General features: G+C 39.1%; 2 protein-coding genes across 2 annotated transcripts; both read left to right on the top strand.

The window, feature by feature from the left end:
- The first annotated feature begins 37,366 nt into the window (after positions 1 to 37,366).
- oprl1 (opiate receptor-like 1) lies at positions 37,367 to 115,074 on the top strand. Its single transcript, XM_034131939.1, has 6 exons — positions 37,367 to 37,634; positions 43,565 to 43,790; positions 87,142 to 87,229; positions 89,916 to 90,098; positions 91,740 to 91,830; positions 109,392 to 115,074. The coding sequence occupies exons 2-6, from the start codon at positions 43,591 to 43,593 to the stop codon at positions 109,934 to 109,936; spliced, it is 1,107 nt and encodes a 368-aa protein (XP_033987830.1). The 5' UTR covers positions 37,367 to 37,634; positions 43,565 to 43,590; the 3' UTR covers positions 109,937 to 115,074.
- A 16,659-nt stretch (positions 115,075 to 131,733) lies between these two features.
- Positions 131,734 to 135,447, top strand: LOC117483382 (Ig-like V-type domain-containing protein FAM187A). The gene is made up of 5 exons (XM_034131704.1): positions 131,734 to 131,931; positions 132,852 to 133,129; positions 133,574 to 133,939; positions 134,498 to 134,736; positions 135,221 to 135,447. The coding sequence occupies exons 1-5, from the start codon at positions 131,734 to 131,736 to the stop codon at positions 135,445 to 135,447; spliced, it is 1,308 nt and encodes a 435-aa protein (XP_033987595.1).
- The last annotated feature ends 8,732 nt before the right edge of the window (positions 135,448 to 144,179 follow it).

Below are 144,179 nucleotides of genomic sequence, written 5' to 3'. Positions count from 1 at the left end.
CAGAATACCTTGACTACCAATCTTGCCTCTTGGCATTAAAGCATTTACCTGACTTAAACTAACCATACTGAAGGTCTGTACTTAAAGGCCCCACACGCAGACTGTCCTCCTAAACAGGTCTTTTCCCTTATTCTGCTTAATTAAACCTTGTTTAACGACTGCAAGAGAGAAGTAAACTGTGCCTAAATTGGATCTGCCTGCCAGATGGGCCTTGATAGCATTTTTTTCTAATTCAAATCCAGAAACCTTTCCACACAATTTACTACTTTTGTTAATCCTCATTTCAGTAGTAAATAAATACATTTAATTTTCACAACGCAGTACAAAAAGGACTTTTGTTATGTAAAATGTCTTTCTGTGGCCTGAAATGACAAAAACGTTATGACAGACGAAGCGAAGTTAATCACTTAAAAATAGCTGTTTTATTATATAAGTGGGACCAAGCGGGACTATGTCTAACATGGAGAAATCAGAGCTACCCTTTTGTAGGAATGATTAAGAAAATTGGCATTGAACTTTCACCAAGAGTAACTCAATGGTTACTGTAACTTGAAAAGGTAACAAATGCATCCTGTTTGTGGAGCGAATGTGCCATGGGATGTTTAGTTTTACATGCTACACCTGGTTAACTAAGTGTTCATTTTGTAAATTAAAATTGGAAAGAAATACAATTACATTTTAGTTGTATGGACAATCATTTTATGTATGCGTTTTTCTGATTCCTGGTAGCCTTTTAAACTGAATTTATTATGATCATCTTGCAGACGTCTAATTATATCAAGAGAATTCAAGAAATTGGTTATTAGACACATTCCCCCCAAAATATAAGAAAAGAAAATGCCTGCCTTCTACATTTACGGTATGATTGCTGTCAATAGGTGTCAACCAAACACACGATCAAGTGTACGCCTGTGCGTCAGTTGAGGCTTGTTTGACGTCCTTCTTGCATTTGTCTCATGATGCTTTGATCCTTGGCTTTGTGACAGCAAATCCTTTTTAAATCTTCACAATAACAAGAAGCCACTCTTCCAAATGTCAAGTGTCAGAGCTTTAGTGCTATGATCATTTTCCTGTCACCTCAGAAAACTGGCTTGATAGAGATAGCTTAAAAATTGTCAATTGAAAAGGTTGAGATGTAAAAGTTAGATTAGTTACTCTTCTTATTGGTCCTTGACTGCAAAGAGCACATCTCTTTTTTAGTCATGAATCCTGAGTTTGCACCTGAGCACACTGAAAGGAGAAAACGTAACCCGTCTTCACACAGATACAGAGTTATTTTGGTGGGCTTTCCAGATGTTTAAAAAATATATTTTTATCGTATTTTACATGATCATATGATGTCTATTTGTTGCCAATTGGAACCATATTTAGCATGGTAACCGCAATCCAAGGCCTCCTAACTGTGGGTAAGTGTTTTATCTTAAAGGTCACCTATTATGCAAATTCCTCTTTTTCATGTCTTTTATACATAAACATGTACAATCTGCATTAAGAGATTCTGAAAGTTTCAGGAAAAAAGATTCTCTCACTTTTTGTCCTGATCCATTTATATAAAAACCTGTCTGAAAATGAGCTGATCAGATTTTGGCCACTTGATGATGTCAAAACGATTTGTTGGCTTGTGTAACCATTAGCCAATCACCAACCAAGGTAACCCCCCCCCCCACTTATCACCTGAATCTCCTCCTAGAGCACCATTGTGTTCTTTTTAACCAAATATCTCTCAGAGGGGCGTGGGGAGGGGCTCCTTATTTTCATCTAAAGTAACAGACAGAGAATCAGCACTTTTGAAACAGGGCTGAAACAGAGGGGATTATGGGATGCTGCAATGATCTGTTTGGTGTTTGGAGCCAAACACTTCAGAAACATGTTTTGTATATATCTGAAACCTATAATATATTGATAAAAAAACAGTATAATAGGGGACCTTTAAGTCGTATTAACATATGTTTCCTTTATGAACATGTAACAACATTGAGTGAGTGAGGGAAATGTAGTTCTGGATAGTGCTTTCTTCTCTTTCTCTGGACCATTCTTGTTTCTTCTTTCTTTGTGTTCAAGTACCAGTGTCTGTCCACGTTAATCACACTGACGTCATGCAGGCACTTAAGTATGATTCACTCGTTATATATCTCTCCTTCTTCTCTTGTGTTGTAGGGATTAGACAGAAGTGGAGGAGGTTACGTACATGTGGGTCCAGGAACGTGTGATTTTAATTACATGTCACTTTGGTGTGTATGCGCACTCATACATGTGTGGGTTGTTCAAGTCGTGATGTATGCGGTAGTTTGAAATAAACTTTTCTGACTGTTCTTCACAGCTGTTGTTCATGTTTTAAAGTGTTTATTAGGGGGTGTTACGTTCTCCAAAACAACAATTTGATTTGACTATTGATTTGAGGTTCATGATTCGATTTGATTTGTTATTTCCATTTTTCTTTCCAACTTTGCCACTGTCTGGACTTCATCTTTAAGAAGAAAGGCTTTTTTTGGGAATGTACCACACGAATGCCATATTGTCAAATTTGAATGATTTTTAAAAAGTTATTACAAACACCTCAATTTTGTCATTGTGTTGCTTTTAGTGTTGTTTTCTTTCCTTTGGACACATGCAAGTTGCTGTGTTAGGAGGGAAATAAAACACTTGGAGAATCACTGCTTATGATTTAAATGGTAGGTAGGAATCAGTTTGTCAATTAGGGTGCCCACAGGTACTATACTTCAGAAATATATACTTGCTCTTTCGGTTTCATGTCTCTCTCACCGTGTGTGTGTGTGTGTGTGTGTGTGTGTGTGTGTGTGTGTGTGTGTGTGTGTGTGTGTGTGTGTGTGTGTGTGTGTGTGTGTGTGTGTGTGTGTGTGTGTGTGTGTGTGTGTGTGTGTGTGTGTGTGTGTGTGTGTGTGTGTGGGTGTGTGTGTGTGTGTGTGTGTGGGTGTGTGTGTGTGTGTGTGTGTGTGTGTGTGTGTGGATATAAACAGAAGTGGTATTTCACATTAAATCCACATTTTGTTATTGTGTTTGTTGTGTGGCAAAGCAAATCATCATGGGATGAGTTTGTGTGCAATGGTAATTTATGTCATGAGAGACAGGTGGTAGCTCACAACGTGTCAAAAATGGAAAGGGTCAATCATCTGGGGAGTATTCATATGATGATTGAAATACAGTATACAGAGGTCGACCCATTATTTTCCAAGCATTTACATAAAACAGGCAATGGAACCTAAAACTGAAGGTCAAACAATGACCAATCTGGTGTACATTTGAAGCCATTAGTTAGATGGCTTATTGTAAAGCTTACTTTAATTTCAGTTTGTATATTGTTTGTTTTAAAGTAACTCTATAACAATAAACATAACAGGGTAAACTGTAAGAATGTCACTAAAACTATCAACATAGTTTACACCCAAACATCCTGATTTAACCTTGAACATTAGAAGATGAATAAAACCAATTCAAAATCTGAATTGAACATATTTATTATGGTATATCTGTGAATCCTGGAGCTAAATGTTGAAGTGCACTCACCCTTAAAAAAACAACAAAACAGAGGATGATGGAGGGGTCTAGGGCATTCAGTGTCGAATCCTCTGGAGAATTGAGAAGAATCACGTGTCTTACGGTTGAGTAATGGTGCTGTTGCTCTTCAAAGTTGCTTGGAAACTATTCAACCCCCCTTCTGTCCTTCAGCCTATTTTGGAAATCTCTCAGTCAACATGTGGAACCAAAGTGTGTTTACTCTTATTAATGGAAGAGAGGGACGGAGAGAGCAGGGATGTGTACGACCTTGAGCTGTCAAGGCTGGACTCACACACACACACACACACACACACACACACACACACACACACACACACACACACACACACACACACACACACACACACACACACACACACACACACACACACACACACACACACACACACACACACACACACACACACACACACACACACACACACACACAGCCCACCATGTCAAAAAGGTGTGACGGATCAAACTTGCTGTTTTTCTTCTCTTTCTCCCCCCCTTTTCCTTTCCTCCCTCTCTCTTACACCAGTGCTTTGACCCTCCTCTCCTTGTACTGCCTACCCATCTCTTCTATACATTTGTCCTTTCCCCCCTTCCTCCTTATCAGCTTACATGCACAGAATGTAAAAATGCATTTAAAGTGCCAATCTTGTTCTACTCAAGGTTGTCAGATTGGATTTAGTTTCTGTTTGATTTGTACCTGACACATTTTTCTCCTTCCTCATTCCCTCTTTCTGTTTCTCTGTCCATCTGTCTACCTATTTTCTTACCCCCATCCTTGTATATCTTACCTAACACTAACTGTGACAAGAATATGCAAGTCTAATCCAGCACTTCGCATACTTAATACATAATCTACTAGATTTGCGTACAGTGTATATATAGAGTTAAAATATGGTCCTAGTATATTTAATTGTCTATTCTTAGATGTTGGGTGTCTACTCACCAGATCATGTATTCAGTTGTATATGTGTGTGAGTTTGTGTGAGCATGGGTGTTTATTCCTCTATCTGTGGCTCATCAGCCTGATATATTTTGTTCTCATTTGTTACTGTAAACTCAACGACATTTCACCGAAGAATGTACCATTGCACCAACAGCCGATTGGTCTGATGCGTTTGTCTTATTGTTGATTAGACCCACCAATTTGGGCACTTCTACCATCTTTGACATTCATATATATATGATACATGACCAACATTTTCTAAAAGCTTTTTATTAAAATGGGAAAATATGGACAGTGTTTTTCTTCCCAATGATAAGATTGTTGTTGGAGAAAAATATGGAGAGACACCATGCCGCACTCGTCCTGATTCCCCCCCATTTCTATCCTCTATCTTATCTCTCCCACCCTGATCTTTGTCACCAGTTGTTGCCATAGTGACACACGAATCCCACGAGACACACGAGACACACACACACACACACACACACACACACACACACACACACACTGTTTCACACACAGACACTTCAGAGCCTCCACGCAGTGAAGCACCAGCTTACTCATATGACCACAAAAACACATCTGTTGCAGGATTGGATCCCAGAAAGTCAAACATTTGTTCTAGAAATATTTGTTTCCGTCTTGGATACAGAGTGCTTGTTTAGCAGTACTTTTGCAGTGCACCACAACTGTCTTCTTCAGAGTATCTTTGGTGAGACTGTTGTCTTGTTTTTTTAGGCAGCCTGCAAGAACCTTAACCCTAACCCTAACCCTTGGACAACGTGATAAATTACATTTGAAGAGAGCTATGAGAAAATCAATACCAATCTCATATATGTCCATTTAATATGAAATGTAGTTTCAGCACTCAGTAAGCTTACTGTGGCTTAGCATTGAGACTGGAAGCAGGGGAAACAGCTTGCTTAGTTCTGTTCAAGGGAAAACAAATAATACAAAAATTAATCCAACATTAAACAAAGTGATAGCAACCTTATTGGTGAGCTTTGGAAGTGCTTATAGGCTGCTTTTACTAAACTAAGCTAATCCAGCACACTTCTTCATATTTACTTAGCGGATATCAAAGTGGTGTTGATCTTACAATTTAATTTTTGGACAAAAAGCCTTTGAGCATATCCAAATGGGTAAGCCATTATCTAAACTATTATCTAAACTAAACTAATCTGTGGCGTCTTGTGGAACAAAAGCTATGTACTGTATATACTCAAATGTATATTTCTCTAGACCTAGAAATAATTCCTCTGTATCCGCTTCCACATGAATCAGATGTAAATGTACAATTTCCTAACCTAGCAAGAACTGATCTGGCAAAATGTACACAAAGTTGTGCATATTTCTACAAATGTTTACTGTCAACCAATACACAGCTTAGTTGAAAACGTTATTCTGATGGGTCAATTTGGACATTTCAGAGGTTGTTTATTCTCACCAAGCCACCGCTGCTAAGGAGAACAGACCATTCCTAAGGAGGATTAAGGGACTATGCGGTGCAATCATATAATTTCATCCAGAAAACAACCTCCATCTCAACATCAGCAAAACAAAGGAGCTGATTGTGGACTACAGGAAGCAGCAGGGAGAGGGACACGCCCCCATCGCCATCAATGGGACTACGGTGGAGAGAGTCAAAAGCTTCAGGTTCCTTGGGGTCCACATCACTGAGGACCTGACATGGTCTCTTCACACCACCACCATCACCAAGAAAGCTCGACAGTGGCTCTTCTTCCTCCGCAGGCTGAGGAGGTTCAAAATGGATTCCAGGATACTCTGCAACTTCTACAGGTGCACGATAGAGAGTATCCTCACTGGCAGCATGACGGCCTGGTACGGCAGCTGCACCGACCTCGATCGTAAGGCTTTACAGAGGGTGGTGAAAACTGCACAGCACATCACCAGGACGGAGCTGCCATCCATGGAGGACCTTTACTCCCAGCGGCTCAGGAAGAAATCACTACGGATTATCAAAGACCCCCATCACCCCAGCCACAAACTGTTCTTTCTGTTGCCGTCTGGCAGACGTTACCGCAGCATCCTGGCAAGGACAAGAAGATTCGGAGACAGTTTCTTCCCGCGGGCAGTGAGACTGTTAAAAAATTGAACTGTTGAAACAACTTCAAACATTCAACTGCTACTCAGTAGTATGTATCTAATACCTAATATATATATATCATTCCAATAACTTGTATATAGACTCATACTGCACTATTCCACATCATAACTTTATTTCATTTTTATAACTATTATTTCATTTCATTTTTATAACTATTATTATTTTTGTATTGCTCTTGCTCTTATTGTTATTATGTTATGTTATTATGTTGCATTGTTGGAGAAGCCTGTGACATAAGATTTTCAACTGCATAATTACTCTGTAGCTATGTCAGATTGACAATAAAGAACCTTGAACCTTGAACCTTGAACCTTGAAGTGGAATACTTTCTGAATATTCACTTTACATTTTTGTGGAGAGCATGAAACGTTGGATCCATGGTGGCTAAACTGTCTCTAGTAAAGAAAAAGAACGAGTGCAAGAGATGGAAAGAGGTTAAAAGACAGAGCACTGGACGTCAGAGAAATCAACAGAAGAAGACAGACAGGAAGAAAAGGAACACGGTATGGGTTTAGGCATTGTTTAAAGACCGGTCAGAGACCAGCAATCTTACATGTGCATTTAGAAGACTCTCATACAGGTAGATATATTGCATGGATTTATTTGTTTGCAAGTTCTACATCTCCAACATGCACATAGGCGATCATATCCGATTTGGGGTCCTAATCCAGGTATTAATCTGCTATGCACAACAATCACACAAGAACGGAGTATTCCCTTTTGTGAGGGGTCTAATGGTAACTGGACAGGTCTTCTCCTCTGTCCCCTGTTTCCTGGCAACACACTATTCCTGAGTGAGTGTGTGTCTTCAGACAAACTGACCTGCTTTGAGACTGAAACATATGTTATGTCACGGTTCTTGGGTACGTGTTTTTAAGTCACAGCTACAAGGAGTAAAGACTTTTGGTGTTTTAATGTACATCTACGATAGCAACTAAGCTCTAAAATCGCAACAATAGCAATCCCTTTTGATTATTTGTTTATTACTTTTACTTGATAAGGTAGCATTGCTGTCTGACCATGAATCATTGTTCGCTCGTAGAAGAAGAAGAAGAAGAAGATGGACCTTTATTAATCCCCCGAGGGGGAAATTCAGTTTCCACTCTGTCGTACACACACATGCAATTTGATACAGGTAATACAGTACACACTTTTTTTTAAAGGTATTGTATCTTTACAGTGTATCTATATAGGAAGGTGTGAGAATAGAGGATATGAATGTGTGTGTGTGTGTGTGTGTGTGTGTGTGTGTGTGTGTGTGTGTGTGTGTGTGTGTGTGTGTGTGTGTGTGTGTGTGTGTGTGTGTGTGTGTGTGTGTGTGTGTGTGTGTGTGTTTGTGTGTGTGTGTGTGTGTGTGTTTGTGTGTGTGTGTGTGTGTGTGTGTTTGTGTGTGTGTGTGTGTGTGTGTGTTTGTGTGTGTGTGTGTGTGTGTGTGTGTGTGTGTGTTATACACAGTTGCAGTGATCAGGGAATCATCTTCTTCTCTGTGATATGTAGGTGTGGGCTGAGACGACAGTGTGTGGCTGCCTGTGGTGAGCAGGAACTCATTTCAGTTTAATGAGATCCGTGATGTGAAATGAGCTGAGAAATCTGATTTAGAAGCATAGGATGTGTTTATGTACGTTATTAAATTGTGTGTGTGTGTGTGTGTGTGTGTGTGTTTACTCTGCATTCTTGAATCTTCCCCTCCCCCGGATCTTTAAAATAACTTCCGACCCACCTAATATCACTGTTTTGTTATCTATCTATCTGTGTTTCTGTGTCAATGCGAGCCTCCCACCCATTGTTCCTTGTTGTCCTCTTCAATGAAAGTGATTTGACTAGCCTGAGTTCCTTAAATGTCAGCTGTATTCTGAAATGTAAGAACCCCTGCTGCTACTCGTCTTGACTGACATTTATTGTACAAAGAGTGTTTTGGTTTGTTTTGATTCTGAACATTTCCTGCTGGGGATGCAATTTAAGGAGTTGTAATGTGATTTCAGATCAAAGCATCATGTTACAGTTTGTGACAAATGCAGATGTCCCAAATCTAGAGCTGCCTCTGGGCGATGTTGATGACTGGAATCGAAGGAATGATTTCAAACATCATTTTGAGCATCAATCATATTCTTTATAGTTGGGTCATTGCACACACAGTAACGCAAAATAACAGCAAGGTAGGCTCACTAACTTTCCAATAGAGATGTTCCTTCCTTTGACTTGGAAACAGTGCATACATTATCTTAAACCACATGCTGTGTTTTCTTAGTTCATATAGAAAAAGGTAATTAACACTTGTTTTACATTGATCTCAGATGGTTAGATGATGCACTTCTAATTTCTCTGAATTTGGCCTTGCTCTGTCTGTATACTTTAATGTGATGGCATTTGACTCAGGCTTGAGTGGTGTTGTAAATATAACCAGGTCTACAGATTTCTTCTGCAACTTTAATGGATATTAACACTTGGGACTTATTCAAACATGAAACCAACATGTAAAAATATGTCACATTTATGTAAGTCTGCGTCTGAATTTTCAACACAGCGTTAACGCTTGCAGGGCTAAAAATAAAATATGAAGGATTTCATCCATAACTGATACTGAAGTAGTTTATTATTCTAACATTGTGGTGTGTGTTCATGCACGGAGCCACTGGACATTCTGAACATGGAACATACTGTACTCGTAACATACATTAGGGATAAGGATTAAATGTTAATGCTTCTGGCCATAGTGTAAGTTATTCAATACATCGAGGTGGTGGAAATCTATAGTGTACTCATTCAGAGAGAGAGAGAGGCTGTTGGAAAGATTTAATTGCATGATGAAAATAAATAATCTAGAAGCAAATTTAAAGTTAGCTATTTATCAAGATTTTAACAAAGTAATAATGCTGCAGGGCTGTTGCCATCATGTATTGTATTTGTATTTTATAAAATATTGAAAGCCATAATTATACCATCAAATATTTAATGGCATTTATCACACTTCAAAGACAATCCATCCACAGAGCTTGTCAGGCTCAATACGGTTGATGAAGCTTTGTTCAGTTATTATAAATAGTGTATTCAAGGGGTAAGAGGACAGGGTATGAATATAAACCTCACAATACGTGTAATTTAGTTCATATGCAAGAGTGCGGATGCAGGTCTCATTATCATAGTCAATGTGACCAGCAGGCCTGTGACACACTGACTATTATAGTAATCATGTTCTATTATCTTGCTGAAGCACTGAATTCATCATTATACTATATATAGAGACTGCTTTGGATATTGTTACTATGCAAGGACAAGTACTCCAAGTGGTTACCTGTTATAAATACCTTGGTATCTGGCTTGATGATTGTCTTACTTTTAAACTTCAGGTCACTAATCTGCTTAAAAAGCTGAGGGTTAGACTAGGTTTCTTTTTCAGAAACAAGTCCTGTTTCTCTTTTGAAGCCAGAAAAAGGCTAGTCATGTGACCTTTTTACCTGTGCTAGACTATGGTGATTTGATCTATATGAATGCACCTGCCCATTGCCTGGAAAGGTTAGATGCCACCTATCACAGTGCTCTGAGATTTGTTACTAACTGTAAAGTACTTACTCATCACTGTACCCTGTATGCCAAGGCAGGTCTGCCTTCACTTACTGTTCGGAGGCTCAGTCATTGGTACATATTCATATATAAAGCCATGCTGGGTAAACTACCGACTTATATATGCTCTTTGATCTCACGGAGAGTGGCAAGTAGCTATTGCCTGAGATCCCAGGATGTGTTTTTATTACATGTGCCAAGTGCTAGGACTGTTTTAGGTACTAAAGCTTTTATGTGCGCTGCTCCTCTAGCTTGGAACACTATGCAAAAATCATTGAAACTGAGCATTTTGATTCCCTTGCATCATTTTAAAGCACGGCTGGATGAAATGTTATTGGATACCTGTCACTGTAAATAGGTTGCTAAAGTATACCCCTGTAATTATGTTGTGATGTCCTTTTGTTTTCTGTTGTTTTTATGTGTAACTAATGTACCGCAGGTCTCCCTTGAAAAAGAGATCGTTGATCTCAATGGGATTTTTTATCCTGGTTAAATAAAGGCTACAAACAAACAAACAATACTTTTAATAGTTATACAGCATTAAATTAATCTATGTATGGAACAGTACAGCTTTTTCAGCAGCAGCTTGAACATGAGTCAGTGTAACAAGCTTCCTTACTTACCAATATTACAGCAAATCCATAAAAAGATGTAAGGCCATGCATTAAAATGCCTTGCTATGACCAATATAGCCAAGGAATGTATTCACATTATAACCTTGATATTCCACTGAAATATCCAATCCCCAAAAATGTCCTAGTGCTTTCTGGATTGTGATTGTCTGATTGGATTAAGATCCAAAAAGAGATGTAGTTCTACCTAGAGCTAATGTAAGGCCAAAAGTCACGTTTGTAATTCTTAATGAAATTATTTGAATCCAAAAAATTATCTTTTCCAAAACCCAACCAAGATATTTTGCAACCTTACCAATACAGTAGTAAAGCATGTAACATACAAGTGTGTAACATACTATTGACCTTTTCTATCAGACAACCCTGCCTGTTGAAAAATGAAGCTAAAGTGGTACCAATAGATTGAATTAAAAAGCTTCGGGATGTGACCATTTGGGAATGAGAAAGTGTTGTCCAAGCAGACTAAAAGATGAGATGATGTTTGATTTTGAACACATGGATAGCCTGTCACAATCTGCAAAGCCTTTTGTTGGATATTGACTGGCATTTTTATGGTATGTGGTTTAATAAATGGAACCTTTGCCTCCAGGCGGACTCTTCCACTTTGTCTTTCATTTGTTTTAATATAACCCATTATTGTTCATCATATTTCAATTATGGTCTCAAAAGGGCCTATACTAGAATAACAGCAGATCATGTTGACTGGACCCTTAATTGAATCTATCTGAGCTGTAATAGTGGACTGAATCTGATTAAGCTAATACGTTCGGTTTTCAAATAAAAAAGCCTCAGAGTTAATTCGAGAGACTCACTCCAGATCAGTTTTCTCTAAAACGGTTTTGTTTGTTTTCTTATAATCATATTTTTTGCCCATTCACTCCTAGCTGTTTCATCACTTATATTTAGAAGCAATCAATATACAGTAGCTTATTTTGTGTCGTCATTGAATCAAGATGCAAGTTGTAGCCTTTTCTCAGAGCTTTACAATGTTTTGGAGCAGCGCGCCAAGCCTATTTAGTTGACATTGTCAGAGTTTTAAGAAAGTTGCTTTGATGAGGCGCCCCCTGGGGTCTTTTCTCTCAGATAACAACTCTATGTGTGGACACCTGCCTCCTCGAATTGTAACCTCTATGTTGCTTGGGCCATGACGGCAACATTTCCGCAATCCATCAAAACATTGCTTTGAAGGGACAACCTGTTCCTGGTGTGAATATAAGAAGCATAAACAGATGGTGTTATGCTTTGTTTAATCCCTTGGTTTATTCAATCTTTTATTTATGCTACCATAAACAATCTAAAGACCTTTACAACGTCTTTCAGTCAAACACCGCACAGGTCATGCCTAAACATAACTGTTCATTTGGCGCTTGGTTGCAGTTCAAGTTTCTGCTTTTTTTTGGTGGTTATTGTTTTAACACGAATTCCACCAGCCTGGCTGTGTGGTCATTAAATATTCTAATCTAATCTAAAAGCAGATTTTTATATATCCAAATAAAGAAGAGGTTTTATTGAGACAACAATGTGACCCTAAATATAGCCAGGCTCCTGCAGTAAATTAATTTCCTGTCATCAGTTCTCACCTTAGAGCAACATCAGCCAACTTTGTGACCAAGTGCTGTGAAGTTGAATAAACACCAGAACCATCCACTTCCAGAAACATCCACAAGCTCTGTCATGTGCTGCCAAAGCTCAGATACACATGCACTTAGTGACTTACACAATAAATAAATCACTCCACTGAGAAGTTAGCAATGCCTAAAATGCTGCATATCTGTATTACAATGAGCTTATTTCCCCATATAGTTTATCATGCAAATGTTTCATAAGGAAATGATCAAGCAGTATTGTTTGTATCCCAATGTAAGATTCTATAAGTGTGTGTGCGTACTCAGCAAGCTACGATGATGAACATCATATAGTTTACCTTTGTGCAAACCTGACATTTTGACCTTAGGGTAGGGGAACAATTGTCCACATTTAAAAAGTTTCCTGGTCAGACACTACGATATGTAATGTAGTTTATCATCTTTTTATCTTGGGTAAAGGGACGTGTTATCTGATTGAGACTCTGCTTCAGTCTCTTCTCTAGTATTCCCTTATCTTGTGATGACTTTTCTAACCCTGCACTAATCATTTATAGTTTTGTCTATCCTATTTAGTGGCAGAGTAAATACAGTCCAGTGGCTCGTCTTTATATATGTAGTTGTCAAGGTGTTGACCTGTTAGCCTTCCTCGTTAACAAGGAGGAGTGGATACTGTCTTTGTTTACATAGCAAAGCTGCCGCACTTGGCTAGCTTGTTAGCTACGCTGAGAGAGTTTCCTGTGTCAGGTTGGCCCGGGAAACCTCAGGAGTCTGACTCTGGAGGAAGGAAATACAATATTTAACAACACAATGCACACATGTATTCGATAGTTAGGTCTGTATGACCAATAAAGGCGTCCTTAGGGTTTACTTTTACCACAAATAGTTTGACATACAATACACCTAGGCATTACTTTCACTACATGACTCCGGCACTTATAGTTGGACTGGCCATTTGGAGCAAGTTTTCCCTATGGGCTGCTTGACTAATGGGGCAATTGCATTTCAAGATATACCTTTTTTTAAATATGCATAGCCTCTAGCTTGGATTAAGATTAAAATGTCATAAAATAATAATTTAGTGCCATATTCCTAAGGCAACAAACATGTTATCATGTTAATGATGCATGTTTTAAATACCTTTAATACTCATGCCTATTTCTTGACAAATTTCAATTTTTTATATTTTATACATTTTTGTAGGGCGTCTAATGATTACCCGTGGGATTGTAAATGTTGACTAATTTCCTTCAACAAGTACTTTCCATTTCACTTTGCTGTGTTAGTGCTTACTTTATGAGAAATTATGGCCAGCTGAACATTATCAATTTAGTCACGTACATAATGTATTAACACATCATACGGTATAATACAACCTTTCATCCATACTACCATAATAAAAGATGTTACAGGCATGTGATGATCTGACCAGAGTTGGTTGTAACGCGTGTAACGCGTTACAAAGTAACGCGTTACTGTAATAATATTACTTTTGTCGGTAACGGAGTAGTGTAACGCGTTACTTTTATAATTCAGTAATCACACTACAGTTACTAACATTGCCCCGACACGCGTTACTTCGTTACTTTTATAAAATCAGTCATAATCACACTGACAGACAAGAGGGGTTTCCGCCGCAGGTTTATATGTATGTAATCTGCGCGACTTGCGCGTCCACATCTCCACGTGCAGTGCTGCATAAACATGGCAGAGTCAGCGATAACTTTCGAGGGGTGGAGGTATGCCCATTATTTTGAGTTCGTCCAAAGAATAGACAGGAATGTGACGGTGAGGTGCAAACTGTGTCCAGGCCAGAAGCTGTTATCCACTGCTGCAAACACCACGTCAAACCTCAACAAACACCTGCAAAGAACACATGCTAAGGTGAAGCTAATAGCTAAGGACCCCCGAACCCAGAGTGAGGATGTTGTGCGCCGCCGCCGACCCCTGAAGCGGCACAAATTAGAATTTGGAGGACCGGTAACCAAAGCAGAGATGGACAGGCTTGTAGCATCCTTCACAGTAGAGGTAATGTTGCCCATTTGCACAGTGGAATCACCATCGCATCGTTCAGAGATATACTGCGCAAAATACAGATAGCAGGAGACAGAGGACAGCCATGGTCAGAGCTATCTGGATCAGTCTTATGCGACAATGGAAACTGAACTAAAGAGAACATTTGAAACTTTAGCAGTCTGCGTGATCTGCCTGTAGGGAGGGGCGGGCCGGCCCTGAGAGTAAAGTAACGAGTAAAGTAACGAGTAAAGTAACGAGTAAAGTAACGAGTTACTTTATGTAGAGAGTAACGAAGTAGTGTAATATATTACTTTTTTTTAAAGTAATATGTAATATGTAATATATTACTTTTTTTTAGTAACGACCCCATCTCTGGATATGACAAACACAATAGGAAAAAATATGACTTGGTACACAATAACAAAAGGAACACCATATAAGAGTACAAGGACACGGTACATAAAGAAACACGATAGTATACACAACATGCAATGGCATGCCATTTGCGTGCCGCCTCTGATTGAGTTGCCTCCAGTGTCTGCACCATCATTTACACCAAATATTCAATATATGTTAAGATGCTCAAATAAATGAAGTTACTTTTAAGACCTTATTTGTTTAATTTCATATTTTTAGGTTGGTTGAAAATGTGTAATAATGGAAAAATATCAGTGTGTGCTGTGTAAATGGGATTTTGCAGATGAAGCAGAAGCAGATTACGTAGTAATAATAATGCAGTCTTGACTGAAATCACATTGTTTGCTTATTAGTTTTATTATGTGATTGTTGGTTAAAGACAATCATCCTTACTGAGAAGAGACATACAGTATAGACACAATGTAACAAATTGGGACTGTGTGTGTACTTTGTCAAACCGGTTCAATTTACTTCCTTTTCACCACGCAGGAACAAAGCTGATTGCCAAAGTGTTAAAAAAACAGGAAACAGAGCACTCCACAAATCAATATGTAGAGATGCTCCTTAAAATCCAAGGGGTCTGTCTGGATAGAACTTCAATTATTGGAGCAGCAGCAAGTGTGTAGTTCACACGATGAATGAAATCACATTACCTCCCTGATGGGGGGGAAAGAGATTGCTTCAGTCAAATCTTCTTTGGAACGGTGCTATGGTGATCACTGTAGGTCATTCATTTAACTAATGTGTTCACATCAATATTTATTGAATTATGAATGGAAACATTTTGGTTTTTAATCATTGTTAGACATAAATTAAATCAAAGCTTTCAGTTTCTATTGTTGCTTGGAGGTAAGCAATGGCTGTTATCCTTATTCACCCTTTCCTAATTCATCTTGCTTTTCTCTCCCTTCATTAATTCTGTATCTGCATCATTATCTCTTTCAATTTCACTTTACTGGCTCACTATGAAACCAGATCAACCTTTGAGGGCTCAGGAGAGCTCAGTGATCTTATCATGTGACTGCTATGTGAGTTTGGCACAGTAGTGTGTCTCCTGCAGCGACGTGCAGTCAGTGGAGGCAGGGGAGGCAGAGCCTCACCTGTCATACTCCAATGTAACGGAAAAACAATTAAAGAAAAACTAAATAATAATAATAATAAAATGTCTCCACTGATCTTGTGTAAATGTGATTTCTGTATCGCATTTTATAGTCAAAATCAGCAAATTTGCCGAGCTCCGCTACGGGAGCGATGAGAAGTGAGGCAGGCACGAGCACTGCCTCACGTAAGCCCACAGTAACTTGCTGGAGCGCGGGCACTAATTTAGCGCGGCCACTTATTTTGTGAGCGCGCTTAAGCCATTTACTGTGGGGTGAGGTGAGGCACAGATGAGATCTGTCTCACTTCAGAATGCGTCACCCCACAGAAACTGGCAGGAAAGCGGGCCCTAAGCGCATGCCTGTTACCATCTCACTGTAGGTCACCAATGTAATGTTTGTAGATCCGTTTATTACATTTATCCTCGCCATCCATAGTCTCTAAATAACTTATTTCACGTATATATGATATTTAGGCTCGCTGGTCTCATCGTACAACGGCAATGAAAAAAGCACCAAGAGAGGCAGCCATAACCTCTGCCGCACTGATTCACAGGTTCTTGTTGCTACTGTTATTCTACCGCAAACAACAAACTAGACTTTTGAAACTACAGGAAGATAAGGAGGACTTTTACAAAACAGTAATAGAGATTGTTGTCCAGAAGGATAGCATGGACTTATATTCATCTTCAAGTCAAGGTAAGACCACAACTGTAATGAAAATGGGATCTTACTTAGAAAGAACAATCCAATATTTAGATTTTGGGTATCCTTTTGTTGATCGGTCTGTTTAAAATGAATCATAGCATCAGACTAAAAAAGCTTTTGAAAATAACAGAATATTTCGATTAAGGTCAAAATAGGCTATAATATTTGTAAATCTGACTCTGAAAGAGTCAGTGCCTCACCAGCCATGAACCTCACCGCACGTCACTGGTCTCCTGTCACAGTGACGAGGAATGTAAGAGCACAGTTTCCTGGAAACAAAGCAGGCCTGAAATGTTCTCTGCGATGTTCGAATGTTTTTTATTTCAAAGGCATTTGAAATAGATAGACAGAACATTGAAGGAGCTTAAAGAGGCCCAGCTATGCTTTTGTGGGTTTTTCTTTTCCTGCAGTGTGTTCTATAGGTTATTGTGCACGTAAATGGTCTGCAAAGGCAAAAATCCTTGTGTTCCCTCCAGAGGGATCAGTAGATCCCCAAGAAGTGGATCTGTAAATGGAGAATTGCAAAGTAAATCCAAATGTGCATCAAGTTTTTCTTTGGTGACCATTTGCAAACCTCGACATAGCTGACCTTTAAATAAATGATGAGCTGAGGATTCAAAAACACACACACATCACACAAGCTTTGTCAGACCATCCTGTGTTATATAACCCAATGACAGAAAACTTGTTTTGAATTGTTGATGAATTGTGGTGTCTCCAAGGATATAGGAACCAAGTTCATGTGACGTTCTAAGCATTAGAAATATTAAAACATATGTTCACATTTGGTGTATTGGAAGCTTTGAGATATGTTATTCCTATTGGGCGAATGAAACATGTTACACATATTTTGTCCAAATCACAAATTCAGTGGCAGGTGATTCTCTCTGCAATATGCTGTATTTCCCCCCTTCAAGGTCTCATTTGTCACGGCCTGGCTATCTTTCATTAAAAAAATGATCTTGTATCTTGTCTGGTCTTACTTCCTGTGTTTGCGCTCCTGTGTCTGATTGTCTCATTGTGTTCACCTGTTGTGTTTCTGCCTCCCCTCCCCAGCTGTGTCTTGTCCTGTGATTATCCTGCTGTATATTTAATCTGTCTTCCCTTTAGCTCCATGTTCGGTCGTCGTCTTTCTCGTCCATGTTACCTGCCTGTTCCTGTCTTTAAGTTTGTTCCTGTTTCTCGTGCTCCCCGGTTTGCTGATGTTAAGTTGTTTTTTCTTTGTCATCAGCTTTTTTTTATTAAAGCTTGCTTTTTGTTACTAGACCTTTTGTCTGTTTTACTGCATTTGGGTCCTATTTTCCCCAATCCTGACATAATTTTATGGCAATCGCAGAATTCTCCAACTTAAAAACACAGGATTTAATTATTTAATAAAATGTTACGAGTAGTCAGTTTTAATAATTTATTGTTACAACCGTAGTAAATCATATTTCGGTTCGTTTTCTATGATGGAGGGCTATTTAACATTGTGACATCACCAATGGTACCATGGCAACAACACCAGAGTACTCTTAGAAGGATTTAATGTTCACCTACGTGCCTATAGATCTTTTAAAATAGCATAATGCAGCTAATTGATGTTTCTAAATATAGTTATCACCATTTCATCAGCGCAAAGCACATTTTCCTATTATCTACACACCTGGATCTCAGGGTCAAAGCAGCCCCCGGAGATTTCACAAAATACACAAACCAGGAGTGTTTTGTTATTGGAGTCACATACAGTATGTATAGTAAAGGTAACATAAGTGAAAGCTTTCTGGTATTAATCCAAGCCAATGAGGTAAAAGCTTGTTTCCCTCTGGTGGGATACAAAGCCAAGCAGTCTGTTAGCATAGTCTTAATACCTCAGGAACCACCGCCACCTTTGATAATCACCGTAAAACACAGAGCTAATTAAAATGCAAACACACCCACACAAAATATAATGAAACTGCACAAAGGGTCACATTTAATTAAGGTTCACATGTACAGGAAAGCCAACACACACACACACACACACACACACACACACACACACACACACACACACACACACACACACACACACACACACACACACACACACACTCTCTCAGTTAAATTACTTCCTGCAGGAAATCAGCCTGAATGACCACCACATATTAAACATTCATGAAAAGCCACTGCATTTGTGTGTGTCTCCTCTATGCTTCAAAACCTTCACATACTTTTGTTATACAAATTGTGTCATCTGTTCTGCTTTCATATATTCTTAAATTGATCTTATTTTCCTTCTTCTCATCTTACCTCTCATCTCTCTTCTTGTAATCCTCAACTCATTTCAAAATGTCTTCCTTTGTTCTCCTCTCTTCCTCTTTCATCCTCCAATTTTCTCTCCATCTCCTCATTTGGAAAAGCTCTGACCGTATAGACAAATGAGTGTTTGTGTGTTTACATCTCCCCCACCATACATTATGTGTGTGTGGCTGTCGGTATGCAAATGAAAAGGGTGTACATGTGTGTGTGTGTGTGTGTGTGTGTGTCTGAGCAGGGGCTTTCTTGCGTTGGCAGGTCTGCGTATTTAATTGCAGCGTGTTTTGGTCTCAAGGGATTCATGCTGCTTCCGCTGGCATCCATCAATACAATAACAACAACAAGGGCTCCTTGAGCTTTAGCATAATTTTCTCACGCCAGCCAGCTTTCTAATAAGCTATCTGTGTGTATGTCAACTCAGAAATCCCACATTGTCAACAGTGACCTGGCAGTTAGTCAATCTAACTGCCAAAAGACTAACACTCATATTAGATGATGTATTTAGGTGCTGCTGCAGCCCTGTAGCATGCCGTTGCGTACTGTAGGTTGTGAGTCCCATTTGGTGTATTGGAAGCTTTGAGATATGTTATTCCTATTGGGCGAATGAAACAAGTTACACATATTTTGTCCAAATCACAAATTCAGTGGCAGGTGCTTCTCTCTGCAATATGCTGTATTTCCCCCCATGCAAATTCCATTTTCAAGGTCTCAGTTGTGACAGATTGCTCATGTGCTTTCGAGAAAATACCTTAGAGCCTTTACACCCTCTTAGCACATTTAAAAAATGCGGCAGAGAAGAGTACATCAACAACTGTAGGAGGTGGCGCCTCTTTGCTTCTGAGTAAGTGCCACCGCTCTGCTGGTAGTCAGAGCTAACCGACCATGAGGAGTTACTGTGGGAGACAGGGAGTCTCCTGGAGGGTTGACAGTCCCCAGAAGCACATGTTTGGTCCCTTTCAGGACATCAATGTGTGTGTACCTATGTTGCAGTGGAGGAAGGCTCTAAGTGTGTGTGTTGGGTGCATAGCCATGCCATTTATCCTGGATAATTTGACCGTCAGTGCTAAACACCTTGTTACATTATACAGCATATCTGCGGTCCCTTGTGTTGCAATTACCGTGACTGAAGAGGAATGAATGTCGTATGCATGTACATTAACTCGTTGCCATTGTTAAGACAAACTAGTTAGCAGAAAAGGCAGCTTTTTAAACACAGCTACAAAACCAAACATAATTGTACTCTTTGATTTACAAAAGAAACTTGAAGAAACAGTTGTTTTTATTACAGGCAGTTCTCCTGAATCTGAAATGTTTCTCGATGCTCAGAGCTTTGTAGTTTGATGGATGGCACCATGCAGTGAGCATACTCACATGGTAGCCTTGTGTGATAGCAATTTTCATTATCACAGTTTTGGAACTTGTTTCAAATAATATCTGATGCCTATTGAAGATGATTGATGTTATTTCATCGTTAATTTCTGCTCTTTATTTGGTCTTTAATCTAGTTTTCGAAACATCAACATGTTTGCTCTGTAAAGTTGCACTTATATCATCAGACCAGAACAAAATAAATGACATGCCATGCTCTGACACATTTGTTTTTGCAAAAAGTTCAACATCTTTTTTTATTAGGGCCCCAGCATTATGTATGCATTTTTTTATCCTCAGTGCATCACCATCCTTTTGGACAACTCAATTCCATGTTTTAGGTTAGAGATGGTTCAAACTAAAGTGCATTAAATGGTTGGCCCACACATCATAGGGAGGCGTATGGCGCAGTGGGTTAGTGCATTGGTGTTCGGATCAGGGGGTCACAGGTTCAAACCCCACTGCAGTCAGCATGTCGTTGTGTCCCTGGGCAAGACACTTCACCCCAAATTTCTCCTGTGGGGATTTCCCACAGTATCGAGTATGTAAGTCGCTTTGGATAAAAGTGTCTAACAAGTGACATGTAATGGTGTAATAATCATAATGATGCCTGCTGAACACATGTATACTGAGACCTCGCTGACAGTATAACACAATTGCCAGAGTGAAAATTAGATAAAAGAGAACTCACAGAGTAATCAGATGAAAAAACACTTCTGTTTTAAAAAGTAACATGTAATTAAAGACCTTGCTCTTGCCTTTTGAATGCATTTTGTTGAGGTGGCTTACAGTGTGTGGGGTTGACTCTTCGTGAAGCAGTTGAGAGTGCTTACAATGCTGGAAATGATAGATGAGTGCTTCACACAACTAAATTACCCGCCGTTTCATCATTTTTTAATTGAAAAACAATTGTGTGTAAATGTGAAGCACATTTCACAGAGCTTTAAAGTGACAGTAACATGTCACACAGTCATTTACTTTAGGTCTGATATAGTGAAAAGAACATTTAGTACACCACTATCTGAAAACGCTGTCTCATGGAAAGCTGTTTCTGGGCCGATGTTATACTGCAGCTTTAATCAAATGTTCAAACATATCATGGTTATCATTTTGATATAATGTAGCAGGAAACGCTGTATGTCTGTTAAATATTACATTTAGATGACCCACAAAAAGGCCTTTTTACTTTCACATATAAACAGTTTTCCCTCTTTCTTCATATTTCTACAAAGACAACTAAAACACGGATGTGTGTGGTGATCTGTGAACCTGTATCTGTATGGATGCCATACTGTAGAACTCTTTCAGTTTTCATTCCGTGAAAGTCGCTTTTCATTTATTGTTGAGTGCTTTTGTGTGTGTTCTTCATGTCTGCTCTCTTATCCTCAACACAATTGGAATCAGTTTCTTTGGAGGTAAAACTTTGACATTGACAACATTGAGATTGCATTCGAGAACGCCATTTTCTTTCACACTAAATTCTCTTTGTATCATCATATTGTCGTTGTGCCTCCTCATCTTCATTGCCTCACTTCTCCTGTCATAAATGCCTTAATCCTGATAATTCAACAGTCACATCTGCTATTAACCCCAGACCCTAACCCCAACCCTAATTATAACCCTAACCCTAACCCAGGGAAAACAGAAAAGAAAATAATTTTAAAGGATTCTTTCTTTGTCTTGTCCTCACTTGACTCTTTTCTTTAGTATCATCTGCAACGTAACCCCGCCCACAACACAAACAGCCGTTGGTGTTTATTGTCAGGAGTGTTATGGACAATCGGGAAACGTTCGGGTTGGTTTTAATAACCCTGCTTGTCATCATCAATCCAAATCTCATCAGACCGAATGAAAAGTGACGGGGAGACATGAAGAGCCAGGAGATTGTTTACAGCTGTCTGAGAGCTGTCCAATTGTCCCGGGTCAGCTTTCACCTCAACACGTCTCCTTCTCTCTTGATGTCTCATACTGCTCATTGTCATATATACCAATTTGGTTGTGGCCCTTTTTTCCCCTTTTCTTCCCAGATCTGCTGGAGGCAACAGAAAATTGAGCAGGTGAGAATGTTTTGGTTATTTTGCTTAAAGAAATGGTCTGGGCGTCTTACATCGCGAACAGTATTTACATCCTGTGTAGTAAAGGAGTTCACTTTTGGGTATAGTTAGCCAACAATTATCTATAAACACATTTTATTTATGTATTAATGTATTATGTATCTTGGGTTGGGATAGCCTACCAATCCAACAAAGACTCAAGTGCTGTGAATATACGAAGGGTAAAAGAGTAAATGTCATGTCTGAGTAATCTGAAACGCCCCAAAAACAACATCTCGAGCAATCTTTTTGATATCAAAGTCAAAAAAGTCAAAGTCAACTTTATTGTTTTATTGTAACTTTATCTTATATCAAGTTATGGACATATCACGCAGAAACATGGCAAACGTTGATGGCTCTTAAATAAAGCACATCTTTGTAGCGGATAATCACTCAAAGCTCATGCACATCAAAGTCTGAGGAACAACTTTCCGAATGCACCATTACCCTTGCTGGAGGTCTGTTCTTCTCTAGTGCTATTCTAGATTATATTGTAATAACAGCTGCCAGTAACAACACCAACGTTTTGTCCCTTTACGATTTTGTTCCCTCTGCAACACAATCCTATCAGAGTCTAGCAGTATGAAACCATTTTCAATATTTCTACTCGCTGTTCTATACGTTCCATTTAATGTTTTCAAAGCTTTTACTCTAGGGAGAAAAAATACACTCAAGCCACCATGCCTTTCCTTTCAAAATCATCCTACTTGAGTTGCAATACAAATAAAATGCTCTCGTACTGTCCCTCCTCTTTCATGCTGTCCAAGCTCCTGCTCTCCAATTCCTTCTTCATCATCCACCCTGCTTGAATTCTATCAGCAATAAGACAGGCTCTTAGTTTTTGTTCTCCCTTTGTCTCTTACAAATATACTCTTGACTATTTTTCACTTCAGAAGCAGCAACCTTTTGCACTATGTACATCATCTCTTTTATATATATATCCTGTTGCTATGGAAAATGTTTGCACTCCCATTTGCACTATGTACATCATCTTTTTTTATCATGATATAATGTTCATAATATATATCCTGCTTACTTAAAGTGGACCTATCATGCTATATTTGAATAATATAGTGTAGGACCATACCTATATAAGGCATATTTATACTTTTTTTTTTTCAAAATACCAAACAGATCATGCATTTTAGCCATGCCTCATTTTGCTCAATTTGACATTTTTTAGCTCTGTTTTTGCAAGGGTTGATTCTGTGAGAACAGCACCATCTACAGGCCTGGCATATGTACTACAGCGTCTCCAGCGCTTTGGAACGGCAATGGCCGTGGCTGTCTCCTCCTGATTGGTGGAGTTGGCCCAATAGCCGTAGCGCCACCGTCCTGACGTCAGGACAGTGTTCAAATCTGGATCAGTTTTTATCAGATCCGTTGCAGCCCCTTTTTTAGAGATTTGGGTATGGAGGAAAATAGAGAGGGTTGTGTTTTCTGACACTTGGTGAGTTCCCTGGAACACCGGGGACACATATTCATGTATAAAAGACGTACAAAAGTGCATTTTGCATGGTCCCCTTTAAACGGTTATTTTGTGTTTTTTTTTGTGTAAATTATTGAGTGTTGTTGCACTTTAATGTGTGAGTTTTTGTATACCTCGGGACTGTGGGAAACAGTATTTCGATCTTTCTGTGAGTACAAACATATTTTGAGATTGACAATAAAGTTGACTTTGACTTGACTGATAATTTATCCTTATTCCTTTCCCCTTAATCTCTTTTGCTGTCAACAACACTTCTGCGGTTCAATTCAAAAACCCACCAGAGTTTAACTTCATATTTAAGAATTCAAAACGTTACCTATAAAAGGAACAATTGTATATTTCCAAAATTCTAAATGACCAATATTTGGAGTACGACCGTAGACGACAGTGATACTGCTCTGTGGCAAACAGTAAACAACTGTAAGCTGTTATATTCTTGTTTCACTGTTTTACATATACTACCCAGCTATGGAAAGCACTAAGGGTCAAACTTAAAACGCAAATAGATCAAGGTATATTGAAGGCCATGCATGGGCAGCACAAGAATCCCTGGTTGATGAAGGCGCTGGTGAACAATGGATAACAAGATGGGTTCAAATATAGGGAAATTAGGCTATGTTTCGACAATCTTTAGAAATGGTACAGTCCTTTTTTTCAGTCGGTCTGGTTTGCTTTGATTCCTCCAGGCCTGTCCACAGTGCATTTCAGCCACAACATATCCTAATTAGAGAGAAAGTGTGAAACATAGCAAATCTTTGAAGTTGAATCACTCTACCAAGGTATCCACACAGGCTCCCTAGGCCAATTTGCCAAATATATGTGTGTGCCTTTACTGTATATGCTAATCAGTTTGGATTTTGAGGCATCCCAGACAAATTTAGTACCAACGCAGAAGTAACAAGCTGCGCCTCCAAGCTTTAGGCCTTCTGACAATTACTGTGTCTTCTCTCCACCCTGCTCTCTTCTTTCTCTCTTCTTGTCTCCACCAGCCTCATCTTTTGCTCCTATTTCATCTATTTCAGTTATTTTTCCTGGAGGCGTGTTTACAACCAGCAGACATTATAATCTTTATTCTCTTTCTCTTTTTGTCTGTCTTAATGCCTGGTTTCATGACAGTCACCACAATCAAAGCAAACACAATCATTATTCAAAACGAGCAGCATTTCACAATATGACCTGCCAGTTGGATTTGTTTATGGTCTATATGAGTAAATAGAAGTGCAATTAACTCAAATACATATTGTTATGTGATGTGATGGGATCTTCACATCATATACTGTCACTCAAGGAATAAATGCCTTTTAAATGTATAACAGGCTGATGTTTTTGCCATTTGGCTCAGTAGTAGTCATCATGGACATGGTTTTAAAGGTCCCATGTCATGGCCATTTCTACTGATCATATTTCCATTGTTGAGGTCTACTAGAATATATATAAATTCTGCAATTTTCCAAAATCACATTGGTTTCTCATACAGCATCTCTGTATACTAGTATGTGTATTGACCAGGTATTCACTCTCTGTCCTAAACGGCTTGTTGGAGCTCCTGCCCCCCCCTCCCTGTGAGCCCAGTGTGCTCTGATAGGTCGGGACGTTGCGAGGCTCGTTGCGAGGCTCGTTGCGAGGCTCGTTGCTCCTCGCCGCTGCTGCGAGCTGCTGCGAGCTTCTGTGTTAGAGTTTTACTCGCTACAGGGTGTACTTTGAGGGTTTTTGACTCTGCAGACCATTTACATGCATAAAAACCTTCATAACACACAAGGGGACGGTTAATAACCGGAAAAGCATGACATGGGCCCTTTAAGAATTTCATTTTACTTTGCTTCTTTCCATTTATTAAAGGGGACCTATCATGCAAAATGCACTTTTGTACGTCTTTTATACATGAATATGTGTCCCCGGTGTTCCAGGGACTCACCAAGTGTCAGAAAACACAAGCCTCTCTCTTTTCCTCCATACCCAAAGCTATAAAAACGGGGCTGCAACGGATCTGATACAGACTGATCCAGATTTGAACATTTCTCTGACGTCAGGACGGCGGAGCTGACCTATCAGGGGAATGAGAGGTTGCCGTGGCATGGTAACAGCATGGTAACACGATGCTCGTAACTCGGCCCCCTCCTTTGCAGGGGGGCGTGGTCAGCTGCAGCGCATGCAAAGACAGGGTGGAGGAAAGCAAAATAGAGCGAAATGAGGCATGGCTAAAATGCATGATCTGTTTGGTATTTTGAAAAAGAAAACGTATAAATATACCTTATATAGGTATGGTCCTACAATATATTATTCAAATATAGCATGATAGGTCAACTTTAACTAAACTTTTTCCAGAGTTCAGTGTCAGCTATATTGTATGCCATTATTTGATTGTTAATTATCTCCCAGTGCTTGTATACCTGCCCTTAATTTCACCCTTTAGTAATACAGACTGCATGAAGAAATACATATAAACGTTTGTGTAATACAAAGCTGTTGATAGCCTTGGTGGGCAATGTGTATCTTATGACTAATTGAAGATTTAACCTATAACTCTGAAGAGGTAGGCGGAGGTCTACAGACAGGGTCGATTATGTAAGAAAATGCAAGGCTAGTTGATTCAGGTCGCACCTTTCATCTACAAGGTATTCAAATTGGATAACATATCATGAAAAGCTATAGATGACAATGACTATCAGATAGCCATTCAGGTAAAGTTTCTGAGACTAGTGACACTAGTAACACAGTTAAGCTCATTGTTTTCCTCTGCATTAGATGAAAGTGTAAGAAAGCAGGTTTAAAACCAGCATTATATTTCTTTACTGACTGGTTATCCATTCACCCACACATCTCTCAACCTCTTGCTCCTTGGTTTGTGTTCTACTTTTTTTTCTCTGTCCATCATAAATAATTTGCACATCGAAGCAAACATAGGTCACTGCGGTACAATACATTACAAATGAAGTCTTGACTACAGTGCTTAGTGCTTAGTGTACTGGAAGCTTAAGGGCTAATACATTGTTACCTTTGCTATCGAGGTCGATTGATATTAATCTGATCAGTAATTGCCAGTAAAATCAATCCATGCCTCACACTGCCCGCAGCTTACATTGTTTTGATTTTTTACGTGTACCCTTGTTTTGTAAATGTGCTGCCAATTTAAGCTTTACCATTTTGCCGGGGTAACAATAATTCATGAAACCCACTCCTGGTGTAATGCTTATGAAATGCAGGATTGGTGAAGTACATCATCTTCACAATGTGCCTCTTGTCAACCTGTGGCAGAACATGTTTTCTCTTCTGCTTTTGTCCCCTCGGTCCAGTTTCATTCCCAACACTTGTCACTCATGTTGATGAGCTGTCAGCCAGTCTAGCGCTGAGGTAAACTCCATCTTAAAAGCCTCTACAGACGTTAAGGGAGCAGCCGATCTGTGGGATATGTGGAATTCTGAATCAAAACAGCATTAATATGGCATGGGGGCTGTGTTGTTGGGAGCTCTTACAGTAGGTATATTGTACGAGCAAGATGTGAAAAATTATCCAGCAAATGTTATCTTTCAGAACCATGATCGTGATGTTAAGAGTAGAACTACACCCAAGTTACAATGCGATTGACTTTGGCAGATCACGTCACATTGCGCCAAAGGACTGACTTCAAATCAATGTGAAGGCTGCCATTTTCCCAAAGGGCTCAAGTCCGTTGGAGTGTGACCTCTGAGTATCAATAACTAGATCAGTTTTTCTTCAGGTTAGCATGAAATTGCTAGTTGAATTTCATTGCACTCTTCCCATTATACATATGTATTGTGTACAATTGGATACTTTTGCCTGATGGTGTAAGAGAAAAGTTCAACACATCTATCAGAGATTATAATCCAAAAATCATACATGTCAGCGACAAGTCTGAAGTACAGAAAATATTTTTTAGCTACATGATCGAAAGCGTTGGAAGATCTTTCCTTACAAGAAAGGCCAGTCGGAAAGCTACATAATCCTCTGGGTATCATGGTACCCTCATGGTAACTCATGGTATCCTCTGGGTACCAGTAGTTTGGTCTATATCCGACATCTGGATGTTATGGTGCCACAGCTACAAATGATTAAAATATGTTCCAACACTTATAAATAATAAAGACCTTGACACGAGTAACATTTAATTCAATTGTCCAGATATTTTCACGCAGTAGTCCTCTTTAGCAATGTCAGAATCAGAATACCTTTATTAGTCCCACGGAGGGGACATTTACATTGTTACAGCAGAAAAGAGCCAAAGACAGCTTAATTTAAAGCATGCATACAAAAAATATATTAAAGATTAAAAAAAATATTATAATAAAGAAAGTAACACCATTTACAAAATACACATCCTGTAACAGTTCTGAGGATTTAGCAGGTATATATTGCACATATTAACTGCATGTATATATATATATATATATTGCACATATTGCACATAGTTGGTTGGTATTTAACAACAAGGGGTGTTATAGTCCAGACCAGAAGCAGTCAGAAAAAGCCTTTCCTTGGTCTTGTTGGGTGTCACTACAGCGTGTTGAATCCAGAGACTGACAGACTGACTGATGAAGTCCCTCTCCTCTGAATGGCCCTGTGGCGGACGCTGCCAAACACTTACTGAGGCAAGGTAATGGAGTGAAAACAGATCAGACAGGCTGTGTTGTTCTGCCAACCATGATCCATTTAACACACAACATTCAGCCTTAGGACGATTTCCTTCTTAATAGGTCCTCTTAGTGGTTGAAACAATCCCTGTTCAATGAATGTATCGTTATTTTTGGATAAACTGGAATGCAATAAAAAGGCCTGTACATCTGCATTAGTCTATAATTCTCATTCTCTTAGTTTGCATCTCGGCAGTCTTCTTATATTTTACCCTTGTAATTTTATTTCAATTATTTCTCCTTGCACTGTGGGACTGCAATTAGGCTCTCTGCGTAGTGTTTTTTTTTTTTTAACCTTTTACAATTTAAGTATTTACAATCACTTTTCAAACCATTTCATTTTACCCAAAATACATTTTTGTCAATATTTATAATAACAAACAACGTACAAGTTCCTTGGTGTGAATTCTAAAACCGTTAACACACTTATGACACATACACTATAACAAATGTATTTTATTTTTTTACTTTTATAGTGAGAAGTCAGAGTTGCAACTAATTTCGTTTTTACCAGGTCAAACCCTGGCGTTAACATCGTTTTTGCCCTTTTTGTTCCAGTTGCAGATCAGGTTTTGTTGTATTAAGTTTGTTTTCTGGTGTTTAAAAAAATGGAAAGCACCTTCCTAATCATCAGTAGATCATTTGTTTATACATAACTTAGAATCAGTAATATTTTTGTATATCAATTTGACACTGATTAATTTTGTATTAATGTGTAAAAAATGTGTATTATTGTTTTACACATTCGAAACATGGAAACGTGTTTAACTATGAACAGGCTGCACTGATCAAACACTCATCTCCTGGTGAGAGCGGAAAACTAATGAACGGAAGGATGCTTAAAACAAATAGAAATATCTATTAATTGTTCATGTATGCTGAAGGAAGGGCTGTTTACACAGCTACAGCTGGATTATAAATGGTTTCTATGGCAACCACCATCATAAAGTGTGGGTTTAGTGTCTGGTTGTTAAACTTTGGGAAAATGTCAAGACAATTATGGGTAATTTCTTTGTTTACCAGTTGTTGTTTAAATAAGGAGCAAGAAGATAATGAAGCTTTTACATTTACCAAATCTCTGCTCCTCTCTTTCCTCAACAAGCAAAGCATGAACTCTTTACTGCAGCTAAAGGTGTGCCTGAATACTGACAAGAAAAAGAGATAATATGTCCTTGTCTTTTTAGACGTTTGCTTGTAAGGTATTCAAGATGTGCATTGACTTGTAGATAAAGGAAAACATGCTTTGCACAAATAGTTTTTATATAGTAAATGGTTATGTTATTATAATATTATAATTAGATAAATTATGCCAAATATAGTTGTAATATTGTTTAACAGAGACTGATACTTTATTTATTTATTCGTTTATTTGGCAGGGACATTGCACATTAATGAACACTTAAAACATGAAATATGCCAAGTGTAAATATGCCGGATTTAGCTTTGAGCTACTTTCAATGCGCAGTCCCACACGTGAAGAAAATGAAAATTACAAACATAGCAGTACAAATATATAAAATGCAAGAAAAGTGCAAGAGTAAGAGGAGAATACCCAAGTAGTTAGGACAAATCTTAATAAGTTGCCTTCAGCATTTAACTGAGTTAATTTGCATTACGACCGATACTCTCTTGATTTCCAGACACAGTTTAAGAAGTATTTGGATTTAAATTGTCATGTATCTCAAGGGCACATACTGTAGGAGAAGGCGCTCTCTGTTAAAATCCATGAGGAAGAGCGGAGAGATATTTGAAGACATGATAAATCAATTCAGCCTGCAATTGTACCAAAGTAATAGAGTTTAAAATGATTTAAACATGTACATTACCATTTGGTTATTACAGTACATTAACATGAAAGCAGAAGCTCAATGCTGTGTATTTTATTTGCGTTACCTTGTGCTGGGTATTTTATTTATCAGTTGTTTTTTTTGTTAAATCTGCGACGTACATGTTAACCGTGAACATATGATCCAGTAGAGACAAAGTACATAAACATTGCACTTAAATACATTTCAGTCAGGACCATTTCCGTCAAATAGACTTTATTTCCTTTTTTCAATAGGTTGTATTTGGTGGTATTGGTCCATTATGGGAGTTCTCGCCATTCAACATGCTCACTTGAGATCCTGTCACCTTTCCATGTACCCACCTGGAAAAGCTTAAGCAAGAGACCCTCATACTGTATGCTACAGAACAGATCAGGCGTCACTGACATCGAAAGCGACATTGATTGCAGATGAGGATAAGTATAGTATGAAGGCTAAAGCAGCCCTTTATGAAATGTACCATAATGCATGGAGGGAATCAGCTTTTCTATCGGCTGATGGAGCTGACCTTGACTCCTTGACCTACCTGAACTCATGCCCTGCTCAATTCCTGAGTTTGGTTACTACAGCTTTTCAGAGAAGTAAGCACCTTTCTTATCAAGGTTAAAAACCTTTCTTTTGAATGCAGCCTATCCTGAGATCCTTTAACCGTGCCTTATCATTGAACTTTTAGTTGCAGCCAGTATTTTATCGCTTTTATGAATTTTTTTTTTTTTGTGTGTGTTTGTTTTTTAATTATTATGTGTTAAATGCTTGTGAAGCACTTTGAATTGCCTCTGTGTCTTAAACTGTGCTATACAAATAAACTGACCTTGAACCTTGAACCTTAAGCAGGGCAGAGCTGTGAAACATTTAGGAGCAGAAGACATCCAAAAATTGTTTTCCATTAAAGCAAAGAAAATCACAGCTCATGCCACCGCTGCAAGTCCCCTGAACCTGTTGTTAGCACGCTGGAGCCCGTAGAGTACAGCCGAGTGACCTGAAGCGATGATGAGTTTCCCCTCTGAGCAGCCCTGGGGCGCACCCAGACAAACAGCTCTCTACCAGCGTAATGAGGCCGAAGCAGGGGGGACAGGAGCCTGCTTTTTTACCCACTGGGCCCCCTTTTGTCCTTCTGTTATGTTGTTCATGTCAGAAGGCAAATGTTTCATATTTATCCGGCCAAAAACCCATGTCATGCTGTGTGTGTGTGGCAAAGAATGAAATAGTGCAGTGTAATCTGGAGGAGAAGTTAAGCTGTAACAGAGGGGTGTCATATGTATTTCTTTATTATCTCAGTTGGATATGTCGAGTCCCATTTTATGTGCATTCTTTGTCACTGTTTAATCTCCTGTGGAGGTTACAGACAGGCATGTTATACCTTTGTGAAACATGCTGTCTCGAGCTGCTTCCTCTCACCTGCTACCACAACCCAATCGTAGTGATGAAGTTTTAATACAATGATAAATTCTACCTTAATGAATGTAAAACTTGATTTTGTAGCTTTGTGTACAGATTTGGAGACGACCAGAATTACATTTGAAGGGTTGTTGTATATTAATAGCACCTGTTAGCAAATCCGTAACAAGTTAATTGGATAAGCCACGATAACTTACAAAAATATTGACTTGCTCTGTTGGACACTCCACAAAAACTGTACTCACCTTTTTATTTATAAGTTTTCGTCCAAGCTCTCTGTTACTCTTTTTACTGACATTAATGCTTAATATCAGAGGTAGCAAGAGAATAAAAACTGAAAATGAACGGTTGCAGTAATGTTTTTTTCACGAAGGATCACTTTCTGCTTTTTAATTATGTCCACATAATATCCGTTCAAAATAGTCTTATAAAAGGAGCCTCATTAGCATTACTTACCACATTTAATGTCAGCCATAAAAATGTAAAAGCAGCAGGTCTGGTTTACGTCTCCCTTCTCCTCACTTTGTTAGTTACCTTCATTTGAATTCAAAATCTTCTGTGTGTCCCTGCGGGCGTCACTTCATGCTGCCTTAACACAAGAGTACTAAGAAGCGAGAATTCATTCATTCCCACTGCAATTAGTTTACTTAATTTGCCCATGAAATTATGCAGCGTCCTTGTTTTTTGTGTTTAGCACTAAAGAGTGACATTTAGTTGCAATATGCTCTTTTTGAATAAAAAGCCTATTTGCACATTCTGTGGTATGTGTGGATTACTACGTCTGAAAATGCATTGCATAGATAGGCTACATCATAAATTAGCAATGTGCATCCTACCTGGAAAAAAGCTAACAAGCTTTACAAAATGCACTACGTCTGTGACAAACTAATTACACTTGTGTTTATGAACGTGAATACTTGTGTTAGGAGAAATATAATATAACAGTCTATCCTGGCTTGAGAACATGTAAAGTATACCTATTATTATAGAATCACATGAGAAAATACATTGCAAACGGTTGAACAGAAGTGAGCTCAGAAGGAGAGCATAATTCAACTCTCATAAATGACGTTACCAGAAACTAGTGGCCATTAGAGGAATTGCATCTTCAGGCTTCTGCCATGCAGCCTCATGTATTTTTTTTACAATTGTCTAAGACACTAATTTAATGATTTGAGAGGCGGGCCTTGGGTTGTGGCTGTTGCAGATTCCTTCTTAGAGATACATGATTCTAAGTAAGTAGTTTTCACTCGTTTAAATGTTGGTATCAACTTTACCACAGGTATCAGTTCATGGTTTATGTTAAGCTAAAGTTCAGTTTTCATTTGTTAGTTGCCTAGCAACATAGACAAAAGCAAAGTGCATCAAGTCTGATGGGGGCGTTTTCAAAGGTCTGCTCTTTTCAATCTCCACTTTTCGCTGTTTCTGATCAGAGCCTTAGAAAGACCATCGTAGTAGCTTTGTGAACTGCAAAAATGTATGCATCTCATTTTGTGTTGTATAAGTCTTTCATTATTCGTCTTTCATTTGGGAAGAAAATACGTTACGAAAATCTTTATATAAAGTATTTGTATCCTGACAGTTTCTGTAATTATCCCACATGACTGACAAACACATAAAAACATAAGCAGCAGGGTCCAGCTCTTTCTCACTGCGTCTCTGACTTTGAAAACTTATTTTCATGTCTTGCTGTTAAGCCATCTGCCATCCAGCCTGTGAGGCATCTAAGGTTAGGCATCTACTATCTCAACCCCATCTCTTTTTGTGAGTTTTTCCTCTTCCTTTTCCTATCCCTACCTCTCTGCTCTAGATTACTCTAAATAATACATCAAGGACACACAACACTTGTAAACATCAAACCACCCTACCTGCCCCACACATTCTTTACCTAAGGCTGAACGTTAGTGCCCCCTATGGCCGGTACAGAAAAACACCAGCAAGCTCTGTGCACGTCTTTCACCTCCTCTTTCTGTTCTTTTACTCATGAGTGCCTGTCAGAGTGTTCTTGCAGAAGACAGAAGCTCTGAGCTTCAGCCAGAAAGTCATTGCATGAATACCACATCAGCCATATAGGGGAAAAGTCCCTTTTTAAGCTGCACTAAATCACTTCCTGTCATCTTAAAACCCTGGCATTACTTGAGTTATGTCAAACACTTCATTTTCTCTACAAATAAAGATCATCCTTATATTCTTTCTCAAAGAATATCAGATATTTTATTGTATTAACATGCGTTTGCTAAATCACATTTGTTTGAGTGTGTCTCTCAGAAAACTTGCAAAAATTTCTGCACACAAAATGAAATTGTAGACTGCTAGATGCCTGATACAGTACAACCTGTTCTGTAATAAGAACTGGAGCACTGCTTCCTGCAAAAACCAACAGATTGGGAATAAAACGCTGAGAAAGACTGGAGCGAAACATTTTGAATGTTTTCTGTGTCCTTCACAACTAAAAAGGAAATGGTTATATTCTGGCTTATTAAATGATTAGCTCCCACAAACATATAAAATGACGACAAATTCAAAGATATTGGAAACATTTTTCAGCATTATTTAAACTTATGTGTGTAACCATGGAGGCTGCATGCAACTTTAATGCAATCGCATTCAATATAAACAACGGAAGCATTGACCATTATATTGAATTCCCTGCTACACCTTTGCTAGTTCCAAATACAAGTTATAGGTATAAAGGGATTTATTTTATTCATAGGTTATTCAAAGTCCTCAGAGACCTCGGGGGTTCACAGTACTCTGAGGGCAAACACTAAAGTGCCAAGGAGAGTTTGTTTAGATATCATTCATGCATTCCCACTAGAGGTATAAAGTATGTTTCCAGACACAATATTTTTAGAGATACCTATAAGCTTCCACCCAGATTCCCTTGGGTCCACCAAAAAACACAGACAATGTAAACAGACAAATACAAATACAAAGGAAATGTGAAATGACTACAATAAAGTAATTGGTCCTATTTACTGATAATGAGTTGTCTGTCTTTGCCCTTTGTCCAAGGCCAGTTCTACAAATGCATGTAAAAATGTCACATGTATACCCTCCACAAACAGTATAGATTCATATAAATACATTATTCATATCTACAGTAGGTGGGGTGACAATATAAGAGAATCTCCAGGGAAAAGTTGAGATGAGATTTGAGCTCAGGTCAACAGGGGACTTCAGAATAAGTGTATTTAATGAGTCCTCTGTGGTTCCTTTGGAGCCTTTAGACAGCCCCAATAAATAAACAACACCTTAGCCGCACATAACCAATTCCCACTGGCATCTCCGCTATTTATTTTGTCATCTCTATCTTGGGATTGTTCACTGAGTATATGTGCTCTTTCCCGGACAGTTCCGCATGCTGTAGTCTTCTGTGTTTTACTAATAAGTTCAAATCTGTGCTTGGCAGTGTTGCCCATTCAGCTCCATGCCGCTCGAACCACACACAGCTCAGAAGAGTTAAGTGAGTATTTGCTGCTCTTCATTTAATATGCCTTTTAAACAAATCAAAAGTGTTTAATATTGATCAAATTTCAATGGATGTCTCTTTCTAATTCAGTATTGTCGAACAAGACGATTTATCTGGTGTGTTAACAGGAGACACACACACTAAGTGTTTGTGTCCACGTCGAGTGGTTCAATAATCTGAGGCCAATTAACTGTAATTAAGTATACTTACATTACACCTGTTGACACGTGTCCTGAGGAACTGAATGTGTTTGAACACATTCACACTGAACTTCTCTGCTATAATGGGTTTGATAAATACAATTTCATACTAAACGCCATGGATTTTTTTAAATGCTTTTTGTTTGTTGCATTTTCAGTAATATCAATTTGAAGTTCAATTTGAAGCTTTTTCACCATCCTAAAAAACTGAACACTGCAAAAGAACACTGTGTTGCAGAACATTAGTCTCAGTTTGAACCAGATGAGCTGAAGGACTCAAATGACTTAATCTGATGCAAGAAAGTGATTGTTTGGACTTGGTAGGTGATTGGATGAACCATCTGTCAATCTTATCTTGTCTTAACGAAGCCAGTTGGAAAAAGAAGAAAAACCCTTTAAATAGAGAGCCGAAGTCCCTCCCTTTCCAGTGGAACTCCATTGGACCTTATTTCGGAACAATAGCTAACAAGGTACACTCCTGTGTTTTGTTTTAGCAACTCGTTTTCTCGTTAAGAACTGCGTGATCCCTGTGTATGCTGTGGATAACATTTGTGTTGGCAAGGACAAGGTACACAGAAAACTAGTTGCTAAAACAAAACACGGGAGTGTACCTTGTTAGCTAATGTTAGCTAGCTGACATTAACGTTACACATTACACTCGTTTAACACTCACCGAAACATTGTACAGCCGGTCCCGCATGCTGGCTCTTATGGAACGAACTAACTCCCCTTTTGTGTAATAGCAGCTCTCAACATGCCCAGCCGTGTAATGATTTTCACCTCCTTTAATACTTTTCACCTCATTCTGGTGTTGGTGATGTGTATTGTGCAAGACCAGAGATGTAGTTCATTGAGCGGTTTCACACACAAATAAGTGTTACTTCACAGTTTTACGACAAACTGACTTTTTTGACGTGGAAAGGATTTTTTAAGATTGACAAACATCATAGCCTGTGTAATTCATGGCACAATTCAAACGGGATCGAAAGATAACTTTTCTCTCGCCATTGACTTCAATACATAATTTTTCCGAAATAAGGTCCCATGGAGTTCCACCGGAAAGGGAGGGACTTCGGCTCTCTGTAGAGATGCAAACTACAACTTTAAGCCTGGACAAGACCAGACATACTTTCAACTGATATGTGATCCTGCGCTTCATGCCTGATCTTGCGATAACGAAAGAAAACAGCTGCAAAAAATCTGTCCCTTAGATTAATATATTTTAGATTGAAAGTCCTTTCTTTATTTATCTGATCTTAAAAACCCAGCATTTTTGTACCACATCATTGCATTAAAGTACAGTCATACTATGTCATGCAAATATACATTCTGTCAGACATTTTCAAGCATGTTTCTCATGTTTGTGTCGCCAGCAAAAGATCTGAAGTTTTTTAATCAAGCAGTAGCCTACATCACAGGATCAGACTGCAAACCCTAACCCCCTCCCCATTGAAAGCATAACATCGCCTTTTTCTTTGGATATTAAGATAATGTTAACATATGGGATTACAGTAACATGTCGTACTACTCCTCTAATCATGAGTAGGCCTACATGGCTTCCTCTTTAGATGTTTAACAGCAGGTTATGCTCGTCCAGAAACACATTTCAAACGCACACGAGCACACATTTTAAAATGCCTGTCGGTGGTGTAAAAGAATTTCGGGAGCGATGCACGTTTATAGAAAGAGCAAATCCAAATGCTCATACAAGAAGATGGGTTACAAGTGCGGAGATTGAGAAGCGAGAGACAGAGAAGGGTAGTTGTTGAGCAAGCCCTCATCGATCTGTCGAGAGAGAGACAGAGAGAGAGAGGTGGAGAAAGAGAGAGAGAGAGAGAGAGAGGAATGGAAGAAAGCGCAGCGCCAGGCTGCATCTTCATCCCAGCCGACCCCTCCTCTTCTCACCTCCTCCCCCCCCCCCCCCCCTCTCTCTCTCTCCCCCCTCTGTTTCTCTGTCTGCCTGCCAGCTGATGCTGACTGGAGCTAAAGGTTTTTTCTCCCCCCTCGTCATCTTGGGGAAAACCTGGACGGACTGACGGAGATTTTGGAATTTTGACACCGGCTACTACTTGGTGTTGATAGCAGGAAGAAACCAGGAAGAAACTACGAATTTAAAGAAAGCAAACCAACATCGAGAGAGGACGCGGACAGAAAGCAAGACGCAGGACGAAGCACAACAACTTCCAGCGGTTGTGTCCCCGGGGTGGTCTGCGGGAAGCTCTAGAGCTGTTGCTACCAGAAAGGTAGGAAATAGCACATGCTGCTACAACACTGCAATGTGTACGTATATGTGCATACTGTATGTAGACATACTTGTCTGTCCTGGACCACCAGTGTTGGCGCTGCGTGTGAAAACGCGACTCTGTCCGCCTGCAGTCCGTCACTGTGTTTATGTTGGGCTGCTTCAGCTGAAAGGTTGCCATAACACACTGTATAGATACTGATGGCGCGTGGCGCAGCGCGTGCATGACGTGCTTGTATTTCAAAGTGCTGTATCTGCGCATTCATGGTGCATTTAAGTGTGTTTGTACTTGCTTCATGTTGTGGTACGTGTGAGTGACATGTTGCATGGCCAAAACATGTGGAAGAAGTTCGGTGCTAAGTGGGCTTAGTTCAAACACCTGAACTGATCAGTGACTACTGATTAGTGTGTGCGTGTGTGCGTGCACGTGTGGTGCATTTTGGGATCTTATATGTTGTGTCAGGCTTGAAGAGGAGGCTTTGGTTAAGCACTTTTTTGTAACACTTTCAAATGTGTGTCTCCTCTACTGTAAGTGTCTGAGTAGGGAATTATCGTGTTACTACTGACTTTGCAGCAGCTTTGTATTAATGTGTTTTATAACAAAACTGCAGAAAAAAAACTTGAGAACATAAGTAGCCTAGCCTACAACAAATGCAATTTATTTGAGCAGATTTTCAATTACACTTGCCTATGTCTAGGTTTTCATCAGTTTTGACATTATTTCACAGTAGCCTATACATGCACTCACTTTGTATGTTCAGAACTGACATAATTGAGAAGGTGGAGTCTTACGGAATGATTCATGTCCAGGTCAAACCCAGTGGAGTTTTGGTTTCAGGTGAACTTTGAATGTGAGAAACGGAAGTTCTTCTAAAGCCTACTCATGACTCTGTATCAGGGCTTTATTTAAGTAAAACGTATTCCAAGTCCAATACCAGGATCAGTCGAGTCCAGACCAAGTCCAAAGGCAACCAAGACCAAGTCAGCACTGAATCCAGAGCAAATTGATTCAACTAACTAGGTTGAAATGAACTGAGCAGCTAAGAGAGAGCAGCAAAGATACAAGTTGTTTACTGTATCTGGTGTTAGCCACCTTGACAAAAAGTTATCCCGCTGCTACATGTGCAGACGCCAGAAAAACAGAATAATGACAAATTAAAACAGAGATTAGCAATGCTACAGAAGCCAGTAAACCCATAAAATCCTAAATCAACTGTACAATAATTTAAGCAAAAGATGCCTATCTGACAGGCTAGCTAGAAGACGTTAGCTATCTATCTAACTAGCTAGCTATCAGCATATGATGGCTTTCCTAATTTAAAATATAAATATGATTTAATACGGTCAAACTAAAAATGCAGACCTGTGTCTACTCTTCTACCAATAAGTAGAAATATTATAAAAACATTTTCAACATGCTTTTTGTTCTCTGACTGGTCACACTCACAAAGCCAGCAGCTCTTCACAGCTCTGAAATTCCCAAATATGTGTTATTTTGGATAAAACAATCACATATTGGGATTCTAAACAGTTGCTTTTCTTGCCTGAAAAAGTATAAAAACACGTAACAGTTTGTTGAAAAGTTGTATATATATAAGGCCAACAATGCTGTGCAAACAAATAGCACTTCCACTCTGGACGGAAGTTTGTACATGACATAATTGCCACAGTACAAACAGAAGCAGTGACATTTGTTATCAGTGAAGTCAAACAATTTGCTGCAACATAGACAAAAGAAGAGACAAAGAGTGGCTCTTTTTATGTAACCATGAAGAAGCTGGAAGGTTGAAAATAAGCAGATACTATATCTTCCTCCATAGTTTACCTGAACTGTATGGGCTTATTAACAGCTGTTTGTATAATGTGCTTCCTCTGAGGGGCTGGTTTGTGCGCCTGCATGTATTCAACTCTAATAATTGTTCTTTTTGATGTATGGTGTATACAATATGTACTTATACGTTTATACTTGTAACAAGGATTCCATATGGCCCGTCTCTGTGAATTTTCACAAGATAATGAATGCATTGGGAACACCCTCATTATGGATAGTCTTCCATACTGAGCCTTATATTTGGCTATATTCAGATCATTGGTTTAAAAAAATGCAGCCTCTTAATTCACTTGAATCAATAAATCTATCAACTATTGCCAATAACTCAAAGAATCATAAAGATCAGTTTTCTCCGAAACATTTAGCAATTTCTTTTCTTTTATGGTTTCCCAGACAGAAAATATGTGTTCTATGGTGTGAGAAATTATATAATTTTGACATAATCGACCTCCAGACCATACCAAAACCTGAAAACACACACACATTGACATCATCAACAACATTTTAGAAAATGTTCTGTGTCACTGCAGCCTTTCCGTATTGCCCAAAAACTGGCATTGGTTTTAAATATTGATTTTGACGCATTTTCAGTGTCAACGTCATCAATTACTTGATTTAACTAATTAGGGCCAGTCATTGTATCTTCCTCAAAATGTGCTGTGTGTGGCTCTTCAAATATGTGTTAAAGGATCATAGTCAATTGTTTAACTGAATAGGCTTGGTTGTCAATGGTGTGTTACTGTCTGAATTATCGGACCCAGACCCTTCCCCCCTGCTGTAGGGCTTTATCACTCCCTTTATTTTAATGCTCATGTATCATGTATCAACAATTCCCAAAACCACACTGAAATATAATTACTCTGTAATGTCTACTCTTGTAGAAGTTGTAATTTATCACTAATATATACGGCTACTTCTCATAGTAGGCTACGCTTTCCTTCTGTGTCACATGACTCCAGACTGAATAACAAGACCACAGACCTAAAATAGCCACAGTTTGAGTTCAGCCGGTGACACTTGTTGCAGGTCATCCCATTTTCCATCACAAAATGAAAACACCACAAGGCACACATGCATCAGAGGGACTGATTCATTGATAACACAAATGCCATCTGAGGTTGTAAAAAGTGATGAAATACCCCAGTGAATCAGAGTTATTTCTGCTTCATACTGTTGCATCCTCATGCATGAAATCACATTTCCGTTGTGTAAAAACCAGTTGCCATGACCTTACTTTATTTTCATGTGCTATGCATGCTGTATCCGTAATAAAAACATCAGTCTCATTAGTGATGTTTTGTCCTCTCACACGTAGTAGTTACTGGTACAGAGGCCCACCCAGAGCGCCGCTGCAGCCGTACATGGACACACACTTCATGTTCTAAATTTAACTGCTTATTCATCAAACCCTTAGGCAGCCAAATCACACACACTGCTGCTTCATCAGAGATTTAACTCATATACACTGAGTCTTAAATGTAGACAATTGATTAAAGACTGGAAGTAGGAGTGGAAACAAGATCTCAACAGAGAGTAATGGAGAGAAGAAAGGGTTACATTGATGAGCTAGGAACATTTTATGTTAGTGCACATACAGTGTAACCCACATATTCCCTGCTGTAACCACTGGGATATTCAGAAGCACAGCAGAGTTACTTTGCTGTTTTGATTTGATGAATATTCATGATCAGGCAGAGAGAGGGAGGGAGCCTTGTTCATGTCAGCATTTTGACGTGTTGCTGCTGCGGCTTGCATGAAGAGGTGTTGCTGAGAAAGAGAGTATTGCCTTTGTAGCCAAAGGCTGATGCTAGATTATGTCTGAGCCCAGTCTCCGTGCAAATAAAACCAATATCAGCTACTTGTATGCTCAAACTTATTCTTCAGAGTCCATCCAAAGCTCATAATCGTAAATGAAGTTGAGTCAGTAGACTGAAGGGTACATCGAGAGATTCACCTTCCGGCTTAGCATCCTCTTCACCAAGGCAAAGTACAGCCTTTGTGTTTCATCTGACACCACGCCAATCCACTTGTTAATCTTACATATACTCGAGAACAAGAACTCAAAATGCTTTTACTCCTTTATATGGGGGATTAACACACTGTCAACCCATGCAGTGAAAACTGACTTGCATACTAATGTTCCAGACCTTGGAAATGCGGTCAACATCATAGATTTGTTTAGCAATTCAAATAGGTCTCGTTTTTTGTCCATCAGAGTCTGAAATTAATGAGGTTTCTCATCACTGTTGCAGCTCAATGAACATGTGTTCCCGTCCACTGTCTGCCTTTTCTGAAATCTATGTTAAACACTTTAAAATGGTGAACAATGGGTCAGTGGTACCAGACAATATGGAATATATCATGTAAACTCAATTCCAGACTATTTAACCTACCTTTTTCTAAGCCAACATTAACCCTAACCGTAATAGTACCCCCTGCTTCCCATTGATGGACTTTTACTTGGTCAGAGAAGCACTCTGACAAGTGTAATGAGTTGGAATATCTTATTAAATCATATTTACAGTATGTGTATATGCATCAGAGGCGGCAGGAACAATTTACTTTTAGCCAAAAAGATGTTAAGTCTTCTTAATTGCCGGACAATAAAAGGTAAGGGACAGCTTTGCGTTTTTTAGACGTTAGTTATTCGCACATGATAAAAGGTAAACCTAATAAGATTGACACAAATAGGAAACATTTACAATAACACAGCAAACTCCTTTAAATGCAGAAACTCTTTTTATTGGTGGTTAAAAATGTTAATCTTTTTCTCGGCTTTAAAATGATTGTTGATTGAAAGTAAAAGGCCACTGCATTTGCTCTCTTTTTCTTCTCACTGCATTAACTCACATAAATATTCATGTATTCTCTCTCCCTCTTATTCTTCCCCTCAGCCCCACACATCTTGGCATTAATATATTCCTCACGTGGTAGTGCATTAATAGTACATTTTATGTCAAATCCTTCCCTCTTTTTTTCCTATAGCACTAGTTTTTTTTCAGTTTCCTTCATCCCTCAAACCTTTTCTACCTTCCCTTCCTCAACATCTACTCGCCCTTTCTTTTTGCTTTGCCCATATTGCATTCCTTTTCAAGCTTCTTCATTCTTACTTTATTGTCCTTTGAACCTCCCCTCTCTGGGCTTTTCTTCATCTTCTATTTATGTCCTGTTCATATTTTTTCCTCTCCCTCTCTTCTTTTCTTTGTCTTTATCTCACTTTTTCTCCGCCTAAAGCAATCTTTGTTTAAATTTGAAAAAGCAGGAAGCACTGTGACATTGTAATATTGTTTGGTGCAGGGTCGTGAAGCTTGAATTGTGCGTACAGAAAGGGACTCTCACGTCAAAATCAGGATAAGAACCATGTGTCCTACAGATATTGTTAGGTTTCTCTTGACCATGGAAATTATCTGACCTCCACCAATTAGAATTAACCTTATTTTTCAAGAAAAACCGTGTTGTTGTGGTAACTCGTAGGGCTTCTGCATTTTACAAAGTGGCCTTAAAATGTAGTTTTACCTTGATCAAAATATGTTGCTATACAACCAGAAAATTTTGTTATTATTGGCTCGACAAATGCTGCTTTGGTGTTTTAATTATGTGTTCAGCATTGCTCATTAGTTCCCTTTATTCTATATCATCAAAGAGACTAGTACCAATAACCTGGTGTATATTGCCCACCAGTGATGATAGTGTTCAGGACAATAATCTTTACTTGAAATAAACACTATTAAATGTTTCACTTAGTACTAAGAGTATTCATTTTGCATGCATATTAAATAAAGTTCAAAAAGTATAAATACAAGTTTCCCAAGTTCTTATGAATTCCCGTCCTTAAGACGTTTTCCTTCGAGGTCAAGGAAAAAAGGTTTGGCAAAGTAAACAAAGATTATTCTTATGACTATGACCCTGTTCAAAACTGTGCAAGGTGGGAAGTTGAACCACTTGAGATTACCCAAAACAACATTTGATGGCATGTTAAGTGGTTCTTTGAATTAAACTTACCTTCAAATGTTTGTTCAAATAAGTTACAGTGAGTATGGCATTATCGTTCACAGTAGCTTGATCATGACATTATGTGTGACACTTCTTCTTTCCGTCAGGTGAAGTAAAGCCCCTCGCTCTGGAGATGGAGTACCCGGACGACTACGCCCTGTTGTCCCAGCTGGTTCAGTTGCAATTCAACGACTCGATCAACTTCAACGGTACCTACAACGAGACCGACACACTACTGCCAACCGGGTTCAGAGTCACCATCGTGGTGGTCTACATGATTGTCTGTGTCATCGGCCTTGTGGGAAACTTCCTGGTCATGTATGTCATCATCAGGTAAGAAAAACTCATGTTTCTTCAGGTAAATAATACACTAAATGAAACCTTTTCTAAAATAAATAATTATTGTATTAGACTTAGACCAAGGCAGACTTCAAAACTGACACTAGCTTCTAGAGAACTCTTGAAACAAGTTGACTTTATATTGTTACACAGAAGACTTATTACAATAGATTTTGCAATAAGCCTTGACTACAATTATATTCTGCTCTTGTAAAGTATTTATGTTTGATCCTTATGGTCTCAACAACCAAGTCTCTACGGCAGGGATGGGCAAATGGCGGCCCGGGGGCATGCTGTGATGTTAAGTTACCGCTTGTAATTATGCCGTTACAAGCTTAAAAGTTGTATTCATCATCTGAATTTGGCAAAACAAGTTTAATATTCTAAAAACCAAGACTTTGTTTATTTTAAATCAGATGAAAACAAACTGTCACGGACCCTGCCGTGTTATCTATGATTACTATATTTTCATTCATAATTTCAGCGGGAGGGAGGGGGAGCGGCGCTGATGAACAGCAGAGTGCGGGTTGACAGGTGTCTGTGTTGACATTCCCCTTATTGTGGAATAAGGGGAATGCAGAGACAGGCTACAAGTGTCTTAGGTTCAAGTTAGACAACTAATGTCTGGGTTAGTGTTCATGACTTCATGTTTATTTCATCTTAATGTTTAATCTTAATGCACACACATTTTCCGTGCTTTCCAATAGTTTAAAATAGTTTTATTCAGAAACACTTTTTGTTATATTCCATAGAATGCTCTTAACATCCCGATTGCAATGAATATATTCAATGCTTTGACAATAAATATCTGTGGAAGCCGTAGCGCTGTAAAAAGCACGACCAATCATTTTAGCCGGCCCGGCTAAAATAACTGGATGGCCTACCTGCCTGTCAGCCTTCCATCTGTGCACAAACTTATCTCGTGCCCTCATTGGTCATGTGCGCGTTCGTGTGTGTTGGAGGAGGGGCTCTATAAGGAAGTCTGAAGGAAGAGGCAGATTTTTTCCAGTTGTGTACTTTCAAATTCTAGTGCACTCGAGCTGGTTTCTCCATTCTTACCTCCCCTACCTTTAAATAACCTGTTCAATACAAACATGCCACTTGTCAAAATTAAATAACATTTCTGTGAACTGATATTTGTTTAGTGAGCTTATTAGAGGATGTTCCTTGAAAGATTGAAAAATGTCAATGAAGATGTCAGACTTAGTATATTTGTTAATAATTACATACAATACATGGAATTTGTGTGTGTGTGTGTGTTCCAAGTGAATCTGCGGCCCCCTGGTGGCCAGTACATAAATGATGTGGCCCCCACCACCATCCAAGTTGCCCATCCCTGCTCTACGGTGTAGCGACTTCATATTTTCAGAGTCAGGAATGATCATATGAGCGCTGTTGCTATAGCAATCCACACAGAAAGGACAACGTTCCCAAAATAAAAGTCTGTCAGATTGATTCAGTTGTTTTAAGATGTTGTGAGAATGTTATTAAAGTAACAGCTGGGTGTTGAAGCAGCTGCTCTGCCTCACTTCATCAGTCTGAGGTTCAGTCACTGTCACTGTGGCTACTTCTGAATTATTACTCCTCACCGTAGATGTGTTTAAGGGATCAAAGCAAAACACATTGATTCAGACTGTCAATTTTTTTTTTTATATTGTCCAGTTCAAAGCATTACCTTCAAAAAGTTTGTGACAAATCAAGGTGATATTTCAGGGCACAACAGAAACCATCAGCAACTATCTACCTTTGTTTACATACATTTTTGTTCTATCTTTGCTCTGTGTGGTGTGTTTGCATGTGTAGGTGAGCACTTGGGTGTTGTGAGAGTTAGTGAATGCGTGTGTGCAGTCATCGTTGGCTCAGTGGGCAGCTGCTGTCTGTTTTTTTTTTTCATATGGTCAGTTGACCACATTTATATGCCGCTTTTCCATATAGAAGTCACCTTCCACACACATTCATACTGCCATACGATACGTAACACACACACATATCCACCCAAACGTTGGCCATGCCGTTGGGATCACCTTGCCCAAGAACACATCGGCATGTTGACTGGGGAACGTAATCACCTTGCAATTGGTCCAATCTACATCCAGAGTAACAGCAGCCCCACCTACTGTATGTATTTGTGTTTCCATGTTATTGTTGGTGTACCTTTGCTCTTAATTTAGGCCGTATATTTTGTTTAGACAGACAGCTAGCAGTGTTAAACATGACTGATAGCTCTCTCCTTGCTTGTGGTTTACAATCTGGAGAATAGTGGCGGTCTAATGGAAATGTTGTCAAATTTCTCTATAAAAAGTTGATGGACGGATGTGCACATGTACGCACACACACCAAACACACTCACTGATGATTCACCGCCATAGGCAACTCATTTTCCTGCTTAACACTATCAGCTCTCAGCCATTGCCTCTCAGTACAGATGACTGCTCTCGACAACTCCACAACATTTACGGTGTCAGAAGGCACCATGCTCCATTATTTAACTGTGACATGTTGGATGAAAGGGCTGATTACACAAGATGGCCAACCTCGACACTTGCCATTACCAAATGATGCAGACCAAAGAAAAGGTCACAGCCATACTTAGCCTTTAATCCCCAGCAAATATCAGTGAATTCCTGTTATTGTATCTGATACCTTTGCTAACACAGCTCCGAACATTTTTAAGGTGAACAGCAAGTAAGTAGAAACCTGACAAGCAGTAAGTAGAAAAGCCAAAGAGAACAAGGACACGTCTAGCTTTCTGAATAGCCACATTGAAATTGATATAGGGAGATTAATGGTTCAGGCAAAAACTACATCTCAAATATTCGCAAATGCTTGTCATAAAAATAATTGAGGTGTGTGAGACATGCATCAGTGGCGTCCTGTCGTCACTAGAGCGCTATTGAATCAACTGTGAGTAGATTAAGAAAATCTTGGCGGTCAAGTTTATGTATGGGAAACACTGAAGTAGCTGTCAAGGAGCTTTGAAGCATTAAAGAATAATATCAGACTTAGTGAAGCTCAGGGCAAGATCTGAATGCTCTGAGTACAAACGTCACAAAAACCTAAAGAACGGGACTCAATGTGGATCTGCAATACTCAGTTTTAAGGTGATGGATTGTGGGTTATAATCTGAGATGGATTTGCATTTTATCCAGGAGGGATTTAGCAGGTTCAAACTCATAACAGTGGGATACCTGTACAACTCTCCTATTCATGGCGAGAGACTGCATGGAGAGAAAATGTTTTAATGTAAATAGAGTCTGTTTTCATCTAGATGCAGTACCCTTTAGAAATAATCACAGCTCTGAAAAGGCTGAGTCATTTTATTAAAGCAGATGGGTAGAGGTGACATTTTACCTACACAAAAGCATGCCCACACACAGACACACTCATATTTTACTACTAATGTGTTCAAATAACAAGGGTTTTTCTTATAAAAATACCAAAGAAAAACTGTAAAATCTCCCACAGTTACTGCCTCCAAGAATATAGCTGTATTATCTTTTTACATCATTGAACTGTGACATTAATTTTGTTGGCATCATTGGTTATTAGAAAAATTCAATAAAATCTGGGGGTGGGGATTTAAAAAGGATTTGGCTTTCTGGACCTTACTTCACTACTTGCGAAAAGCATCTACATTTCGGACCTTAAGGTCGCCGATTATGTTGCATTGTGGGTAAAGTAGCCCAAACGTTTTGACAAGGATCACAAATGAGTTGTTTAAAAAAGGATTACAGTTATATTTACAGATAAACACAGTGTGTGTCTTTCCATTGTGATTTTTATGTGAAAGCTTAGCTCAGAAATCTCTGTCGTTTTAGTAAAAGTTCATTTGTAAATCTGAAGGATGTATTACAACATGCTTTTCTACACTTTTTACACAGGAAGTATTGGAAATGTAACATCTCAAATGTAACATCTCAATCATTTTGTTTTGTTTCTTAAACTGTGCTAATTTTAACAGTCGCAGTAGAGACTGTTTAGTGACTCTAAAAGCAAGATGGAAACATGTGACATTCAACCCACAAAAAGAAAAGCTTACACTGAAATAATTAATTATTGTAAAATTGGTGTAGCTTGTGCTGCTCACATGCCTTGGTTTGAGGGTGGGATAAAAGGACCCCGGGAGGTCATCATTGTTAGGGAGCAACAAAAAGAGAAACAGACAGATTGACATACAAGACACACAGGAACTCTGGGATTCGTCCAGTCGGTGTCTCACTTCGTTGTTTGATCCTAAACAGAGATGGATCAATATGCTAACAGGAGTTTTATTGACAGGACACCTCCCTGTTTCAAATAAAGAAAATAGATAAAATCTGAAATAGACTATTAACTATTCATGTAAAACTTTGTGCTTCAAATATTTTAAGACGTAGCGTTATGCATGAAGGGCACTTTGACAGGTTGGATCCATCACAGGTAGCTGTCTGCTCTGCTGGTAGATTTGGAAAAGCTTTCAGTGCCAAAAAATGTATAGGTGATGTCATGGAGAACATCCATATTTCAAACAGTTTATAGATGGACAATCAATGATATCACTGAGCCCACCACACTATAACTGGGGGCAACTTACCATTGGGGGTTATTAGGCACTGGAAATAATTTGCATTGATCAGAATGGTCAATAACGTATTTAAATAACTTGTAGGATTATAAGGTTAGTCACATGTTGGTTTCTTACTGGAACACAGCACCAGCAGTAAACCTCTGCTTGACTACCAGGACAAAAATATCATTTATCTGATTGAGACAGTCTAAGCCTCGTATTATCTTTGGCTGAACTTTTGAATGCATTCTGAAGAAGATTGAACTTATTGTCATTACGTAGTACAGGTACTATGTAACGACACAGTTTCTCTGCATTTGACCCATCCTAGTGTTAGGAGCAGTGGGCTGCCATTATGTACGGCACCCTGGGAGCAGTTTAGGGAACGGTGCCTTGCTCAGGGACACCTCGGTAGCACTTGGTCTTTCCGGGACTTGAACTGGTGACCTTCCAGTTGCCAAGCCAAGTCCCTATGGACTTCACCACCACTGCCCTGTAGACTGTCCCCCAAAAAGGATAACGTCTGGTCGGTGGGAGCAGAAGGAAAACAACAGCAACTCCCAAGAGCCCTTAATGTTGTGTGTACTGTCGAAAAAAATCTAAACTATCCATTAAACATTTAATACTATTTTACCTCATTTATAAAGAATCAATAGCAGCTATTTTAGGTTTCTTTTCAAGTGTTTTGAGCTGTCCCTTAAAATCAGATTATCTTGTTTACTGTTTAATAAGTAGAACGTCGTCTTCTGATGGCAACTGTTTGATGCTTTAGAACACAACATCTTTGAAAACACAGTTAAAACCAGGTCTAAATAGATAGTTTTTACATTCAAGCTTTGATCTGTTCTGTCACAAGCTCCGGTAACTAATAAAAGCAGGACATTCATGCACACATACAGTCTGCTCACTTGCATATTAACACTTACACACACTAAATACAGAGCTATGATGTGGTAAACAAACTGCAGATATATGCAAGGTATTCCTCACCACACTACTCAAAGTTTAGTTTACTTTCTTTTTGTGAAGGAAATGCCCGCAAACTTTTTGTACTACAACGCAACTCATGTTCAAATAGCTGTTAATAACAGATGGAAGGCAAAAGCAGCCCGCAGTGGCTGTCCAATCCACCTATTCCATGTAAACAAAAACAAACAATAAAAGCCACAGAGGAAACAAGCCGCTTTAATTGGTGTTGCATGTCTGTCAGCAAACTCCTATTTCGTTATTATTTTATTTTTATTTTTGCCTAAGCACTTTATCCTGACAGTGCTGCGAGCTTCTTCTTTCTGATATCAAAGACAAAGAGTTTCAACAGCAGAGCTCTGCAGTGCAGGCGTTTTTTTTGGCTCAACAGCAACAACATGAGCCAAGAGCAGGGATTTTCTATGAGCATCTGTTGAGTGCTACAAGGTTGAAAAAAAGAGACGGTTGTTCAGCATAAAGCATCCCCGTAACACAGGGAACAGAGTATGACAGGCTGAAACTGTTCTCAGGGGATGTTTTTGGAGGAAAAAAGTGCTGACTGGATGGATAATTTTGTAAAGGAAAAGGGTTCAGTTACCAGAATAACAGACAAATCCATGTTCTCAATTTAGGGACGTCATAATGCTTCAGCATCAGTTCTGAGATCTCAATATGTGATAATTCCTTTGAGCAACACTAAATCTAAGGTGTCAGACGACTGTATCACCTTTGAACAATCAGGTCAGGTACATCTCATTGTGTTTGTTAAGTGAAGGATAGTTGGAGAACTTTCAAGGGCTTGGATCAAAAACACTCCCTGTTGAATAGTCAGTATAATCCATTAACAGCTGTGTTTGCAAATATCTGGTTCTTTAATTATAATTCAACTAAAACTCCCAAAGTGCATATAACTTATATAAGAAACATCTAGTCACAGTGTGCAATTCTATTGTGTTTGTTGATTGTTATTTGATTGTAGCGTAGTTTTAACTGTATTTTATTGTGTTGCCGCTAACAATAAGTGGATCAACAGGAAAGGACGTTCCTAGCCACAACTTTTATACATTAAATAAATATGAATTAATCATTTCAGTTAAGTTCAAGCAAAACATAAAAGGAACATGCCAACAATGTCTGGTTCCAGCTCAAATATAGGACTTATTCATGTACTATTGCATTGTAAAGAAAACGTTTATTTAGGTGTTGGACTTTGTGTCAAACGAAATAAAGACATACTGTAAGACATCACCTTGAGCTGTGGAAAGATTTGGTGTGTATATCTACTTTCTTACGTTTAGTGGACTTAAACGAACTTGGTTATGAAATGAATGATCAGTTACAGCCCCTACTCGACCAACATGAATTCAGCAACCAATTAGCATTGTATTTATTACAGCTGTGATCTTCTGGCATGCTTCTTCTCCATAGAAACGGAAGAGATTAGAAATGTTAACACCTTTTTATACCTATAGCCTTCTAGACATTATAAAGAGCCAACTATAATTATGTCCACATTTGATGACTTGAACTAATGATATAAATCCTATGCCAACTGCATAATTACTCTGTAGCTATGTCAGATTGACAATAAAGAACCTTGAACCTTGAACCTTGAACCGATGTAAAGTGCTATAGCGGGAGGTAGCATGGCAAGCAGTGAGGGTGGGTGAAAGTCAGTGTGGTGGATAAGGGTCACATGACCACAGTCTTACTCCAACCGTATATGGAATATATTTTAGAAAAGCACAGATTTTCTATATATATAGTTCATATTTAAATACCAAAAATGCACAATTGTTGAAACCCGTTTTTAAATTGAGTGATGTTTAAAGCCTGCGGTATTTTACTTTTCAATCATGTCACTTTGTGATTTTGTGCCAGTTTTAAAACATTGCCCTTTAAAGACCAGCTCTGGAGGAGTGTTTTGACATGAATCTTGTGCTTCTACACTTAAAAATGACAAGCAAAGTGTCTAGCTATGACATTTCCTTGAATGGCTGAGTTTTGTGAGTAGTCTTCTTCTGAGAGCTTACATTTCGTGGGTGTTACGACAAAATACACATTAATGTAACAGTGGTTGTCAAAATTGAGCTATTTCACATATCTTTTAAATATGCCATTATTGATTAATGTAAAAGTATAAACCCAGCTGTTAGACATTTGATCTAGGCCTAAGATCCCAAAAACATGACCAGACTTTCAGTGACAAAGCGCTAGGTGAGTTTGTGTCAGTTATGACCATCTGCCGTAGACCACATCTGGCATTTGAACTGAGCTTTTGGTACCAGAGAGTGTAATTAGGTTGTGTGTGTGCTCTGAGCTGCTCTGACTGGCCCAATTATCTGGCTCTCCGATGGTAAACTGGCTGATGGTTTGTGAGCTGAAGGACAGTGAGTCAGGGGTTGTTTTGTACGAAATGAAATCTGCACAAAGTATCAATCATGAACTGCTTCTCTTAAAACTTTGAATTTTCAGTTGTACTGATTGAACTGGAAAAACACACTTTTTTTAAATCAGCTTTTTACTCATATTTTGTTATTTTTTGGACATTTTTAAAACAAATAATTAAAACCTAGACAGCCAAATTATTCGGGATCATACTAGCTAACAGCTAATCCTTTGTGGTTAGCATTCATACTGTACATGTAAATGCAATGTCTTTTTTGCGGATGTGACTACTCCAATGCTTGTGTTTGTGCAATTGGCAACCACCATGTCTGAGAAGTGAAGCCAATGCGTAACGTCTCTTTACTCCACTGGTTGCAAAAATAAGTCTGATTGCACAGAAGTCTAAATGAGAAAATTACCCTACTTATTTATTGAGTCATTAAAGCTACAACTTTAACCCATTAAAACATTAAACGTTTAAACATTTTGGCTGGCTAAAATTATCATCTTAAGCAGTTGGCTGTAATTGCTTCTCTTTGTTGTGTAGTATCTAGCCAAGATGCTAAACATGAGGCTTCAAAAGCCTCACTTAAGATAAGATAAGATGGACCTTTATTAATCCCCGTGGGGAAATTCAGTCGTACAAAGCAGCAACAGGGTAAGCGTGAAAAAACAGGACAGCAAAGATTCACACAGATTAATAAAATCAAAAATAAAATCAAGAAAATAATTAAAATAATAATGATAATAATAATAACCTACAAACCAGTGAGCGGCGTCCAATTATTGGCACTCAAACCATTAATGCCGTGTTGACATGATAACAATCTCTCATTCCTTTCTGTTGTTTTTGTGGTGACATCGGCCTCATCTGGCAAGCCACAATTGTTTCTCTTTATAGATAGAAACACCACACATTTATACTTTGGCTCAGAGAATTGAAGCTGACTGAATAGCCAATGATGCACAGATGGTCTAAGTTAGAGTGTGTGTGTGTGTTTGGATCTACAAAAAAACTGAGGACAACCACAGTGTCGATTTTGCCCCTCATTACTCAGCTCTCCAGAGGACTTACAAAGAAATTGCATTTCTTTTATGTGAGTATCCTTGTCATTAAGCAGCAGTTCAAAAGGTCACAACCATCTTTTTAGTGTTTTCTCTGGAAAAATCTCTTTCAGTGTGTGTGGAGGTCGAGCTTGAGGGTGTTATTCTGAGTTTTTGGGGTAGAATAGATTGAAGCAGATGGGAAAAGAAGCAAAAATAGAGAGGGATCAATAAACAGAGGGAAGGAGAGACAAATAAAGGGCACCGAGAAATAGATATGAAATGAAAAAGGGAGAGAGTATCCAATGTCGCATTATCTGATATCCTCTACTTTTTGTATCTACTCTAGTTCCCTTTAATAATGAGAGTGTGTGTGTGTGTGTGTCCGTTTGTGTGTATGTTATCTGCATTCACTGAGAGCCATTATAATGTTCCATTCATTCATTTGCTTCTTCAGCCTTCACACACCTATTCATGATTCCGACAACCATTTTTAAATCATACATATGGACATGTAACTGATTAGTGATACATTTTCATGTCAAAGTAGAATGAAATCCAAATAAAAAAAGGTATATGATTTAACATCAACTATTGGGGAAATGCTCTTGTACGTCTTCTTTCCAAGAGTAGGATCTAAAGTTGAATATTCATTTCGGGATTGTGGCTTACATAAAGCTGGAGTTATGGTTAGCAAAGCAAAGCCTAAATAGTGGTAGCAATGAAACAAATACAAGTCCAAAAACCCACCTTCACATTTAATCCCAGTAACTACTTCAATGTATCTCATTTGTTAAAATTAAGCACAAAACAGAAATGTAAAAATGTTGACTAGTGCAGTGCTGGTATTGCTAATTGCAGCCTTCTTAACAAGTGCTCACACAAAGAAATTCCTCTTCGACAACTGTGTATCCTTTTGGTCCTGATCAACCAACGGGAGCACAGTTCCCCAGGCAACTATGACATCATGTGCCATGTGATATAAACCACTTGCTTTGATGCAACAATTTTAGTTTAAAGTACAGCATGAAAAGTATTCTGTCGGTGGTATAGTTATACGTATTATGAGCATCGCAAAAACCTTCACATTTTGAGTTCCGATTACAGAAACATTTTGGTTCTAACTTCAGTATATCTGGTGTGTGTGTGTGTGTGTGTGTGGTGTGTGTGTGTGTGTGTGTGTGTGTGTGTGTGTGTGTGTGTGTGTGTGTGTGTGTGTGTGTGTGTGTGTGTGTGGTGTGTGTGTGTGTGTGTGTGTGTGTGTGTGTGTGTGTGTGTGTGTGTGTGTGTGTGTGTGTGTGTGTGTGTGTGTGTGTGTGTGTGTGTGTGTGTGTGGGTGTGGGTGGGTGTGTCCATCTGTCGTAAAACTGAAGTAATTTATTGCCATAATAAATATTCATCACAGTGCCAACAGTCAATATAATGATCTGATCATCCGATCAAAACAGTTAGATTACTCTTTCATACTACAATCATCAAGTGTTTCTACCTGATATGTGCTTTTAGAGAGAGTGTGTGTGTGTGTGTGTGTGTGTGTGTGTGTGTGTGTGTGTGTGTGTGTGTGTGTGTGTGTGTGTGTGTGTGCGCACAAGCTAATGACTGTGCCTTCCTCCTTCCTAATGACCACGGTGAATTATGAGGCCATTTACTCTGCACTGCTAATGAATCCCTCGTACCGAGAACAGAGGGTGTGTGTGTGTGTGTGTGTGTGTGTGTGTGTGTGTGTGTGTGCATGTGTGGGTGTGTGTGGGTGGGTGCAAATATAGCTGCTTGTCACATGACTTCTGTCTTTATGACACAGACTCTCATTTGCATATTTTCAGGACACGCACACTCTCTATGTCCTACCTCCAGATCCTGTTTCTGTCTCCTTTCTCCTACAGCTTTATTTATTTATTTGAATTTCAATTCAGTCTTTATGGAGTTCATGTTCAAATGAATGTCCTCATGAAAGTCACCACACACAATAAATGGCCAATACATGCATACATCAAACTGAACATCTTTGACTTGTTTATGACATGGCAATCGTCTTGACACAGCTCATGTAATAGGTAGATTAGCTTTACTCGTAATTTGTTTTTTAAAGAAAGACTAGAAAATTAAAAGGCCACTCCAATGATTTAATATAATATGTCACTTCCTTAAAGGTGGGGTAGGTAAGTTTGAGAAACCGGCTCGAGATACACTTTTTGTTATATTCCATGGAATGCTCTTAACATCCCGATAGCAATGAATATCTTAAGTGCTTTGACAAAAAATCCATTAAAAAATATCATCTGTGGAAGCTGTAATACTGTAAAAAGCACGACCAATCATTTTAGCCGGCCCGGCTAAAATGACTGGATGGCCTACCTGCCTGTCAGCCTTCCATCTGTGCACAAACTTATCTCGTGCCCTCATTGGTCATGTGCACATTTGTGTGTATTTTTTCCGGCTGTGTATTTTTAAATTCTAGCGCACTCGAGCTGGTTTCTCCAAAATTACCTACCCCACCTTTAAACGTAAAAGTCTCAGAAGAATGTTTTTTTTTAAAGAAAAACCAAAACATCAGATTCCAATTACAGGTTTTGTAGGTTGACCTTTAGAAATATCTAACTCTGAAACTTTTATTTTTTTATGAAAAACCCTATGTTAGAGATAACTAATGAAATATAAATAAAATAGCTTCCCTTTTCTATCCAAAAATAGCAAAAAGATGTATTCAATTAAAACATAATGGGAACTCCGACTGATTATGACTCTTTAACATTAAATAATCACCTGATAAACACTTTTTAAAAATGTACTGTATAAGTAAAGTGTCTTAAAAACTGAGATTCTCTCCTTTTTCTTTGGAGTAAAGTGATGCAAAGTATTTTTTTAGAAAGCACACTAACTTTGACACACTTGACAGTTGTACTATGAACTTACTGAATGTGGCATAGAAAACTTTTGAGTGACCTTACAGCCTTCAGGTTTTAAAAAATGGCTTTCACACTGTCCAAGTACTCCTGAAAGTCCAAAGAACAACAACGGCAGCTCTTACTGCTGCAAGGTTGTGTCGCAGTCTGAAGTAAAAGCTCCCGTCAGAACAGCTGCGAGACCCTCACCTTGTCAAAGAGACTGGATGTGTTGGTTTGTGCTTAAAGGAGTAAAAACACGGTGTTGTGAGTAATCTGTCGTCTCTTGTTGTCTCGGGGCCTGTTTTGTTGGTTTTTGCTGCAGCATGACTAAGCACCTGGAGAGCGTACTGCACTCTGTATCTAAGTTTGTGTAGCACATAGATACAGTTTTATAAATCAATGTTTTTGGCTGGATGTATAGGTTCATTGATCAGTCTTCACATGGTGGCTTTATTTTCATTGTGTATTTTTTCACTCTGTATAACTTTCTTTTTGATGACAATGAAGTTGATCACTGGAGGCTTTTTGAAATTGGCAAACTTCATTTAGTACTATTCCAATCTTCATCAACATTTCATTGATTGACAGCTTGTTTGGATATTAATCAACAATTTTAGGCAGATGTTTTAGTATTCGAATGGAGTGTAACTTTCCTATCAAAAACGTAAATCATGTTAAGTTCTTCTTCTCTTTCTTGGTAATGCATTACATTTGATTCTGTGAATTATAATATAGAACTTTTCTGGAGGAACAGGACACATTATTCCAGTATTACAAATAAAAGCCTCACTTGAATAAGACATCTGCTCATCCTCTGGTGTTTATGATATTCAACTAGAACTATGATACTAATGAGGAGATGAGATGAGAAGTACAGTCATTGATAATATTCATCTCATCTTTCCAATTATATCTCTGTCTCTTTTTCCTCTTGTGCATGTTATTTAATTAAAATAATGGAGATATGGTCTAAAATTAAGGCATTTTATCGGATTCAAAGTGATGACATTTGCTTAAAGAGTTCTATCATTTATTCTAATTATATTACTTTCATACATGGCTTTGCTTTGTATCCTTCTTACCACTTTCTCTTCAACATGTCTTTAGTGAATAGAGGACTAATTTGCCATGATTGGCTAAATCTCTCTAACCTTTTTTATCTCATTTATCTTTGGGGTCTATTCCTGAGCCTCTTTGACCCTCTCCACTCTTACCAAACGTTTATTTCTGGCTCGTTTAACAGTGTAATATAATAAAAGTGGGTCCATTATCTAAAGCTTTTTTGTAGTGGATTTCAACTGTGGATTTTAGTTAAGTGCTTCCACACAGTCATGCTGTGTAAGAGGTTGAAATGTATAAAAGGAATGAATATAGCGCAGAAAAAAAAACATGGCTTGTTTTTATTTAGTTGGAAAGTGTGCTGAGTCCAGTCCTGTTCAAGCTAAAGTATGTTATGTTTAAACATTTAAATAACAGAAAAGAAACATCCTAAAGTAATTTCTACAGCAATCAAAAGATTGTTTAGACTTCCTGTATCCAATTCCTCAGTTGTCGAGCCTTATTAAGAGGCCACTTTTCAGTTCACCAATTGTTATATTTTCTATAATAATATCAGGATGAAAACGTTCTTGTGATGTGACTTGCTCGTTGTATGTGTGTGTGTATTGGTGGAGTGTAAGTATTAAGTAGTGAGGCGGTGCATTACTGTAGGAGAGAGGAAAAGTCGCACTTAATTTGTAACCCCATCTCCTCAATTTATTATCTGTATTTTGTCATAACTCGGCTCAAAGCTGGAAACAAGAGGGTAGCCAGCACATGAGTTATAACTAAAAAAACATTCATTCTGCATACCCAGCGAGAGAGAGACGATCTGCCACCAGCGGATTTAGTTTTGCAGGCGTTCAAACTCCCTAACGACCCGAAGATTCCCACAGGCCTCCTGGAGGTATTACCATCCTCACAGCATTTATACCTAACAAGTTCTTGGAGGATATATATAATTAGCAGTATTGTTTTGAGTGTTTTTCCTTCATATTTAACCAAAATTAAATAAATTTGTTGCAGATATTGTCAGAAAAGCATTAAAACATCACACATTTTTCAAGGTTTTTAGAAGACAAACCCTTGAGGAACTTTATCGACTTGAGTGTTTACCTGTTGATTACATGTCAGCACTTACCTCCAACATCAGCATAATTAATCATTTATTTCCAGTTATTAGAAAATACTGTCAGTGTAGAAAATGAAATCCCCATTGAAACATTTGTAGGAATTCAACAGTGAGTGATCTGCTATCCCATTTAATCTGCTATGTACACAGTTAAAAAGATTAAAAAATCGGAATAATTTAAAATGTAAGACTCTACTTGTCTGGGTAAATCTAACAGCATTATTTAAAGAGAATCCAGGCTAAGTTATCATTATAAGTAGAGAACTTCCTTTGTGGAGTCGTTCTCAGAGTAAAGGCATTCATATTTCACAATTGGAATGTGAAATTGTAGTAAAAGTATTGGATTTTAGGAACGCATTGCCACATTCTAGCACAATGTTGTAGCAGTATTGAGATGAATGGTTGTAAATGAGGCTGTAGATGTGAACATGTTTAATTCCTGCACAGATATTTACAAAGAATTGCTTGGCAGGGATCTGGCAAAGAAATGGGAGGAATTGTAAAGAACTAGATGTATTCCCCTGACTGGAGAACACTTGACATTAATAGACAAACATAACAACACAGAGAAGTCAGATTTCACATTAAGTGGAAAGAACTACATTATGACAGTTGACAAACTGAGAAAAAGTAAGAGCACCTATGTTTAGCAATGGATACAAACCTGATGATGATAATAAGGAATCTGGTAAATTAATGAGGCATCTGTAAACTTTTGGTATGAAAGTGTGCAGAGATTTGACGTACTTTCAGGTTGAAGTAAGCGCTCTACAGACAGGATTCATCACTGACAAATCTATTTAATGCAAGATGTCGGGTGTAGTCAGTAATAGGGGGTTATCACAAGTTTATGTACCGAAAATGTCCAAACCTGGCATTACTACTCAACATTTGGCGAGAAACAAATGTCTCACCAGCAGCAGTTAAGGACAGAGCAGAGACGTATCAGTTGTTCACCCAGGGAAAAATACTGGCCTTGGCTGGGAGGCTAATTTGTTACAATCACACACGCACACACACACAGGACAAAGCCGTGATGGTGTAACTGGCGTGTGTTCCCATCCTGACACTGGGCCACTGCGAGCCATTTCCCTTAATGAGAGACCCACATGGTGAAACAGAGGCAGACCATTTACCATCATCACGCTATATCTGCCAGGCCAGGCCACTTCCAACCCCGATCTCGCCTTTTACCGGCAGGCTCCTGGACCTGGACTTGATTTTTAACAATGGACATGCTGATTTGTGACAACGGAGCGCTGCATTTGCATTACAGTGAGACGTAGTTTGGAGCTTGATGGCGAATTAATGGAATAAAATGGTGACTTATGCAATCAATATGTGCACATTAAGAATGCACGGATGTCATTCTTTTTTTTAAATTTAATACAAACATAACATACACACATAAAGAGTGAAACATGTTATCTATGTGATTGAGTTGTGTGTCTTTTATACGAGCCAAAAAAATGAAAAATGCATCCCTGCTTATCGTTCCTCCAGCAAGCATCCTCTCTCTCCTTGAGATCCATTGTAGGAACAGAGACATCCTTCAAGATGGCGTCCTGAGATCGATTACCGGGATATAGGCAGGAGAAGGGAGAAGAGAAGAGCTGAGCAGAAACAAAAAAGAGAAATGAAAAAAAGCCCTGTGTGACGCTTTCAGTGACGTTGACGCACGCCTTAAGTGAGACTAATTTAAAAGATATTGAAATTAATTAAAATCCCATCAGTGGTGTTTGTGTGGCTGCATGTCATTAAAAGGAGGATAATACATTGAGGAAACAAAGAAGCATGAGGTTACAAAAAGAAAAGCCTGAAGGGAACACAAATACGAGGTTCATAAAGGAAAAATGTCTTGGAGCAACGAGCTGAAATGAGAGGGGGAGGAGAAAGAGACAGATAAGTGGATTTGTGGCCTTCGCCTTAATTGGTACTTGTTGGTGTAAGCGGGCGAGCTCAAGACGGACACGGGTCTGCAAAGTGGCCTGGCATGCAACAACATGTTCTTTAATGTTACAGAAAATGGTTTCTAATAGAGGCAAGACACAGAATGAGACAGGAGGTCATTAACATGAAAGAAAGGGTGTGGATGTAAATTTAACAAGAAGGTTTATGAGATGGAGTGTGCTTTGAGAAGAGAGTAATGACGGAAGAAAGAGATCTGATGAGGGATGGGAGAAGAAAATAGACAAAGGTACAGACACGTATATGTAAATATGGTGGAAGAGGAATGTTTCCCTTTGAAGGAGCACAGATTCACTTGAACCTTGTTTGCATTTCGTGTCTGGAGTTGTTAATCCAAGCAGCAAAACAACATAGGACTTTGAAAAACAACCCGCGTTAGCTTTCCTGCTACTTTCTCTTTATTTAATTTACTCAAATGAATACACTTGCCCTCAGCTTGAGGAACAAACTGCAAATGAACATTGTAAAAATGGCAATGCGGTGGTCAGTCTGCAGGCTGGATAGCTAGTTAACTGATCATGTATTAGCCTTTTTTATTTAACAGCAAAAACCCTGGAAAGTACAGAGAGTCTCTTTGGGTACTGCTTACATAAACACTTATTTCATTTTTAGAGGTTTTCATTGGCCTTTAGGGATATGTTAGAGAACCAGTAGAACCATTGTCCTTCAAATATTATAATGAGTTAGTTAATGAGTATATGCAACACATATTTACTACATTGAAATTGTTCAGTACAAGTAATATAAATAATTCTTGGAAATAAACAGTTTCATCCAGCATTATTTGCTGAGAACAAAGAAAGCGTGAGGAAAGATGTTCTGGTCACGGGTTGAATTTAAGTTTCTGTCTTAGCAATTAAGGTGGAAACTACCCACATGACAATAATTCGGCCACTCATATTTAGAACAACTTTTACTTTATGAATCACCTCTGCGTCCTATAAAACACAATTAAGTCGTGCAGTAATGAGTCCTTAAACCCTGAAAAGACATAGCATTGTACCACTTCCAGTTCTCTTGTCCCAGAGAAAATGTTTTCTTGGAAGGTGTTTGTAGTTAGAAGCATGAAATAAGCTCTGCGGATAACAAAAACAAAAGTGCAAGAGATGTCCACGTTTTGTTCTACGAAATAAAATACCTCACTCTTGAATGTCCGAAGCTTCTATGTGTCATCAAAATGGCAGCTGCTAACGAGTGAATAAATTAACCATTAAACTTCATCCCACCGACACTAGTCCGCCTTTAGCTTAGCAGTGGTTATGCGCAGCCATGTAAATATTATATAGTTTGTTTATAGCATTACATTAGTTTTTTATTTCTGCCGATTGCATTTACGCTTCAAAAAATAACAAAGTGGTGTTAATAAATTGAGATTAACCTGCTGAACTAAACGTGTTAAGTATCATAACTGTGTGTTGGCAACTAAGCTTATTTCCATAATAGACCAAAATCCAATGGGGATTTTTGTTGAGGGATTGCAATGCTAATTTCTGTGTACCTCAAGCAATTCCAGGCTGCAAGACTGTGCATAATATAGCCTCCAGAGCTTACACTCATCTCTATTGGCCTTCCCACTGGCTTTCATCTTAATTTAGTCGTAGAGAAGTAAGTGGGAGACAAATATGGGTGAAGTAGAACTCAAGAGGAGTGGAAGGGTAACAGGGAACTAATATATGAGATTGAGAGAGAGCATGAGAGGACTAATGGGAAGGTTGGTGCTCCCTAATTGGGTACTTGTTGGTCGAATATTGGTGGGGTCATGCTCCCTAATTGAGTACTTGTTGGTTGAGTGTTAAAAGGATGGGGATTGAGGTGGTGGGAAGACTGAGAAAAAGGGAGGAAAAGTAATGGTGGAAAAGGAAAGGTATACGTCCTTTTCAGATGTTTTCCAATCCTGCAATCAGTGAATGGACAAAGACTAAAGAATGAAAAACAATTATAAGTGATGGAAAGGTTAAATGTGTAGAAACAGTGAAGGGAGATGATTAGGTCAAAAGAAACATGGCAAAAAGCAGAGAGAGGGATAGAGATTACATCTGAGGTGACAAGAGGCAGAGGGGAAACATCACGGGGAAGAGGGAGGAGGTAAAGACAAAACAAGGACGATAAAGATGTGAGAGGACAGAGTGTCAAAAGGAAAAGTGTGGGGCGCTGTGGATCCCCTCAGGAGGGTGAAGAGATGATTCATAGTTTCTGCAGCAGGATTGTGTAGGAGATGGTTAAGTTAAATAAAAAGGCAGACTTTCTTTAGGATTTTTACAGCATAGGCCAGACTGAGACAAACAACAACCTTGGACGTTTGTTTAAATGAACATACAATCACGGTACAACTGTTACTCTGCTAATCCTTCTGATCTATTATTGATCACATACAGTATGTGGTGTGTTTGTTCATGGTGATGGTCTGATAGTCCCAATTTGTTGCACTTTGAACCTGAGCTAAATGATCTTTTTGGTCATTTCTCGGAGGCCACTGCTTTTTCTGTGATAAAAGGAAGAACTGTTCAATTACAACTTCAGAATCAGAATCAGAAACAGGTTTATTGCCAGGTAGGTTCACACATACTAGGAATTTGACTTGATGTCATGGTGCATACATAAAATATAAAAAACAAGAAATCTAATATAAAACACAAAATCTTTTTTACACCGTAATAAAATACAGTTAAATAGCAATAAGATAAATAAAGCAGTAGTTTGCAGGGAAATAGAATGCTATGAATGCATTTTTGCATATAAACTAAGAAATGTGAAATCAGAATATGTGCAGAAAGGAGTATGAACATTGTGTGCATTAATGTAATGCATATAGTCTATGATGTGGCAGAGGTTAAGTGTCAGTGGGGGGGCCGGGCCTTGTTTAAGAGGCCGGTAGCGGAGGGGAAGAAACTGTTCAGGTGGCGAGAGGTTTTGGTCCTGATGGAGCGCAGCCTCCTGCCAGAGGGGAGGGGGGCAAACAGTTCGTGTCTGGGGTGGGAGGGGTCGGCCACTATCTTCCCTGCCCGCCTCAGGGTCCTGGAGGCGCGCAGGTCGTGGAGGGATGGCAGATTGCAGCCGATCACCTTCTCTGCTGAGCGGATGACACGCTGCAGCCTGCCCTTATCCTTGTCTGTGGCTGCAGCGTACCAGATGGTGATCTCAGTCTTACAATGTGGCCATCATTTGACCAGTAAGGATAACACAGTTTTAACCCAGTACAGTTGCTAAGATCTTCCAAATACGAGATCAAGATAAGTTAAGATAAGATAAGAAGTACTTTATTGATCCCAAGTTGGGAAATGTTTGTGTTAAAGCAGCATACAAAGATATGGCATTGTACAATAACTATTAAAAGACTAGAAATAAACATTTAAAAATATCAACATCTCAATAGCAATAAAAAAGCATGTTGAATTACACATTTACAGTGACAAAATTCTTCATCAAAGTTCTTGATCAAAGTTCCTGTTCAGCATGGGTTCATGGGAAATACAGATTTAATTGAGATAAACCCACTCTACAAATTCTCTCTCCTGTATTTTCTTATCAGTTTACTTAGTTGTACAACATTTAAAAATCAAACTAATTGATGGTAAAAAATAGTACCTACATTTGCATTTTCAACCCTGAATTGTTACACAACTTAGAACAAAAATAATTGGTACCCAAACTCGCTGCTGATCGTCATTAGCAGCAGATAAGCAGGCCACAGGTCATTGGTCTCCTGCTCTCCTGCTCCAGTATGTAATTAGATGGGCTTTGAAATGTATCCATGGAGACACAGAGCACCATCAAACCTTATCTAAACTAATTTCACACATGATTACACCAATGCCCTCAGAACAATAGAGTGATGATAGGTAGGGTGATGGCTTGGTGGGAATGTTGACTCAGACAGGAGATAGTCGAGGATATTACAGTTTGGACTGAACGGGAGACTGACTTCTTTAAATATGTTCACAAAGACGGAGAGTCAGTGACGCCCAAAAGACAAAAAAGCCCTGTTGAATCAACTGCTTTTTGTGCTTTGTTCAGCCATCCTCTCTGTTTTGATGTTTAAAACACAGGGGATGTATGAGCTAATGGTCATGATAAAATAAAAATAAAAATGACTGTCATGTAACGTGTATAGAGTTATGATGTAAATAGGAACACCTGCATCATTTAAATGTACTGCTGGTAATTGTGATCTGTTGCTTTAAAGCGACAGTTTTAATGTCTGAAAAAGACAAAAAAAGAAAGGCAAGGCAAGTTTATTTATATAGCACCTTTCAACACAAGGCAATTCAAAGTGCTTTACAAAACTGAAAGACATTAAGAAAATGGCATTTCAAAACCGTCATTAAAAAGCAAAGATAATAAAATAAACATTCAAAGAAAAAATACATGAATAAAAGTGACAGTGCAGTTTAAAATATGAATAGTTCAATTAAAACCAGAGGCAAAAAGAGAAGTCTTCAGTCTGGATTTAAAAGTAGTAGAGAAGTTTAAGTTTTGTCCTAATGGATAAACTTTACTAAGTGCAATGTTGCATTTGTTATAAAGCCCATAGAAAAGTGCCTCAACAGTTGACTTTATTCTTGTAGTTTGTCTTTATTGTCAAAAGTTCTCTACATCACTGACAATACAATTGACAATGCAGCTGCCATGCTGACACAAGTGCTGCCTGTTCTCAATGCAATGTTTTCACCTGCTGTGGTTCTCAGTCGGGGACCACAATCAGTTTCAGGTCTCATTTGTATATATTTACATTTCCCTCTTCCATATTTAATTACGCCCTAAAAAACAGTAACCCAAATGACATTATGCCAGGCTTAAACTTGAAGGAGGCAAATTATCACAAATGCTTTCTGAACTGCTTATCTGATCTGTCTGAGTAAATCAACCCCTACCGCGTCTAAAGGTCCTTACACACCGAACTGACACCAAAGAATACCAAAGAACATGTCCCGACGGAGCGTCGCCTCACGTCACGTCGCCTCACGTCGCCTCACGTCGCCTCACGTCACGTCGCCTCACGTCGCCTCACGTCGCCTCACCCTGCGTCTTGGCCATGTTTCGCACTGGAACACACCGCAAAGACTTCAGCCAACGGCCAAGTTGCAGGTACGAGCTGCGCATGCGTGAGTGGCAATAACTCTCCTTACCAGCAGGCAGCGGTAGTGTGTATTCGTCATTCAAAAGAGGCAACAACCGGAAGACAGACTGCGTGATACACCGAGAGAAGATATAAACAAACAAACAACAAATAGCGCGTGCGTTCCATTTTCACTCTACAGCGAGAAGCTCATGGGGCTTTCCCGAACCTGTGTCGAGAGCTGGAGTTAAATGAAAGATTTGCCTTCTTAATAGTTTGTTTGGGTCCCTCACTTCCGTTTTGCTTCTCATGCACTGACTCGCTAAGCTGACCAGCCATTCAGAGTGATTTATTTCACCGACAGCCGGCGGAAGGTTTCGGCACGGCCGAAAAGACACAACGGTGCGGGACACACCAAGAGACACCAATCTGAGTAGGGCGACACGACGCTCATCGACGACACTACATCTATCGACGGCCAAAATCTTCTTGGTGTGTAAGGACCTTTAGTAGGGTCATCAAGCCAATCATGGAAGCTATCACATCCACTAGGCTCACATTAACCTGGTGAAATCATCAATTTAGAAAAATATAGAAAATGACCTTCAAACTCTGGGGAAAGTTTCTCTAGAACACTTAAAGACCTTTGCTGACTTTTTTCCTTACTCAGACATCACTGACAAGAAAACTTTCAAAGACTGCAGCAACCTTCCTCCACCCTCCTACGCACCCTCTGTCAAACATACAGCGAGAGATTAAAGGTACCACCTTCTAGGTTCTGATATTGCATGAACTGTTCACCTGCAGATTTGTTGTGCATTTCAAAACAACCATTTCTTTGCTTTTTTGTTAGTTGTTTTGTAGAAATAGATTTTGGCCTAAGAATAAGTGACACTCATAGATTTTGTTTGATTAACTCATCTTTATTTATAGGTTTAGAAACACTTGATAGAGAAAGCATGAGAAAAATGAATATAGAGAATAATTTACAACAGTAATTTCATAATTGTATTTTGTTCTGTTGTCATGGAAACATCATGGCAAACCACTCAAATGTGGCTCCCCTTCCCATGTCATTCTCAGGTTGATCATATGAGCGTCTCGACCCAGGGTTTGAGAACTTGATTTGTAAAGGTGTGCAATATCTTTCTTGTAAACCAATCAGGACGGACTAGGCTTAAAGAGAAGCACAGATAAAGCTGAGCATACAGGTTTATCAGACAGCCAGTTAGAGAAAGGTAGTGTTGTTTGTTGTTCTTTTACATTAAAGCATTTAAACATGTTCTAGGTGAAGCCCAAAATAATCAACCTGAAAATTAGCACAGTATGTCCCCTGTAAATGGAGGAGAGAGTTTAAGTTATTCCCTGTTTACCTTTGGTCTTTGGAAGTGTCCATATGAAAGATGAAAGATTAGTAAAGCAGAATAAAAAAAGAGAGTTATGGCAATTAAATTCAACTGGCACATGTTTGAAAGAAACCGACAGAAAAACACATTTAATGGGATAAAATAAATGAGCAGCCTTACTCAGATGAACTATGGTAATATCTAAAGTAATCAGCAAGAGCTTAGTGAAGAGGTGGAGAGAAAGTGTGGTTGAAAGTGAAGAGGTGAGGTGAGAGCGTGCTTTAATGGTGCTTCTTATTCTCCTTTAACATAAAGGTTACACGTCTAATCCCCTGCAGCCACAGGTCTTCATCAACAACCTTGATGAGGTCTTTCACCCGGGCCTGGCTGACTAAAAGCATTGGGTGTTATGTCCAGTGGAGTTAAAAGGTTTTGTGATAATGCACAATATATTCCAGGAGACAGCAGTCAGCAATCATGAAGCTGGCATTCTAATGCTTTTGGCAGGGCTTTGAGCAAGGCTGGCCTGCTGGCAGCTGCAATGAAAAGGCTGTCAAATAAGTAAATGCCGGCTGACCAAGCACTCACAGCGCTTCCATATCCCGCACCGAGATTTATAAAATAATCGTTAATTATTTACAAGCTGCCATGGCTGTACCTAGGCCGCACCGCTGTGTGGGCGGGAGGTGTTGCATGAATCGTGTCTTTGTATGTCCACGTTCACACGTGCAGATGCTGACTATGGCAGACTGGCAGGTGAAGCTCTAATGAACGTCACATCCCAGGGCACAGTCTTCTCTCTGTAATGTCCTCAGATCTCAGTTCGTGCCTGCCTTTTTAAGAGAATGAGGCGAGCGCTTTAGTTTCTCATGACTCGATGTGTGTGAACCAGATGTAAATGAAGTCTTCTGTATCCCTTCAAGGGCCCTTTCAGTTATGTGTAAGTGATTTAATCAAGTGTGATCACATTTTAATCAGCCCTGTGTGTGTCAAGGTGTCTAAGTTGCAAAAGATGTAAAGTAAAACTCAATATTAATATGTCAGGGCTTAAAGGTAGGGTAGGTAAGAATGGAGAAACCAGCTCGAATGCGCTAGAATTTGAAATTACACAGCCGAAAAAAATCTGCCCCTTCCTTCAGACTTCCTTACAGAGCCCCTCCTCCAACACACACGAACGCGCACATGACCAATGAGGGCACGAGATAAGTTTGTGCACGAGATGGAAGGCTGACAGGCAGGTAGGTCGTGCTTTTTACAGCGCCACGGCTTCCACAGATGAATTTTTTTTATGTATTTATTGTCAAAGCATTTAATTTATTCATTGCTATCGGAATGTTAAGAGCATTCCATGGAATATAACAAAAAGTGTTTCTGAAGTGAATTACCTACCCCACCTTTAAGACTAATGCAAATAATATCATCTGTATACCTGTTATATTTCAGAGATATTCACACAGCACACATTTATTAAGCAAGTTATGTTAATGTTGGCCTGATTAAAATACTGTATTAAGTTTATTTTTGTGATAGAACGGCTCACACAGTTACATTATGGGGACTCCATTCCCATCAACCCACGTCTGGTCCGAATAAACCTTACATTGTTAAATTAAGGTTTGGTTTACATGTAAGGATCAGGCCTATGACATGTGGATGTTATAGGATTAGGGTTGGGGTTCAGGCTGGTAGTGGTCCAGGTTAAAAGATTAGTTAACTCAAATTACCTTGCAGAAAATCTTGGGTTGGTATTGTCGATTTCATTCAAACCCAAGGCCATGTTATTATCGCTACCATTGTTAAATGTAGCTGGATAGAAAGAAGAATGATGACCCCATACCTAATCCATCCAAGGAACCTATGAATGGTCTGGGATTGATTGGAAGGACTTGTTGATGTGGCAGCAAATGCTGTCTAGTAGTTCAAACACAATCACAGTATGACAGAGTAACACATTGATGCTGACAGGCAGTGGATCAGTCACTATGCAAACTAACACCACATGGTTAACTAAACACATTCAGCTAAGAGGTAATTTCCCCCGTAAAGAAACCTTGAAAGCATTGAATCCCATTTAAAAAAAGTTGTCTGCAACGACCGCACTGTAAAGGAGACACTTATCAATTGCCTTTTTGCCTACTTTAGATTGTAAGCCTCTAAATAAATGCTTAATCATAATATTGTCTTTCAGCAGAGTCATAAATTAGCAGCAGGCCTCATTAGAAAGCAGTGAGGTATGGTCTGTGCTGAGAATAAATCAAGGCTGCTGGAGTAATGCCGATATCTTCACCGTGAAATGTTATACATTTTTCAGAATGGATTGTTTCTTTACACAAGGGATTTCTCACAAAGGGTTCCACAGCCTGTTTAAAATATTCTTCGTTTTAATGTTTTGACTAAATTGTGCTCACATTCTGTCTTTTTTTTCTGGTAAGAGTTACTGTATTTTATGAGCTAACCTGCCCATACATTGAAGTAATTCTGAAATAGTTTGGGCCTTTTGTAGAAGCTAGAACTAAGTAATGAAGATGTTTGACAGGGAATCCTTACATTTTGAAGTACACAGTCATATCTGCTGAAAGTGACACAGAAAAAACTGCTTCAATGCATTTCTGCCTCTCACTGTTTCCTGAATAGCTCTGTGCTGTCCTCATGTCTTGCAGACTTAACGACAAATAAGATGATTCCCTGGCAAACAAAGATAAGAATAGACAAGGCAGAGTGTTTGTGTCATTGTTTGGAGACAGAAAGAGAACAAAAAAAGAAAGAATCTAGCAAAAGTGACAAACGCCTGAAACAAGACGTTGAAATGTAAACGGAGAGACGAGCGGCAGAGTCACAGCTGTGATCATTTTAAAAGTAGCATGAGACTGATTTGTACATTGAAATCAAATGTCAATATACAAATCAAATTCAAATGTTACTATATATCTTCTTGAAGTTTGACAAAAGCAATTATTTTGTAAGAATTTTCTCGAGTCAACTCTAACCTTGTTTTGTCAATTAAGTTTGAGTTTCCTAAGGTTACCCTTCTGGCACTTCAAAACCATTAGTTTGTAAGTCAATACTTTTTCCATATGGATTAATATGATAGCTAAATGTATATTCCTTTGGATGAGTTGCTGCTTAAACCGAATTTTCTCCAGCCTGTTGCCAGATTGAATAGCCGCTTATTTCTTTGAATTGCAGTGTTGACGTGTGTTAAATAAGGTCTAGTGCCTTGCAGTCTGGCAACCATTTATTTTCAGTTGTGTATACCCAGCATCTGGCAGCTCAGAGCGCTCTTCGGTTGTTTATTCAGTTTATTAACATTGAGTGTGTCAAAATGTACCCAATTTCAAAAGCTAATTTATTTACTTCCCGCACAATATACCTACCAAGCGTGAATCAGATTAATGTATTCAGGAAATATAAGAAGGGGAGATCCACACAAACACAGATATACACACACTATATCGTTTTAAAGTTAGAGAACCACCAATCAGGGATTCACATGAATAAGGTCTCCACCTTAATCACAATGCATGTGTGAGTTGTTTTACTTACAGCTAAAAACAACAATGATGACAACAAATGGTAGCATGGTAAACTGCTTGAGAGGTCTTTGGCGTTGATGTCGGCGTTATAATCTTCCAGCCTGTGATGTTTTACGCTAAAGGAGACGAGACGAAAAAGATCTAACACTGGTGATTCCAGTCCTGTTATCCTTCAATTTTCACCTTCTGCTTGAAATGTCCCATCTGTGTCCTTACCTAACACCAAATGTCGGTAGAACTAGCAAGGGCTGCTCTTCATCATCTCAGTCTGTAAGGATGAGAGCAAGATCCTTTTCGCCCAGCCGTCCTTGGTGAATTTAACCAATAAGATAAAACATCTCAATAAAACTATGAATGTTTTATATCCATGTAACGGGAAGAAACTCAGCTAACTGATCTTTTTAAAAAAAAAAACACAATGCTAGCACTCAGCCTCTGAATTAGCCACGAGCGAAAAAATGTAACCTAAAACGGCACTTAAACTCACAATAACTCCCTTATTACTTATCCTAGATGCATAGCCAACCACTCGTTTTTGGTGTCCTGGAGACACTGAATCTGTGTAAAAAACCTCAACACTCAGTGATAAACATTTGCGACGCTATAAACGAAAGCGTACATCATAACATGTGGAGCTAAGTAGCTAGAAACGCTAACATGGCTTACCTTGGTCAAAACTGGTCTTCAATGGCATTAAAACGATAAAAAAACGATGCTGCAGTTAATCCATAGGTTCATCCAATGTATCTGTGCCCTCTTTGAAATTATTTCTGATAATCCATAAGCAATAAAACTGCTTTTTTGTTTCCAAATGCCAAAGCTAGAATGCAGCTCCACTCTAACTTAGATTTACATGCGCGCAGCCCGCACCTTTTCTCTTTACAATGAGTGTGTATGTGGGCCTCCCCCTTCGATTCTATTGGCTCTAACGGTCAGAAAGAGGTGTCAACCATCAAAATCGAGCAAGGGGGGCCAGAGATATGGAAAAAAAAACATTTTCACCCAAATCACCTCAGAGGTGGGGTGGTTTTGGCTAAACCTCTCTAAAAAGGTCAAATGTCACTTGTTTTGCATCAATCTTGATACAGGGTACTTATTATATGTTGTACTTTGGATTCCTAAAGCTTTTAGTCTACTAACCCATCATCCAAGGGTAGTTTTCACTATCTGTAAAAAATAATTTTTGGACGGACACTATAATTTACAGTTTTTTACTATGTAAAATCTGAATTTTCTTTAAAATAAAAAACATTTATATTGATTCTGACACTTCTACATCCAACTCACAGATGTAACCTTGTTTTGATAAAATAAATTATTCATATAACCCTTTTAGAAGTTAGGTTGTAGTCATTTGTTTTGGGCATGTCATTTTCGAGCCTGAAACATGAAAAACAGGCTTGGTGCTTAACAGGATAAAGTGATGTTCCCTGAATAAAATACTTGGTAGTAGGACATTTTTTGGGGACAAAAGAGTCTTGTCTCTCCCTCATCTCCCATCTACTTTCACAGCCTTCACTAAAAGCATCGTGGGAAATTGCTTTCAGCCGGTGTTGTTCAAGAATCCTCTCGCAGAAAAAAATATCTCTCCCTGGCAATTTGTTATTTTATCAGCTGGAATTATGTGTTAATGTAAGAAACACAATCAAGTCCTTATAACACAACCTGAAATTGCACCATGGTGAATAACGAAGTAGATTTTTGATTGTTTGTTCACATTCAAATGTGGTCACTTGTGTCAGGCATAAAAAGGCCAAAAAATAAAAAAGGAGGGGGCTGAGCTCATGCGGGACCCGGCAGCTACTGTCTAAACTAAATACTGCCGTGATGAAACGCCATATCATGGATTATCAAGGATTATTTCTGAAACAGTATGGAGCTCAAAGGCTTTCTCTCTTGCCGGTTATACCACAAGGTGAGTTCCTTTTTATTTCCTGGTTCTTCACACACATGCTCTCCAGTACAGGTTAGCTCTGAGTGTTAGCGATGCTAATGTAAACACCGACCATATTACGTCCAAAACAGTCGGGCATTGTTTCTGATAGCAACTTTCTGATAGTGCCGTGGGTCCACATTTCCGATATTACGTCATATCGGACGCAAATCTGGATCAGCTCCGTTGTGCCCCCGTTTTTAGAGATTTGGGTACGGAGGAAAAGAGAGAGGGTTTTATTTTCTGACGCTGCGTGAGTTCCCTGACACACCGGGGACACATATTGATGTATAAAAGACATCAGAAAGTGCATTTTGCATGATAGGTCCCCTTTAAGCCATGTCTTAGAAAACATTCTGGGGTAATTTCCATCACCAACCAAAAAGAAAAGTCCAACAATAGAACATTCTGTTTTGTGACAGTTATTTTTTGCAGTTACATATTTTGGTTTCACCAAGGCTTTGAGCTTAGAAGTGGTTTCCATCCGTCATTAAACTGCAAAAGAAATGTGTCACTGTCATGCAAGGCTGTACCGAGCAATGATAAATTGATGTGAACTATCCTTTCCACACGGACCATCAAGTGAAGCTACCTCAACTGAAAGGCTCTTATTGAAGCTAAACTGCAATTTCAGATAAAATGAAACGTGAAATAGGAACACTGCATAGTGGTTTGAATGGTGATTCTGTTTGTGATTGATTGGTTTCTTATTCTGTTGACATGAGGAAAAATATATTGTGAGATAAAGGTGCGCTGTTGTCCGTAACACTGAAATGGAGCTGGGGAGATTGATAGACAGACAGACAGCAAACGTCTCAGTTTCTGCTTTTCATAGTTGTAAATATAACTATTGGCCTTCATGCCATTCCCCTGAGTGATTCCAAGCCTGTTAAATAAGCTTTTAACTTGCAATATAACTGTGAATTTGTTTTTGCAGAGAAATATACTGTATTACCCTTTATACATTGGCATGGCTGTATGTCATTATGGTCATGCCAATAAAGCTATTTGAATGGAATTGAAATATTATATATAATATATAAGCAGGCAGGCTAGTTAGTCCTGTTTCAGAATGAGAATACTGTGACATTAACAACAAACAAAGGGACCAAGGATTCAAATGGTCAGTACACGTCATGCCTTTTGTGCTTCATAATAGAGCATCATTTCAGATATTTGTCTTGTAGGACAAGTGTTATGGCTCCATATTTTTTGCTATATATTTTTAAACATTACAGTGTTAGCATGTGCTATATTTTCACAACAAGGAGACAAAAAATACATGGACCTTAATAGATATTAATGGTGTACACACCCCTGGAGCTTCCTTTGGAGGAAGACTATTATTGCAGTGGTGGTTGACTATAAAAAGGAACACTACCGCTGTCAACCACCGCTGCAATAAGTGGTTGGAATTGTGTGTATGTATGTATGTATGTGTGTGTGTGTGTGTGTGCGTGCGTGCGTGCGTGCGTGCATGCATGCGTGTGATTGATTTTTTATTTTGTTGACATGCGGAACATATAAGGTTCCATAGTATGAGTTAATCATTTATACCTAACGTGTACCAAATCTTACTTATCTTAAAAGCCAAAATCCCTATCATAAATTAAAATATATATAGTGATGTTGTATCACACAATTCCCACTTGCAAGTGATGTGTTGCTGATTAGTATGCTGATTAGTATATTCCTCAGGACCATGGAAATCATCATCTGAAGACACCATAGTATGGGCTCAGAACAGTCTCATACTACACACATGCACACAGAAGGATTCACACTTGTATTTCCAGATCCACACTTGTGTTTTTCAATGCACACACAAATGTGTGTGGAGTCTCAAAAAACCCACACACGAATGCACAGCGATCCATGCACAGAAAGCGGTTTGTGTTTGCAGGTTCAGAGGTTTTACTGTAAACGGAAAACAAATATGTGAGGATCAAAAATACATATGTAAAACTTTTTTCTGTATTTGGATTGTATTTACATGTATATGAAACGGAACACATTTGTGTGTGCATTGAAAAATACAAGTGTGAATCCTTTTGCGGATCATGAAATACAAGTGTGAATCCTTCTGTGTGCATGTGTGTATTATGAGACTGTTCTGAGCCCATACTATGGTGTCTTCAGATGATGATTTCCATGGTCCTGAGGAATATACTAATCAGCATACTAATCAGCACATCACTTGCAAGTGGGAATTGTGTGATACATCATCACTATATATTTTAATTTATGATAGGGATTTTGGCTTTTAAGATAAGTAAGATTTGGTACACGTTAGGTATAAATGATGAACTCATACTTTATGAATATATTTAAATGTGATTAAAACAACATTTCCCTTGGGCTTGGGTTACTAATTGTAACTATAATTAATTAATAGCCATTTACAAATGAGGCTCAATGGGATTAAAACTAGAATTTAAATGGACATTTTTAAATGTTTTTGGGAAAATACACAAGTGTAGGGTTAAGACTGTTCTGTTTTTAAATAAATCTAACTCTTAGAGATACTGACTGGTATAGCTGAGTTAACTTCAGATGAATGGATTCAGATAGATGAGTTCTAATTGCGCCCTCTGGATATTATTAGGGCCAACATGAATGAGTAGCCTCATTTCACAAGGGTGCCTTTAAAGGATCAATGGTATCAGATCTGTTTGATCCTAAACCTTGCATCTGAATAGAATGCTTTCACCAGTTTTGAGTTTTGATGATGGAGTCACCAAGGTGGGGAAGATAATGCTTAAACAATTGGCATAGGTGTTGGCAAGCAGATTAAAGATAGGTTGGGTGGTCCCAGGATGCAAATTGTGCTCCATTGCGGTCCTCTTAGCAACCTGTTGTCAAGGGGCAGTGGTCTCCATCAGGTAGCACTGACCCCTGACTGAGTGAGAGCATGTCTTACAAGAAGATGCTATTACTTACTTAGATATTTTGGCTTTTTACATCCAGGGCAACCAACTTTATGGGAGTACAACACTCTGGCTGCCAAATAAATCATACATGACTTAATTCCTTAAGTGTGTATGTTTGAACTCTGATTATTGTAATCCTCAGAAAACGTGCTTAAACTTTGTATTTACATCAGCAGGGTATATAAATCCTCTTGCTAGACAATTGAATCCCCTTTCAGCTCGACAGAGATAATCGTACATCCTTTGTATTGCTTTCAGACACTCTTAAAGACCTTGAAGAATAGGGCTGAGGATGTCACCAGAGGAGAACTGTGATAATAACCCAGCGGCGGTAGCTCTGCTTCAGCTGGCGACCGTGAATTGGATACTGTGATTGTCATCAAGTAAGGCTATTCTTCAGGAGCTCTTTCCTCTGAAGGCACACAGGGCTTTAGATTGGAGCAGGATACAGATAATAGCTCCTTATGAATCTGTCATTAATGCACAGAGGGAGGGATTGGAGGAGACTCAAATAGACAAAGCAGAAATCAAATGATTTATTGTAAATTGAATGTTTGTTCAGCAAAAAATTGGGAGAATGTTTGAGTTCTGCTCTCTAATGAAGCTTATCCTTTAATGTATGCAAACTTGACATCTCTATCAGCATAGTCAGGCTGGTAGGCCATTTTTGGTGGAATTAACTATTGTAAGCTACAAATAAAATGCTGTACTCGCAAGAGAAACACAAGTAGAAGTTTCCGGGTATTAAATTCTCCAAACTTTTAGAAATAAATGGTCAAACTGACCTTGATTTATGCTACTCTGTACTACCCTTCACCATTGTAGCGATTCAGAAAACTCCAGCAAATAACAAATATAAGAGCATGACATTCACACAACCAATCTAGCTGCCATATTCATCTGCAGTACTACAAGACATGTATTACTATTTGATACTTATTAGTTCCTATACATTGTGACTATTCATATATTTAAAAAAACATATCCTATAAGGCAGGGGTATTCAACTAAAATTCAACCAGGTCCAGTTAGAGAAAATCTCCCCATGCAAAGGTCCGGAACATCAAAATGTCTAAGTTGCTTTATGAATTAGTGTGATATATATTGAAGTAGCCTGTAGCTTTATCAACGTCTGCATGTAATCAACAACTGACTGCCAATCAAATAAAGAGAGTACAATTCAAAAATAACAATATTTATTGTCAATTAACATTGAACTATACAGATATACAGTAACATACTGTGGATATGTGTAATGTTCCTCTCTGGCTGCATTTAAAAATAAAATAGAGAAAATAAATAAAATAGCTTTTGAAAATATGTGCATCTCAAAAGTGCTTAATTTTAGATAAATACAATAAAGTGTAGCTTGAGTTTCCCTTTTTCTTTGTTAACCGTTTCACATCATGACTTAGTTCAGACGATTATAGAACAATATCAGTCTTTACACATCATAACAATTGAACAGTTTTAAAGTTTCTCTTTCTTTCCCTCTTCAGTCCATCACTCACTTTGTTGTTCAGTGCAAGAATTGAGCTCAAGCTTGTCCTGCCAGGAGTTTAAATCTGGGCTGAAATGGTGTCAGGGCCATTCTCATACACACATGCAGGTGCTCATTGGTTAGCCTCGGTTAGCCTGCGCTGGAACGATATTTAGTTTTAATTTTGATCCTGCTTATTTTTTGTGACCTCAGTTCTGACTTGAGTGGGAATGTTTGGTCGAACACTTTGTATTTTGTCTCATAGTGGCGTTTCACATTGGCACTTTTAATGAGCACCACGGTCTCTGAACAAATGAGACACACTGGTTCTGTGCTCCCAGTGGGCATGATGAACATGAATGAGTCCGTCCACTCAGAGTTAAAAGCTCTGTTCCCACTGTCCACTTTCCTCTTCTTGGAGAGCGCCATGTGTCATTATCTGTCTCTCCCTGTCTGCCGCTAACACGCCTGTTCACTCTCCTCTCCGCTTCTCTCCCTGGCCGTTTCTCATTGTCGAGTATACCTGCTGCAGAGCCACTATTTCAAGTATACTACGTCATCGAGTGGTGCAGAATCCTGGGCATTTAACATGCATTTAAACTAGGTTCTGTGCGATTATGCCAAAAATGATAATCACGATTATTTTGGCCAATAATTGATATCACGATTATTAAAAACGATTAACCATTTACTTTGAAAACATCCATTTAAAAAAAATTTAAACAGTATGTTTTTAACAGTTGATTACCCTGAACTTTAAGTATAATTCAACTGAAAAACCAATAAAAAAAAATTACATTTTTTTTTTTTTTAAATAAAAATAATAATCGTTTTATTTTGATTACGTTGTTTTCGTAATCGTTGCAAGCTAAAATCGTAATCGAGATTAAAATACGATTAATTGCACAGCCCTAATTTAAACAGTCACTCGATGACGTAGTATACTTGAAATAGTGGCTCTGCAGCAGGTTTAGTCGACATTGAGAAACGGCCCCTGTATCGCTAAGTCTTCTCTTCACTCACTCTCCTCTCCGCTTCTCTCTGCCGCTCTCTCGTCTCTTCTTCTGTGTTTCTCTCCCTGTATCGCTCACTCGTCTCTTTCGCCCCCTGTCGGCGGCGGTTAAAATAGAATCGCCCCGTCAAAATGTAAATCCCCTATTAATGTATTGATTATAGGTCCGGGTCCGTATAGGTCGGAGTCTGGGTCCGGATCCAGACCGCGGTCCGCCTGTTACTAAACTATGCTATAAGGCTTTCAGGGGTTACGATTTGTTGCTTTCTATATGTATTATGGGTAATGGTAGATGGATCTGTCAAAGAAGTGTGTTACTTTGTATTAACTGCTGTTCATTTGTTGTAAATGTTCCACTTTCTGGCTTGTCTCAGAGCTTTTGGTTGTAAGAATAGATGCAATGTATTTAGTTGAATGCACCTGAAATCTCACTTGTTATTCAATCATTAAACAAACTAAAGTATTCTGAGTTCAAACACAACATGTTCAACATTTACAGCCTGTTTTATGCCAGATACTAAACGCCTCTGCATCTTTCAAAGCTGTAAAGAAGAGTTGGCAAACTTTTATCCCTCAGATCACCTTCAACTCATCTTTGTTTGTTGGGTCAGTTCAGTTCATTGTCTGCTTCAAATGAAGTTTATTTTATTTCACAGCAGAAGTAATGGTGTTTTTTGTGTTATAAAAAGGCTTTCATCTGTAGAAAAAAGGTTTAACCCCTACAAATAAGACAGCGAAGCCCCAGGAGATATTTGGCTTTACTAAAAAAACACAGCCTGTTGGATAAAACAAACTTCATGTGCATCTAATTCAACGGATCTTAAGCAGAAATTGTTTTTTTTCAAGAGTCGGTATCATTGTTTAGCAGTGGGTTTTTTCCAGGTTGTTTTCTTCTGAGGAGTCTCGATGGAAGACGAGATTGATAAACTTTGACCATCTCCATTTTGAAGATATTTCAAATGAGAAAAATTTATCTTCTCGACCTTAGTTGTTTGTCCTTGAGAGGCTCTCAGGTTTCTTTGTTGCAAAAACGAGCCAAGCAACTGCTGCTTATTCCTGATTGAACATATGAACAAAGCAAAATATTCCATTGTCCAGGACTTTTCTGTTGATGCAACTCGTGGTGAGTATTTACATTTGCTGCTCAACAAAGACTCAATTATATGGCATCTACAAAGACTATGAGTAGTGCTTGAAGTATCATTCTTTACTCTCTTTTCTGTTTAATCTATTTAGGTATATTTTGTCCCCTTCTATATGTTTTGAGTTTAGACTTTCAGATAAAGTATCCCTCTTCATTGTGTATGTTGTATACATGCATAAGCACAATCATTGATTATTACTTAGATATTGTACTTTGTAGTAGTTTGTCATGTTACAAACACACACACACACACACACACACACACACACACACACACACACACACACACACACACACACACACACACACACACACACACACACACACACACACACACACACACACACACACACATCTGTGCCAGTGTGTGACAGCTCTTTCAAGCCGACACTGTGCAGACCGGCAGTTTGTGAATAATTCAAAGTGATTATTAATATTTGAAACGGAACAGCACGGCAGATGAAAGACTCATCTGATCGACTCCTTTCATCCTTCTTCCTCCTCCCCGCTTAAATGGAGAGAAGAAGCGGGATGAGCAATGGAGAAAAATAAAAGTCTGTCAGAGATAAAGAGAGGAAGAAAGGGAAGAAGAGACAGAACATGAGACTCTGATGGTACTGGATTCAGTAAGTCAAAGGACAACATCCTCTGCAAAGAAAGAATCACAAAAGTTATATGTAGCATGTCTGCATGAAAGACAGACATGGTTTCAATTTGTGAAAGAAACACCTTGATGAAATAAGGGGTTCCAGGTACTTTACTCAAAAAGTCATCTTTTGTTAACAATACATAAAGATCATTTCATTCTCAATGAAAACCATCTTGCCCTCCAATCCTGTCTTTTTTGTTACCTTAAAGTGGACCTATCATGCTATATTTGAATAATATAGTGTAGGACCATACCTATATAAGGCATATTTATAAAAAAAAAAATTCAAAATACCAAACAGATCATGCATTTTAGCCATGCCTCATTTCGCTCAATTTGCACTTTTTTAGCCCTGTTTTTGCAAGGGCTGATTCTGTGAGAACAGCACCATCTAGAGGCCTGGCATATGTACTACAGCGTCTCCAGCGCTTTCGAACGGCAATGGCCGTGGCCGTCTCCTCCTGATTGGTGGAGTTGGCCCAATAGCCGTAGCGCCACTGTCTTGACGTCAGGACAGTGTTCAAATCTGGATCAGTTTTTATCAGATCCGTTGCAGCCCCTTTTTTAGAGATTTGGGTATGGAGGAAAATAGAGAGGGTTGTGTTTTCTGACACTTGGTGAGTTCCCTGGAACACCGGGGACACATATTCATGTATAAAAGACGTACAAAAGTGCATTTTACATGATAGGTCCCCTTTAAGTTATTTCATTTTCTTTGAATAGAAAATGAAAAATAAGGATCAAAAACACAACACATTCTTCATCGATATAATAAACCCACACTGTTAAGTGTCTTAAAGTAATCTTAAAAAGTACTAGTTTTTGAAATTCAACTTGATATCCTTCTTCTTGTAGATTTGCAATATTAATGAATTGCTAAATCTTGTCCATATACAATTAAACAGCATGCAGCAGCGGATTTAGCATCATTCATTATCTGCTATCAATGTGTTCATAGGCGTTATTCATTAATGCATTTATTACAATTACATTTATAAATTAATAGTTTCATGAAGGTGAAAGATGGTGAAGAAAAAAAAAGGGAATGTCGCAGTCAATAGGGGGGAGAGTGAAACTTAACATAGATCGTAGGTTCTGGGCAATAAGTGAAATACAGAGGGATATTAAATGATTTTGTCTAATTCATTTGACATCACATGAAATATAAATACAGTGATCTGAACAGAAATCTGGCTGCTAAAAATACAGCAATATGAAGTCCAGATTAACGTCATATTGAGCTTTTTCTTTGGATTCTTGACAATATTAAGAATTAGATAAAGGTTTATGACACAAGGAAAATATAATTACTGTCCAGCTGGAAATAACAGGATTGCATGTCGGTGTGTTTGTCGCAGGCTGACAGGTCACAAGAACTGGCCAACTATCAAAAGCTCAGCTTGGCACTTTTGCTCACTGATTTTCATGTAATTAAGTAGTGTTAGCTTACACCACATCCATTTCAAAATTGGTTTTCGTCTTAACCTTCGCCAAGGTTTATTATTTTTGCTGAATTTCACCGGTCTCTGGCAAAAGGGCTGGCAGCTTCAGCCATGCTGGTATTAGCCTGCAGATTGCATTTTGTTCAGAGGATAATACCGGTCTTTGTGTAAATATGAGGACAAGTCAAATGAGAATTAGGGAGAGATCTTCAGAATTAGCCGGCAAAGAGAGAGTAAGAGAAGCATGAGGCAGTAAACCCTTTTTAATGGATGGCTCAATATGTCATGCTTTTTTTAATAGAGAATGTGGTATTACTGAAATACAGACAGCCTCTGAATGCTATCAGGTCTAAGTCTATCAGTCAGTGGAACATAGGACTGGGAATACTGCCTCCAGTTTATCAACAGATTGCGGAAAAAATGTAACCTGACAGAAACAAACCGCTGAAACAAGACAACATCCGGCTGCTGTTGAGCTTAAACCTGACTGAGACCACCTTAACTCTGGGGGGGGGGAACTAAAGACAAAAACACCCAGGGAAAGGAAATATAGTCAAGTCAAATCTATGTTATTTATGATGCCCCATACCACAGATCACACATTTGCCTCAGGGGTGCTTTTTGAGAATATACAGCATAAAACATCTCTAGCCTACATATCTCATCATCTTTTATGCCTTGATATTTTCTGACAACATTCCTGCTCCCCAGAGGATGTGGTTTTAAAGACCTCATGACTGTTCCTTGAGGAAAAACCTTTTAAATAAGTATTCTGAGTTGTTATAACTGTTCTTGCCTTAAAAAGGGCTTTTCAATTTGGGTTTTGTTCATATAAGACCAATAGTGGTGTAGATAATATGAGTATTTTTGTAGGCCAATCATGATATTGCATCCCTCTACAGAAAGCAATACAATGTTTCTGTTGTTTAATGGAATATGGCAAGAAAATGTTTATGTTCAGCAGGAGAAATTCCACATAGTAACGTCCCTTTATCATTTTTGATGGGCACTGGAATCATCTAAAGTAAAAGGCCAAGGAAACGCTACAAACAAACTACAAAATAGTCGCATGGATCCCCGTCACCACTCCTAAGCTAAAGGCAAATATCGGTGTGATGACGTTTAGTATTCTCATTTATTTTGATACATAGAAAACACAAGGCGCATTCACACCGCAGTACTTTTCCCACAAAGGTTCATCAGAACTTAGTTCATGAGAACTCTTTAGTTCTCATGAACTAAGTACAGATCGCGTTCACACCGGAATAAGTTCCTGGGGGAGGATTAGGCAAATGAAGCAGCTGACGTCACTTCTTCTTCTTCTGCTTTGGGTTTACTGGCAGGCCGCAAACAACTTCACGGTGTATACTGCCACCCGAAGTCCCCGGCCGGAAGTCCCCGGAGTTGGGGACTGGCTTCAGTAGAAGCTGCTGGGACTCCTAGCAGCTTCTACTGAAGCCTTCCGAGTAAAGGCTTATGTTGCCATAAGTTAGTCTCTCTGCGTTTGTGCGCTGGGCTAATGCTAATGCTAATAATGCTAATGCGAGGATAATAAAATGGCGGCTTCACAAAACGTTTTTGGAGTTTTACGGGGCGTGGTTTTGCAATCTGCCCAGCCAATCAGAAATAGGAACCTTTTTCTCCCACGAAAGGGGGTAAAAAAGGTTCTGATGAACTAATTTTTGTTCCGGATTTTTTCGGTGTGAACGCGACATTTCTGAACTATATCGGAACTTAAGTGGGAAAAGTACTGCGGTGTAAACGCGCCTATAGGTTGTTTACTGACCGATTCTCTGTCTTAATACAAAACGTCTCTTAAGTCTCTTAAAATGGTGTTAACGACAGACCTAATTCCAGTCATCTAACCAGAAACCCTGGTTAGAAACCCCCTAGTTATTTTGCTTTAATTAAAGGGAAGTTTACTTTAGTTTACTATTTTCCGTCCTATTTATAGTTTTAATTTGATCAACTTAACATACAAAGCACCTGCAGTCCCACAGTGTGTGTTCATCTGTCATGCAGATGTGACTTGACACTTAATTAAGATGTTGGGTGTGTATGTGACCTGCAGTCAAATAAGCAGCCTGTCTCATGCTCTCTCATTTGGTCTGAGAGTTTCTATTAGGACAAGTAGTCAAAACAGAATTAGAGTGACAGCTGAGGTATGCGCTGGCTGAGGGAGTGTTAACGCAGTGGCACAAAGCAGTAAACCGTCTTAAATGGATTTCTCAATATTTCATGCTTATTTTGGAGATTGTGGGATTTCTTAAGTGCAAGCAGACAGAGAATGCTAACAAGACTGAGCCTAACAGATTAGTGTGGTACCGCTGCTTTTTAGGAATGTAAGTAATAAGCACAGAGGGAGAGAGATCCGGGCTGACTGCTGCGCTCACAGATGGAGCCGTTTGAATCCACAGAAACACTTTGATCCCATGTCAGATTCTCTGTTTAATCCTTGATGGTGTTTAGTTCAGATGAAAGTAATAAGGCAATTAATGAATTGATGAACATAAGTTCGTCTGAAGGCTGAGTTTTTGATTAAAGCAAATCATGTGTCAGTTACAAATGTTTTACGTCACCTTTGTGCTGTTATTATGTTGTGACACCTTATACACATGATCTCCACACAAGTCAAATTCATGATATCAGTACACATGTCTCTGCAAGCTGCTCAACATGCTGTCTGGTGTATTAACTCTCCCTGTATCTCTACCAAAAGGAGCCTAAAACAGCTGTGAATGCTGGTTAAATCAATCTCTGGATGTGTTTTTGAGTGTTAAACTTAAATTAAGATTTCTCTTTTACATAACTAGTCCTTCAATTATTCCTTTATTAGTCGCACATATTTCATCTTCTAGAGTAAAACATCTGATCCAGCTATATTAAGCTAGAGAAACAAAACATGTTTGATTGGTTTCCGGCTTTCCGCTATTTTCTTTATCGTGGAACGATCTTTAAAAAAGCAAGCTCATCCGTGAGTGAATTTACAAACACTTCCCGGCTAAGTACAACTAATTGAGCTGCAGAAAAAATATCCTTTTTTTTGGCAAGGCAAACACATTTCGAAAACGTATTGATCTGTTTCTTTATTCTTTGCTTGTGTATTTCTCTGCTTTTTAAGCTGTGTCTTCAAAGAAAAGTGCTGTGCATCAATACTTATTTTATATTCAGTTGTATTCTCTATATTTGAACGCTTTTCCAGTATACAAGAAATAAACAACACATGTCTTTATCACCAAAAGAACACGATGATGCAACTCCCTGCATGCTGTTACGACTGTAAAGCTGCCCGAAAGTTGCCCTCTTGAAGCTAAGGCGCCGTTTACACGAGGAGAAAACTGCTTGTATCTGCATAGTTTCGCGTGCGTATAGCCCTATTATTTACACGAGGCCGATAGAAACTGACCCCACAAACGATAACGGGTCCCAAGGTGGATAGATTTGCAAACGAAACGCTCTGGGGGGTCAACCGAGTCCGTGTAATCACCTCTATACGAATATCTCCTGAAAAAATAACGATAGCTCCACCTCTCCCCACCTCTCCTGCTCACTGCTGTAGCATGGCTGTGTTAATTAAACGCACAAGGGGTTCTTGAATGAAATAATATTATAAAAGGCAAACCAGAATTGTTAACGCCCAATATACTCCTTAAACAAAATAAACAGAGTCAGATTTCATGCATTGATCCATTATATTGACAAAGGAGGATCTCACCCGGTGTTTGTAGAGAATATCTCTCTGAGCGAGTCCTCTCCACGGAGACATGCTCCTCCTCCTGTCAGTAGCTACTGCTAGTGCTACTGCTACTGACCATGCTACAGATATTAGTGCAAAAATATACAGCTCCTCTACCACAACCATCAGCAACAAGTGGACATGGAGAATTACATGAACTACATGTTGCTAAATCCACGGCGGGGCGTAAACAGAAGGGTAGCCATGGCAACATTGCTGCGGGGCTGCTGCGGAGTCTTCTTCACTGCTTTTGGTGTATTTTGGCGGAAGTTACAGCGCCACTTACAGTCCCGGCATATGTACTACAGCGTTTCCAGCGGTCTCGTTTGAACAGACACGTTAAATGAAACAAATGCATGTGAACGGAACACTTTTTTGAATACGCATACTGTGCATAAACGCAAACGGTCCCGTGTGAGCGGGGCCTCAGTTAAAAGGACATATGTGATACACTTCATATACATCGTTGTTAGTGTGCACATGGTCCTTTATAGACTGTATCTTAACTTTGCTCAGGGCTTGCCTTTCTGTCCTTTCTACTTCTAGTATTGCCTATGTATTGTTCTCTTTCTCTTCTCTGCTGCTGCCTTTCCTGCCGGGAGCTTTGATCTCATTGTAATGCAATGAAATCTTCACTGCATGACAAAGAGGGAGAAAGAAAGGAAAGGAGTAAGAGAAAATGAGATGGTGTAGGGAACAGGACTGAATACCAGGAGGTAGCGAATGCCAATAGACAGAGAGAGCAAATTGCTTTTGAGCCGGTGAGACAGAAGGGCAGAAGACAAGATAGACTTCACGACGTATGAATAGAGATGACAAGATGTTCTGAAGCCGAAGAAAATAAGGATTTAGAGGGTTTTGCTGGATTTGGTTTGGTCCCTCATGTAAAGAGGGGAGGGAAGACGAACAGATATGAAATATTCTCTCTGAAGAATCTCCTGCCAGCAAGTCTTCAGTATGCAGAGAGAAAGAGGGGAGATGTGTTGAGAGAGATCGAGCTGGAAGAGGAGAAGGACAAGAAGCCATACAGAGAAGAGAAGAATCAGAGGAGATGAGGCAAGGTATACTCAGGATAAAGAAGAGAATAAAGAAGGAGATTGAGTTGGATGAGGGAAGGAGGTGGGAAGGGATGTACACGATGAAGAGAAAGAGGGCAGGAATATATTCAAACAGTGACGGGAGGTTAGGAAGAAGGAAAGATACTGAATAAAAGTGAGGAAGGTTTAGCAGGATGGGAGGTATGAGAGAAGTGGGGAAATGAAGATATAAAGAGAAGAGGTTAAAAGCAAAATACTGACAAATATGAAGAGAAGATTCAGATGTGACTATATTAAAACAATTATACCTGTTTTCTATGGAAGTCGAGGCAAATTGAAAGCAACTGGTGCCTATACAAACTAACACTTACAGTCCATTACATTAGTTTAATGCGTGCCTGGCCTTGTGAAAATGCTTCACATTTGAACATGAGATGCTGAATAGACTGATTTCCTTTTGTCCTTGTGATGCTGCCAATTCCCGACATGTGTTCAATTTGCATATTATTCAGTGTCTCTTCATTTTGATCTTTGAGTCTTAGATATTTTAGGCGTCAAGTATCATAAAAGTATTGAAGATATCTTAAAATGATCTTCTTTAAATGTGCAGATGCAATGCAGACAAAGGCAGGAAGGATGAGAGCAATCACAAAGATAACAAGTGAAGAGCAAGGAAGATACAGACAACTACAAGTTAGGGGAAGGTTAACACACGGGATGAAAGGATTACAGACTGAAAGAGACAGATGTTGAGATGCAAGGGAACAGATGAGTGAAAGGGAAGGAGGTGTTGAGTACAGTCGTCTTCTGGAATTGGAAATTGATGAGGGGCGAGTATGAGAAAGAAAAATGGAGTCAAAGGGGAAGATGGATACAAAAGGGTGAAAGAAATAAGTGGAAGTTTTGAGGAAAAAAGGCAAAGTGCTAAAGAGCCCGAGGCCAAACTGATATACGGGGGGGGGAGTAGAGGGGTGAGGCGGAAATATTTGACTGCATTGCGTTTGTGGGAAGTTTTTAATCAGGGCAGCTGAAGCAGAAAGTGGCAGCAGACACATTCTACACACACTCATAACATGAATGCCTCATTTATTATCTATCTCAATTGTTCATACAGTAGACCTATTTTTACTTCAATATGACATTCAGTTTTTAAGAACCGCATAAAATATTCTTTAGACCAAAGTAAAAAAACCTGTATATATGTCTTGTGTGTGTGTGTGTGTGTGTGTGTGTGTGTGTGTGTGTGTGTGTGTGTGTGTGTGTGTGTGTGTGTGTGTGTGTGTGTGTGTGTGTGTGTGTGTGTGTGTGTGTGTGTGTGTGTGTGTGTGTGTGTGTGTGTGTGTGTGTGTGTGTGTGTGTGTGTGTGTGTGTGTGTGTGTGTGTGTGTGTGTGTGTGTGTGTGTGTGTGTGTGTGTGTGTGTGTGTGTGTGTGTGTGTGTGTGTGTGTGTGTGTGTGTGTGTGTGTGTGTGTGTGTCAAAAGATGCCTCTAAGATGAAATAAAAATCATGCGATCCCTCAGGGCAGCGCAGACTATGGACCATCAGACCCTTGAACACATAAAAGAGACAACCAAACAAAGTGGAAACACAAACCCCAGGGTTACATCACACTGCTGCTGAGCCACTACCCAACCAAGACCAACTCACTTCAGGCGAAAGGACACTTCTGGTGCCACTGAAGTCACTTCAGGCAGTATCCTTTACGTATCTTATTTGAATATTATAAAATACAATTCAGAAGTGAAAATAAAAGCCCAGTCACAATGTCTAATGAGATGCAGTGATAGATCTACATCAGTAGTCATCTTTCATGGTAACAATGTCCTCACTCTCCTTCAAGGTGATCTAGATCAAAAACATCAATTTGATCAGCATCACCTCACAAAGACACTCTGTGCATTATAATGGCACCAAGCACAGACCCACAGTGTCTCTGTTGTGCAGACTGCAGACTGGACTTGGCTGCAGACGCTTTAATAAGGTGTTACATCAAATGTGTTTGTGACCTTCAGTAAGCTGCCTGTTACAAGCTTTCTCGTTTGACTGAACTTTTGTGTTTCTGTGCTTTCTCTCTCCACAGATACACAAAGATGAAGACAGCTACCAACATCTACATCTTTAACCTGGCTCTGGCTGACTCTTTGTTCCTGGCGACTTTACCTTTCCAGGTACTACCTATTCCACGTTTTCCTCAAACTACTCTTTTTGCCCACTCTTAAGATTAACTTAAAGTGGACCTGGATAATCATGCTATATTATAATAATATAGTGTAGGACCATACCTATATAAGGCATATTTATACTTTTTTTTTTTCAAAATACCAAACAGATCATGCATTTTAGCCATGCCTCATTTTGCTCAATTTGCACTTATTTAGCTCTGTTTTAGCAAGGGCTGATTCTGTGAGAACAGCACCACCTACAGGCCTGGCATATGTACTACAGCGTCTCCAGCGCTTTCGAACGGCAATGGCCGTGGCTGTCTCCTCCTGATTGGTGGAGTTGGCCCAATAGCCGTAGCGCCACTGTCCTGACGTCAGGACAGTGTTCAAATCTGGATCAGTTTTTATCAGATCTGTTGCAGCCCCTTTTTTGGAGATTTGGGTATGGAGGAAAATAGAGAGGGTTGTGTTTTCTGACACTTGGTGAGTTCCCTGGACACATATTCATGTATAAAAGACGTACAAAAGTGCATTTTGCATGATAGGTCCCCTTTAACTTAAAACAAAAATATAAATGAATGTTTAGTTGGTAACAGATACTATACAGTATAAGATTTTAGGCGGCAGTACTAGGCACTTGGCTTGGGTACCGAAGTATTGCCGGTTCAAGTCCTGATTGGACCAAAAATAGTGTTGACTGGTAGCTGTAGAGGTGCCAGTTTGCCTCCTGGACATTGCCGGTTGTCCCTTTTGCTCTGCCACCTCGTATGTGTGTAATGTGGGCCTATGTGTGTAATTATAAAATGACACCAGAGTGAAAAGTGGAATTTCCCCTCGGGCAGGGGTTTTCAAAGTGTGGGAAGGTGAGCCTCCCCTCAGAGAACATAAGAACAGCCGCGCCCCCCCTCCCAATTATTATTGCTATTATTATTATTATCATTGTTGTTGTTGCTATAATGCAGGGGGGTATTCAATTGCATTTCAAAGAGGTCCAGTAAGATAAAATGAAGACTGTTTCTCTCCTCTTGTCTCGTCTCTGTGTGTGTGTTTGAATCTATCGTGCTGGCTCACTGACTGCACCGATTTGATTGGCTGAGTAGCGTCACCTCCTTAAAACATTAAACAATAACTTTTTTAAACCTTTTTATCTTTATGTTTTAAACATATTGTATACAACTCCCCCACTACTTGGACTATTCCTTGCACCCCTCTAGAATAAGCCCGAATGGTCTCAACCATATTGCATCAGTAACGTGCACTTTGTTGTTATCGTTATAACAAGATCGCAAGGACACTGGTAGCGATCGGACAATTGAGTGTTGTTCAGTTTGTGTGTTGTGGAACATGCGTGTCTGTGCACGAAAATATACCACACACCCAATTACAATAGCATGTTCAATTCACTACCCTGGAAGTTAATAAAGTTGTTAAAGTTGGAACAGCCTGTGGACAGCCGTTCTTCCTTGCATGTCAGTCGCCGACACCTTCTTACAGAGGACAGGCAAATCTAGCTGCAGCACGACCCGTATATTTTCGCACGCCGTGTTCTCAACACATATTTTTAAAACATTTTCAACATCGTTGATACATCCTTATATGTTCCCGGCAACACACTGAACGTCAATTTTGCCTCCTTATTACACTCACCCCTACTTTAGTGGGAACAATGAGTCTGCGTCTTTGATGCACACAGGAATAAACGCAGATCATACTCGGCACTTGATTTTGATCAAAGTCCATGCGGAAAACCCGCACTCACACAGGTGGGTGGAGGTGAAGGGAATGAGCACTTTTACAGCCTTTTTGGCGAGGTGGGGGAACTCGGTCTCCACAGACAGCCAAAAGTGGGCAAGTGTCACTTTTCTCATCTTTTCTCGTTATTTTTTGTCTCACGCTGCGCCTCCCCTGAAGCTCTCTGGCGCCCCCCAGGGGAGGCGCGCCTCACACTTTGAAAACCGCTGCCCTAGGGTATTAATTAGAAATATGATGTGTAAACTTCCAGATGTGGTACACTCATTTGTTTACCGATCATATCAGGCATTACTCTGCCTTAAAACCCAAAGGGGCTGTTGTGTTTAAAGATAGGAAGTTCAAACGAATGTCAACAAACACCATCACAGCCTAACCATTAATTAAGTTGTACAATTAGCATTCTGCTCATGTGTTGTGCTGCTGCTGGTTCAATTAGTTTGACAAGATTACAAGTGACATCAATATTTGTCGCTTTGGTAATGGCATCTTTTTCAAAGCCTTGTGCATCCTTCAGCATGGCTTCCTAGTAACTCTATGTGATATCACTCAAAAAGTACCCTTGTTCTGGTACCACAATGGGGTCAGGATTTATTGATGATTGATGAATTAGGGAACAAGATTATAAACAATGCCGATAAGCATTGAAACATGATTGCATTCTTAAAAAGGCAGCATTAACTAGTGAGTGATTGTACTGGATTTTACAAAAAAATGTCACTTATATTGTGTTATAACTACTCAGACATGAACTCTGACTGATATATTACTTAAAATACAACTTTGATTCTGCTGTTTCGCCAGCATCAGGGTTTTTATATGTGTATTCCACTTTATAGATAATTAAGTGTCAAAAGTTATATAACAGAGGAGATTGTATTCTCTGTTCTCCTTGCAGCTGTATTTATATGCTCAAACTTTGATTTATGGATGTTTGTTTTAGGGCACAGACGTGTTCCTGGGCTTCTGGCCGTTTGGGAACGCTCTGTGCAAAGTGGTGGTGTCTATCGACTACTACAACATGTTCACCAGCACCTTCACCCTGACGGTGATGAGTATGGACAGATATGTGGCTGTCTGCCACCCTGTCAAGGCGCTGGACATGAGGACTCCTCACAAGGCCAAGGTAAAACTGTTTCATTTCAAAGTGAGATATTTACCTCTTTAAATCCTTCACACCTTCTGTATTGTCCCTGCAATGGCCGACATCAGATCAGACACTTCAGCCCATGAATCCTTAAAAATGACTTTGTGTGTGCTGTCATGTTGGGAAACTCAAAAGAAATAAAGATAAACTGATACAGGCATCATTTTCAGATTTGTATACTAAACAAGTGGATGTGGCTGCAGATGTTTGAAAACTAGAAATCATTTTTAAATTGCGATGGAATGATAATTAAAATGAAAAACTCAGATTTGTATGATAATGTCATAGCCAAGCTGCCTGTTTAAAAAACAAAAATGTTTTATGTGCTTTTGCAGTCTTTACATTTAGTCCTTACCAAAAAGCCGAGAGTAAATAAAACAAGAGGTTTAATAATCATATAACTCATGATTATATGCACAGCTGTTGATGTGTCTGCAGCTGTGCACTAATTGTGGTGAATAAGAAATGCAGAACTCGTATTGCAGTGTGTTACATAATGTGTGTGGCCTGTTTATATATGTATATACTGGCATGAACTTTCATTCCTGTGGTAACCTCTAGATATACGGGTGTAAGAAAAGAAAAAAGTGTAACCCATTAGACCAATTTCTCCAACCGACGTTGACGAGTAAACCTTTTGTCCTGTAATGAGACCCTCGAGAAACAGACCTTTTCAAGTGCTGATAAGAAATGTCAAAATGAAGAAACACTGATTCAAACAGAAGATGATTTTCAGGATTCTGACAGCTCTCCTGCACAATCCTTCTCATCAGAGTCATTGATGATGTGCAAAACATAAAGAGATAACACCACTTAACTTAGAACCAAATTGATTTTACACATCAAAGTCTGTTGGGGATTACAACTGCACATTTGAACAAAGTTTAAAGTCATTTTGTGACTTCAAACTTATAGTACAATGCTAACTAATTGCTTCAAGTGATGTCACTTGCTATGATATAATCATTGCACACCCTACAGTAATGGATTCAAGGACTCCAGGCTTTTATTGTCATTTGTACATAGCTGCAGTGTAGTTATGTTGATGAAAATCTTAGGTCACATGCTCATCCAACAGTGCAACACAATACAACTGTACAAATAGTGCAAGTAAATACAATAAAATAGTTGCAGTTGGAGTGAATGGTGGGTAATGTAGGTGGCCTGTTTTTGTTTTTGTTAAGTCCAACAATGTTATAGATGCACAGTGCTTGATTGATTTAGTTATAGAGTCCTAGTATTGTAGTGTATTTGGTGTTCTGGTCCTGGTTTCCTACAACACCTTTTGAGGAAAGGTATACATTGTTCAAGTTCTAACTTAGATGTCATTGCTCAACAAGGTAAGATAATTGAAACTACTACTTCTCAAATGGTTATGCCTCAAGTAAACACAGGTATTGTTATTGTAAGTAGTAGTGACTTTTACTGTGGAATACTGGGCATACAATGGGACAGACTCACTGCCCTCAGAGTGCTTGTTATTAGCCCTTTTTATTCTTACACATTCAAATAGACGTTTTAAGCTTGAAGATTAAAGGGTTGAATGATACATGTAACTTTTTATTTTCTGTATGAGTAATTGGAAATCTATAATTGACCATCATGTTATCATGTCTTTAGGTGGTGAATATCTGTGTGTGGGTGTTGGCCTCAGCCTTTGGTGTTCCAGCCATGTTCCTGGGAAATGTTGAGGTGGAACAAGAGCATGGCAGTAAGTAATTGAGAGACACACACACACACACACACACACACACACACACACACACACACACACACACACACACACACACACACACACACACACACACACACACACACACACACACACACACCTTTTCGGCACCTGATCTTTAGACTCCCCAAAGAGTCAGAGGTCCCCATGTGTAAACAGACTGATGTCCCCAACTAGTGAAAACTTAAATCAACACACACACACACACGTGCTTGTAATGACCTCTGCATGTACACATTCTTGCACCTTCACCACAAATACATTTGAAACGAGCTGTCCCAGTTTTTATCGCTTCTCTTGCACAGCGTCTGACTAATAGCTTCAGCACACATCATCGCGTGATGCCTCTTCTTCTCTTTGGTTCCTATCAAACAAATACAGAGCTTTGACAGCCGGCTGCCTGCGACATTATACAATACTCCACATGGTGCTCCATGTTATGAACTTTCACACAGCAGGTGCATATTTATATCTACCAAAATAGAAAGAACATTCAGCTCGTGATCCATTTCTTTTTTTGCAGTTCAATCAGCAGAGGTGATAAAAAAACAACAGCATGAGTCACTGTGTTGTGATTATCAAAAGCTAAATTACTTTCAGTAAGTAGAAAGGAAGATGTGTTACAGCCTGTCGCACAAACTCCACATGAATGAATGTGGCATAAACACACATATGAATTGCGAGCGCCGGCATTTACATAAAATAAATATGCATGACTGAGATAAACTGAATCAGGAAAACACATGTAAATTCAATTAGCAGAAGCTCATAATTAAAGCATATTTTCAATCATTATTTGACATTGTATAACTAACACTTGTCATTCAATTGAAAAAGACTTAACAAAACAAACATTTACTATGACCATAACAAATAATAAAATAAATGTTTACGTTTCTGTTCAGACGTCAAACTTACCAAACACAACCTCATTGCATTGGTTCTGCATTTAAAGAGAATGGGATCCAACAAAAGTTCCACCTCGATTTGGAAATCTAACACACACTCAATTTAATCGACAGTCTCCAGAAGTTTCATAAATACATCTAGCGGGGCTCCCTTGTAAGATGCACAGCTGAATTCCATTTCCTGTAATGAGATCTCAGTCCATCAGGTGCTCACCCTCTCCCTGCAGGTTAACCTCTTGTGTGTTGCCCATCTCCTACTACATGCGTGATTTGATTAAACCAAGGTTCATTTAATCTTCCTGGTTCATCTCACTGTTTTATTAAAAGTTTGCATTTGTGAGACAGTTTATTTTGTGTTTGGAATAACTGCTCTTGCAGCAAATTGCAATGCCTGACTTCAGTTTTCATCATCATTCCTGGTTGCAATTTCCCATTAGTGTGTGAAGCCTGTATGAAAACGGCATCATTATATTTCTCTCTATGGCAGGCTGGTTCATCTTCTTGTCACTTAGGTTTGTTAAGGGGTGAGGAAGACAACCTCAAAAGTGGAATAAGAGCATGAACATGTGGTAAGAATTCCAACTGAGTTTAAGTTTTATGGATTAGGGTTATTACAAATATTTTTCTAACAAGCTCTTTACTACATGCAGCTTCTTACATAGTGTTCTTATGGTTTTGTAAGTTTCACTGTTACAACAATGTTCTCAAAACGAGACATGTCTGAATGAATTGCTTTTGGATAAGCGTATAAGCTTCAACAGCACAAGGTCCATATAGGAAAATAAATAAATGCACATCCTGTTTTCCTTCTAAAACAGAATACATATATAAAAAAATCAGCTGAGCAAACTGTGAATTAAGTTGATTGAAGTTGTTGAAATCCTTCAGATGCTTTATAAAAAATGTTTTCTCTCATAACAGCATGGGTCATATGAGGAAGTAATTTTGCTTAATCTCAGTAATAATCAGAAAGCACTCCCTCACCATATTTTCAGCGCTCTTTTATATTCATCAAGCAATATGAGCAACCATAATTTCTTAATTTTCACTTTATGCAGGAGCACTGTCAGGCATCATAAAAGAGGCAGCACATATTCTCTATCAAATACATTATGAATTGTTGAGGAGATCTTTTAGGGGATTCACAGTGGTAGGAGAGGCTAAGTGTCCCTTGCATTTGTCAGATATAGATTAAGGCTTCAAATGCAACATTTGTTTTAAAGGGGACCTATTCTGCTCACATTCAGGTTCATAATTGTATTTAGTGTCTCTACTGTGACATGTCTCCATGCTTTAATGTTCAAAAAGCTCTTTATTTTTCTCATACTGCCTGTGCTGCAGCACCTCCTTTCACCCTCTGTCTGAAACCAGAGCCCAGTCTGCTCTGATTGGTTAGCTGGCCGGCTCTGTTGTGATTGGTAAACTGCTTAGAGATATCCCGCCCACGTACACTCCAATGAGTCCATTGAAGGCGTTTCACGTTACACTTACGTTTGGATAATCAATCAATCAATGTTTATTTATATAGCCCAATATCACAAATGTTACATTTGTCTCAGTGGACTTCCCAGTTTGTACAGAATATCAGTATGACAATACGACACCCTCTGTCCTTGGACCCTCACATCGTACAAGGAAAAACTTCCAAAAAAGGAAAAACCCCACAGTTTAAAGGGAAAAATGGGAGAAACCTCAGGGAGAGCAACAGAGGAGGGATCCCTCTCCCAGGACGGACAGACGTGCAATAGATGCCGTGTGTAAATCGAAAAGATAATACATTTACAACATAGGTAGACCAAACGTTTGGAAATGCATGTGTCTATAATAAGAAGATGAATCTACGAGGATGTCAACAATCCTGTGGGAGTCATCAGGGAAGTAGTATGATGAAGGTCAGGCAGGACCGCAGTGACTGTTAGGGTTGGGCAAAGGTAGGACCCAAATGCAGACTTCAAAAAGGAAAAAGGTCTATAAACAAAAGGCGAGCTTTATTCCAAAGCCGATGAGCACAAAAACAAGGCATGAAAAAACATAGATAGCACAAGGTAGCGAATACAAACAAAACTGACCGTGACTGACATGGAGGGAGACAGGAAAAACCAACAATGAACCGACAAGGCACACAGGGGAAGACAAGACTAAATACAGAGAGGGGTAATCACAAGACAAGACACAGCTGGGGTAAGGGAGGCAGAAACACAAGGGCAACAGGTGAACACAATCAGACAATCAGACACACCAGGGAAACTAACGACAGGAAGGCAAACACAGGAAGAAGGAACAGAGAAGACACAAGGAGGAAAACATTTCAAAACAAAGGTGGAAAATGAAAACATAAAGACAAAACCGTAACAGTGACAGGTTCAGCCACGACTCGAAGTCCAGGACTCAGATCAGGACTCAGGACCCAGGATCAGCCACGACTCAGGATCCCAGCGTAGATAGACACCAAAAAGAAATTTGGGGGAAGCTGGGTTATTCGGAATAAAGAGCCATTACTTTAACAAAGACACAAGACCAGCATTATTACATTTCAAATATGTGAAAAAGTCTACAATTATGTTTGAACTTAAGCAAAAAGGTTGCAACTTCCTGGAGGACTCAAACCAAATACTGAAATCTATAAAAAGGATGTAAATGTCGGGAGGTTTGACCCTTATTCACCGACGCCCTTTGTTCATCTGAGTCTTTTCGATACCTGATAACACCGGATGGATAACGGCAGCTTCTTTCTCAGTTCGAAATAGACTCATTTAATTCCCGCTTATCAGCTTCTGCTGAGTGGATCCAGCTGGGTCCTTCGTCTCTACACACAGTACAATGTGTGCGTGTCTGTTTGTGTGTTTCAAGGCAGTGCATTTGCCTTATAGGGTTGTGTGAGAGTGATGATGAGCCTTTGTGTGTGTGTGTGTGTGTGTGTGTGTGTGTGTGTGTGTGTGTGTGTGTGTGTGTGTGTGTGTGTGTGTGTGTGTGTGTGTGTGTGTGTGTGTGTGTGTGTGTGTGTGTGTGTGTGTGTGTGTGTGATCTAAACGTTCTAGCAGCCTTGGATAGCATGACACACTTGCTGTTGGAGTTTACAGCTCGCAGATGGCAGCTATTTCCTAAAAAGGCCAAAACATTTAAAGAATTTTGTTCTCTTTCTACGGTAACAGGTGCACAGAGACTTTCATATGATCTCAATGGGGAAGTATAAATATTTCTACAAAAGCAAAGCATAAAATGTGCATCAAATGTCATCAGTAGTCAAACAGGGTTGTACATTTATACGAGTAAATGTTTCTTCAACAGCTTCTGGCTAATAAAACTACAGTTTCTGGCTTCTTTTCTGTTTTGGAACAAAATAAATCCCACACACTGCAGTTTTAACACTGTCTGTTTAGCTCACTTACTCATTTGGGTTATGACAAAGTGATCTTACAATTTATGACTTGTTTAGCAAGTTGGAAAGCAGAGGAAAGTTTCCTGCTCTAATTTATAATACTGTTGTTGTAATTTGCTTCTTAGTCCCTCCCATAGGGGATGCATGGAGAGACGCCAGAAAACTAGGAACATTATTTTTAGATAAGTGAGAAGTCCTTTCTTCTGAGGCGTCACACGAAGCCACTGTAGTCAAAAACAGCTGTAGAGACAAATGTGAACCGTGCCAATACTAATAAAGGCACATGGTTATCTGAAAGGTTAGGGAAATGTGAATGCATTTAGGAGACTTACGATGCACCCCAGGGTTGCCAGCTGGCATGCTGTGCGGACATGAAGACAGCCTGCTGCCTGGTGCTGCCCTGGCTGCACTCCCTTGCACTGTTTCACATTTCCATCGATAATGAACACTCTTAAAATGGATTTTGTTTGATTGATAGGGAGAACGAGCGAGGGGTTTGATTGGTTAGTTATGACAAACCCCACCAACTAGTTAGGGTTAGGGTTGTAAAGGACTGCAATGGCTCTGCGACAAACCATGACAGGTTTGTTTGGCAAGAAAGGTGTTGCTGCAATCTCAAAACGGTCTAAAAAGATATTACTGAAGCACATAATATCGTTACATTTTCTGGAGAAAAACATTCTGCTATCAGTTATAAGGTTAATTAATTTAGTTTGTTCTCATGTTGCAGTATTATCCTAATCATGTATACTGCTCCGTTTTCTTGGGATCCCTCAAGGTTTAAATATTGGGTCCCTTAATCTTTATCTGTATGTTAGATAAGAAAACAAACGGTTTAATAACAGAGATCTGTGTAATTTCTTACTCCAGCACAAAGTAATTCAACTGCAATTTCTCATATGTTCAGTCTGGGTTGCATGTAGACTATGTGAAGTTAGAAACCAATCATTTTCGTACAAATCTTGACCCCTATCATTTCATTTTCATTTGTCACATGTCCGCATAACATTTCATACACAGACCTGGAGGTGGTCATTGATGCTTTGATTTCCTCACAGCTTAATTACTGCAACAAGCGTTCCTCTTCTCCCTTCAAGCAAAAATAATTTCTAATTGCAGCGTGTGCAGAACGCTGCTTCCAGACTGCCAACACGCTCTCAGAGGCCTCTTGTTATTCCAATCCTTTCTGCCCTTCACCGCCTAACTGTCAATTCTAAAATGGATCTACTGCTTTTTAAAGGTTTGCATGGTCAGGCTCTTGCTTGTCAGTGAATTGATTTTCTCTCTGAGCCTGAACGAGGCCGGAGAATCTCTGGCAGCTCCTGTTGCTGTCAGCGACCACTTTTACTTCTTTCCTTAGAGAGCCATTTTATCTTAAGACCAATACTTATTTAAACCAAACGGTTCTGTGTAATGTCAATCCAATGGTAATGAATTTTTGGCGAATAACTGTACATATTATAGTTAATACAGTTACATTGAAAGATTGAATGGTAGGCCACAAAGAGAAGGACATCAAATAAATGTGCTTTCATATTAAGTAAGGGTTAACCCAAATTAAAATAACTGCAACAGCCAGTGATTGTCCGCATGCCCACACATAGAACAGGTATAATAAGGACTATTTTACGGTTAAATGGAGAAATATGTTGTCGCTTGCAGGGGAATTGGAGGTCTAGTGGTTAGATATTGATCCAGTCTCTGCCTGCAGCTACAGCCTAATCCTATAATCATTTTTATTAGTCTACTCCACTACAGCTGAGCTATTCTCTGCTCCGTGCTCTCTCTATATATCTCCTATTCGCTTATTCTCATTTCTGTACTTTCTTCATTTTTACCACAATTGTTTTACTTTTCCTTGTTCTTTTATTTATTTTCAGTCCATTTCCTTAACCTTATTTGAACATATGTTTTGTATTATAGTATTCACTCTAATTCTCATCTCAGTCTCTCTATTTGCGTTCGCTGTAACTACTTTCATTTTATCCTCTTCCGTGTCGCATGTGAAACTAAAAGACAACGTTTACTTACAAACAATTAAGTCACGTAACAAAGGTCCTTATTTTGAGCCAAATCATGGTCTTTCCTAAACCTAACCAAGTTGTAAGAATGTTGTTTTGTTTGAAATGACAATGCTTACTATGTGTTAAAAACTTCAACCATAATGGTGACAGAATTATGTTTCCTTAAAACTTAATTGAGAATGCAGTTATTATATCAGAACAGTATATTATGGTTTTATATAACAGGTTATTTCACAATTTCTTATTTTAATCATTATCATTTCAATCAACTTTAATCATTCTTAGTAATATCATTATCTTTGCCACACTCCTGTCTTTGTTTTGTCTTTCCATTCTTATAATTGTTCACACTTGTATTTGTATCCCCCCTTTGCCTCCTATGTGTTAACAATGTGTTGGTTTCTCATCTGTGTTCTCACGTGACTTCTAGCTGTACCACAAAATGACATTCAGGGATAAATAAGGTTTACCGTACTTCACATCTATTCCTTTCTTCCTCCAATCACCTCTAAACAAACAGAGAGGGGGCAGATTGGCTTCATAACTCGACGGCTGCAGGGAGAGTCAGGACACGCCGCTCTCAGTAATTGGGGTCAAAAGCCTTGCCCAAGGACACATTGGCATGAAAGAGGATATAATCAGCCGTCACACTGTCATTAATAGACGCCCTGACTAATCACTCCAAAAGATTTGTATGGAATGTGTCAGAGTGTGTTTCCTGGCGGCACCGAGATGTCTCTCAGTGCTCATCTGTTTTTCCTGGTTTGAGTAAGACTATCGTAATGTTGTTTGAAATCCTTGCAAAGACCTCAAATGAACTTTAATTGGTCCTTAAGTTGACCTTTTGTAGCCAATTTGCAACAAAGTGTTTATTTAACAAGGACTGCATAGTTTAAGCTGGTAGTTTGTGTGTTTGAAGCTAACAAAACTGTAAAGGTTATATTGATGACCATTTATTTTGCCATTCATGTCGCTTTAAACACCCTAACATCCTAAACTAGGATCACACGAGTTAGGGTTTAGGATAACATACACTTAACATTGTTATTCATAAAAAGAACCTAAATAATATAATCAATAACAAATATGCACCACCAGAAAACACGAAATAGGATAACTACTAGTCATTACAATATAAAACAAATGTCATAAAGCAGTGCAGACTATGGCTCTGCAGTGTAATGGTTTAAAGGTCACTTCCTCTGCCCGAACTGATTTAGAACAAACCACCTTATGCACGAATAAATGCACAAAGGCAGGTTGCGTGGGTATAGGGATTGTATTTGATTTAACCCAGAGTTATTGAAAGGGAAATGAGCGGAGGGAAAACAAACAGGATTCACATTCATAAATAATGTCAGACAAACAGAAAGAAGGACAACTCCAACCTCACGTAAAAACTGTGTATCTATGTATTTTAAATCGTGGTTTATAATGTAGATGTGTATGATACGGTAATAAACCTTAGTGTTACTACCCTTGTCGTTATCCAATATTTCATGTTATTGTTGTATTTTCTTTGCTTTTATAAAACAAAATGGTGCAGGATGCAAATAATATTTAATGTTATTACAGAATCAAATATGCTAATAGTATGTCATTATTGTTACAACATTCCTGCCACGCATCTATGATGTTGTGGTATATTTTGAATGAGTTAGTTGTTGTAAAAGTCGTATTACATACAGTATGATAAGGTAATGTCACTCGTGTCATTACTTTGATTATGATGGTGATGATCTGTATTCATCTGTGTATAAGCATAGGAATTAAACCTTTTATTTATTTTTTAGATGAAGAGACTTACCAGAGACTGGAAATATGCACTTATTTTCTGTTTTATTTGTGTCTTTATCAGTACTCTCTCTTAGCTGTAAAATGCAATACAAATATCCCCTCTGTGTGACAAATAAAGGGATTCTGATTCTGTGCGCCGAGGCAATTATATGCCGACACTATTTCTCTGCAACACCCTTACTGCCTCTTCATTTCATTAAATGCCTGCAGCCATTGGAAGGCAGAAGAACACACGTGTTGATACATATGACAGTGATGTGCCGCACCCAGGCTCCCGGTTATTTTTACACGGCTTAAGTGCGTGTTATTTGATTAAATCATGTCCAAATGACACCAGGCTGCTTTTGCGCTGCTGAACATACATGAACCTTAAATAGCAGTTGCTCTTGGAGACACCACCGTGCACCCAACACCTACAGCTTTGCATTAATTGTTTTGCTTGCATCATGTGGCACGTGTTCTCCGAGCAGAATCTGTGTTGTTTCTAGAGGTCCTTGGGAGCCCTCTCAAACCATTAGCTTTAAATGGTCAATTCCTTAATATAAGTGTTTCTGACTGAATTGACTGCACATACTGTATAATGGTTTATGAGAGAGTAATGGTGTGTGAAGCAATAATGAGAGAGACATTTGTATTCATTGGATCTGATCCTGCATTCTACAGGGTTTATAAAAACGGAGTCTCATAGTTTTATGTTTGTATTATCCGCAGAGAGATGAGACATTGAAGAGAAATTGTCTCAATATAAATTCCATCCATAAAATGTGATGGAAGAAACCGTAACAAAATTGCAACTGAGAAATATAAATTATAGTGTGTGTGTGTGTGAAAGAATGTTGTGCCCTCTCCCCTTCTGACATAACCTGATTAAACTTTTATGAAAAGTGCTGTATAGCCCAAAGGTAGACACCCACACAGACACACACACACACACACACACACACTCAGAATACAGAGAGCGGTTCATACAGTCACACACATGCAGTTGCTACAGTCCATTTGTCCGCTAATAGTGCAGTATATGAAACCAGACATTTTATTCAATTAGTGGAACACAACCCTAAGGCTCAATAAATTCTTGAATTCTCAAGAGACACTCGTCAACCATAAAGTCTAAAACATGGTAGCAGAAAATCGAAGCAGTCATCAGCACAAAATGATCCTTACCCTTAACAGGTAGAGAAGGCAGGATCACATGTCAGCCTCATTAACTCTGGTCGGAGTAGCCCGCTAGGCTCTGGTTTTTAAAAATCGTTCATGAAGTTGGTCATTTCTTGTCATTCACACTTTACAGAAGACAAGAAATGTTTTACACTCATTTAAGTCATTGAATAGTTTGTATTCAGTATCAACCAACTCAGACAGCTTAAATCCTAGTGGTCTGTGAAATACACCGAAAGATAATATAATTATTTGTGAGCTGTTGCTGTGAGGCATATTTAAGCCTGGGTAGTATGAAAATGTCTTCAGTGAAACCTGTGGTTAACTATAAAGAAGCGAGTGTACTGTTAAGCTGTGAGTCGGGAGAATAAGCTGGGCAGTGCCTGCAAAGACTCATCTAGAGCTGCAACGTTTTCATGCAACAGGAGGTGAACAACTGCAAACACAGCTCATACAGTATGAGCCCAGCTAAGTGAGCAATTTATCAGCCAGGAGCTAAAGGAGCTAACACACATGGAAGCCTCAGAAATACACTTTATATGTGGATAAGCTTTAGTACAAACAACGTGCGTCAGGCTTGTTGTGAACAAGTCTTGCGTCCTTGAAAACATTTTATAGAAATGTTCTTTCTTGTTTATCTTTCCCTCTGTCCTTAGCCTTTTTATTTGCCATTGAAAAAAACTTTCTTTTGTCAATGTCTGAGAAAAAACGTTAAATGATAATTGTCCTTGTCCTCAGCAGGGAAGAAGACATCTTAGAAACGAAAAGAATAGTCAGTTCAGATACCTGGAAAGAGCCACAGTGCTATACAGACTAGAAGTAACACTTACGGTTCATGAGTACACAAATAATTGAAGCAATGAAAAGTCCCTGAAAAGAGAAGACATTATGTGAAAATGGAGGTACAGTACAGAGATAAAATAAAACACTGATGAACAGAAGCTCAAGCAAAATGAACTAAAAGAGAAAATGACAGGTCTGTACCAGAAGTGAGAAAAGTAGGGAAAATAAAAAGATTAGAAGAGCACTGACAGCGGGAGAAAAATGTGCGATGCTGGAGGAAAAGAACGAATGAGGAGTAGGCAAAAACGCAACAGAGGAAAGAAGTGAGAAATGAAAATAACGAAAGCAGAGGTGGAGAATCAGCAACTGTGAAATGGAAACCAGGATGAGACAGACTTCTTGTTACTGTATATATGAAAGAAGAAGAAAAAAAAGTATGGAGGGAACTGATGACAGAAATATGAAGGAAAAAAGTGTTGAGAAGAGAAACAGTGGATAGGGACAAGTTCACATAAAAAGAAATATCTGGAGAATGCTTCCTGTTTTGAAACTAAGCTTCTATTCACAAACTACCATACTGTTCTTTTAGTACTAGTACAATGTATACAAATATTTAATATTTTGTTAAAAAACACAATAGTCACATGCAGTATGCCATAAATATTGGGGATTCCTACAGCATTCCATTGCATTTTACGGTATGCAAGTAAGCAAATAAACGTGCTTCACTGGCTATTCAATAGTTTGTGCTGTTAATATAAAGGCAGAAGGGTCTAGTAAGGTATGTGGATTGGAATGCAACAATGTTTTTGGTTCACATACATATATTGTAAATCCAAATCCAAAGAGGGGTTTGGTACGCAGGGATGGTTGGGGGTTGTATTGCATACCAGAAATGCCATGTATTAAAGGTGGGGTAGGTAATTTTGGAGAAACCAGCTCGAGTGCGCTAGAATTTGAAAATACACAGCTGGAAAAAATCTGCCACTTCCTTACAGAGCCCCTCCTCCAACACACACGAACGCGCACATGACCAATGAGGGCACGAGATAAGTTTGTGCTCAGATGGAAGGCTGACAGGCAGGTAGGCCATCCAGTTATTTTAGCCAGGCCGGCTAAAATGATTGGTCGTGCTTTTTACAGTATTAAGGCTTCCACAGATGACATTTTTTTATGGATTTTTTGTCAAAGCACTTAAGATATTTATTGCTATCGGGATGTTAAGAGCATTCCATGGAATATAACAAAAAGTGTATCTCGAGCCGGTTTCTCAAACTTACCTACCCCACCTTTAATGTATGAATGTGGTCTATTTACAGTTTACTTGTTGGCTGGGTCACAGGCAAAAAGACCAACCTGGTGACGTCAAGAGTCTCAGAGGTAGAACCTGTCCAAAGTCCTCCACAGGAAAACACTAGAGAAAGCAGCAATAATGACTACAGTGCAAACAGAATTTGACTTTTTAATTTGGACAAATTAACTCGAACTATAAAGAAAGTAAAGTATGATGAATGCATTTAAGACCATAGTGGAGAGCACCTGAGCCAATCATTCATTATCGTAGAAACAGCTTCAATGCTTCTTCCAATATGATAAAGAGGCTTTGTGGCCAATAAACCTTGTATAATGAAGGTTAACCTGGACTAATCGTGAATACTAATTCATTGCGTGCTTTAAAAAATAAGGTAACCCTTGTTTGCGTGAAAATGGACGGAAGGAAAACGTCAGGCATTGACATTTCAAAAGGGGAGATATTTCAGAACAGCCATTGATTGACTGTCGCTAACAGCTATCCAGTGATTGCTGCCTGACCTTTTCGAGCGCTTCGTCCAGCGATGCAGGGAAGCTTTAATGGAACCGCAATAAATCCCATCCCTGAGATTTCTATCTATAAGCTCCTCTGAGAGATGAGAGCAGAGGTAATCAATGTCTCTTGTCAAATTACTGATAATCTTGTGCACCTATGGAAGTATTACCAGGAAATCCCATGTTTCTTTTTATAATGTGTGTGCATTAATGCAGCAGGCCATCTGGGTAAACTAGAGAAAGTGAATTGAATTAGTGCGCTGTTTTTGTTCATTTATTGACTATCTAAATGTCATCAGAAAACCCCCAGTATAGGAAGCCTGTTTTAGTCCTGGACAAGTAAAGGTGATTTTTATTTTTTCTGAATCTGAGCCCCAAACATCCAAAGAGATTTAGAACATCCTTGTTAAGTGTGTTATGATCATGATGTAGCTGTTAGAAGCTGGATCTGTAGATATGTAGGTCTTTATGCTGTGGTTTGTATCAGTGTACTGAAGAGCTGTCAGCCTTTCTCAAATAAATCCGGTGTCCGTAAGGCTGCCTGTCAAAAGATGTCAGCAGCTTGTGAAGAATAGAGGGAGAGAGACTGAGAGAGGGCAGTTTCCTCAAGATTAACTCAGGTGAAAAGGGAGAAATGAGAAGATGATCTATAGCAGGGGTGTCCACACTACGGCCCGGGGGCCAAATGCGGCCTGCGGACCATTTTGAATCGGCGCTCAGCAAATTCAAAAAGTATAATGAAATATGGCCCACAAATGTAACATCTGCTATTTTACTTCTTAAATATATATGTTCAGATATATAACACAGTATTCATGTGTTAGTAAGCCCAATTTCAGTCAATTAAAGTTGAAAACATTTTCTAACAAATCTTAGTTGATAAGAAAAAAGCCCAATAATACATTTACATAACAACATTGAATACCCTTCTGTTTCCTCTTATTATGAGCAATCTGAGCCTCCTGTTTTAAGGAATGAGCTGCCAACACAATAAATGAAACCCTACGGAGAGCTGTGTGTGTATTTCATCAATATCAACCATAATTGACCTACATTTGATAGATTTTTCTAACTTATAACTTATGAGGCAATAAACCTCTAGTGAGCGGTGTTTGTTTGGACACCCCTGATCTATAGTAATGTTAGAGGAACATTTTTCATCACACCGGAAAACAATTCTGTTGGATTGATTAATAATGGAGCGTACTAAAGTCACAAGTAGTAGGGCAAAGGTTAGGGTTATGCTTTACCAAAAAACAATACCAGTCGATCGATTGAAATCGGAGCAGCAGCCATACTTTTCTTAGTTTTTGCTGATTAGTTGTCAATACACTGTGACGTACACAGCCCTGAATGGATTTTGCCCCTGAATTTGGAGATGGTTACCATGGTTGCAGGTCCACTTGACCCTCCCTGAGGAAGGCTTATTCACCTTCAGGGATAAATACCATTATTATATACGTAGGTGTTGTTGACATTAGGTTTAAGACCTTCATTTCCGCCAGAGAGCCATTCTTATAAAACACGTACACTTCACAGCCCTATCAGGCAGGTAAGAACTGTTCCTGTCCTTTCACCAGGGCTTTTACTGTGTTTTTTATCAACGGCTGGATCATGGCAGTAATGGAGCCGCGGATACAGCTTCCATTTATACAGGACACACACACACACGATAAATCACACACACTCATTGCCCTGCAAGGTGCATCCCCCAAATGGAATAATATCAACCGTTTGTTTTAACAGTTACAATTTATATCTGTTTGATCTTGCTTTATCTCAACTATTTATGCAGTGTGTGTGTGTGTGTGTGTGTGTGTGTTTGTTTATTTTGTTTGTACTTCTTGCCTTATCGTCCCATTGCAAACACAGTATAAGGATTTCATTCAAAGACAAGACACTCCATTTATGTTTCTTTTATAGCCACAGACACTACATCATAAGTATGATAAGCTTCTTGTGACTTAAGTGGAAGAAAAATAAGGCAAAACAAACCGCTTGATTTATAGCATAATGCTTCAGAAATATGAAAACTTTCACTGCTAAACATATACTTTGCATAATAGTAATGTTTTAGGTTGAACGTATTTAAAGTTCTTGAGGGTTTTTAAAACTTCACTAATTCACAAAAAGCATAGTTGTTAGTGCAGAGGAAATATTATAATCAGTCACAAGAAGGCACACAGAGAGTGGTTGAAGGGTTCCTCTGCCACACCTTTAAGCCTCAGGGCTTGACTTGGCCTTACAAACAGCATCTGGCTTTGAAAAAAATACTTAAATCTCTGCTCACTACATAAAACGTGTTAAACATGATATTCATCTAATGGCAAAAAACCCAGAAACAGATCACATATATAATCACAAATATAATCAATGGCTGTTTAGACTTTTTGTTGATTCTCTGAAAAATTGATTGTCAAAAAATTATAATGTAGAGCATGTTTTTTCTTTCTTTTCATCCCTCTGTGTTTCATCAGGCTGTCTGCTTTTGTTTAACTAGGCTGACATAGCAAGAAAGTATTAACCCTCCTATTGTCTTCGTTCCCCCCCCCTTACTTTGGTGTTCGCGGTCAAATTTGACCGGTCCTGTTTTAACTGCTATTACATTAACACACAAAACATTAATCACCACCAAATGTCATTTAACACTCTTTCAAACTGTACATATTGTATCAGACTACTGGTATACATGAACAACTGCAGTAAATAATATACAAAGAATAGACACTGAACATGTATTGCGTGTGCCAGGTGTGATCCATGTGGGGGGATGGGCACATAAGAGCGGGAAATGCGTCAAATTGTTCTGTGTGTGTGTGTGTGTGTGTGTGTGTGTGTGTGTGTGTGTGTGTGTGTGTGTGTGTGTGTGTGTGTGTGTGTGTGTGTGTGTGTGTGTGTGTGTGTGTGTGTGTGTGTGTGTGTGTGTGTGTGTGTGTGTGTGTGTGTGTGTGTGTGTGTGTGTGTGTGTGTGTGTGTGTGTGTGTGTGTGCCAGGTGTGATTCACATGGGCGGATTGGGCACATAAGGGGGGGGGACACATCTAGAGTATGTGTGTGTGGGTGTGTGTGTGTGTTTTATCTGATCCAGATGGTTACTAATTCCTTTTCTTTATGGCGGTCTTGTTTGACCGGGAACACCATGGGTGTTACAAAGTTGACTAAATCATCCAAAATTCAATGAAAGTGGTGATCAGCAATTGTATATGTTCAAATGTCTACTGTGAAGGATATCATAAAGCCTTAATGCAATCGAATGTAAAACAAAAAAGTTATGATTGATGAAAGTAGTAAATCGGTCAGATTTGACCCGAAGACAACAGGAGGGTTAAACTGCTGCTGTATGCAGTTCAAAACTTTAAACAACTTAAGATCCAAATGTCAGATTTTCAGCAAGTGCAAAAATAACTGTGTATATAATTCTAAAATTGTTCTTTTATCAAAACATAAGAGAAGGTTTCACAGAATGTTCTCTAGGCGCACAAAAGGAAAATGCAGGGCTCCTCAAATAAACTGCTCAAAGATGTATCCAGAGTAACTTTAATGCGACAACACACACTTTCTACAGTTTACCTTGCCATAACAACAATGTCAATAATAGACAATAACTCTACATTAAAACCACATTTATCCGATTACAGGATCGCTGTGAATGATCTCCACCCACACTGTATATTTAACATAACTAATAGTTTGTTAATCAATGGAAAACATATACACATTACACATCATGACTTGTTGTATTTGTACTACAAGGTATGATCTGGGTGTCCTCTCTGGTTTTGGACCTTCCTTGCAGCATGGCTCTTCGGACAGCATTGTCTGTTTCAACGTCTGTCCATCTGTCCACCACTAAAGTTCCAATCTAAAATATCTTAAGGGAAAGAATGTATGCGCTGTTAACAAATATTTTGTATTACTTATGTTAAAAACTTTAATAGTTTTCATCCAGAGCGCCCATCACAAGACAATCTCAAGTTATCCAATACTGCAGTGACAGTGAGGATTTATGAATTGTACGTTTTCATCATTTTCCAGAAGACTTATCAACCAATCTGTAAACAAACCCTCTGATCAGCAGGTCAGCGTCTGGAAATGAAGCCGTTCACAGAGTTTGTTTTCTCTAGCCGTCGCTCACTGCTCTTCAGGCGTCATTATTTTGTTTTCACTTCAATTTGTTATTCATTGCTTACTGCATGATAAGAGCATTTTCCTCTGGTGTCAATCCCAATAGCTGATTTTCACTTGGGCAAACAAGTTGTTTTGATTCAGTTGATCAGCAGGACTAGGATAATGTTCTCCGTTGGGTTTTAAGATGGAAACACAGTGTGATTTAGTTCTCCTGTCAAACAGTTTTTGACATCAAAGTCAAGTCAACTTTTTTGTCAATATACTGTTTGTGTGATACATCGAAATGCTGTTTCTCACAAGCCCGAGGAATAAAATAAAAAAAACTATACTGTACATACATTTATATATACATACATACATACATACATACATACATACACACATACATACATACATACACACATGCATACATACACACATACATACATACATACATACATACATACATACATACATACATACATACATACATACATACATACACACACACATACATACATACATACATACATACATACATACATACATACATGTACACCCACTCATGTAAATATATACCGTACATACACATACATAATCAAACATAGAAACATATATACATATGCACAATTAAGATGCATAAATAAAAGGCACAACTGTCAATATATCCAAAATAACAGTCACTTCAAAACGGGTGAGGTAACATTAAAACAGTAAAAATATGTACAGTAGTGCAAATGACTATATCTTTGTCGCTTCTTTCACAATTACTTGTTTAAAAAAAAAAGAAAGTTAAATTATATATTTTGCTGTTATGGCCTACTTATAACATATTGTTCAAAAAATATTTATTTTACCTTTCACTGCATACTGTAATCTGAAAACTATACTCTTATAAATCTTTATTTTATTGTATGTGCTTCTTGTTATCTCTCTACGGTCCACATTTGTATTTCTGTCTTCCTTCTCCCACCTTGTTTATTTATTCTGCCACACTTCTGTTTCCATTTTTACCTCTGTCATCACATCCTACTCTAGATGCATACTTGTTTTATTTTCCTCAATTATCTGTGCCTGCCTGCTATTATTAGTATCACTGCTAAATGTGCATAAGCAATTTGCATTATAAATGAACAATTGTTATTCAAATATTCATCCACATTGTTCTCCGTAACAATAAACAGAGGTTTAATTGCGTAATATGTAAACGAAGGTTTAGTTATTAAAATTCCGCTTCGGTAAGATTAGAAGATTGATATCAATATCCGCTTTGTGCAATCAGACTGGTTGAGCCTAGCTTATCGCACAGACTGGAAGTAAGAAAGTGAAGTTAAAGAAAGAAATTAGACCATTCAGCTTCTAATAAACTAGATCCCCAGTGCATCCATGAGTCACCAGAGCTTTGAGGAAGGATTGTAGTTAATGAAAGCTTGTGTTACTGCTCATATGATTGACACATCATTGTCTCTGCTTCCACTCTTTATGCTGCCTTAGGCCAAATACATCCTAACCCTACCTTGTTGCTACTAGGCCTGACTTACCAATTATTCTTTTTTCTTTCATCTCTTTTATCTAGCCATTGAGTGCATCGTGGTTTTGCCTGAATCAAAGACTCACTGGAATCCTGTCTTCGGCACCTGCGTTTTCCTCTTCTCCTTCCTCATCCCTGTGGCTATCATCAGCATCTGCTACAGTCTGATGGTTAAGCGCCTGCGCAACGTCCGCATCCTGTCCGGCTCCAAGGAGAAGGATCGCAACCTGCGGCGCATCACCAGGATGGTGCTGGTGGTGGTGGCGGCATTTGTGGTCTGCTGGACCCCAATCCAGATCATGGTCCTGGCTCAGACTCTGGGCTTCAACCTGAGCAGCCTGTTCACGCTGGTGCTGATGCACTTCTGCATCGCGCTGGGCTACGTCAACAGCAGCTTGAATCCTGTGCTCTATGCCTTCCTGGATGAGAACTTCAAACGCTGCTTCCGTGAGTTCTGCAACCCGTCGCCCTTCCGCCTGGACACCCAGCAGTCGGGCCGGATGAGGAGCATCGCCAGGGAGGTGGCGGCGGCCTACAGTTGCAAAGCTGATGGTAGTGGGCACGGTGGAGGGACATCTAATCCTGCATGACTAGGCGTGGAGCTTCCCTTGGTGGGGGTAGACCCCCAACAAAGGGAAGAGAACCACGGGACAGGGAACTCAAACACAGAATTGACCCAGATTACAGCTCTCTAGCGGCACGAGCCCCCCCGCCCCCCAACTAGAAGACTGGCCTGGGGTGGGGGGGAAGAAGATGAGGAGGAAGGGGTCGAAAGGAAAAGGATTTAGAAATATGGATGGTGATAGTATTAGGGAGAGGGAAATGGGCTACATTGAAAGCTTTCATAGAATGGGTGATGGACGTCTGTGTAGGCGACGGTGCCTGATATGGGGTTAGGGTTAAATAGCCCAAACCATTTTGATTCGTGGATTTTGGAATGAATATGGCCCTAACTCCACTGAAGCGGTAAGTCATTTTGGAATGTAAGAATCAAACTATCTTTAGGTGGACTTAAACACAAAAGGGGTGAAAGTGAAAGTTTGAAAGTGATTGAATCTTTCAACTGAGGCTGGTACCCAGTTGCTGCATCTCTAGAAAGATATCTGACTCAGTACTTGTATATGAGAAGGTAGGTGTTGGGGCTAGACATTTGGAGAGACAATGAAAGCAGCACAGGAAGGAGTGCAGATACCAAGATCTCTGAAACCACCACAGACTGAACACCTGCCAAGGGAAAATAAAGCTTTCATGAAATGTGAAATATGTAATACCCACTTCACTACAGTTTATTATATATTCATCAGTTGATGTTTCAGACAAAATAACTTTAAATGCCCTGTGTACGACGCTGATCCCATTATGGGGTCCCTATTGTGACGGTTCTCTAAAAAAGGGTATGCATAATTTTAAAATGCTGCTGAGCCCTTTTAAGAAATTAGAAGGGCTTACAAAGTATAATGTGATCATACAGCCAGTAGACAGAAGGTTTATTGTAATAGAAGTATATGCTACAAGCCACTATTGAACAATGTTTCCTAAACTGTGTATATGGAACTCATGAATGTTATTTCTTGTTGGAGCAACATTTCTCAGCGGTACTGAAGCTAAATAGCCTGCGAAACCCCGTCCAACAAGTAGAGTTTTTGTGATTCTGGACTTTGTATGATAACCTATGGGGTGTGGGATAATTAGGGTTAAGGGCACAGACTGGTGAAAGAGTTTCCTGGAAAAACAGCAAAAAAAGACAGAAATGTGGAATATCCGGCTGGATGAAATGTGTTGGGACAAGCCTGACCTGGGTTTCCTTCTCCTTATTCTTGCCTGTTTGTGGTGGGTCAACACATGAAAGGTCAAAAAGCCTGTATCCTAGCGTATACAGGGTTCAAAATTAACCATTTCAATTTGCATGTCGGAGTCACACTTTTTAGGACAACCTCTGACCCGCCATACTGTAAGCACTGTATGTAAACATTGAAGCAGTTGCGATGTTGACTGAAGTTTATTTGCATAAATAAAGCAAAGTTTACTTTGTAGCCAGTGAAACTGTAGGGCTCATTAGTTGGAAAAGTCTGGTTCTTATCAATGTATGTACATTTTTCAAAAACATTTCTGATACCCAAACCTAATGATCGATTTGGGAATACATTGGTTACTTGCCAACAACTAAATCTCTGATTGTCCTGATTGAAACATGGCAAATCTCACATAAGGCCATTTTAACGATCAATTGTTAGCATATGATCAGTGTTTAGTAAATGATATAGGCTTACGCTTACAGGTTATATGGAAGGGACTTTTCAGTTTCACCCAAACCACTACATTTTAGACTTTGTGGCAGTTCGGTTATAATATTGCTAACGTTATATGTTTATGGAAAATTAAGTGTTTAAGATATATATATATATAAAAATACACTTTGGGGTACGCTGATTTTCCCAGGTCTGTAGCTGCTGTCAGGATTGGATTGGATTTGGGGTTGCGTTTTGGATTGGTGGTGAACTTAAGGTATTTTGAGGATGTGACATTAACATTGGGCGGGTTTGGGTAGGGGTGCTATCGTTGAGTCATTTTGACTCCCAGCGCTACAGTTGCAAAGCAGGAGTCGGGTCACAGTGTTCTGACCCCACTCCGAGGGACAAAGGGGCTCTCTCTCTTCTCAGTGTCTTAAAATGGAAATCGACACTGATTTAGAAACCATATGATATTCTTCTTTTCCTGGACAGTTTCGGAAATAACACTAACAGCATTAGACTACATACGGTATGCCAACATCTTATAGGACACTAAGTTGGGCTTAGTATAATTAAATGTAGTAAATATTATTTACTTGTGTTCTTAAAAAGAAATGTCTCCCTCACATAAGTCAACAATTTCAGAAATGCTTGATCGCAGTTGTAGTTCTATTTGTCGTAGTTTTTTGTGCACTCCAGTTTTTACCAAACACTTTAACAGTTCTGTAATGTTTGCATAAAGCATGTAAGGACAAACAATTTCTCCAAACTATTCACACAATTTGCTGGCATTGTACATATGCAGTAACAACAGAGTGTCACCTTTAATATCTTGTACATCCTGTATCTTCAGGATAGTGGCTCATTCAGTAATACTGTTTATCTTTGTTTCAAGGCTAAATATGTACTAAGAATTATTTAAGAAAACAACAATTACACCATTTCACACTTTGGATATTGTTACTGCTCTGACATTGTTGGCTGCAGTTTCAGTGAGGCACTTAGCAGTTAAACTGTCCAGGCTTTAAGAATAACTTGTGGATTCTGTTTTAGGGTTGGTTTCCCCTTTAGTTTTATATTTGTGTCTCTTTATAAAGGCCTAATTTGGTCATTTGGTTTGATAATTATGTACTGTAATTACTTTGAATTCAAACAATATATGTGTGTTCATTTTTTTTCAGATGTATTTGTGAATAGCGAGTTGACACATGTTGCTGTCATGAAGGGTTGTGGTTTGATGTACATTGAATTGTTTAAGTTATGTATGTACAAACCAATTACTTGGTGCCGTTACACTTTGCAGCACATATAAATCTTTTTTTTGTCTTCTTTTATCTGAGAGGAACAATTCTATGAACTTACATTGCCTTAACTATCAAGTGAAGTCTGTTAACTGAAGCTCGCTCTCCGGCTGGATGAAATGTGTTTTTACTGGTGCTTCGCTGTTAGTTTATACTAGTCCAGACCTGTATTCATAAAGCCTTTGAGGACAGAGCTTCTACACCAGAAAAATATCTATTTTGAGTTTGTATTTCTTGAAAAAGCGGTCTTGAGCCTTAATATAAGGGTTTAACTGCATTATTCATGACTACCGATTGCTAACATATCAGAGGTTGTGTATTTAACACAGTTGGCATTTTAGAGAATTGGGCATTTATCTTCTTACTTATTGTTACTTACAGGATGCTGCCTGAAACAGTAACACAGACCTGCTAAAATGCTAATTGAGATGATGGACATGTAAACCCCCTAAATTGCACATCATCAGCAGTGGGATGGGAATCAGTGGGTTATTTGAGTTTAAAGAATCAGGTATAGTAGAGAATCTTTAATTATTTAAAGGTCCCCTATTATACTGTTTTTCATCAATATATTATAGGTCTCAGATATATACAGAACATGTCTCTGAAGTGTTTGGCTCCAAATACCAAACAGATCATTGCAGCATCCCATAATCCCCTCTGTTTCAGCCCTGTTTCAAAAGTGCTGATTCTCTGTCTGTTACTTTAGATGAAAATAAGGAGCCACTCCTGGATCTGGACAAAAAGTGAGCAAATATTTTTTCCTGAAACTTTCATAATCTCTTTACACAGAGGGGACACATGTTTATGTATAAAAGACAGGAACAAGTGGATTTTGCATAATAGGTGACCTTGAAAATAAAAAAAAGTCCAAAATAGTCTGTCCATAATAGGCACTTCTATAACACATAAAGTGTCATACATTCTTGAAGCTATATGTTTTTTGCCACACCCCTGGTATCATTGATGAATAAGTCTGGTTGTACTGTTTTGAGATGGCTTTATGAATACTGGTCATCTTTTGTTCAACATAGCAGACTCTGTGTAGGAAAAATATCCGGAGCACCAAGGACACTGTCTTCGACGTGATTAACCTTTATGAAGACGTGCTATAACGCAGCTCTGAGGCTCTTTGTTGTCACTGTTAAAACTGAAGATGCTACCATATTTTGTATTACTGTTTGATGTTTTTTGTAGCACAAAACTACATAAAGAGGACTCCAAGGGGGCAAAAATATTTCTGTTTAACAATGCAAAGTGCATTATACCGTCTGTTAGCTCTGTATACAAATTATGTTTAATATTACACTTATGTGAAACTATAAAACATGGTTCTGATCATCATTTAAAGTCTGACCTCTTTCTCTTGTCATTCTTGGTGTATAAATGAAAACTTTTTCTCGCCAACCGTAATGGTACGTATTGTTACCTCTGTGCATCTGATCGCAGGGAGATATTCCTTTCATTCGTTTACCTTTTACAGACCACATGAATGTCAAATTAAAAACCTGTTGAAAATCCAAATCTAGGAAGAAAAAACAAACAATGTTGATGTTGTTGTTATTAATATTATTGCTATCAAAAGAGAAAAACAGTATCGCATTAGTGTTTTTTGCTGTGCGGAGACTGTCTGGTATGTATCTATGTATTACTTGTGGACCGCATTTTGCTCGCTGCCTGAGTTATGAAATGAAACAGTTCTTAAGGCTTAAAAATGAATTACATTTTTGCTTTTGTTGCTTAAAAGGCCCCACTTTTAAACTTCCCTTCACCTTCAACTATAAATCCACACACAATTGAGCTGTGATCAAAAACGTGAAGTAGTTTTTTACACTTCTTATCTCACGCTGGGGTTGGGACTAGGTCAGAGTATCGGTTAAATGCTTAAAATGTGAAGAACATGTCAATGTCAAATGAACTGATGCTGTCTAGTCAAAATTCGCTGATAGTGGGATTTAAAAAATGGTTGGGGATTTGTTGGGGTCAGGTGACAGAGCTGTTTGTATCACATGACTCTGGCTGAAGCTACATAAAATGACTTGTTCCGGTTCTGCAAATCGCAGACTGAACTACCATGCTAGCTGGCTTGTTGTCGATGCATAGAGACTTTTTGCTGAAGCTTGAATTTTAAATTGTATATTTTTCTCTGCATATGAAATGAAAATAAAATAAATGATGGCCATGTTGTGTATGACTCATTGATCTATTATCCTGACTGTTTGTCGTATGGACTCTATCGTTTTTCTAATAGATGTTGGTGTAAGTAACACACTTCATTTTATTTTATTTTTACATTATTATTCTCGCATATATTACCATTTTCCTTATGTTTAGGTACAGGTACAATATGTCTGTATTCAACAATAGGGACACAAATGATCATATCTTTACAAATACGCTTTTACTATTAAATTGTTTGGTTATTCCATCAAGTATTCTTAGTTTTACTTTGAGTATACCTTGTAGGAAAGTTTGGCGTAGTGGTTTCTTTGTGTTGTTTGACAATTCCTTTGTAATTAATTGTCAAGACAATGAGCTGTCACACACATGTCCCAGTGGACAAGGACAAAGAATGAACAGCTCACTGGAGGAGGAAGTGCACAAGTTTATGTGGGAGATGAAATCAATCAAACCTGTTGCCAGTTATTGTCAGCATCTATTCAATCAAAACAAAGACAAAGGTTTGACTCATTTTCCAAAAGGTATACATGCTTAGACCCTGCTGTATGTAACTAAGATTGATCGTTGATGTGTATCTACGATGGAGAATCGTTTGCTGACAGTGCGTACCGCACCAACACACAACAACAACAACTGTTTTTCACTCTGAAATAGTGCTGATCCAACATTGTTGTTTTGACACATAACTCACATTTGATCTATTCATTGTTCATCAATTTCAAATGAATTTGTATCTGTATAATCTGCAAAGCTTCCCATTTTTTAACAATATGTTGGAGACATAACAAAAGTGCTGCAGTAGCTCAGTGAGCATTTGGATCCACATGAATATTTTAAAGCTGCCTACAGCTATACATTAATGCGTGTTTGTGAAGTGAAATCAGAAGATGTATTTATCTTGTTGAGAAGTCTTTGATCCCTGCAGGCCCCACATTTACCATTGGAAAATGTCTAGCAACAAAATAAAGAAACTTGATTGATCTTAGCTTTTGGTTTTTAATAATGGAAGTTATGGAGAGAAGCTGTAGAAATGCATTTATAGAGATTGGTTTTTATGCAATCACTGTACATCCTGACATGTTTCCAGATTACCAATTTGCTCTACACTTTGTAGTGATAGTAGTGATGTAGTAATAGATATACTAAACAGATAATCCAAAAAATAAAATGATCCTCCATATCTTTAAACTTGAGGGGTAAAGGGTCAATTGGTACGCAGATTTAACTTAAACCTACCTTAATATAGCCAAAGACAGGTAGTGCACATCCTGCTGAGCAATACTGCAGGCAATCATGTTACAGGCTTTCATGTAATAAGTGCCATTTACCGTTCCCTGACCTAGCCCTTAAAGTATTGCCTCCTAGCAGGCAACATAATTACACCCATAAAATAGCATCACGCCTAAGGACAAACACAGGGAGAAAATGTCCCTTCATTTCTTTCGTTCCCTAATCATTAAACGGGAGGTGAGTGGATTGATGAATACAATTAAGACACTAGTACATAGCTAGCAAACCAACCAGACACAACTTCTAAAATGAAGTCAACACATCAAGAGACAATATTATGTTTGGTCGACAAGGAAAAAAGGTTTCACAACGATGACCATGGCAACCGTTAGGAGTCGGGAAGCAGCAGGAGAATGTGAAAAGTAATCAACTGAGAGTTTTTCATAAACAACCATTTGACCTTTGAAAATAGTTTTTCAGAGTTCTTGGTAACAGGTTCGAAATGTCAGTGGGAGTATAAAGGTTAAAGCAATTTCCCCAAGTCGCCCTTTCAGCGCTGAAGGTCATCTGTTTCCAGTCAGATCCGTCCTGTGTTTGCAGCTCGGCGGCTACTGTAGTCGGCTTCTTGTGAAATGTGTGTAATTTAAGTTGGATCACAGCAAGATATGTTAGTGAGCAGATAAACATAAGATTAGTAGAACATATGTGTGGTCCTAATTGTGATCATGACCCCTATTCTTTTGTAGCTGCAGACATTTTCACACATCCATATGCTTACATGAGTGATTACTGACTTGCACTTATGTTTCTTTGTGGATACTTTGTGGATACTTGCCTATTTACTGCTTTTCAACTTGTCTGATTACCCAATCATGTCACAGGAAGATTCAGCCCCTTTTGTTAACACTTCAAACGATTAGGCTGGTGTTACTGATCAGTATATTTTCCGTAAGGTGAACAAAGCCACTTATCTTTTTACATGTCTGCCAGGATGATCTTACTTATCTGTTGGTTAGTGTCAGGCGCTTGGTGGAGATCCGCTCATGAGTGCACTACTTTTTGTTCAAAATGTTTTTGTGGTTAACACCTTCACAAAATGACTCACAGCAGCTATGTTTTAATGCTACAGTAACTCATCTCTTTTGTCCTACTGTTCTCCGTGATCTCTGTACCTCGTAATCTTTCATTTATATCCATACATTCTGACTGCTGTCGTGATGAAAAATAAACACGTACTACCTTTCTGAAGTGTCCAGTGAGTACAAGGGCCTTCTCACTTCACAAGGAAATGTCCTTGCACGTCTATTCTTCTGCTTCTCCCTTTGATCTTACTCATCTCCATATTCTGTCTCTTCTTTTCCATTTTCATTATATAACATCCCTGCTCTATCTATTTGAACCTTTCACACACATACACACTCCTCTGTCACAGCTGTCACACTTACCTTGTATACTTAATTTTCCTTTTATTGCTTTTACCTACTTCTTCTCCCTCCTCTAAGAGCTTTTGCATATTCTTTTTTACTCTTTTATTAAATGAAAAACCCTTTCCTCGGCTATCTCTAACCTTTCTCTTTATACCTGCACCTGTGCATTCAGTAGACACATTCATCCAAATGACTTTGCGCTTGTACTTTATGAATATTTTAACCCTAATAAAAAGAGACTATATACAGTATACTCATATACTCTGCTAGCTTGCAATTTAAAGTGCACGTTTAATCCTATCACCCTGCTCACTCGTCCAGCACATTTGAGAACATTTGCATTTTCTTGGGGGGCGGCGGGGTGAGGAGCTCGACGCTCGTGAACTGTCAACAGGAGGGCGGGGGAGCCTCGCTGCGGGGAAGCAGTGTGTGGACCTGTTAATGGGGCTCATTCACTGGCGCTTCCACAAACAACAACCAACATAATTGTTACATTCAAATGAAGTAGCTTACATTATTCAAGTGTACATTAACTTTGGATAATAACACGGGAGAAATTAGCTGAAGCGCTCTCTTTTCCTCTCTCCCCCTCTCTCTCTCTCCTGACAGCCTGTCAGTATCTCATGCAGCTCACTGATCCAGTAATGAGTGACCCGACAGTGAAGAATACATATATTTATAACTAGTTCCAGAGGTAGATCAAATAGCTAAGTGTGTTAGGTCTAACTCTTGTGTGTTTTGCTCCGCTCACCGGTCCGTCACAGCGGGTGGAGCTGCAGGATTTCTGCTTCACACACGTTGCACCGCTATTTTATTGTCATTTTCGGACACCTTAAAATACTGCCAGACTGGTGAAGCCATTTTGGCGAGCTTGTTTTGCCGCACACAGAGAAAAGTGTCATGTATTTTACGTCTCGCGATCGAGAGCACCGATCGATCGGCAGAGAGTGAGTATTGGCCGATATTGATCGCCACGCAAAAACTGCGGTATTTTTACAGCTCCTTATGGGTACTGCAATTTGTGAAGTGCTTTCCTCTGTGGTGAAACTATCAGCACTGCATTACGGAGGAAAGCCGCAGAAAGTCGCCTGGAGTTAAAGAGAGCGGGGCTGCGTTGCGTGCATGGCTTCCTTCTGCAGGTAACGGGGAGACGCGCTCTGGCGGCGGTCTCGTTCAGGATCCGAAAATACTATTTAAATATTTTGCACACTTATTCCACTTATTCCTAGTGTGCCACTGGTTACGGTGCCGCGTGCCAATGGTGGCACGCGTGCCAGGGGTTGCCGACCCCTGGTATAGACAAATCCAACATTTCACATCAACAAAACAAACACATTCATCCAGAAACTGTTCTAAAATTACAAATCATAACATTCAAAATGAAAGTCTGTGCGTGTTTTAAGGTCCAATTCGAGATTTGGCGGTAAATGGAAAAACAGATTCTGCAAAGAAGGACCGCTTCAATGGGATGTTTAAGTTTAGAGCAGATCGAAAGGCTGTGCTCTTTGGCCCAGTTCGTACACTGGTAATACCCTCTCCAGTCTGATTTAGTCATATCTCGGTCTGCATGAATGTAGCACCTCATTCATGAATAAGAAATGCACTGTTATATAACTGTGTTGCTAATTCAAAGAACTTGGAGCTATTGTGAATGTTCTCGGTACTTGGAGCTGTGCTGGAACATTCTGATAAAGACAAGATCTTAAGAGGAAAATAAAACGCCATCCTGAGTGGAGAACAACAGGAAATATCATATAGTATGATCGTGTAAGAGGCATTTAATATTTGATTAGTCTTTGGTTCTATTGCTTAAACTCATTTCAATCCATTTGTTACAGTTTTCAGTCTCATTTATAAGACATCCAGCAATCTATATGTCATACCTATATATCAACCTACTATAAACTTAAACATAGTGACGTTGACATGTTTGAAAGGAAAAAATAACTGAAAAAAGCTTCCACAATGCTGTGTGCTTAAGGGAGTTTCAAGTCAAGCTATTTTATTTATATAGCCTGATGTTACAAATCACTTATTCAACTATGGGGGCCCACGTCTGCTCGAGAAATACAGAAGTGCTTGTGACCCGTTTCCGGTCACAGCTCTACCCTTGACCTCAGAAATGTCTATGTTCACCTTTAGAAACATTACAGATACTTCATCTTAATGAACAGATAGCCGGGCTGTTCACAGGCAGCAGCAACTAATCTTTGTCCACCACTGTGATCTATTACATCAGGGTCCTCTTTATTGTAACATCATTCAACCACAGCAACAGGACGTTTACCCCGTGGGCAGCAGATCTTTTCATAGCTACAAGGAACAGTTTGCCCTTGTGTCTTTAATAAAGGTCATGCTTGCTCCACTCTATCTGTTATTTCTCTTGAGCCACAGAGGATAATACTTTTTCTTTCTCTGTCCTTGTGCATGTTGGCACAAAGATCGTCCATTTACCTCCGCCAACGTTACATGTCATGCTCCGCTTGAGAATGATAACGGTGAAGCCAAATCGTCGCCATGAGACAATTATCGCAATACAATTACACTGAAATCATTTCCAGGCAGCGTGGGAAGGGTGGGGGGGGGGGGGGGGGGTCTCTCATTCTTGCAACCCCTGCACACACATGTACAAACATAATCATCATCATCATCATCATGACCATCACACAGAGACATTTACTTTGCACTGGAACCGAAAATCGTAAACAGATATGAGCATGGATGCAAAAAGGTCATTTTGCAGTAACGCACATTATTACATCCTCATTATGTATTTGTCTCAATTTGGTAACCATGCAATTAGCAGATCTATAAATAGAAGCAGCTATGACCAATGACCAATGATGATTGGCAGGAGGGAAAAGAGATTTAATGATTTAATGAGCGAGGCGAATAGAAAGACAGATGAAGACAGACAGTTTGACAGTACTATACAGTCTATGCTTAACTGGCTTTGCCAAAGCTAGTGTCATGCTTTGTCTGTGTGATTGCATGATATATTTGATTAATTCAATATAATTTTTCGAAAGGAAATAAGATGTTCTTCTAATACCATGCTAACACAGTAGCCTAGAACTGCAGAGCAACTACAAAATAAAGAGCCGCCGTTGTTGCATCAAGTAAAGTGGAGGTGAGAAAGGTATGTTTTATGTTTACATTTATTTTAATTTTTTTAATATTTCAAAGTAAAACCAATAACATACTTAGTATAGCGCAGACTTCTACCAAGGAATATGATGCGTTCATGTTCTCCTCAATTGGTCCAATTTCCTCAGTCGGGGTGTGTTCTTTAGATAATATATGATCATGAATGCACTATATGAATGATGTATTGTACAGTATATATTTTCAACAAAAGAAAATGCTGTTGCAGATTTGGAAGAAAAATCAGAGCCTTTTCTGACAAATCTTTTGTAAATCAACTTCCTATGAGTGATTAAGTTCCTCGACAGGTCTTTTTAAAAAACGGTATTGAGAACAAGGCTAGCATATAATGCTAACAACCATCTTGGCATGCTGGTTCTACCAACCAAACCTGGCCATATTACTTACACTGTCTCATTTTAAAGTGGCTGTAACTGACTATAGTCTTTTCTAATAAGAGCGTTCTTTGTTAAGCTTTACTCGGCTACTGAGGGAAAGTGAGTGGCAGATACACTAGTTAAGTAGAAAGAGAGATGGATGTCGGGTGCAGAGGTCTTTCTAACAGCCTCTGAGACCTCCGTCTGCCCTGAAGCAGCAACATCACCTAATGATGACCCTGGGATTGTTCTCTCCTCAGTGAGAGCTGCAGAGGAGAAAAATGCCCACTGACCTTTCTGAAAAAGCCATTTATATTACCTGGTGATTATAAATTGTGCGTGTGTGTGTGTGTGTGTATGTGTGTGAATCTAACAGTGCAATTGCTGTGCCTCCCACCTGGATTTCTTCCAGTTAGCTGGTGGAGTTCTTTTTTTCCTTGGCTCCAAAATCTCCTTTATATGTTTGGTAGGAGGGTGAATTTGTGGGTCTGAAGGCCATAATTACAATCATTAACTTTAAGTGGTCTCATGTTCCCTTCTGTATATGGGAGAACTGCATCCATGTAGTACCTGTACATTCAAGAAGTGTACCATTAATAACAGACCCAGTCACCAAAATCAATCCCTGCCAAAAGTGGCTAACAGGTCCTAAATATATAAATAGAGCAAAGTTTAGTAAACCGTAATGTATTTAACCCAACAGACTAACATCCTCCCCGCATGTTTTCATCTGTATAGGGGGAGTTTTCATGAAATGACCAGAACATTGGATCAAAATCAATACATATTTCTGTCTTTTGGCCACTTTTAATAAACTGGCAAGTGTGTGAGGGGGGCGAAAAATACACAGGATTTGTTTTCTTTTGGTTTGATTTGCATTTATGTCATCTTTTATGTATACATGCATTTTCAACTCTCTGATGTCGTTTCAGGCTGTGCAACATTATCCATCTCTTCTAATGCTTATCACGTTTCTCCACTCTCTGTGACTGCTGGCTTTTCCCCCCGACTTCATAGCTGGAACAGAGAAAAATGTTGTCGAAAGGAACCATTTTAGTTGGTTCTGTGGAGGAATTCCAGACATTTCAACCGGGAAGGAGACACTCGGGTAAACCTAGGACATGCCTTAGGAGTTTCGGCTGCCTTTAGAAACCTTGCTAGAACAAAAGTTCAGGCCAAGTTAAGCAATATTAAACGATTGAGGATGAATCTCTGCACACCTCACAACCTTTTATCCTCACACAAACACAGTAAACATTCCTTCAGTCTTTGCACAGGGTATTTTTCCATTGGGAGAGTTTTGTATGCGTCCCCTTTCTCAAAGTACAAAAATAGTCTTTAAGAATGCTGCTTATGTTGGTTTGAGCAACATCGAGTTGGACAAATTAACATAGATTTTGCCAAAGTAGCATTCAGACTGAAAGTGTAAAGCTGTCCGGTTCCACTATTATAATTAAATAAAGCATAAAGGCGAATATTCCTGCCTTGTTGAACTATACAGATAATATTGATTATAAATGATCTTATTTGACCCTGTTATGTCATGTTAATAGTTAATAGTAGAAGTGTAGTTAAAAGCTGTTCTCTGTTTTTTAATCACTGGCTGCTGGGAGTAAAGTCCCTCTTTTTCTTTGTAAGTATTGCATTAGTGCACACAGCCCTTCCATCTCCAGCAGCATCTGTTTGCTTACATTTTTTAAAAACATTAATAAAAACATGGCCTTTTTATAGGAAAAACAAGCAAAACAAGCAATTTGGCTTTTAGAGGCACTTCATTAAACACAACTACCAGCCAGAAATGAATGTGTGTTTTCCATTTTCCATAATTTATTAGTTGTTATTGTGTTTTCAGGAGTGGGTTGCGGGTGAACCGGCAATATACAGTATGGTCTGATCCAGCAATAAATAGAAGGCATCATCATTTATTTCAACAAACATTTAAAATCAGTACTCTTTCAAAAACACTGGATCGTACACTTCCATAATGAAAAACAATAGGATATGTTCATTCTCCTCGGGTAGCCATGGCCTTGCTTTCAAAGTCCACGCCTCCAGGTTAGTAGGAATAGCTTTTGAGTTTACAAATAAGCCTGATTTAATCAATTCATATTCCAATTTCCTATCCATTTGTTTGCTGAACAGTCTAACCAGAGCCACATAAGATATTATGTGATCGTTATCCAGGTTGAGAACATTAACTGTTTAAGTTTATCAAAAGCCACTTACAGTACTCCCCATGACATGTGTAGAAAGTTGATTGCCAGTGTTATAGAGATATTGTCAATGCAGATTACAAAGAATATACAGTCATATTGATTGATTCAAAGTGTGCAACATAAAGAAAGAAACAATCTGGAGGTTGAGTAAGATGAGGTAATTTATACAGTGGAGTTTAAAGGTGGGGTAGGTAAGTTTGAGAAACCGGCTCGAGATACACTTTTTGTTATATTCCATGGAATGCTCTTAACATCCCGATAGCAATGAATATCTTAAGTGCTTTGACAAAAAATCCTTAAAAAATGTCATCTGTGGAAGCCGTAGTACTGTAAAAAGTACGACCAATCATTTTAGCCGGCCCGGCTAAAATAACTGGATGGCCTACCTGCCTGTCAGCCTTCCATCTGTGCACAAACTTATCTCGTGCCCTCATTGGTCATGTGCGCGTTCGTGTGTGTTGGAGGAGGGGCTCTGTAAGGAAGTGGCAGATTTTCTCCGGTTGTGTATTTTCAAATTCTAGAGATCTCGAGCCGGTTTCTCAAACTTACCTACCCTACCTTTAATAGATATATGATGCCGCAAAACTTCTAGGAGACGAACCACTTGGTTTAAACAACAAATACAGACATTTAAAACCACATACATTATGGATGTTTCTTTTTGTGAGGGGAAAAACCTTGGATTTATGAAACATGTCCACAATCCCAAAATAAAAAGAAGCTTTCAAGCATTTTGGAGATAAAGACAACGAGACATTATTCCCATTACTGTTTTTCTATTAGGTTGTACCATTCCAGACTCCTGGAACCTAACTGTGCAGAATCTAGCATTAACTTAATATTGAGGCTTTCATCCTCTGCAAAGCTACAGCCAGCACATGATATTCCACAAAATGCATCCATCCTCTATTAACAGTGTAGCAGCCGCAGTGGAATTTCTTTTTGAGTTTTATGATTAAACCATAAAAGCTTGCTCTGGTCTGCAGGTAGAATACAGATAAGCAGTACTGCCTTTTTGTATTTAGCTGAGAAATGTTCTTGTCCCCTGCTGCTCACTCGGTCGGGGAGCTTCCCACTATAACCAGTGTTCTATCATTTGTAACCAGAGCCCATTTCCATTGGTGCTCTTCAAATACAGAATGCCTTTAAAGGCAGTTTATGGGATGAAATCAAAGGGAGAAAGAACAATCTATTCATCGATTGAAGAATCGGTAGCCATCAAACAAACTGGTGAGTGAGTGAGTGAGTGTGTGTGTGTGTGTGTGTGTGTGTGTGTGTGTGTGTGTGTGTGTGTGTGCGTGTGTGTGTGTGTGTGTGTGTGTGTGTGTGTGTGTGTGTGTGTGTGTGTGTGTGTGTGTGTGTGGTGTGTGTGTGTGTGTGTGTGTGTGTGTGTGTGTGTGTGTGTGTGCGTGCGTGTGTTTGGTTGGATTGAGAACTGGTGGCAGTAAAGGTACGCAAGAGATGCATTTGTTACGTTTTTCCATTTATAAAATGTTGTGAATCTGAACTAAATGAAGACTTAATGAATATGTACATTTAAAGTTTTTCCCAAGAATGCCCCAATATTGTCTTAGGTGTAATGATCAGTTCAAACTAATTGTATTTTCTGCCACTAGATTGAAAACAAATATGGTTTAGAAAGTCACATTACACATTAAACAGACATGTTGTTCTAAATACAAAAGTTTCCCCTCTTGAAATCAAACAGTTCTTATTACATTTGGATATGTCTTGTGTACAAGCAGAAACATTCGTCTGATGGTGGCACTGAAAAAAACCCAATTAGGATATTGGATCAGGGGGTATCATTAATATCCACAGAACATTTAACGGCAGTCCATCTAAAGTGTCACAACCACCTGAACATGAATCCTCACTGTCCTGAGGAAGTGCCGGCTGTGCAAATGAAATCCCCGGAGGAGCAGGCTCCACAGTGCGATCTGGGAAATGTTAAGTGCGGAGAATGAATGAGAATGAATGAGTAACACCTCCTCCTCCTCGTCCTTCAACAGCTCCTCTTCGTCGGCCTTTGATCGAAGCAGCTCGGCTGCCAACAGCTCAAGTGGAGGGCTGTGTGCACAAAGTCGAGCAATTGGGAAAGTGAAAGACATGTTGAAATAAGTGAAGGTCAGTTGCCATTCTGGTGACTGAGGGAGGCTGTTATTGTGTGATTTTGGGATATATGTATCAAATTGACTTGAATTGGTGTTCGACCTCAATTTGTTGGACTACTCAATACTAACAAAACATTGATACATCATTGTGTTTGGAGGAATAAGGTTTACAATTGTATAATGTGGTAATAGTTGTATTTTTTAGACTTACAGAAGAAAAACTGGCAACAGAACATTATACCAAGTGATAGTGCAGGCCTGACTGTGGAAAAACATATCATATTGCTCAGTCTGGGTATCTCTGGACACACCCTGCTAGGAGGACGGTGTATTGATCTTTCAAATTCTAGTTTGTTGCAGACAGATCAGATGCCCTTCCATAAACAACAGCAGAATTTAAATGTAGCAAACAAAGTTCTCCATTATAGAGGCCAGAGGTAAAACTATAAGGTTAATGCAAATTTACTGATTTCGTCTAATGCCTACTGTTTGAGCTCCGGCTTTGTCTCCAGGCTCTGTTCATCGAATGTTAAAGAATGGCTGAAAATAAACAATAAAGAGCAGTGTCTGGCAGACTGCTCCAACATCGTATCAAGCCCTGCACAAACAGCACACTCACAGACTCTCTCATGAATACAATGTACTTAAAGAAACAAGTCTGATGCAAGGCCACATAAGATGATTGTTATTGGTTTGCACTCAGGAGAGCTGAGAAGATTCAAATAAACAGGGACACAAAATGACAGATGGGTGATTTTCAATTCTTGTTTTTCTCCCTAGATAAGCCCACCTGTGGCAGCTTTCAAACATGTGTTTTATCCCTCACGTGGTTTATGTATGAAGAGAAGCAGGGATTGGGAAATCTGAGCTACCAATCTCCTACACAAAGACTTGTCAAGTAATTGGTCCATACAGCCGTGATTTGAATGGAAGCAAAGACAAGAATGTAAGGTGTTAGGTCTGTCTGTTTGCATACAGCAAAATAACCAATTACAAGACTCTGGTGATGATCTGTTTATTTTTAAGCATTAAAATGAATGATATGAAAATTAAAAACAATACTAGAACATTGACACCAAACTAAAACAGCTCCTGTGACAAATGCCAAAACACATTTTTTGTATAATTAAGATATTGCAGATGCTTTTCGCCCCCGGGTGTCTGTAGCTAACAATGCTATTTGCACCCGGGTGTCCATAGCTAACAATGCTATTTACACCCGTGTGTCCGTAGCTAACAATGCTATTTACACCCGGGTGTCCGTAGCTAACAATGTTATTTGCACCAGGGCTACACTTTAGATACTGTTTTGGATGTATAGGTATTTATGGAAATGTTTCTTTGATAACTTATTTCCCTTGTGCTGCTGTGTCAAATTGTAATCCCCCTATGGTGGATGTATAAAGGCACATCTTATCCTAAGCACTGTAGCTATACACCCGGGTGTTGTACTGAATGCATCTCTTCTTGCTCTTTTTATGATTGCTTGGTAAGGTTACCTGAACATCAGGGACAAAAAACACCTGTGTTATATTGTGAACATAGCTGTAATGTATGAAATGTCCCACAGACCCCCCTGAAGAAAGGGGGTTAATTCATCTGCCACAACAGTTGGAAAGAAGTTATGAGACGTGATGAATTTTAGTAGGTGTATTTACAAAATACCACAACAGTAAACAGTGACTAAAAAATCAATTATGTAATTGTGCCCCAATCAGTCTATTTAATATGTACCCCCTGTCACAACCATGTTTAGATGACCCAAAGCATTATAATGAATCCTCTGGGAACCATGAAAATATACACTGAATTGAATGTCAATGTCGGCCTTCTGTTCTTGAACTTTCTCTCTTTGGACCAAAGTGTTGGACAGACATGTAGATGCCCTACTTGATGAAAAATTGCACATTTTATTACATTTTATTAGATGAAATAATAGTTTCCCATTATTTGCGGAAGAGGCTAAAATATTTGGCATGTTGACATGTTTTGGTGTTCCCAGGCATTTAATGGACCTTTGTGGGAGGAGGGGTGATAATAACAGTGGGACAAACATTAGAGCAGTAGGCGGTATTCAACATCCAGCCGCAGAATGGATGCTATTAGATGGAGTCGATAAGTTGAAGTGGTGGAGGAGGGTAAGAAGAATGTAAGGACAGATGATGAAAACGATGAAGAAAAGGTTGTTTGGAAAAAACCCAAAGCTAAAATGAGGGATTGGATGTGCTGTTAAGGATCAAATATAGATGAATGTTCAAGGGGAAAAGGCAGAAGGGCTGAGTTCTGGGATTGGGGTGTTGCTACTGAGATTGGACAAGAGGAGTAAAAGGATAAGATGGAGACTGATACAGATGGTGTTGTATATGGCGCAGCAGAATGGATTAGTAAATGATGTTTGGATTAAGGTTACAGCTAATGGACAAGAAGAATAAAGAAAATGGACAGAAGCGAAAATGAAGGAGGAGAAGGAGAGCTGAAAATAAATAACCTCTTATTTATATTTCACAAAAGGTGTGTTATTGCACAAGTGTATGAGTGCTTGTCCTGTCTTTGAGAGGGCTATTTTAGTTTGAGGTTTCTTTTTAAAGTAGGAACATTTTGTTCCATCCTAACTTGGTGGTTTTAGGGGTTGCAATACAGCAATTGTAGTCCTCACAAGACTGTCCTACCAAGATGAACAACAGCATTGTCTTTGCAGGCAAGCCCCCTAAAACAGTAACGTTTGGAGGTGGGATAAAGGCAGTAATATATCTTGATTGAGCAAGGACCATGCATAAAAAAATACATTAATCCCAAAGAAAAAAATAAGCTATATGCCAGATCATAGCTAAAAGCAAGTGTCCGTCTGCAGTCCATTGGCAGGTAAACACATAACAATCAACAAACACTTATTTGTTTTGATTTTTGATTTACCAACTCAATAACATGAATATTAATGTAATCCAATCATTGGAGGGGCCTGAGAGAAACCTCTGCACCTAATTTTGGCTATATTTTCAGGCTTTAGAAAATCTAGCCTGGGATGTGATTCTTTGAAGCATTTTAGAGATGAAAAGACTGTTGTTATTGCATCGGCCCCCACTTGGGATTCTGCGCTGGTATTCAGCTTGTGTGTGTTAACATGTACAAAGTTTAAAGAAAATTGTTTTCCTGAATCCTTCAAAGCAGGTTTGTGATTGCAAACGCCAACATGTCTCTGACTTAAATCCATTGCTTTAATCATTCACAAAGTAAAGCAACAAGAAGAAGCTTTTCTGATACTTAAGTAAGCAGGAAATACTTAATGATCAATCTGTTGCAGGATGAGAAGAAACAAATGTCACCAATTGCTTATTTCCTTTTCATCAGAAAAACAGTTGATTTAACATTTTGAATAAATGTGTTTACTTCCTGGCATTTAGAAAAAAATCAGAGGAGTTTTAAGGATAGAGCAGTTTTTCCAAAATATAACATTACATAAATACGATGTGTTTACAGTAAGTTGTTGTTTTATCATCAGTAATGTATTTTCCTCAGTTGCGGACATTTTATTTAATAATGTTACTCAAAGACTTCTGTACATATCAACCAGTGGCGAGCCGTCAGGGCCCTCTAGGCCCTCTCTGAGGGCTTAAGATATTCTACAAAATAATATTTAAAATTTTTTTTTAAATATTTCTTTTTTTAAATAATATTTTTTTAAATAATTTGTTGTTATATTTTTCATTAGTTTTAACAAAATAACTTGATTTAATTGTAATTAAAATAACATTTCCAAAGAAATAAATCCTTCGAATCTGCCTATTCATTTTCTGTTGGAATGTGAAGGGTTAAATTAAAGAAGCTCGTCTCTGCAAGTTACAGCCCGTCCACACAGCGGCGTGCGTTAAAGCTTCAACACTTCAGCCCATTCACTTTGAATGGGGTGATGTCACGCTTCGCCGAACTGCATTGTGGGAGCGAAGCTCGCTGCAAAAGTTGAGCAATGTTCTACTTTTGAAGCTTCGACGGAAGCGTCAGCCAATCGAATCATATGCCAGTACAAGCTCTAGCCAATCAAACCGCTGCTTGTGTGTCCGGGGCGGGAGATTCAGGTGATTGGTTGTTGGTCTAGCTTCAGACATGCCCGCCGGCAAGCGACAACGCATGCCGCTGTGTGGACGGGCCGTGTGAAGATAGGAGCTGATTGGAGGGCCCGCTATAGTAACTCAACGAAAGAGTAATGTCAAATGACAGTACAATTGACCAATCATATCTTCCCTCTAAATGGGTGGGCTTTATTATCGCGGACTTTATGACAAGTTCCGCCCGCTGGGAAGTTTATGCATGTGTTATAGCAACGGGTCAAGATTTCCATAGCAACAACAACTTCCTGTCAACAGCGTAAACTGTCCTTCAAAATAAAAGCATGTCCATACAAAATAAGAAGCCAAGCCAAATTACACTTAAGACATATATACAACTGCAACGAAAGTAACAAACACAATGCAATAATCTTTTCAATTTCAAAGAACACAAATTGGGTTATTTACAGGTGTTGTTTTGTGTGGTAGAGGGTCGCTGTCATTGATGCGTTGATACGCCACTGGTATCAACCTTACATTCCTTAAACGTGTCAATGAAATTGCAAATGAGTATGTTTTACTAAAATGTTAATCTTTATTTATTTGTAAGGAATAGTTTTAAAATGACCTGCTATGAAGGATATCTTTTTGCTTCTTTTATAATTATTAATCCAATGTCTGAACCACTGAGTCTCATTTTAAGGACCAGTGGCGGTGCTAGGGGGTGGCTACTTGGGCTCAAGCCCCGGATGTTTTCTGAAAATCCGTGGATGTTTCACTTAAAGCAATTTTTTTTTTCAAGCGTCTGATGAGTAATGTGCAGTACCGGAGTCCAACAGAGAGGCAGCTGCGGGACAGTAGCCTGCGTACTGCGTAGCCTTCCCTGCCCTGAAGAAGAAGTGATCCTTCATTAGTGTGAAGAGTCAGCTTTATGCGCTCCGCAGTAGCCCCGCTGCCAGGCTCCGGCAAGTTCACAAATCATGAGCGTGCTTCACTAGCAACTTCAAAATTCTGGGCTAAGCTCCGGATTTCCTACAATCCTAAATCCGCCCCTGTTAAGGTCTATTGTTGTATTGGTTACAAAATGAAACATGCATGTCTCTGAATTTTTTTTTTAACATCCAGGGTCCAACTCCGTCTTCATAATACCCTTGGAACTATACCAAATTGTATTTTGTTAATGGCAAACTGTAAGGGGCCATCTGAAGTGTTTACCCCTCTGAGCACACGGTTAGTCATCCTGCAGCCCTGACACACTCGGTAAGAGAAATCCTTTCCTAAAACTAATGTTCCCAACATTTACCCGCACCCACACCCGTACCCACACACACACCGTGAAATCCTCTTTCAAGGTATGCCTTTAGCTGAGACTGCCAGCTTACAGACCAGTACTTATTTGTGTCTCCAGGTGGTGAAGTTTTACAGAAGTGTGTTCAGTCATTATGCTGGAGGCCCACTGATACACAGACCTGCAGCTCAGCAGGGAGCCGCTTCATTGCACTCATTTTTTCCTACCTTATAATATCACGGTAACAACCTCCTGCAGCTTTCATCCTGCAGCAATGTTAAGGTGTGCAGGACGTCTAAGGCTCACCTCATATCAACTCTTAAGTGTGTTCTATGAGCTGTTCGCTCCACCTTGGAGCAAAGGCTTTTTTTTTTTTTTTCCCAAGGCAAAGAATGTTATTGTTTTTCTGATCTGAAATATCTCTGCAGGATGCTGTAGATACCAAACTAGTGGACTGACAAACAGACCATCCCTAGAGCCTTAAAACCACATACTTCTGTACGGCAGGTCAGAAAAAAGTAGGACATTTAATTATTCTAGTTATAACTTACTAGAATGATGTGACAAAAGACAAAAGTGTTGGCAATTGGCAAACTGGGGCTGTGTTTGTGAAATAAGACTGCTCTCAACTTTAAGATGTTTGCGTTGACAACAGGGGACGGGTCCTTGGTGATCTGATTAGATTCCATCAAAGCTGTTTTGTTTTGAAAACAACTTATTTCAACTTATGTGAAATAGGACAGAACAAAAACTCTGGAGATTTCTCAGGGTTTGTGCATGAGTATTTTATATAGGTCGCAACTTGTCAGAACATTTTCATCCTCAGAGAAGCCAAATGCCTCCTCCATCCCCCTCTCCCATCCTCCTCCCCCTCCTCCTCATCTTGTGTCCTGAGGTGTTGAGCTATGAGGCTCCGGAGGATAAGCAGGATGTGTTTGCTGGAAAAGCCTGTCCTGCTTTCCTGACCTTCACCAACGCAGCCTACCTGGCCGGAGTCACTGTGGAGCTTCCCTGCCACTGCAAACCAGAACAGGTAACAACCATAACGTCAAGGTTTGGGTTTCTTAGAAGATGATTACATGCTTTAATAACGTCTTAAATAATTGTATTCACCCTCTGTCTGATGTGCTCTGTTTTAACTTGTTTTAACGGAATTGCATTGCTCGGTAAGAGCTTGGGTTAATGTCTACTTCCTGTCAGCTAATGTCATTCACATACGCTGCAACTTGGACTGTAAAGAATAGTATAGGTTGATGTATATGTTGTGACATCACAGATTTCCTGGCGGACGGCTCGTTTGAAGGCCCAGTTTCTGAATAGAGACACTATTTCTTGCGCCATAAAATTCATTGTTGAAAGTGTGGACATGGGTTCAACAAGGCTCAGGATGTTAGGCCAAAAAACATGGTATTTGATGGTAGCTTGTAGAATTATTACTCTGCGGAAAAAAGATCCCAGAAAGAATTGGTTTTGTAAATTGCAGGTCAAAAGGTGTGTGCAACAGCATATTAATGCATGTATTATAATATTTTATATTTAAATGTATTCTCTGAATGCCAGAGTTACATGTACAATTTTACAATCCCAAAATCAGAAACAATAATTTGTATGATGTATTAGCATAATCACACAGTTATATAACATGATAAGATAACACATCCTACTGTATCATATTTTCTTTGTGCAATACCAGTGTAAATGGCTGGACTTGTTATCTAGCTGCTCTGCTGCTAAAATCCACAGCCTTTGTAAGCTGTACAGATCAGTAGGATTTGCAGAAAACAAAACAAATATGTAGAAGAAGAAATCGGTTAAATGGAGCGAGGAAAAAAGAGGGAATAAGAGGACATCTGGGTAATTTGATTTCAAAACATAAAAAAGAGTGATATTGATATAATGGAAAAAGATAATCTACCATCAGCAGATATATATTTGGTTCCCTGTGTGTTTCAGATCCAATCGGTTGTGTGGTTCTTTAGGAAACATCTGGGCGGCTCCAAAGAGACCAGAGCCTTGACTGATCACCATGGCAACAGTCTGCTGGACCTTCGTAGCGTCCCACACAGCGGCGATCTGAGGAGTCGATTTTCTATCCGTCTCTTCAGCCTATTGATCTTCAGAGCGGGGCCCGACGACTCAGGCATTTATATCTGTGGCTCCGCCCACAAAGACTTCTTCTACGGTTATGACCTGGACATCCAGGAGGCCCGCACGCTAAGCTTTACTCCGAGGTGATGAGAAAGACTCAATGACAGGGACTTTATTGGAAATCAGACATTGTGGTAAAATGCTGACACTGACGATGGTTGTGTTTTTTACTGATAAGTAAATCTTACTTGCTTCTGTCCAGTGAACATGTTCTGACATCTAAAGTCGATTATCAATGGTAATACTTTGCATTTTTCTGCAAACAATATTGAGACATTCGATCATCAATTGACATTTCACCCCTTACATGCTGATGGGTAAAAGACAAAGATAAGAGAGGAATTTGTGATTAACATGGCATACATTTTAAAGCATACTGTTCAGTGTTATAGTGAATGTCTCCATTCAAGTGCATAACCCTAACCCTAACCCTAATCCTAATGGAATGAATTTGAATTTGGGTAAAGGACAAATCCATGATGAAACACTGATTAAGGTGAATCTAATTCAAAGTTTTATGTTTGTAGACTCACTCATGAAAGTAGGAGCAAGAAAAAGAAAGAAAGTCAAGGACTCGGCTCTTCTCAGCCTCTTTACCAGGTCTTCACCAGCTTCCGGCCCTGGACAGTCTGCGATCGCTGTGGCGTACCTGGAGAGCAGGTTCGCGTGGGACTCTGCTACGTCCACTCCCTCTACCTGCATGTCCGCTACAGACGAGCCAATCAGACGGTCGCCTCATGCGGCTCGGGGGCAGTGCCCAAGGCGTTTGGACAACTGAAACAAAGCAGAGCTGGAGCCGAGCTGGAGGTCAAAAGCTGTCAAGTTACCTGCAAACTACAAACTCAAGCTACTAGCTCCAAAATCCATTCTCTGATAGCATTTCTTGGGTACAAGTAAGTACATAGATAAGTATATAGATGTAGATAGACAGGATGTGGAGTGGATAGCCAACACATTGAAGAAATTGCTCCCGACGATCAGACCACCTGCTATCATTGTGAATTGGTAAATGAGAGGCAAATTGTAAAGCTCTTTCAATACAGCATTATATACTAAATGCAGCCATTTAAATTGTCATGTTTTTAACTAGAGAGCAATAATGTGTGTATTAAATGTCAGAAAATAGCTGCATTAGATTTAGATTTAGATTTTTACATATTTAGCCTGATGATAGTGCCAGAGAAAAGTATCGATTGCTCAAAGAAAACTTTAGGAGTCATCTTCTGGGGACCAAGAATACCTACAGCAAAATTATTTCTGCTATTTCCATTTTACTTGTCATAAATGTAAACGTTTTTCAGATTTACCTTTGACCTGATACAAGGCATCATACAGTAAATCAACATCCTCTTGTGAACGGAGTATATTATTGCTATCAGGTTCAAAATGGGATTCATGTTTAATATCCACGTACACAAAACATCATGTTATTTATTTTTTCTGTATTATAGTTCTGCCTCCTCATCAGTGGAGGTGCCAGTGTTCTACCTGAGCCACCCTGCAGACCGTGTGCTGACCCTCGGCTGTCCCGGGGCACATCCCAACATGGCCGTGGCCTGGGACCAAGGAACTAAACCCATCTACCGAGATGAACACTTGGTAGGTCGTAACCTCAGCACCACACCCCCCAGGCTGATGATAGACACCGGACACCACCTGGTGTTTACACCTGCAAAAACTCAGGACTCAGGTACTGCATACTGTTCACTTTAATGGAACTACACCTGAGTCCGTCAGCTAATGTTTTGTTTACTTTACGGACAAGCTGCAAATTCAGGTCAACTTAGTGATGCATTTAAGTGCATTGATTCCACGCTCCAGCACAAAATGGCGCGCTCCTCTTCCAGTGTTTGTTCTAAAATGTTATCGTTTTGTTCCCCACCTGCCCACCAGCCGTCACTGTTGAGTTTCCCACCTCAGTGACTCAATCAGCTGCCTACACAGCTGTCTCTCATTACCACATTATTCCAGTGTACTGTATATATAGTAGCCCCGTTGCACTCATGCTGTGATAGATCATCCATGTATTTGTGTTATAGTCTGTACCTCCAATCCATTTTCTGTTTGGATTGTCTGTTTCTCAGCTCAACCTGGTGTGATAGCTCATACTTAAATATTTTATTGAACATTTTATTTCATTCGAAGTTGTTTAAAATGTCATTTTTGTTTAATAGGTAACTATCACTGCTGGCTGCAGGGTCAACAGGCTGCTGAGATACATCTGCTGGTCTACGCTCATTTGGGGCGGGGACAGTCAGTGACATCACATCCTGACTTCCCGATAGCCATCAAGACTGTTTTGAAATCATATGCCGCCATGACAGCTGTGTTTTGTCTGCTGTTGTTGGGCAGAGCTGTTTTCAGACACCTTAGAAACACTGCTGAAACCCACTCAGATTAAACTATTTTATAAATAATAAATAATTTTGTGTAAATGAGTACTTTATAATCATTTTTTTATTATTAATTCATCTTTGTTTAAGGTGAGATTTGTAAGGTTTCAAATTGTAAGGGCAATACAATGGTCAGACCTTTAAGACGTGCAGACTACAAAATGGCTGTACATATAGCTAGCTGGCTTAGCTTCCACCTGGGCTCACTTCACTTGGTGTTCCCTTCTGATTTGTTGAAGTTGAAATCGATGCCAAACATCATACACACACGTGTGACATACCAAAGGCAGCACTCAAACCCACATTTCTACATTGCAAGTTGGTGTCATTAATTATGAATCAACACCAGAGAGAGTAAGGAGAGCAGATTGAAGCTGCAGAATCATCATCCTCATCTAGCTTCAGACTAAAATAGTTTAAAGACTTTAAACTGTAACTAGTCCACATTGAGACACTGGGTGTTTCTCAATCGCGAGTACGCTTGCTTAGTAGCACATGTCTTCCGAGTCACTTCCTTCAGAAGCTAGGCAAGAATCCTTCCTGGCATTCGGAAAACGAAGAGTGGAACAGGCTAGCAAGTGTGCCGGTGTGCGTCATATGAGAGGCCCCGCCTTACATTTTCCGCCACAGATTTGGGGAAATTGGTCCATGCGCAAAGCATTGTGGGGATTTTAAGGACGTGAAGTCTACCCATGTGCAGCCTCGAAATTTCCCCCAAACCAAGGACGTGGCCTCGGTGGAATTCCAAGTATGCTGGACATTGGAACGGTCCTGCTGCGCCACTTGATGACGTAGCATCCTTGAAATATTGGCTTGGAAGCCAATATCCTCGCGATTGAGAAACGGCCACTTTCTCACTGAAACAAATACACACTGAAACATGATAACTGAGAAACTGAATTTCTTTTCGTGAGACTAGTTTCATTTCCAATAATCCTGAAAGGTAAACGGGAATAAAAACCTTGTAGTATAAAGGTACAAATTGAAGTGTGTACCTGTATCAGTTGTGTAATTGGGCTGTACTTCAGATGTTCTCTTCTCTTTAACATGTTTGTTGCTTTTTTTTTCACCAGACATCCTTGAGTGCTGATTATGTTTTTGTCCCCTGTGTTTGTTTCTGGAGAAACAGCTGATGCATCTTCAATCAGGGTGTCAAGTGCTCTCCGGTGCGCAGCTCCTGATAAGAGCCTGGAGAGTGAGCTTGATATGATGAAACAAAGAAACCCACTCAGAGAAAACAAAGTGAGATAATGACACTTGGATAAGAGGAACATATTGGGAGAGGAGAAACACAAAACGTTAAGCTTGAGCTTGAAATGAATGAAAGATGACTCCATTGATGAGAAAAAAAGACCAGCATTTCCATAGAACTACTGTATTTTAATACAAATAATATTGACTTCAAATTGACGGACATCCAAATGTTTTTCCCGCAATATTCAAAAGTTTGTGTTCTTTCGTTTTTTTTTATATTCTAAACATAATGTCATATGTGTTTTAATTTCATTATTTTACATATATTATAAAGGAGGCAAAATGTGGGACCATAAAAAAGTATTTCTTGTTGCATTTTTTGATTAAGGAAGAATAGATAAAACCTTTTTTCACATGTTGATAAATAAATGCATCTTAATAGGAAGCACTCAATCTGTTGAGTTGAGAGTTGTGTGGCACCTGCAGGTGGTGTTGAAGTGGCTCTTGAAAACCTTGGCACTGCGATAAAGAGCAGCAGAGGGATGAACCGAATCAGAGGAGAGATATCTGGTTGGCTGCCAGATGCCAGAGGATGAACACAGAGACACTTGTTACTTCACAGCTGTGGCCTCCTCTCCAGTCCCTTGTATCCCTCTTTTTCTATCCCTAATTCCACTATCCATCTCTCTGCCTCAGCATCTCTGTACCGACTTAGTTTTCAGCCTACAGCAAACACACTGAATATTTTCTGACACGCCAGAATTTAACATTGCTCTACATGAAATTCAGAGCGATTGTCTGCACACGGTTCTCAATAAAGGAAGCTTAGCCCGCTGGCTTGAAGATAACTGTGCTAGATGGAAATGTAGGGTATGCATTAAGCTTCCATGACTACACACCATATTCATTTAAAAGGGCCCTATTATGCTTATTTTCAGGTTGATATTAGTATTGTGTGCCTCTACTGTGACATGTCTCCATGCTTTAATGTTTTAAAAAGCTCTTTATTTTTCTCATACTGCCTGTGCTGCAGCACCTCTTTTCACCCTCTGTCTGAAACCAGAGCCCAGTCTGGTCTGATTGGTTCGCTGGCCGGCTCTGTCGTGATTGGTCACCCACTTAGAGATGTCCCGTCCCTGAGACTATCATGTACAATGTATAGCAGCACTAACCAATAGAAGCGCGTGCTACATAGTGATGTCACAAAAAAGGAAACTTTGGGATTTTAGCCTTTGCAGACCATTTACATGCACAAAAAACCTAAATAACACACTACAGGAAAGGGAAAACCTCAAAAAGCATCAGAGGGCCGCCTGACTAAACCTTTAGAAACAGCAAATTGATAGCTGTGTCAGATGATAGTAACGGTACAATATGAACTGAAGAGATAATTTAAACTGTGATCCTCCCCTGCTGTCTCTTATTGTTAATTCTTTACAGCTCACAGTTGTTATCTACTCATGTCTGATTCTGTCCCCACCCTGGATTTGTATTTGCCATTTATCCAACTCTCTTTAATGTGAACATCAATGGTTTCACTGAAGCCTTACAAACATTCAGGGACTTATTTACAACTGAGATGAAAGGCGAACAGCACTTGACAAACTGTGAGGGAGAGAAAGCCGGCACATCTCTGGCATCAAGGAGCAGGTGTGAGAAAGAACTGCATTAAGGGGCACACAAAGAAAGGTCACTACTAAGTGTTCATCATCTACTGTACACTGAGAAAAAGGGTCAAGGTTATAAGGTTGTTTAGAAACCCTAAACAAGCACTCCAAATATTTGATTGATATTTTCATTTCACTATTACACAAAATATAAACTCTGCAAATAGACAAAGTCGATTTTCCTTTTATCAGCAAGTTAATATTTAAATAGGAATCATCTGCACACATTGCAACATGTTTAACTGTTTTTTAACAACAAGTCCTCCAACTCATACGACCAAATAGGTCGATTGTTCAAGCGCTTATTACGACCTATACGACGTTTTAAAGTTTTCAACCTCTAGTGCTCCTGTTGACTGCAAACGCTCCGGAGGGTCGTATATTCACAAATAACCCTCTCTGGAAAATCCTAAATTGTAGGATAGTTTGGCCATTAAAATGCTTTTTGATTAGATTTCCAGCCAGAAGTGTTTATTGTACTTTTAGAATCCACGTCCAGTGGATGTGTAGGATCTATAGTTTGATAGATATTACGAAGATGATTTGAGGTCTCGCCAGAGAAAGTGTAACGGCAGCGTCCATGTAAAGTTAGCGTTGTCGACCCTCACGGGGTGAAAACAGTATTTCCGGTCTCAAAGTTTTCATAATAAAACCATATTCCCCTCACTGTCAAATTATTTTAAAGCTATATCTGCAGTACTCATCCACTAAAAAACATCAGTTTATCCTTGTTAATTACACGACATTAATTGGTTTAAATTGTGTACACTGCTTTTCTGTTTTTCCCATAGGTTTTTCCCTTTCGATTCTGAGAGACACATTTCTTTTTTCAGAGGTTTTGATAGGCTAAAACATCGACCTACCCATAATCCTCAGCTATCGTTGAAGCTCGGTGATTGGATGTTTTAGCCGCAATGCACGTCGGGATATGGTGTTTATGCGATGTGAAATCCGAAAACATAAAAAAAAAAAAAAAATAATACTTTATTCCGAGTGTTCTTGCTTTTCTCTTTGAAAGTCATCACATAACGGCATTGTAATACACGGTTCGGCTGCATTAAGTATTACACATCTGCCGTAGTTCTGTATTTATAGAACCCTGATGAGAAGACTTCTGGACAAACTGGAAGAAATGCCGCCGAAACTGAATACCTGACGTGGATCATAAATATATCAGCAATTAAACAACATCTTAATTTCTTTTCACACAATACGTCTCCTTGCAGTATCAATACTAATTCGGCTGACTTTTACATTTGATCCAATTGGTAAATAGGCTGTATTTACACCATAACGGTGCACAGCTGATAGAAAAGGACTTGTAGTTTTTAAAGATATTACTGATTTTCTTTGCATTTAAGAATGTAAATACTGAGTTGAGAGAATAGTCAGCGGTTTTGGGTGATGGGAGACACATCTATGGAATCAGAATTTCAGAAACTACCTTTCCAACTCCTCATGCAGTTGACTGTTACAGGTCTATACAGGTTCATGGTACAATGCATAAGCTTCAAATCGAGAGACCCCCCCCCCCCCAACAGAGTCCAACTGAGAGGCAGCAGCTGCGGGACAGTAGCCTGCGTGAAGAGTCTGCTTTATGCGCTCCGCAGTAGCCCCGCTACGAGGCTCCGGCAAATTGACATTTGTCGTCGTCCCCCCACCCACCAACTTCCAAAATTCTGGGCTATATATAAAAATCGCTGGCCCCCGAAAGTGTCTCTTGGATTAATTTTGGCCCTTGGACAAATGTAGTTGGTGATCCCTGATCTAATTGATCGGAGCAGGACATTGTGAAATCCAGTTAAGATGGCTCCAGCAGTTAGTTGTTTGAAAAACAGCACATTTTCAGAAAAAGACACATACAGACTTCATCCACGTGAGATAAATGCAACCTCATTGGGAGTTAAGGCGGCACCTTATGACAATTCAGTTTTATGGAATAATGAAGAGCATCCAGTTTGGTGACCTTTAACATTGCGTTTTGCTGATGGTACTAGTATTGTTGACGGCAACCCCCTGCTACTTCCATGCACAATGAGGCGGTTTGCAGGCGAGGTATCTATGTCTGCATCGAAGGAGAGCAGAGGAGGACTTACAACACACTGTGATTATCTATCCAATCTCATCTTCGGATGCCTCTGTGTCCCCAAGGAGGAGCTGGAAGGAGCAGTGAGGGAGATGAGCGTCTCTGGCATACTTCGCTTTGCCGTCTCCCACCATCGCTTGGATTAAAAATAATTTGCAGGATGTAGATGGATGGAGACTGGATTTCTAACACTTAAAAAAAGACCTGAGAAATAAGCACTTTCTCGGCAGAAGTGACATTGAGGACGATAACTTTAGTGCTATAGAGAGAACAAACGCAACAGAACACTTATCACTAAAATGAAACCTCATCACTGGATTTTTCATCAAATTTACTGCACTTTAGACAGCATTTCAATAATTAACAATGTGACAATCTGTTTTTACCATCTGTGTCCGTGTGCACAGATGGTATAAAGGAATAATGCTGCGATTTCTGTCTGAATGCAGAGACATTTAGCTCGAGACTGGCTTCATTAGCAGGTTGACTTCCCATAATGTAGGACATACTGTGTCTGCTCTTGCCTAGTGTCCTTGAGCAAAGAGGAGAGAGTGACCATCTTTCATTTAATCCTGCAGAAAGAAATATTACTGTGTTGGAGGTCTCATTAGACGCACCCTCACACTTACACCACCACATTTGCCTCCGTTAGCTAACATCCTTCATACTGAGCCGATTAGCAGTAGTTGGCAGAAGGAGGATGGAGAAAAAGGTTAGGGAGAGAAATTTGGACCCCACACCACAACCATTAATCAACTTGTTAGTACATACTGTCCAGCAGTGTAGAAATCCGGCTGTCAGCTGGAAGATAAATGGAGACTAGTTTCTTAACCTTGTTTCGCCTCTGCAATACAGACAACATTTTTAAACCTTTCTGCAGCAATGCTGCCTATGAATTATTTCACTCGATCAATAGGAATAACCTTCAGTTACTTTGCATATGCTGCCACCATGTTGATTGAAGTAATTGTTAAACATGTTGACAGCCTAATTTCAGCACTCTCAACCTCTTAGTTAGCTGAGAGAGTTTCGAATTTGGCCTCAGGACACGATTACAGAACACTCCCTGTGGAGTGTGGGTGAAATTAGGGAAGCTGTAGAGCACATGTGTTAAACTCAAGGCCCGGGGGCCAAATCCGGCCCTTGGTGGATTTAATTTCGGCCCGCAGGATAATTTCTAATTACTATTAGATCTGGCCCGCCGGTATATTGCACGCACACCTTCCTCAGCTCAGAGCCTGACCCTAAACATTGATGAACTTGCACCCAAGATGAGATGCCAAGTATCTGGCTTGAACTAGCATCACAGAGCAGCAAAATGAGTTTCAATGGATGTTTCCTTTTGCACTTTTTTTCTTCCAACAACAGGGCATGTTTGGTTTTTTCTTTGAGGGAAATAGTTTTTTTGAAGCTGTTGTAAAAAATGTAATCATATGGCTCTATCTGCAGCTTTCCTTCTCAAATGTTACCAGCAACTATTTTGAGGACTTGAAACATGAGGTGATTAAACATATGACAAACTATTCAGTATTTATTCTCTTACCACAAGTGGCACACAGCCATGAAAGATGTCCAGCTTTTGAGATATCTGTCACTCAAAAATGTTCTACTTCCACTCCAATACTTTGGAGATTATTGTAATTTAGTGACAGCATTGACACTGGCTTTTAAAAAACGTTGGTAGCATTCTGTCTTCCCACATAATCCGTATGGACACTATCAACAGTTCCCATGAGGATTATTGCAGTAGTGCCAATTAAAAACTGATGATAGTGAGGTCTGTGGAACATCCAGAATAAATGGGACACTTTGTTGCAGACATTTTGATTCAGAGTTTGAGCCTCACTAATAGTTTTGGCTCCAGGGACAGTTATGTGGGTTTGCTGGTCCAACAATTTACAGGATTTTCAAGAACTTTTGTGCAGACATTCTTGATTCCCAGATGATAAATTATTAAGATTGTAGACATCCCCTGACTTTTACTGTCACCATTAGGTTGTTTAGTCTGGAATTAGATGGATTGGTATGAAATGTTTGCCTCAAGATTCATTGTAAGTCTATGAATGACCCACTCAGTTGTGTCATTACACAGTTTAGTTTCTGATTCTGATTGGTCGAAAAGGACCTTTCAGAGGTGTAGTTAATACATGCGGTTAGGGATAACATGACCGTTACTAATGAGGCTCATGGGACTATGTGCAGTCATAATAATCCGCAGAAAGAAGTCTGGTCGATTTGCGTCGGGATCAATTATCACCCTATCCGGTTTTGCATTTTTGTATGTCTGGCTCGTTGCACCCTTTCCATTTCATATTCACAGCCTCAGGTGTAGTTAAGGTTCAAGTAAGCAGGTGTTAGCATGATGACATGCGAACTGACATGGTGGACATGCCGTGCTGATCATCAGCATGTGGACTGTTACCTGGAGGATAAAATAAGGAAGTGTGTCTGTGTTGTTTTTAATGTGTTTCATTATTTGTATTCTCATATTGTATGCACATATTGTGGCCCAAAGTGTTATTATTATTTTCTTTTGTGCAGGTGACCTTCATTTAATACTTTGCCCTGTGTCCTCACAGATGGATGCCTGAAGTACCTTCAGAGAAACATGCTGCTTTTGCTTCACTGGCTGTGCTTATGCAAATGTTCATACAGTAAAATGGACCAAAATGACTAAGACAGAACAATAAATATTGAGTTATCTTTGCTGTTTTGCCTGTATGTTCAAAATAAATGTGTTGCACAATGTCGCTCAAGGACCTTCAAAGTTGAGAGTCAGCACTTTAATGTCACAGTTATTGTTTAATATCAAAACCTTTTACACTGCAAATGTAAAATGCGGCAAACTGCAGGGTGTAGATGCGGTTATAAATCGACCAATCCATCATTTTATGTTTCCGGTCCTGAAACAATGTTTGTTCTACGTTATTGTACGTGTGCAAGTGTGTACCTTTACCAGGGTAACAGTAAAACATATAGAAATGAATTGTGACCTGGTCGTGTACATGCATGTGTATATATGTGTGTGTGTGGGGGGGGTTGGAGAGGAAGGAGATTGCAAAACTCGGTGCTCACTTTGATCAGCTTGTTTCTTCCTGACGAAACGCTGTAGATCAAAGTCTAGTGTTTGTTCCTGAGGTGACAAGAAAGTGATGAAGGGGCCAACCCCCACCTGACCATTTAGACAACACACACACACACACACAACATAAATCAAGTGCAATGCCGTGATCTGCTGATGCAGTACATAGCAGTAAATACAGAGTGTGTGTGTGTGTGTGTGTGTGTGTGTGTGTGTGTGTGTGTGTGTGTGTGTGTGTGTGTGTGTGTGTGTGTGTGTGGGTGTGTGTGCCTGTGTGTGTGTGTGTGTGTGTGTGTGTGTGTGTGTGTGTGTGTGTGTGTGTGTGTGTGTGTGTGTGTGTGTGTTTGTGTTTGTGTTTGCATTTGTGTGTGTGTGTGTGTGTTTTCAATACTTAAAAAATAAAACATGATAATGCAATGAACATTATGCATGGTTTGTAGCTTGTGTTATTATTTTTTTCAATGATTTATAATTTCGTTATTATTACCATGAGGTTTTATTTTAATAGTTCTTTGCAGCAGTGTCTGACCTAGCTTAAACACATGGCAACAACTCATAAAGAACCATTGTAGCATTCAACATAAGTCTATTTGTTTTTTGAGCCATTTCTGCATCCAAACATCATTTCTGGTAACACCAGAGACAGAGAGCAGATTTAATTGCCACCGTCGTATTTCTCTGACGGCCATTCTCTCGCCGTGAAACATGATA

Source organism: Trematomus bernacchii, unplaced genomic scaffold (assembly GCF_902827165.1).
Source record: "Trematomus bernacchii unplaced genomic scaffold, fTreBer1.1, whole genome shotgun sequence".
NCBI classification, from domain to species: domain Eukaryota; kingdom Metazoa; phylum Chordata; class Actinopteri; order Perciformes; family Nototheniidae; genus Trematomus; species Trematomus bernacchii.
Note: the sequence above shows the minus strand (reverse complement) of the source record. Positions and strands in the feature narration are given on the sequence as shown.

Coding starts and splice junctions, on each gene's coding strand:
- LOC117483382 (XM_034131704.1), top strand. CDS start 131,734: ATGCCTCCTCCATCCCCCTCTCCCATCCTCCTCCCCCTCCTCCTCATC. Junction 133,130..133,573: donor ACGCTAAGCTTTACTCCGAG/GTGATGAGAAAG, acceptor TTATGTTTGTAG/ACTCACTCATGAAAGTAGGA. Junction 133,940..134,497: donor ATAGCATTTCTTGGGTACAA/GTAAGTACATAG, acceptor TCTGTATTATAG/TTCTGCCTCCTCATCAGTGG.
- oprl1 (XM_034131939.1), top strand. CDS start 43,591: ATGGAGTACCCGGACGACTACGCCCTGTTGTCCCAGCTGGTTCAGTTG. Junction 87,230..89,915: donor TGGCGACTTTACCTTTCCAG/GTACTACCTATT, acceptor TGTTTGTTTTAG/GGCACAGACGTGTTCCTGGG. Junction 91,831..109,391: donor GGTGGAACAAGAGCATGGCA/GTAAGTAATTGA, acceptor TCTTTTATCTAG/CCATTGAGTGCATCGTGGTT.